General features: G+C 40.7%; 2 protein-coding genes across 6 annotated transcripts; both read right to left on the bottom strand.

Moving 5' to 3' along the window:
* Positions 1–2,059: 2,059 nt before the first annotated feature.
* GLRX (glutaredoxin) lies at positions 2,060–10,512 on the bottom strand. 2 transcript variants are annotated; one of them, XM_036925784.2, is made up of 3 exons: positions 10,227–10,512; positions 4,731–4,850; positions 2,060–3,137 (listed from the first exon to the last, which is right to left on the bottom strand). In XM_036925784.2, exons 1-2 carry the CDS (start codon positions 10,431–10,433, stop codon positions 4,737–4,739), a joined length of 321 nt encoding a protein of 106 aa, XP_036781679.1. In that variant the 5' UTR covers positions 10,434–10,512; the 3' UTR covers positions 2,060–3,137; positions 4,731–4,736. The 2 variants fall into 2 exon arrangements, with proteins under 2 accessions (XP_036781679.1, XP_036781678.1); XM_036925783.2 differs by having other exon boundaries at positions 2,060–3,134.
* Positions 10,513–63,608: 53,096 nt separating this feature from the next.
* Positions 63,609–135,472, bottom strand: ELL2 (elongation factor for RNA polymerase II 2). 4 transcript variants are annotated; one of them, XM_036925741.2, is made up of 12 exons: positions 135,180–135,472; positions 121,364–121,411; positions 95,371–95,492; positions 90,372–90,535; positions 83,725–83,984; positions 78,369–78,493; positions 78,114–78,204; positions 75,809–76,379; positions 73,151–73,217; positions 69,626–69,797; positions 67,555–67,599; positions 63,609–67,464 (listed from the first exon to the last, which is right to left on the bottom strand). In XM_036925741.2, the coding sequence occupies exons 1-12, from the start codon at positions 135,324–135,326 to the stop codon at positions 67,348–67,350; spliced, it is 1,929 nt and encodes a 642-aa protein (XP_036781636.2). In that variant the 5' UTR covers positions 135,327–135,472; the 3' UTR covers positions 63,609–67,347. The 4 variants fall into 4 exon arrangements, with proteins under 4 accessions (XP_036781636.2, XP_057349196.1, XP_057349195.1 ...); XM_057493213.1 differs by lacking the exons at positions 90,372–90,535; positions 121,364–121,411; positions 135,180–135,472 and adding exons at positions 99,189–99,253; positions 101,027–101,141; positions 120,253–120,324; XM_057493212.1 differs by lacking the exons at positions 121,364–121,411; positions 135,180–135,472 and adding exons at positions 101,027–101,141; positions 120,253–120,324.
* Between the last annotated feature and the right edge of the window lie 8,707 nt (positions 135,473–144,179).

The following is a 144,179-nucleotide window of genomic DNA, read 5'->3' as shown; positions in this document are numbered from 1 at the left end:
TAAACACAATCAGCTGACTTCCCTTTGATGTTCATTCTCCCCTTCTTTCTTTTAAGGCAGACCTCCCTCAGTTTTAGCAGGGCAAGCGGCTTCCCAGCAGGGACTCCATTGCCTAACCTCTGCTTCAGCCTGGTGGGGCCAGGAACTAAGTACTGAACAATGGGGTGTGAGCAGAAGTGGTGCCTACACCCCCTGGGTTGTTTTGACTTCATGGAGCAAGGCCACCTGCCTGCCTCTGGACTGTTAGGTGAGAAAGGAATAAGCTTCTATTATAATCTTGTATCTGTTACAAGAGTTCAGCTGCGACAAATATGTATGGGGCCCAAGAAACAGGAGATCCAACCCAGGAGAGCGAGACATGGAATGCCCACCACGACAGTGAAAGAAGGTGCCAGAAGGGGCTGGTGCTCAGACATAGAGGGCAACCAGTCCAGGCTGGAGCAGTCTATTGCTCTATGTTGTGGGATCTCCTATTGTATTTTTTTTTTTTCACTAACTTGAGGACAGAATGTTCAAATGAACCTGAAACAGATCCTTATCTGTTCTTAGTTTGCCTTGTGCTCATGACATTCCTATTCTCCATGCCACATACTTGGCTAGTGGAGAGGTATGGGTTTGGCCCACCCCCATGGAGGTGGTGTGCTTTGACCTGCTCCTGATAGCATGGAGGTGGGGCTGGGGGGTGGCCAGTACCTGTTCACACAGTAGCCTCCCAGACCACGGGGTGCCCAGTGTTTCCAGGCCTTACTCAGGATCACCCCTCTAGGAAACTCCTAGGCAAGCCGAAGCCAGTCCACATCTCAGAGCCTCTGTTCAGCTCATCTCCTGGGGCTGATCATCTGATTGTGATAATGCCGTGATTTCCTTCCACAGCTACGTTGGTGTTTGCTATTGCTTTTCAAAACTAAAATGTGTTGCTTAGGGACATTATAAGGAGTAAGACTATAAAGAGCAGCATCAGAATGATTGCAACAAAAGTGAGCTAGTGATTATACCTCTGTGGTGGGAGGAAGGGGACACCTTTGGAAGGGGCACATGTGCCTGAGAGGTGCTTTATCAGTACTCTAGAAGCACCCTGTTAAGTAGGTGCTTTATTAACCTAGGAGGTGGATATGTGGGTGTTAATTTAAGTAGGTCCATACATTCTATGCACTCATCAAACTGATGAGTGTGTGGCCAGGACTGGGGTTTAGGCAGAGTGGAATAGGAAAGACTTCTAGTACTGTTTGTCATTTTAAGCCGTGTGCAGAAATTGCTTTGTTAAAATAGAACTTCTCTTCTGGAAACTGGGAACCCAAAGATGTTTAAGTTGAGGCTCTTACCTTCGAGTATTTCTGAATCTGGTAAGAGACCAGTACAGATGATTAACTAAATACAACCTGATAAGATTTGTAAATAACTAAATTCAGAGTGCTTTAGGATACAGAAGAAGCAATTGCTTTTTCTAGTCAAAGGGCAGTGAGAGGAGACGGTAGTATAGGGGAGTCTCTAAATCAGACCTTGGAGTTTGAAAGTAGAACAAAGGAGAAGAAGCACCACCTTCATTAGTATCTTTATGAGTACTGGAAGGACAAAGCACGATGAGCAAGAACAAAGAAGTTTGAAACAAGTACCAACAAGAGGGCTGGTGTGGGGAGCAGGGTGCATGCAGGTCACACACTGCACAGCCCCAAGTGGGAGGCACCCACAGTGTGGGGCAGTGCAGCACCTGCACCCCAGCCACCCACAGCAGCCTGGTGCAGGTGAGTGGCAGAGCCTTTGAGGGAAGGCAGAGGAAACCAGAAGTACAAGGAACTGGGTGACAAATGGGAAATAGAATGTGAACTGAAAGACTATTAGTGAACCCTAGACATTATTCAATAGGCTAGTATTGACATATTTTATTCAAATAATTTGTTATTTCAATATGAAATTTAAGAAGTCCATCAATGATTTGTACTCATTAAAGGACAACAGTATGTGCCTTTATTTATAATGGCAGGGGCCAAAAATGAATAAAGCTTTAATTTGGTATGTTTTGCAATGAGATCATTCCTTAAAGTCTTAATATAGAAAAGAATGGGTCAAAAATGGGCAATTTTTATTAGAAAAGAAATTAACTGTACACACTAGATACTGCAGAAGGAAATTAACTTAATCCAGAACAAACTTCACAATAAGGGATTCTTACGTTTTCATAGAGTGGGGAAATAAGGAGAGAAAATCATTTAGGCAGTATTTCCCAAATTTGGCTACTTTCACAGACATATTCTTGGGAGAGGGGATTGCAAGTTTCTTTGATAATGTAACTCTATGTTTTACTTTTGTTCATCATCTAAACAAAGTAATATACACTTGTTCAGGATTAGCTGGATGACCATCCTATATAACAGTGTCGCCACAGGGCTGCAGCATCTACACTTGTGCCTCTGTTCCCTGGGGCACCAAGCGAAGACCAACATGCTTAGCTTTTCACGTGTGTTTCTCAAATTGGGTCCTCAAGACCCTTCATGAAATTGTTGAAATTTCCTATGAGATCTGTGAGTTGCCGAGGTCAAGAACACTGGCTCAGACTACTGATTCTCAGGATAGGATGGAGTGCGGTAGGGATGGCGATTGTAGAGACACATGTAGTTTGAAAAAGCACGTTCAAAATACTGATTTCATAATACAGACTCTGTGAAGTCAGACTCAACAAAATTATTTTCAGGCAGTAGCAGAAAAAAACCAGCTACAGAGTCATCCTAGTGGGCCTGGGATAAACCTGGTTGAGCGACAGTGGTTTAGAGGTAGAGGAGTTCTAGCACACAGAGAACAGTAGGAAACATGTGCCAAAGGGAAAAGAAAGCCTTCTGGGTCATTGAGTGAATCCTTGTTATGGTCCTGTGGAACCCGAAGGGCCAATCCAGAAGAAACCTTACACTTCCATCAACCTTCTGTGGTTTGGGGCAAGTCAGTCCACTTGTAACACTGAGTCAAAAGAAGAAAAAGCTGTTTTTGTCCAAAAATTCCTCCTTCCTTTTTTGGTTAATGCATTTCAGAATTTTAGCAAACAGTTGCTGTAGTTGGGAAAGGGAGCCCCAGGTCTGTCCACCAGGAACTGCTGTCATCATTTGCAACGCCTCCAGCTCTCAAGGGAGATATCAACCTGGGGTCTGCTGTGCCAGGGAAAAAAATACAAGAATTAGATTTTCTTGGAAAGGTAAATTCTCCTCATGTCCCATTCATTACCAGGTAGCTTGCTCTTGCAATCTGAGCACAATCTATGACAGAAGGCCTTGAGATGCAGTAGCCAGCAGAATACTGAGATCATATAATGGGGAAGGGTAATGCAAACAAAGTGACCTTGTGAATATGGGGAACTCTACAGCTCACACCTACGTAGGGGTGGTTGGGGAAATAGTATGTCCCACTCTCCCAGGAAAATCAATAGTTTTCTTCCATTCTTAATATAAGCCTAAATTGCCTCCAAGTGTCCCAGAAGAGGAAGCATTTGGCACCACAGCTAAGCTGGATTCTGAGTGCCTTAGTGCATATGGGGTGAGGCCAGAAAGTGAACCCAAACAGACAGTGTTCCCCTGCCATGATGCTGTTGGGGGATTATAATTAGAAGGTTTATTAATACTGACTATTTTATTTCAAGGGATTCAGTTGTATTTTTTCATACTTTTTAAAAAAGTCTTTTAAACTTCAGTTGCTATCCTGAGTAACCACCACAAATTATACATACTCATTGCTCAGAGTAAGTTATTAATTAGTGGGCAATAAATACCCCAACAAAGAAAATTTTGGTTGAAAAACCACTACTTTCTCCTCTGACTAAAAAACCCACTGAGTCTCTCTGTGTATGAGTCAGCAGAATTGGCCTAGTTAGAAGCTAGCTAGCACTAACAGGAACTGGGAGACAGAGGAGTGTATCAGACCCCAAAAGTATTCTGGTTCTTTTCTAAAGAGTTCATCACTCTATGGGTTTCCATTCACCAAGGATCTCCTTTAGGTTACAGTTGTAGAAAACTTTGGGCATTTGGGAAACCAATTAGATTGAACTGATTTGTAGTGTGAACACAAGTAAAGCAATAATTACCTTGATTTCACATTGCACTTAGAATAATCCAAACTGTTCACCAGGGCCTGTGCACTCTGACCCCTGCACATGTTACTATTCTTTCTTCTTCTTGTACAACACTCAATCTGCTCTTGCCTGTTTTCTGTTCCTTAAATATTCCATATTTGTTGCACCTCAGGGCCTTTGCACTTGGTGTTTACTCTGCCTGAAAAGCTCTTTGGCTTCATCTTTACATGGCTCTCTTATTCTTGTCAATCAGGCCTCAGCTCAACCAGTCCCTCTGAGAAAGGCCTTCCCTCACCATATTAGCTAAGTTTGCTCCCCACCCCCTGCCATGTTCTATCACATTTTGTTTGTTTCCAGAATTATTTACTTACCTGTTTTTGATCTGTCTATCTCTTTAGGATTTAAGTTCCATGTTATCTTTTCATTCATCACTATATTCCCAGTGCCTTGTATGGTGTCTGTCACATAGTAAATGCTCAATATTTGTTGCATGAGGGTTGAATGAGAGGATTTCCTCCCATGGACACAATCGATCCCTTTGTAAAATGGGAAACTCATAAATGATGTTACACTTCCTGAAATCATTCTTTCCCTAGACAGAGTGCCTTCCTAGATTATAATGAGACATGGCAGTAGAATTTCACCATTTCCCAGAGTTCCTGGCCCACCTATTACTCACCTATAATTATTGTAGGGCTCCAAGTTGCTGTAGCCGCATCAACAGTTCCCCCCTCTCATGCATATTTATTAGATCATTGCATCCACCTATACAATCTTTACCAAAAAAGACTCGAGGTACCTAAAAAAGCAAACAAACCGGGACACTTAAGGATTTATTAGGTTAGAAAGAATGACCTCTTATCGTTCCTCTAAATATTTCCATGATCCAAAATATTTCAGATTAATTTACAACGTCCTCATGTGTATTCTTTGAGGTCAGAACTTTTTTATAAGCATAAAATTATTTATTAAAGAATGTTTTTAAACCAAGATATTACTCACATTGAGTGTGCTGTGTATGAGATTGTTTAACTGTTCAAAGTGATTTAAAAACTTCACTCCACAGAAACACATTTCAGAGAGAACTGTGGTGGGCTGCAGCTAGACCACCCTGAGTTAATTCTGATTTCTCTGCAGCTGGGATCACACTTTGGCCCTGAAGTCAAACTGTGGCAACCAGGAAGGAATTGGTTTCTAAATACAGCTTGAAAAGTGTTTGCGTTAGGTTTGTGTCCCTGACTTTAAGATTCACAGTCCATTAGTCATCTCTGTGGTGTGGGCTCTGTCCTCAGCTGGGGGAGGAGTGGTGGTGGTGTCTCAGTCCCTTTCTTTAGTCCCCGGCCCATGATAAGATGTCTAAGTGCTGCAGCTCTGGGAGCTAGGACTGCTCTGGTTTCACACCTGGTGGGTCACCCAGGTCAAGCCAGGCGGACAGTCATTATAGTTCAGAATGCACTCATGTCCTGTCACACACACACTCAGGATCCCTCCCTGCTGCTAGGTACAGGCACATTCCAGAATTGCAGAGAGTTTTGAGACTCCTGAAGGAGGAGCAAGTCTCCTCATTGCTGCCCAGATCCAGGCCAAGGGTATCACAGAGGAACTGACAGGCAGTGAGGAAACCAGCACACTAAGGCCCCCTGAGTGGTGGGAAGCAAGCAGGTGCTCTCTCAGAACACTAGGAACATACCAGAAGGGCCGGACAGGTGAGACAGAGGCTGTAGGAAACTTCTGAAAATTCTCAAAACTTTTGTTTTCTCTCAGAAGGCATAGTAATTAAAATGAATTTTTTAAAATGTGAGAGATGAGAAAAAGGGCTGAATTATTTCAGATAAGTCCTTTTAGTATTTTTATTAAGAAGGGGGTCTGGGTGGAAGTGGGCTTTAAAAATCAAGGCCAAAAATTAAAAGAATCCTGCACCACGTTACCAGGCTATTTCTTTGTGCTGAGAATGGGACTGAGTTCCACTGAGGAAGCCTTGTCGGGTCCTGTTCAGTCACAGAAGGTGCTGCCAGAAACCCAGGTTTTCCCCTGGGTTCTAGCCATTATAAAGCTCCCCTTTCCCAAGTGCTGGGGGCCCCTTGGCTCCTGTCTCCCCAGGAGCACGTGACTATGGTTGCAACAGTAAATAAAACTGCATCCTAATATAATTTTACTGTAATTTTTCTGCAGTAAATTATTTCATATTTTATATTCTATGACATAAATATCATTTTAAATAAAGAAGAGATGATTCAGTCTCGAACTTCTGTTTTCCAAAAGAACTGAGCAGCTGTCACTACTTCTATAGCTTCCCACATCTCCACCTTTGACCAGGGTGTTGGCCAAAAAGGTTCCAGTTAAGGTAGTTGTAGAAAATGCCCTGAGAAGGAAGGAGTCCCTTCCTAAGATGGTGGTTCTCAAACTAGACGGAGCATCCGAAACACCCAAGGTCTTATTAAGACCTAGATTTCTACTCCTCCCCGCCAGATTTCTGACATAGGAGATCTGGGTTGGGACCCAAGAATTTGCATTTCTGACAAGTTCCTGGTTGATGCTGACTCCACTGCTCCAAGAATCACAGCTGCAAACTCTGGGTGGATACTGAGCCGGTCATTACCCGCAAGGTAACGGAAGCTCTGAAAGCGCACAACTCCCCAATAGCTCCCCACTGCCTGAGACAGGCCCTGAAACACAATCTGGCCATATCCTGGGAGGAGTTCTGTGGACACCATCTGGCCAAGAAGCTGGTTTGCCGTAAAGCTGAAAGTCCCGTGTCCTCACACTGCCCCCGCAGGCGAGGTACCAGCCAACCACGTGGAAGCGCACCAGTCCTGGGCATCCCTGGAGGAACTGAGCCGCGGCTGCCCCGGACAGCGGGGAGCTGTGGTGACAGAGCAGGAAGCCGTTGGCTCAGCTGAGGAAGGGAGAGGAAACACATCCTCTGGGCCTTCCCCTGCTGGCCTCCTCCCCCTCTCCGGAGGAACTTGAGAGTGTGTTATCGTCAAGCAGAAAGGGAACTGCCACCATAAGAGCAAGCTCGGCCGCCCTGGGGCCGGTCCTGCCCTGCAGTAGGTCTCTCCAGCCCCAGCCTGGCCAGGGGCATCGGCTGTGCTCTAGGGTTCCTGGCCGGGAGCTACTCGGTCACTTCCTAACACTCCTCACCAGCTTCTGGCTACATCCCACCTACAAGCTGCCACCATTTCCCGCCTGAGTTACTGCTATGGACTCCAGGTAGTTTCCCAGCTTCAACCCTCACCCTGGCCTCTCCCACAGTCTTTTCCCCACAGCCACCAGAGTGACTCTCTCAAAACTAAGTCAGATCATATCACTCCTCTGCCCAAACCCTTCAGTGCCATCTCATCTCACATCACAGCCACAGTCCTTAGGACAGCTTGAAAGGCCCTCCCAATCTGTACCCCATTGTCTCTTAGACCTACTATTCTCCTACTCACAATGCTCCAGTCACACACACCCTCTCGTCAGGTACACTTCTACCACAGGACCTTTGCACTTGCTGTTCTCACTGCCTGGAGAGCTTACCCCTAAATTTCTGCATGCCTTGCTCTCTCACCTCCTTTAGAGATCTACTAAAATCAGTGAGGCCCTAATGGCTCCATTTAAAGCTCTACCTTGCTGCCTACCGCCTATACTCTTTCCTACTGAGTTTTTCTCCACAGCATATAACACATACCACCTTCCAACATAGTATTTCATTTGTTGTATTTATTAGAATGTAAATTCCACAGAGGCAGGAGCTTTTGTTTGTTCAAGGTGGTGTTTCCAATGTCCAGAAAAGTGCCCAGTATATAGCGGGTGTTTAAAAATATTTATTGTATCCAGCAAAATTATCCTTAAGAAGAGGAGAAATACTCTCACACACACAAAAGTTGAGGGATTTGTTGCCAATAGATCTGCCTTACAACAACTATTTGAAGTTCTGAAGAGAGAAGGAAAATGATACAGGTCAGAAACTCAGATCTACATAGAGAAAGGAAGAGCATGAGAAAAGCAATAAATGAAGGCACAGATCTAGAAGCTGTGGCTATAGCAAAACCAAAACAATTTCTCCAAGTTCATAGCCTGAATGAAGGGATCAGTTTCTGCAATCAGTCAAGTCCTGCTGGGCTCCTACTATAGGCATGTCAATCATGGTAGGTCACTACAGGCTCCCACTGTATGCAGATCACCATAGATTATTATAGGATGAGTAGGGTAGCAATTGCTCTTAAGTTTTCAGTCTCTTTGAATGTAAACTCTTCATTGTTAGGGATCATGAAGCATATAACTTTAAAGGATTTATTCTTCTTGGAGGAATGCATTCAGAGCTCAAGAACCTGTGAAAATATTTTTAAAAATTCATAAAGTTCAAGACTACTAGAATAAAAACTGTTGCTTTACAAAGAAATGAAAAAAAATGTGTTGAATGAATGCATAAAGAGGCTTGTTTTCCCTACTAGGCAACAGGCTGCCATGATGGGACACATAGCTCCTACTCCCTGTTGCCAATTGGAATTACCTGTGGATCTTTTTTAAAAATAGGAAATAAACTATTTTTGTCCAGAGGTATAATTGACAAATAAATTTTTATATGAGGGATACAGTGTCATGGTTTGATATATGTGCACACTGTGAAATAATTACCACACTCAGGTTAATTAACACATCCATCACCTCACAGAGTTACCATTCACATGTGTGGTGAGAACATGTAAGACATACTCTCAGCAAATTTCAAGCATACAATACAGTACTCATCTACAGTCACCATTTTGTACATTTGATCCCCAGAATTTATTCATCTTATAGCTGAAAGTTTGTACCTTTAATCTAGGGGTCTTTAAAAAACTACTGATATCTGGCTCCTGCCCCCGACATTGCTATTTAATTAGTATGAGGTATGACTTGGCATTCAGATTTTTTTTAAAGCTCCTTAGGTGATTCTAATATGCAGCAACATTTGGGAACCCCTGGTTGAGCAGGGGTGAGGTGGTGCGGTGGGGGATCCATCACAGTGGGGTACGTGACAGGGCTCTCCCTGCTCCTTCCTGCTCAGGCAGTCTGCAGCGCCAAACATCAGGCCTCCCTTGCCATTTTGTCCAGGATATCCCAGAGAATGGGATCTGGAAACAATAGCCTAACAGGTTTAGCCTTTTTTTTGGACCAAGATGCTGATTGCTGACTGGAGGGGCAGTGAGAAATAGCCTCCAATCTATGTACTCAAAATCTTAAAATCCTGCAAGGCAAACTAAAACTGAACTAGGACATGTGCTTCCACAAATCTATGTCCTAGAATGTGCATCCTGAACGGGAACTTGGGTGAGCTGGTGGGACACCACTCAGAACGGCCACAGGCCTTCTGGTTGGCTGGGTACCCACCAGAAGTGGTTTCCACCGAGGAATCCTTTTCAGATAGAGGAAGCATCTTAGGGGGACCCATGGCCTATGCCTAACCAAGGAGACAGGTGACCTCCCATATATTCTGGTCTTGCAGCCGAGGAGCTCTTTTGAGGGTCACAGAGGCAGTGACTTGCCCAAGATCACAGAGTAAAGCACTGAGAGAGCCAGGCCAGGAATCTGGCCTCTGGACAGCCTACTGTGCATGCCTAGAAACGCCCCGTAATTTATAACAAGAGGCACATAGGGAGCCATTAAATTTTTCTAGTGGGAGGAGTTAGATAAGATGTGGAAGAATGAGCTAATGAGGTTGTGGTTAAGAGATCCTAGATAAAAGACTGAAGGACAGCAATTCCCACTTGGCCCAATGAACAGATGATTCCCGTGCTCCGCAAGGGTAAGGTACAGATCACAGCTGGCTCCTCACCCCACCCTCCACCCGCCCACCACCACCACAGCAGGCTGAAAACTGTCATTTTATGGCAGTGCTTAAAACAAAGACTCCAGAAAACTCCGCGCCTCCCTGACAGCTGCAGGGCCCACTGCCCCTGCCCCCCGTCACAATCGGCTTGCTCCTCCTTCTGACCGGAGGAGACCTTGGGCTTAGCCCAGCTGCCAGTTCCAAGAGAGCAGTGTCCTCGAGCACCCTCCCCCACCCTGCACAGCCCTCGGACGCCTTGGTGTGGAGCCCTTGCTGTGCCCTAGAGAAAGGCACAGGCAGAGGCTGCTCACAGTTCTGAGAGAAACAGGAACCTGGGAGCCTTCTCCCCAGCCTTTCAGAGCAAAAGTCCTGTCTCACCGTTTTGGCTCCTGTGAGCTGTCCCAAGTAGTCCTGAATCTTCTTTGTGTCACTGGTGGCTGTGATATCTACAAACTCCAAGCACCCTCGTTTGAAGGGCAGTTGGCTGAGGAGCTCTTGGGTCCTTATGCAGTAGGGGCAGGTGGGCTTGATGAACACAACCACCTTCCCAGGCTGGATCTTGCTGTTCACAAACTCTTGAGCCATGCTGACAGGCTGCTGCCTCCAAGGAAGGAATCCTCCGCTGCAGGTATTGCTTGGGTACACACTGGCAGCACAGCCAGCTGGCTCTCATTTAAAGGAACCTCCCTGGAGGAGGAGTTTCTTGGTAACGTGCTCGATTTTTTAAAGGGACAGACAGCCCTGTGTCATTTCAGTCTGGTGTGATTCACCAGCCAGAGAGGCCAAGGAATGTGTACCAGTATGAAGCACCATCAGTCATGCCCAGGGTGACACTGTTGTCCTTGGGGCTTTCAGGAGCCCGTGCCCTTTGACAGAGAGCAGAGTCAAATCACCCTCTGGGGAAGCATGAAATGCCCAGACTGGCCCCAAGGAGGGGACTCCGTGGGCAGTGACTTCTTAGGAGTCAAATCTTTGCTTTCCCTCTCAGAGACACGGTTTTTTAAAACATGTGCAAACAATCATTCAAGAAACAGAGCACATTTAAATCATCTTTAGAGGAAGTGAAATTTAAATTGTGACTTTGCATCCAGACGCGAGGCTGCTCCTAGGGAGTTTTGCTTGGCCTGCACATGACTGTTGTGATTGTTTTGGTGGAATTAATTCCCAACCTTTAAAAATCTGGTGATTTCCCATAAGAATCCGGACTTGCAAGCCCTCCCTGAAAAGTCAGGTTGCACTCACGTGTGGCAGCAGCTGCTGGCTGAGTGGCCAGTGTCCCCCGGGGCAGGTCAGACAGTGGACCCCTGGGGACTCTTGCACTTTCATCCCACAAGCATCTGAGTTTGTGACCCTTGATCAGTAGTTTAGCATGGAAGTAAATTCCCACATAACCCAAATTTCAGACTGTGGATTCAGTGAGGGTCTTTTTCTCTTTGATGCTTGGTGACCCTCTGTGTCACCATTTGGGAGTGGAGTGGTGTAATAACTCAGCTACCACATTCACCTCACAAAGGACAAAGCATGGGCTATGAGACCAGAATACCTGATGCTCTTCCTACAGTGCTCTCGTAGGGGGAGAAGTTCTGTTCTAGGTCCACTTCTGACCCACTCTGGATGTGCTAAGTTAATAAACCAAGGAAAAGCCACCTCTGTACAAAGCTAACCATTTTCCCCAGGAAGTTTCACACTGAAGTTAGAGCATCTTCTGAGAGGTCCAGGTCCAGCTGGGCCCACCTGGATTGCCTGTTGTGAAGAAAGTGAAGGTTCCTGTGGCCAGGATTCTCACCTGGACCTGGTCAGCTAGCTCCCTAACACACGTGTGGGCAATATGTTGCTATTGACTCTATATAAAGAGCTCCCCAATGCTCTGGGCCACATGGTGGCACAGCTGCAAGGCTGCAGAAGAGCAGAGAAGAGGCTGGAGGGGTGGCTGTGTGGGCAGAGAGGCCCAGAGGCCAAGACCGGCTTGCTGCAGGCTGACTTTCTCTGAGTGGATGGGATTCTAGTGATTGATCTTTCACTGTGGAAATAAAGTTGGATATAAACCCTTTCACCTCAAGAATGTTCTACTGTCATTTCTTTGGTCACATTGAATCCATAGTGAACTTGCCTGGGGCTGAAACCCATTGGCAAGACACCTGTCTAGGTCAGTAGAATCTCATGCATAGTGTGATTGAGAGAAGAGAAGAAAATGGCTTCCCAGAAGCAGCTCTAACTCTTGCTAAACTGAAAAGACAAAACCAGAAACCCAGATTCGGTGTCACAGGGAGCTAGTAAGTGAGATCTCTGTTGACAAGAAGAATGTGCAGGTCAGGAGGCATGAGGCAACCTGGCCAGGTCAGGGTTTGGAATTTTCCACCCCATAGCTTCACTTCCCTCCCAAATAGGCAGATGGCACAGTCTGCTTCCTCGGGTCTTTTCCTTCCTTAGCTCAGAATCCTGTGGCCAGGCCCCTCCCTGGGCTGCTGCCTTCTGTTCACAGGTATAGGTTTCCTTAGATGCTAGAACCTGGCTCTTCCCTCAGAACCTGTGTCTTAGTGTCTAGGGCTTGCCTCTCCCTCTTCGCTGCTCTTTTTCCTCAGTGTGTGACTGTTCAAGTCTCCCCTTTGTTCACCACCATCACCTGTCATCTCCTTTGACCTTGTTTTCCTGCCTCTGCCCTTTCCTGATAGCCAAGCTGCAGGGAACTTGCTATTTTGCTTGATACGTATTCACCTCCCACTCTTCCTTACCTCATCGTGGTCTGACCTCATCAACCATTCTGCTGAGACTCCTTTAGTCAACATCAATCATGATTTCTACTTTGCTACATCATCTTGTAGGCAGTTGTCCTGACTGAGACTAACACAGAAGTGTGGGTGTGGAGTTTCTGGTGAACTGGTGGAGGGAACCTCCCACAGGATCTGTTTGCATAGATTCCCTGAGAGTTTGGGCACCTGGGCAGAGACTGGGACACAGGGGAACTCTGTGCTTTGCCCTACAGCTCTGCCACAGGGACTGCTCAGAAGCCTTAGGACAGATGGCACAGGACACAGCTGAAGAGAGCATTTTCATGAGGGACTACGTGAGACATGAAAAACAGATGGCAAAGGGTGGGGGGTCCCTCCATTTCTCAAAAGATGCTGCAGCTTCAGCTCAATGAAGAATTTGAAGCATTGAATACTGCTGAATTGGCAGCACAAAGCTTTGTAGCTTCAGTGTGTCAGGAACCCATAGACCTTGGGGGCTGCAGGGGGGCTGCAGAGAGCCCGCCCTCGGATGCTGTGCACATCAACAGAGGGATGTGCGGAAGGCACAGGGGGACTTTTCTCTGGCTGTTGACCTCCCCCCAGCCTCCAACCATCCCCCAAGGCAATCACAAAAGGGCTTACTGGGAAGCAAGGACTTCTTTTAAGGAAGTGGAGGTCCTGCTATTCAGATGGTTGGCAACAAGCTAGTGATATGTGTGAAATAGGGGCTATTCCTATTCACGTGATCTCATTTGTTCCCACAGGCTGATGAGGGCTGGGAAAATTTGGCTGCCAATGGACATTTCTCAGGCTTTTCCTTTACTTGGCCACCTTGCAGGACTTGACTCTATGGATCACTGTCTCCCTCCTGAAGCTCTCTTCATCCCAAAGTCATTTGCAGCTTGCTCTTTTTATTTTTCCTGTATCTATCAGCCTCTTTCTCAAGAATTTTGCCCACGCATGTGGTATATCCTGGGGCTGGTTCCTCCTCTCGCAGTGTACACGCCCTCTTTAAAAGATTTTATCTGCCTGCGCAGTTCCAGCTGTCACCTTTTTGCTGATGACTACCACGTTTGTTTTTCTTGTCTAGACTTTCCTAAGCCTCAGGAATGGAGAGCTCACTGTCTACTGAGAACACCCACCTGGGGGTTCCTCAGGCATCTCAAACTCAATGGAAACAAAACTGAAGCCACTCATCCTGCCTTCTGTAACTGCTCATCCTCCCACGCACAGTCACTTACCCTCTTAGCCAAGACAGAAACCTGGGAGGCATCTTTACTGCTACTTTCTCCCATGCCCTTGCTTTTATTTATGCAGAATGGTCAAACTTCCAACAGTTTTGTCTCCTGCATGCCTCTCCAGTCCAAACACCCGTTGCATCCTGGCCGCTCTGCCTGGGTCAGCCTTCAGCAGTTCTCTGCTAGATCTGGTTAGAATCTCCATCTTGGCCTCACTGCCTGGCCCCACATTGCGGCTGGATGGTCTGTACATATGAACATCCTACCATGTTCTCTTTTTTCTTAGAAGCCTTCCGTTTTTCTCTAGGATCAACTCCAGATTCTCTAGTGGGGATGTGGCCCTGCGTGATTGGTCCATGCTGCCTCTTAGCTGTGCCACTGCCCTTCACCCACATTTGTCCTTTATTCCAGCTATGTGGAGTCTCAGCCCTTTCCACACTTCCGCTGCTCACACGATTGCTTTGGACCTGCTAATCTCTCTGCCTAAAGGAGCCCTCCCTCGCATTTCTGTGTGGCTGACTCCTGCTGGTCCAACAGGACCCAGATCGTGTGTTGATTCACAGGACATGATCTGGAAGTACCCTTGAACACCTCTTCCCCCCTGGATTAGGTGCCCCGCAGCTGAACTCACATGCTGTGCTCTGACTCATCCCATGTCATTGTCATTTGTTACTCATTTTCTGGCATCTACAGTGAGCTTCTTGAGGGCAGAGAAGGGCTTTCGTCCCTATATTCCCAGAAGATTAATAGATTCATGGGCGTCCTTATCCACCCACCCATGCCTCCATCCAACAAATATTTATTTATTAACTACTCTGAGCTGGACAAAAATATCTATCACATGCAGCTCCAGTCCTTAGGAGTTTATAGTCTAGTGGGGGCCACAGATGTGGGAAGTAGATAGAAATGTTATAAAGTATTCTAGGTGGTGTAATTGAACTATGCTTGAGCACTAGGGACCTGAAAGAGACCAGTCATTCCCACCTGGAGGGTGCTTAGGGAAAGCCTGGCAAAGGTGAGCTAGGCTGCATCTGGAGAAAACAGACGTCTGTGAGTCTATGGGGAAGGGCAGGCACTGCAGGCAGAGGGGATAGGAAAAGCCAGCACAACGTAAATGGCACTTGGTTTTGAGTGTAGTTACCTGTGGATAGAGCATAGGGGGTTTGAGGTGGGGGCGGGGGGAGAAAGCTGCAGAATAGACAGATAGATTAGGGGTGTCCTCCAAGCTAAAGAGCGAGGGCTTTACACATAGCAGCCATAATTGCTATATTTTAGTCATGAATAGATTTACAATTAAACATTTGATGAATTAATGACTATGTAACATCTCCCAAGTAACACAACAGGTACCTAAATGTGGTTTGAGCACAGAAGGACTCTGTGGAGTGGTAGGAATGTTGTGGAGCAGGCAAATCTTTTGGGGTTCCTCAGAGTTCACCCTGGGACCAGTCCTGCCCGCCCGTAGGCTTGAAGTGGTGCACCGGGGCAGCTGAGCACGAGGTAGACTGCCATTGTTCTGAGCTGCCCCCCAAGACTTCATAGCCTGATCATGGAAGCCCTTAGCCCTTTCAGTGTGCTGCTGTGGAGGGTCGGGTGAATGAGCCACATTACCAGCAGCCCTTTCCAACTGCAGACACATGAAGATTCTGGTTTGTGACTGTGCCCATGTTTAGAGCCTAATATTGTTTGATGTTTTGTCTCTGGACCTTTCTAGATTTGACCAAGAGGGCCACTGCCTCTGACTCTGACTTCAGTCTCTCTGATTAAGCTGTTTCTTCTCCTTCCACCTCTACGATGGGCTGTGTCATTTTGAAGTCAGTCACACTGATTTACCTTGCACCTAGTGTGTGCTGGGCTCAGTGCTAGGGGCTTTACACACTTCATCTCTAATGCTCAAAGCAACTTTGAAAAGTAAATACTTTGGATCCCAAATGACTAGAGCAATAAGGAGAGCGTCCCTGACTTGAAAGACTTGAAGTTCAACCAAGGTCAGGAGTATAGGCCGCCTTCTAACAGGCTCCACGTGTATTTGGAAAGTCTCTCTTGATGCCACCTTTTCTAAGATCAAAGCTCAGTTTAGGCATGATGCGTCACTACTAATACTGGGGACCTGAGAGTCTCTGGGTTCCACTGAGGTTTCTTGCTGTCATTTAAGCCAAGGATGTAAATTGACTTTTCCAGGTATTTCAGCACACATAATATCTTACTCTTGCTATTGGCTTCATAGGAGGGAATAACTACTTCTTGACCTAATCACCTCAGGCAGGTCACACTAAGTCCTTCATTAGGAACCTATTAGGGACACTGGGAAGGAAGTGGCAGTATGGTTCTTGCCCAGCCATCAGTGCCAAGAGCATCATATCTGTCTCCTTGGGGATGGATATGGTTGGGGACAGATGGAGGACTAAGGACTCCCCTTGAGCTGTGACTGGGATTCCCTCTAAGGGGTTTGAGGGCACATTGAGGGAAAGTGCACAGATTTAGATTTCAGAGTATAATCTGAACAAGCAGAACCTAATGCCTCAGCTTATATAGCCTCAGACTCTAACCAGGTTTATCTATTTGGATATATTAGGTAAAAATTAACAGAAAACCCAATTCAAGCTGGTTTTGATCAGAGGAGGTTATTTTCTTGGCCATCAGGAAGCCTGGAGGCGGGCTCGGCTCAGAGGCTCAGTGATCCAGGGCTCTGGACAGGTGTCTCAGATTCTCTTGCCCCCTCCCCTCGTGATTGTAGGCAGTCTGCAGATGGTCTGAGCATCTGTCCTCACACAGCTGTTCAAACGTGGGAGGCAGAGGGTGGCACAGGCAGGCACCCTCCTTCCATGCTCTTCCCCAGCAGACTTCCCTTACATCTCCTGTGCTGGAACTGGGTCACATGGGCACGCCGAGGGCCCCTGTCCCCTAAGCACAGGGCTGTGTGCCTGATACCTGAATTCCCTGGGCCAGCGCGAGGGGCAGCACCGGTGCTGAATCACTGGTCAGTCTTCCTCTGTGCTCCACACGGCGCTCTGATCTTGTCTACTACTTGCTTTCACCAGCAGGAGCAGGGCCTGCTTCCCACTGGTGCATCCTTCTCAAGGTAGCTACGTCAGAGGCAAAGGGGGTTTCTGTACCAGTTCATCTCTCCTGTATCTGTTGGGATGCCTTTGGTTGTAAGGAAAAGAAATCCTGACTCAAACTGGCTTAAATAGTATATATATATTTTAAGCCACAGAATGAGAACAGGGCCAGCTTCAGGGTTAGCATATTCAGTGGCCTCAGCTCCATTTCCCTGCCCTTGTCCACGTGATGGGCCCCCTTAGCCTGCTGGTGGGATACCTCATCTCTGTCAACAGCAGTGTCCAGAGGAAGTGAGAATGGGTCACTTCTGAAGTTGCCCCACAGCAAACCTCACCTTGTGTTAATTGCTTCAAGTTGTTTTCCGGGCTCATTACTGATCCAAAGATAAGCAAAAGGAATGGAATGGCCCCTCTTTGGGGGAAAATTAGGCCTGTGTCTGGAGTGGAGTTGGTTTTAACTTCTCCTGAGAGAAGAGGCTGTGCTGGGGAGGAGTGGATTCCTGAGCAAAGCTGGAGTTCTCTAGGAAGCAGGAACAGGAAAACCGACACGGGGAGGCAGCCAGCAGAATTCACGACCAACTCGCAGGACGAGCTTCTTAGAACCAGGGAGCTGCCAGTAGGAACTTTATCTTGCTTAGTCAAACAAAGCTGAAAACACCGAAATAAAAGATGGTAGTTCCTGCTGCTTAGTAACCATCTTATCTTTTTCTTTGATTCAATGCAATGCCTTCCTGGCCTAAATGTTTTCAGTAGTTTCATATCTGCCACTTCCTCCTTTCCCAAGGCAGCTTATTAAGACGGTACTTATTTAGTAAATAAATGTCCCCCCTGTAGTAGGTACCAGGACCTGCCATTTGCAGGTAGGAAAGCAGATGCAGAGAGATTTGGAGAATGTACAAGTATTCCCAGGTAGGAAGCCAGACACTTGGGATTTGAGCCCAGCTGTGTCCGAGTTCAAAGCAGGCACTGTCTCCCCTACTCCATCCCACAGGGTCCACCTACTCTTGCCCATCTCATGCTGACACCCCTGCCAGGACATTTTCCTGCTGGACGTTTGCTCAGCCTGCCCTTGAACCCCTCTGTGGAAAAGGCAGGAGTTTGAATCAATGAGAGGAATACGGAGTATCTCTCAAGGCCGGTGGCACCTGCTCCTGCCGTGAAGTGAATGCCCACACCCTCACAAACACACCTTCCAGGAAGAAGGAACATTTTATGCTTTCATTCAGGATGATAAAAAAGAAAAGAGCACATTGTGAAAAGACGCCAGATGAGATACAATCGCAGCTTTGCTTATGAGGAAGAAGAAAGTGGTCCCAAAGGGTGTGAAGATAAAATCCCATTGTTAGGTGTGGGGAATGTTGGGGTTCCTACCGCCAGAATCCTCACCTGAACCTAAACTACTTGATAATGTAGTTGGCCTGCTGCTAGGCTACTGCTTCAGCACCCGTGGTCAATAAGCTATTATTGACTGAGTCACTATATAAAGAGCTCTGGCCCAGTGCTCTGGGCGGAGGCAGAGACAAGGAGGATTATAGACCTGCTGACTGTTGGATGCAGATGTAATTCTAGTGCGCGACCTACCACCAGAAGAACAAGCCAGGTAATAAACCCTTTCACCCCAAGAACATTAAATTGTGATTCCTCAGTCTCACTGAATCCATAGTGAACTTGTCCGGGCTGAAACCCACTGGCAAGATATTAGGCTTTTCTGAAACTACACCTAGTACATTTCTGCTTGAAAATATGAGTGATGTGTCTCCTAGCTGGTGGTATATATGAGTGCCAACTCCCCCTTTGAAGCCAGACTTTACTCCACCCAGCTGATAAAGGCTCAGAAAGCTTCACTGGCTATGAACAGTCTACAACTCAAATTAGACATTCCTGTGATCATCTTATTTCTAGTCTTTTTTTCTATAGACATGTCTTCCCCCAAGTGGTCCATGAATTGGCTTTAGTTCTTACTAATTCCCTTGTGGCAAATACAAAATAAAATATTGACAAGTGTTCAATTTAAATATTCACCAAAGGGATATTCATTTAGTAATGATATATCAATATGATGGAGTACTATGCAATGTTTTTAAACAGAGGCAGATCTATGTGAACTGATAGGAAACAATGTCTAAGATATGTTATTAAATAGGGAATATGTGGATATATTACAAAATTCTAATAATGCAAAATGCTTTATGGTGAAAGGGAAGTTGCTCCTTCACCCTCATCTCCCAGCTGCTGAGAGCCTCACCAGGAGCAACCACTGTTCCTGGATTCTTATGCCAGGATTTTTTATTAATTTTTTTTAAAGTAAGGTCACAGCAGTGTGTGATTCCACTTTAATAAAATTTAAAAATTTATATATGCACATGCAGATATATGTGTGTACAAAATACATATTTTATATATACTCATAGATGAAAGAAATATATATTGTTTTTCTGAAAAGAGAACCAGGACCCTATTTATCAGTCAATTAGTTAATTAATTTCACCAATCATCTTTAGGGAAAATGACTAGCAGTCAGATGGGGTAGGGGCTTTTAGGGGGGACCTTAAGTTGGTAGAACTTTGTTTTAAAGCTATTTTAAATTATAAAATACATTCTTACTTAAAAGTTTCAAACAATATGAAAGTATTTAAAGTCATAGGGGCTCAGTGTTCGGTTGGCAGTTTGAGTGTCCGCTCAGCAGAATGAGGATGCTGCCAGGAACCAGCAAGGACTAGTGGGGCACCAGGCAGAAGAGCAGCTGCGAAGCTGTGGGTGCCAGGGTCCAAGCTGGCCCCCGATGATACTGGCCTCCTGGCGTTCAGCCCTGTGTGGTTCCCTCGTAGGGCTGACCTCTGATGTGTGACTTCTGAGGCTAGGCCATAAAAGACATGGTGACTTCTGCTTGCTTTCTTGGATCATTTATTCTGAGGGAAGCCAGCTTCCTTGAGGCCACTCAGGCAGCCCCATGTAGAGGTCCTTGTGGCAAGTAGCCAAGGTCTCTAGTCAACGGCCACTGAGTACCCCTTTTTGGAAGCAGATCCTCCAGCCCCAGTCAAGACTTCAGATGAGCAGCCTCAGCTAATATCCTAACTCACCTCATGACAGATCTGGAGCCAGAATCACCCAGTTGTCCCTGGACTCCTGACCCTCAAAAACTGTATGAAATAATGAGTGCCTGTTGCTTTAGGTGGGTAAGTTTTGGGATAATTTATTGCACTGCAATGGAAAACTAGCCCAAAGGCCTAAGCACCCCAGGCCTCAGCCCCCATACCAGAGGTGCTTTGATGGTAAACTACTGCAGCTCCATTTGCAGGTAGGTGTGAGGCTTCTGCTCAAGTGCTCACTTGGGATCAACTTAGGGAAGGGTGAGACTTAGGCCCAAGGTCCTCAAGCATGCAGCTGGGAGGGACGCAGAAGCCTGGGACTAGTGTGTGCATGTGCGTGTGTGTGTGCGCATGCCTTCACATATAGAGTGTGTGTATGTAGGTATGTGAATCAGTCTTGTTCCCTTGTGTCCTCCATAGGAGTAAGAGGCCTGTTTGCCATGCCCTCTGCCCCTAGGGTAGTTATGAATCCTAGTTATGATACCTCTTTTTAAATTGATTTATAATTGACATACAACATTATATAAGTTTCAGGTGTAAGTTTTTTTTTAATAGAGTTTATTTTATAGAGCAGTTTTGGGTGCACTGAAAAAACTGAGCAGAAGGTACAGAGATTTCCCACCCACCTCTTGCACCCACATGTGCACAGCCTCCCCCACTCTCACGTCCTCCACCAGAGGGGCACATTTATTACAAGTGGTGAATCTACACAGGCACTTTGTCACCCTAAGCCTGTAGTTTTACACAGGCTCTTTCTTGATGTGCCCATTCCGTGGGTTTGAACAAATGTACAAGGACATGTGTCCACCATATGGAGGAGTGTCACTGCCCCAGGAATCTTCTGTGCTCTGCTTATTCATCTCTCCCTCCTGGGCAGGGGCTTTTTATTTTCCTTTTTAGGTTTCATTGAATCTTTACCACATGAATGTATTATTTTTTGTTCAATTTTACACTTATTTAAAGTAGTGTTTGGGCAGTAGGGAGTGGAGAAAACCAGTTCAGAGTAGCCTTTAAAGAGCTTTGGCAGGAGAAGGGAAGTGATAGGGCCATGGATGAAGGAAATAGCAGGGTTGAGAAAAATGTGTTTATTATGAGGGAGCATTGAGTAGGTTGGAGTTTTTTGTTTGTTTTTGCAGAGCACATAACCAGTTGAGGGGAATCTGAGAGGGAGGACGCTTGACGGAGCCAGGTCACAGCCAGAGCCAAGGGTAGGGGAGAGAGGGCCAGGCAGTGGGGGCCGGCTGAGCAAGGAGGGGCATGTCTCCCAAGGGAGCGTCAGAGTCAAGGGAAGAGATGGGGGTGGGGCTTCTGGGGCTGAGGATGGGTGGGCCATGGGGCCACAGTGAGGGCACAAAGGACAAGGGACACCTGACTGCTTGTGACACTTGGCTGAGCCAGCTCATGATGGGCTCCAGGCCAGAGAGGTAAAGCCAGGAGAAGATGATGAAAGAGCAGAATGGGGAGCAGTTAATGTCAAAATGAAGATGAAGAACTGGTTCAGTGGCAGTTTAAAAAACAATTTATAAAAAAAATTTGTGCTCAATGACAGGAAATTCAGGCTCATAGTCAAGCACTTGGTGGATGCTTGGCTGCATGACTAAATATGAGCCACAATGCCAGAAATACGGAAACAAAACAAGTTTCTATTTATTCATTTAAATTAAGTTATCATTGATATACAATCTTATGAAAGTTTCACATGAGCAACATTGTGGTTTCAACATTCATGCATGTTATCAAGTTCCCTACCCCATTGCAATCACTGTTCATCAGCTTAGCAAGATGCTATAGAGTCATTACTGGTCTTCATGCTATACTGCCTTCCCCAAGGCCTACCTATATTGTGAGTGCTAAAAAACAATACAAGTTTTTTTAAAAAGTAGTTTCAAGCCTTGCTTGAGAAACACAACTTTACTTTGGCTAAGATGACCCCCACTACTGAACAAGGTCTGATTGGCCAGGGAGCAGACCTAGAAGAAAGAAAACAACCAGTTAGTTACCGATGTGTCACACATTAAATTAACATTGTCAGATTACCTAGGGACAGCACCTGCCTGTACAAAAACTGCATTTATGTACAACTGCTTGTGGAAAAAATGCCTTACATATGATCTGAGATGCTCAAAGGAAATGAATCACTTAAGGCAGAGTACCTTTAACGGGAAAGGACAGTGTCCCACCCAGAGACACTCACTAGGCACATGTGTATGGAGCTGTCATTTGAAATGACTAGTCTAGAGTGCTTGCAGTAAAACTAAGAGAAGCTAAAACTGGAATGCTAAGATCTGAGCTGACAGTCACTACTGAAAAGCATCACCAGAAGGCTAGGAGATGAATCAAAAGGAAACACCAGCCTCTTAGCCCCTCCTCACCCAGGAACCCTCCCTGCCATTCCTTTCTGCCCAGCACCCTTGTCTCACATAACAATTCTCAAGTTTCATGATTCCTCCAGAGAATATAAAGTTCAATTAAAAAGAGATGAGAAGCACATTGTAACAAAGATGTTCTTCAGTGGTCTTCTGATTCATCAGTTTTGGAAGATCCAAATAATTAAAGAAGATGCAGTTAACAATAACAAAGGAGAATGTATGTGCTGAGTTTTCTAGGGTCTGAAAATCAAGGTGCAGAATCATATGTATAGGACATTCACTTTTGTATGAACATAAGAATGTAGGCTATGAGAGTATTATATGTGTGTGTGTGTATGTGTATAGATATGATATATGAGATATATCTATATACCCTAATATGAAAGGTTTCCTGGAAAACCTAACAAGTTTTAAAAGGTGCAAAATGATACCTATCTCTTAAAAATGAGAATTAAAAGATGCTATATGTGCCTGGATCTCTGTACTGTGTTTGAGATAAATGCCCAGAAGGCACTGGAAGGATGCACAGCCACTGTGGGTGGTGAGGCCTCTGAGGGGAAAGGCGGCCGTGGGAGGGATGGTGCTGGTTCTCAGCTTCACTCTGCAGACTTTTATAGTATTTGACTCTTTTATAAAAAGAATGTATGCATGTATTACTTATGTAGGAAAAAAAAGAAACAATAAAGATCAAAACTGAAAATGATGTGATCAGCTCTCGGCAACTCCCTAACTCCTCTTGGGAAATTAGAGACCCAGAAAGGTGTTGAGAGAGACCTCAGGTTGCACTTCCCAGGTGCACGTCCCCGAGTGCTGGGAGCCAATGAGCAGAGGCCCGTGAAGGAGAGGCGGAGCCCACCAGGCCCCAGTCCCTCACTTCTGCAGATCTGGGGACTACCAGAGAGCTGTGAAGGGACTCAGCTTCAAAGTCCATCTCAAAAAGTCATAACCACAGCCACATGGCAGCGGAGAAGGGAGAGGAGACCAACAGCAGCCTTGCTGAGGTTGATGGAGAGTGAGTTCTCTGCAGTTTTTCAGGAGGAAATGGAATAGTAGCAATTCCCCCTTGGACTCTGAATTACTGAAAAATCAAACGGTGAAATTGTCGCCTGTGGCTGATGAAGCCTGGGTGCTGGGTCGTAAGCCCACTTTGCACCCTGCAGCGAAGGCCAGTCTGCATGTGACAGAAACAGCACATCACCAGACCCTGTGATTATTTTCTAAGAATGCAATTGTCGTCCCAGAGGAAGGAACAGCTGAATCTTGGTGCAAACTAAGACTCTGGGAGAGTGGCTGGTCTCAACCAGGGAACAACAGCCACGGATGGAATGTCCCAGAGCCCCAGGCTTAGGCCTTTCTCCTGCTCAAGGGGAGGAATGCTGTCTCATCCTCAGGTACAGGGCAAGTTGAGCCTTGGAGAGGCCTACAAGTTAGTTTTCTGAACCCCCCACCAAAACTTGGGGCAAAGGTATCTTTTAAGCACAAAAGTTAGAAATATTGGTGCAGAGGATGCTCCGTGAGGGAGGCTGGGGGCCAGCCATGGCACGAAGCCTTCCCAGTTCCAACAGGACCCACAGGGCCTCCTTGAGTGACGTCATTCTTCTCAATCAGCCTGATGGACCTCAAGCCCTTCCTAGGGCTTTGCTGCTTCAAGGATAACCAGTCACATCGCCTCAATAGCAAGAGAGCAGCTGCTGAACTGGCAGCTGGTGACACTGGGGAAGAAATGGGATGAAGTGCTTACCTAGCTCCATGGATGGCAGGGTGTAGCCGGGAAGTGGGCGTCCAGCCTTGCCAGCTGGGAACCTGGTGGGTAAAGCCCAGCTGCAGAAGCCCTGGATCACCAGTCTGTGACTCTCCCTGCTCAAGGTGACCTGCCAAAGACCTGCCATCCTCAGAGGAAGACCCACCCAAAGATACTCCTTGCCAGGAGGCCAAAAATTCCCTTTGTGCTCAGGCTCACCTGCCAAACCCTGGGAAGCTTGCCTCCCCTGTGAGGGGCTGTTTTACTGTGAAAACTACTCTCCTTAAATTGACAGTAAGTTTACATCACATTTAAATAGACATCTGGGAAACTAGGTCTCAAGTACTCTAAGAAGTGCCTTTGCCTCTCTTTGGAAGTATCCACATTTATTTATGGATAAATTTTATGGAAAATATTTCTCCCTTAAAAAGCAAAGAGACCTGTGGAGAGGAGGATGCACTAGAGTACTGGGTTAATAATCGCTGGGAGGAATTTTCTTGTGGTGCTGGTAACTTCCCCTTTCCCCTTACAGGAAGATGTCCTGAGTTCTGGACTCACTTGCCCTGGATGTTCTGGAAGGGGCCAGTGTTATGCTTTTTTGCATTTAGAATGGAAACATTTGTTTTGAAATGTAAGGAGGAGCTGGAGAGAAGGTGATGGGATGTGGGCTTTGAGGGGAAGGAGGGTGTGGTCAGGCTCCGATGGCACAGGGAGGGTGGCAGATCTTGAGTAATGGGGATGTGTGCCTCTCACCGCCCAGCACCCCAAGCTGTGATGCACCTGCGTGGGTGGAGGGCATGAGGCTCATCTGGGGCTGAGCACTGACTCTCAGGATCTGGGGGCCAAGGGAGAGTGCCCTGGGCTGGGCCTGGCCTGACCTCCAGGTGGTGGGGCCTGCAGGTGGGGCCCCGGGTCTGGACAGTGAGCAGGGAGGTGGGGATGGCTGCCCTGCACACCCAAGGTGCCTGCCCAGTGCTCCTGCACCCTGGAGACTTCAGAACTCTAGAGTGCTCTGATGATCCCGGGGAGGGGAACAGGGTCGGGGTGGCTGGGGACTGAGCCAGATTTCATTTTCTTTAGAGCAACCACGGAATGTGGCATTTCTTATGCTTTGGGGCAATGGAGTGATTCCCACCATGCAGAGATTTCTTGGTTTAGTGGTAGGTCATTGAGGAAGGGAGATTCCACCTAGCAGATCTAAAGGAGGAGGTTGAATTGAAGTTTGGTGCTTGGAGAAAGGAGAAGGACGGAAAGAGCCAGCAAAAGCAAAGGCGGTGTGGGGATGGCCCAGCAGAGGGGCTCTTGGTGGCAGGCGTCCAAGGAGCCACAACAGGACCAGAAATCTTTGCGGTTTTCTGTGGACGTGGATGTAAAGGCCTCCTTTACCTCCTCCGGGACATCTTTACTGAAGCAGAAACTTGTTCTCTAAAGCTTCTGTGTGGGTGTCTTCTCCTCTTCCTCCTTCCACATTAGAAATGTTTTAAAGTAACTCTAGTTCACTGTTACAAAATGTCACATGAAGACATGCTTTCTCTTACTTCTGACCCCTACCCTCAAGTTCCTCGTTCCAAGTGCAATGGTGATTACCTGGCTCCTGTTCCTGGAGATGATTGGTTGCATATGTTTTCTAAAACTACAGCGTATCTGCCCACTGTTGTATGCTTGCCTTGTCACATAGCGTCCTTTCATTCTGAGGATGGACCACACTCCATTGATCTAGTTTCCTGTTGTTGGAGTTTTGGGTTGTTTTAGGCTGGCAGGATGGCTACAATCCACTTCCCTGTGAGAGTGGTTTCTTTCTGAGAACTCAGGAGGGCTGGGAGCATGGTGCGGCAGAGATAGCCAGAGGGGACTCAGAGGCTTGATGGCAGAGGATCAAGAGAGGGTAATCTAGGACTGTTAATAGTTGGCAACTTTGGGACTTCCCCAGCCCAGGAACTGGAGTTTGAGATGATCCTGAAAAGATCTCAAGGGCTGATTATTCACTTTTCTCTCCTCAGAATCCCAGAAATACCTTGCCCAGCCTTCCTGTCATGCTGCAGGAGGGCCTTGAGTAGGGAAATGCACCTTTACATTCCCTGCAGCACTTACCCCTAGGCCCTCCACACAATTTGGTTGAAGTTTTTATTAACAATTTGATTATTTTTTATGAACAAAAATATAACTGTTTCACAATTGCATTTTTGATTTGTTGTTTCCAGTGGAGAACTCAAGTCCTTGCAAAGACTTTCTAGTTATTTCTGGGACTCTACAGAGGGTTTCACATGCACTTAATAATAAGTCCTTTCAGCCACTGCATGATGGCTGTGGTGGTTCATACCTTCCTCCTGACTCTGGCCCTATCTCTTGGGGCCCTGCTGCTGCGGCCCTGGGCTGAGCAGTGTTCCTCACATTCTACATCAGCTGTAGGTTCTGCACTTTGAGCCATGTTTCAAGAAGGGGCACCCCTGCCATGTCACCCTGATCCTCTCCTAACACAGGCACGAGCAGAAGTGTTCAAGTTTGGGTATTGGCTTCTTCCAGGACTGAGTCAAAATTCAAGGATGATGAGATGAAGTGCCTCAGCCCCATGACCCGAAAAGCAAAGGGAAATTCCTTGGGGAGGAACGAGTGGGTGGCTGCTATACAGACAGCTGCTGAGTTTTCTGATAGTTGAATTTTGAGATGAACAGTCAGGTGACCCCACCTGATAGAAACTTGATGGGCAGGAGGGCGTCGTTTGGATGGATCACAGTAGCACACTTGGCTGCTGGTATTCATTGTTGATAATTCCATTCCCTTGTCTAAGAAGAAATTGGTTAGGAAGGAAGACTTATGTAAAAGAAAGGAGGGAGAGAATTATTTCCATTTTTGTTCCTCCCTTACCTCCTGGAGTTCTGTGGCAACATTAACAGAAACACTAGGACCTACTTCTGTCATTCTCAGTGGTGGTGGGAGAGGTGCCCTCAGGAAGCACTGCCAGACCCCTGGCTGGGCCATGTGCAGGACCGACATTCTGCTGGCATTTACCAGTTTGCTGTAAGGACCAGCAGTGGTTTGAATTGGTTGGGGCCCATGCCATCTGAGATGTTAGGTATTTTATGGCTGGGCGTATTCTGAAAATCATATTCAGTATCACACAATAATTTTATATATGGAAAATAAGGGATTTCTCTTGTATTTAAAACTATGGAAAGTAAGGTTCAGCAAAATTCTTTGGCTGGTGAGATGGGGAAAGGCACAAGATAGAGTGGGAGGGAAGAAACCACCGGCCCACAATGGACTTTGGGATGGGGTGGTAGGAATGTTGCATTTATCAGAAGGGTGCATAGATGAAATAAAGTTGAGAAGTACTCAACTACATAAAATAGAGGGAATTCTAGTTAGGTGCCAGCTGGGTAACACATGAAGAAAACCCCTATTATAATCTCATCTATATATTTTGTTTGGTGAGAGTAGTTACATTGTCAGACATCAAGACAGCAATCACTCAGCCCTGTGGCTATCAGAGGAAAACTTCCAAGTAGTCTTTCAGCACACTCTGGCCTCCTCTTCTCACTCCAAGCCCTCAGGCTTCCATGCCGGGAAGGGCTTCCTGAAGGAGAGGCCCGTGGAGGCCAGCACGCAGTGCTCAAGAGCAGAGCTTCAGTGTCTGGTAGACCTCGTTCCTGTCCCCGGTGCCACTGACTGGCCATGTGAATTCAGGCAAGTGACTTCATCTCTTCAGCCCCTGGTTTCCTCTTTGGTGGGTGGTACTGGAACCTCCCTCAGAGGAAAGGTGAGGATTACCTGAGATAGTACACCGACATAGTTTTCATAGTGCCTGGCCCAGAGTGAGTGCTCAGTAGGTAAGAGCCGGTCCTGCTAATACACAGGGGTGGAGGGAGATTCTGGGAGCTCTGCTTCATGAACACAGGAGGAGACAGAGATGTCATGGAGGTTCAGGAGCCCTTAAGGTCAGGAACCTGAAAAGGGTGATGATCAGCAGTAGTGACCATAAGAAAACTGGAAGACTTCTGATCTGAAATGTTCCCACTCCTCAGTGTATCCCAGTTCGAATAAAGAAGAAAATCTCCTGTTTCCAAGAGTGTCAAAGGTAGCTGGAAAGGCATGTCCTAGGCCTAGCCAAAGTTAGGAGAACAGAAAACTCCCGGGAAACAGAGTAGACAGAAAAACAAAATAGGCTGATACCTCAGGGCCTGCAGGAAGGAAGAAAACCTAGCTGATAACCAGCCAAGGTTCAAAATACGGCCTTCACGCTGCGGCCGGCCCAAAGCCTGTGGTACTTCCTGACACGGTGCTTCCCAGGAGCCAGTTTATCCATTAACACTCCCTGCGCGTGTTCAGTCCAAGACTGTGGCTTACTACAAATAAACATTTGTTTAACGAACATGTAATTGAATGGGCAGGATAGCTTAGCTAACGGCTTCTGCTGACTCACTGCTCTCCAGCCCTCCACAGGTGTCAGGGGCACATCACCCAATCCGCGGAGTCCAGCAGAGCTAGGTAGGTGAAGGGAGCATGCAGCTGTGGGTTTTTCCTGCTCAATATCCCTTCTTCCAACAACAGAACCTATCTTCCTTCTGGAGAACCACTCAGCCCCTACTCTCAACCCTGGTTATGGTTTCTTTCAAGACTTAGTGCTAGCAGGATGTGACCTGTGATAAATTCTCAGTTCCCAATGCCGGGAGTGACATGTGATGAGGTTGGCCAATCAGAGCCAAACCAGTATGTTCAAGGGCGGACACATGATACAATCCAAGCCCGTGAGATGTAACTCCCAATACCTGGAGCTATTGGGACACAGGTGCTATCTTCCTAGAGAACTTTTAAGTTTGTTTGCCTGTAACTGTTGGAGCTTTGCCTTCCCTCTAGGAGAGCTGGATTGAGGATAAAGTCAATCAGAATAAAGTGGAGGCAAAAGAGGGAGAAACAGATGCCAGATGACACTATCTAAGCGTCTACCTCTGGCTAAGCTGGGTCTACCCCTGCACTTTTCCATTGCCTGGGTTTTTAAATTCCTTTTTTTGCTCAAGTTGGTTAGCAGTGGGCTTCTTTCACCTAAATACAGTAGGAAACTGAGGGGACATCTTCTCTTCATCCTCAGAGTAGATGTGACCTGAATTATAGATTTCCCTCCACTTTTAAAGAGTTAATTCTTTGTGCTTATCCTTGGTTTTTCCAATGCCCATCTTGACTACAGCTCTTGAAGCTAGTCTGAAATTAATTCCATATTTTGTAAAATAAGGGGAAACAGAAGTTGGTGACAAAGAATGAATATTTCACAATGAGATAGGATTTTTTGCCAGTAACTCCTAGTGTATCTACTTCAAGCCTGGCTCAACCAGTGGCTTAGCCCCAGGAGGGAGTATTGCCTTTTTCTTCATTGTATTTTGACAAAAAGTAGTAAATGGCTTTTAAGATAGTTAGTGAAGAGAAGGAAAAATAAAAAAATTCATCTGGACAATGGATATGAGTGTTCTGTTATCTTTTGAATTCTGTGGGTTTGGGTTTACATTTAGGAAGTATTAAATATGTGTTGCATCTGAGGCTCCATGTTTGTCTCTGATAGGAGAAAATGTATCTCTTCATTGAAGCTGAGAGGCAAGTAGAAACTGCATTTAGGTTCACTTGGTTTGGCAAATATGCTCTTTTAACTTGTGGGCCAGATAAGATGTGATTCTTCCTTGTTCCTGGGTGGACACCCTGTCCTTCCTTCTTCATCAGATCCAAAATCTTCTCTACTGTGTGTGACTTTGGGAAAGTCTCCAGCATGCTTCAGTGATCTCATCTGTAAAATGAGCAGTTTGGACTAGAACAGTTTCCAACTTAAAAAAAGTCTGTGTGGTGGCGGGAGTGGGGGTGGAGGGAACAGTATGATTGTTCAAATATAACTTATGAAGGTACATAGAAAACCCTAAAGACTCTAACAAAAAACTGTTAGAACTAATAACTGGTTTCAACAAAGTTGCAGGATACAAAATTAATACACAGAAATCTGCTGCATTCCTATATACTAACAATGAACTAACAGAAAGGGAAATCAGGAAAATAATTCCACTTACAGTTAGTTATATCAGAAAAGAATAAAATACCTAGGAATAAACTTAATAAGAGGTGAAACACCTGTATCCTAAAACTGTAAGACACTCATGAGAGAATGAAGAAGACACAAGTAAATGGAAATCTTTCCCATGCTCATGGATAGGAAGAATTAATATTGCCAAAATGGCCATCTTGCCCAAAGCAATTTACAGATTCTGTGCAATCCCTATCAAAATACCAACAGTGTTTTTCAATGAACTAGAGCAAGTAATCCTAAAATTCATGTGGAACTACAAAAAACCCCAATTAGCCAAAGCAATCCTGAGAAAGAACAAAGCTGGGGGTATTATACTCCCTGACTTCAAGCCACACTACAAAGCTATAGTAATCAAAACAGTATGGCACTGGCACAAGAACAGATTCATAGATCAGTGGAACAGAATAGAAAGCCCAGATATAAACCCAAACATATATGGTCAATTAATATATGATAAAGGAGCATGAATGTACAATGTGGAAAAGACAAAGGCTCTTCAATAACTGGTGTTGGAAAAACTGGGCAGCTACATGCAAGAGAATAAAACTGGTTTATTGTATAACTTCATATACAAAGTGAACTGGAAATGGATCGAAGACCTAAATGTAAGTCATGAAACCATAAAAGTCTTAGAAGAAAACACAGGCAAAAATCTCTTGAACCTAAGTATGAGCAATTTTTTTCAAGACATATCTCCTTGGTCAAGGGAAACAAAATAAAAAATGAACAAGTGGATTATACCAACCTAAAAATCTTCTGTACAGAAAAGGAAACCATCAGCAAAAGAAAAAGGTAACCTACAGTATGGGAGAATATATTTGGATATGATTTATGCAATAAGAGGGGTTAACATCCAAAATATATAAAGAACTCATATGGCTCAACTCCAAAAAAACAAGTAACCTGATTTAAAAATGGGTGGAGGACCTGAATAGACATTTTTCCAAAGAAGAAATACAGATGGCCAAGAGGCACATGAAAAGATGCTCCACATTGCTAATCATAAGGGAAATGCAAATCAAAACCACAATGAGATATTACTTCACACCAGTTAGAATGGCCACTATACAAAAGACAAGAAATAACAAGTGTTGGTGAGGATGTGTAGAAAAGGGAACCCTTCCTACACTGTTGTTGTGAATGTAAATTGGTGCAACCATTGTGGAAAGCAGTATGGAAGTTCCTCGTAAAATGAAAACAAAACCAAAAACTGAACATAGAAATACCACCAGACCTAGTAATTCCACTTCTGGGAATTTACCCAAAGTAAACAAAATCCCTGATTTGAAAAGATATATGCATCCCTTTGTTTATTGCCACATTATTTACAATAGCTAAGTTATGGAAGCAATCTAAGTGTCCATCAGTAGACAAATGGATAAAGAAGAGGTGGTTCATATACACAGTGTAATGTTATTCAGCCATAAAAGAAGAAATTCTGTCATTTGCAACAACATGGATGGACCTAGAGGGTATTAGGCTAAGTGAAATAAGCCAGGTAGAGAAAGACAAATACCATATGACTTCAATTATTTGTGAAATCTAAAAACAAAACAAAATGAACAAAACAGCAGTAGACTCATAGACACTGAGAAGGGACTGGTGGTTACCATGGGGGAGGGGCTGAGGTGGGTGGGTGAAGAGGTTGAGGGGGATAAAGTGGCACAAAAGTTCTTAATCATAATATAAGTTGGTCATGGGGATGGTAGTACAGCATAGAGAATATAGCCAATGATTCTGTAACATCTTTCTATGTTGACAGATAGAAACTGCCCTAGTGGGGGGTGAGATTTAATAATATGGGTAGCTGTTGAAACACTGTGTTGTACACTTGAAACCAATATAAAATTGTATATCAACAATACTTCAATATAAATATATTGAAGAACCCCACCAAGCTGAAGCAGTTTGGGCTGAAATGGGGATGGTGGTCTGGGACTCCTCCCCACTCAGCCTCTAGGGTGGCTCTGGGGACAGATCCCTGAAGCTCTAGGACTCTGAGGGCCCATTTGAAATGCCCCTCCCAGATGGTTGCAAGGCCCTTTCCAGCTCCAAACATTACAGTTCTCACATCTTTCATGAAATGTTCTTAGTTCCCATGCAGACTGTGTCTTTCTGTGCCACTGTAGAATTTGTGAGTATATCACATATTGTGACTTGTGCTTGTAAGCTACCCAGATAGGGAGGTTTGTTTTCCTTTAAAGCTGGTATGGCCATGTGTTTCTTCTTTTTTATTGAAGTATTGTTGATATATAATCTTATATTAGTTTCAAGTGTGCAACACAGTGGTTCAACAGTTACCCACATTATTAAATCCTCCCCTGACTAGGGTAGTTACTATCTGTCGATATAAGAAGATGTTACAGAATCATTGGCTATATTCTCCATGCTGCACTATCATCCCCGTAAGCAACTTATATTATGACTGAGAATTTTTATGCCCCTTTATCCCCCTTAACCTCTTCACCCACCCACCCTAACCCCTCCCCCATGGTAACCACCAGTCCCTTCTCAGTGTCTATGAGTCTACTGCTATTTTTTTCATTCTGTTTTGCTTTGTATTTATATTCCATAAATAAGTGAAATCATATAGTATTTGTCTTTCTCTGCCCGACTTATTTCACTGAGCATAATACCCTCCAGGTCCATCCATGTTGTTGCACATGTCAGGATTCTTTTTTTTTAACGGCTGAATAATATTCCATTGTGCGTACGTCCACATGTTTCTTTGTGGAAGTAGCTAAAATCTTATTTGTGAAACTGAATGGAACTAAAAGCACTCTAGGAAATGAGAGAGAGAAGTTCTGTTCACACACTGGAAATCTGGATCTTCGTCTCCTGCAGCGAGTCACCTGTGCTGGAAGAAGCTGAACTGCTAGCCCAGAGCATACACCAGGGCAGAGCAGGGCCAGCATGGACCAAAGGTCCCCACAGTGGTCCTTCCCCCACACCTTCACACCTTCTTCTCTAGCACACATGTTGCCCAGGCCGTGGTAGGTAAATCATAGAAGAGATGAGTGTGAGCTGGGCCATGGCCTCTCCAGCATCACTGGGCCAGGCCCTGGAGTGAGAGATGAAGTTACTATTGGAAGCATCACCAGGAGGAAAAGACTGGACCTATCACTAGTCCCCCTTAGTCCTTTCCTTACCACTGTGGGTAGAGGTCTGCTTTCTTGAAGAGAGGCTCTACCAGTGTCACTCTGGGGTTCTGTGTAAATTCTGTCTGGCTTAGGACCATGCTTTCCACATGGTGTCATTTCATTCATGACTGGCCTTGTCCACTGTGGTGCCTAACCTAGGACAGTGTGCAGTGAATAGGTTCCTGAGGCTCAGGTAGACACATGGTTGGAGCACCACCTAGTGGCCATAAAGAGTACTGTGCATGATGAGTGAACACAAGGCATCTTTCCAGTGGGTGATAGGAAGACAAATAGCATTTGTCCTTCAAAAACAATTCCATTGAAAATATGCTCTAAAGCAAAATTGTACTGGACATAATTTTTAGCCTTTTCTTAATGATTCCAAAGACATGTTAAGTGTCATCATAATGAATACTGGTTATTATTATAGAGTGCTATAAATGTAGGAGATTGGAAAAAAATCTGTAAGAAACTTTCCATACTGTTTAAGATTTTGTTTTTAAAAATTTGACACATCCAGAAATAATATAGCATGTACCCAGTAAAAAGAAGGAGGCTGATATTTGGAACTGGTTAAAAGATACTAAAACAAAGTTGTAGAACACTGTAAATAGAATGCTAAAATTTTTGTGAGAAACACATTAGAAGATATATAGGGGTGTGTGTGTGTTTACATACACTTATTAAGTATATATATGATTTACAGTATATCAGTACATGCTTGTTTTGGAAGCATAATGATTGTGGTGGCCTCTGGGGAGAGGAACCAAGGATGGGGGAAATATACACGTAATAGACATATAGTAACTATATATATATATATTACAACTTATACATATGTAATTTGTTGATTCTGTATTTCTTTTGTACCCTTTGGATTCTGGCAAGAAATATGTTACCTATTCAAATAAAGAAAAAATTTAAATATAAAGTCCATAATAGTACTTCTCAGTGAATAATAGCCATTATCATTATTGTTATTGGTAGCAGTAGTCACAATAGTCATACTATTGCCATTTTTCTCTTCCTTCTAAGAAAAGTAGAGTGCATAAAATAAATCTGGCTCATTGATCTGGTTATTTGCATTCTGGATACATGGGAGCTGAAAGTACTTTTTGAGCTAATTTACTGTTTTGGAGCTCAGTGCTGAGTCTAAGGAAAGATTCTTAACATCAGCCTATAAATGATTATCATCATTTACAAGAGAAATTAGGAAAAAGAATGCTGCTGATTCAGCAGAAATTCTTAGTTGAAAAATAATTCAAGTCTCCAGCAACTCTTTTGAAGTATGAATCTGAGGATCTCTGTGTTGTAAAAAGTGTCAAAAGTCCTGTGCTTAATGTTTTCTGGGTCATAGAACTCTTCTAATGACATCTTGTTCTGCAGCCAATATTTAGATGTGTAACCTGTTGAGTGGGCAAGAAGGGAAGCCATGCAGTTGTCTGTTTGTCTGAATTCAATGTACATATGAGGAACAACTTACGCTGTGTCATAATGAGTAACATATACACATAATCACTATTATTACAGTCATCTTGGGAGGCAGTACACTTATCTTGGTGGTACTATAACTGACCAAGACAACTTGGGGACTGACGGCTCTTTTGGAATTGCCTTTGTATCAGTTTTTACTGGTGACGTGACAAGCATATTACATCACTTTGGGTCACACTCCTTTGGAACTAAAAACTTTCACACAGCTTAGTCAATTTTTTTAGTCATCAGATTTATCAGATGTTGTCTGTTTCTAAGAATTAAATTTCCCCCAAAGAGAGGACCATGGCCCCAGGTTTGGTCGTAAGTCACTGTTTCTGTCTAACTCCTTTTGAAAGGGCTTAAGGTGACAGCCTTCAAAGGGTCTGAAGATGCAAGGAAAGGGACAGATGGGCAAACCAGTGAAATTAAATTCCAGTTGGAAAATATTCCTTATGAAAAGTTTTAAAGTGATGGAGTGGGTAAAGGTAGGATGGGTAGAGGCGATGCAAATGGAAAAGTCAAAAAGGGGAATCCCTCTCCTTTCAAATGGTTTTGGTGTAATGTGCTGTTCAATTGTGGAGAGACAGACATGATTCCTATGGCAACAGAAGATATAAAAATTTAAAAACTAATATATCTTTCTATTTTCTGCATGAAATATCCAACATTTAAAAGCAGTTTGCAAAGGTTGAAGTCAGATCTTAAGTTAAACCTAGTGTGTAGGTATAGTATCAGTAATAGTATTTTTTGAATTACTAGTTTGATACAGTTGAAATGAAAAAATAAAATTTACAAATATAAATAACTTAAATAAACAACATACATTAACAGTAGGTTTTAGATCTAAGCACAGCAGCTGGGAAGTGGGGTTAAGAGTGGGGACTCTGACCCTCCCATCTTGACCTTGGGCAGATGACTTCACATCTATGTGCCTTAATGTCCTGCTCTGTAAAATGGGGATGGTAATAATCACAAAGGCTGTGGTGAGGACAGTAAAGGAAAATTTCCTGCTTACAGCAGCACTTGCCTAAGAGAGATCCCAGGTGACAGAGTGTTTCTCACGCTGGCTCTGAGCAGCTGAAGCTGATTGAGGACCCTGACACTGGAGAACCCTGGGACCACGGACTCTCACTGGTCCCTACTGAGGATGTTCCTGAACTGTGAGCAATGCGGTTCGCTTTAGCTAAGTGGGTTTAAACTCATTCTGTCCTCTCCAGAGTACTGGATTTCAGTCCTTAGCTAGCAATAACCGTATGAACACCCTCTCCCGTGCCCCCAGCATTTTAAAAACTGACTTTTCCCTCAGTGAACTCCTGCTTACTCAGCGAATTTCTTCACTAACCTGTGTTCTTTTCTCTGGCAAGCTAGTAGATTCAGCTTTTTATTTTTATCTGTCAATGCACTCATTCAGCCATCCATCCATGCATCGCCCATCCATCTCTTTACTTATTTGTTAGCGCTGGTGGTTCTCATTTTATTTGTTGACAGGCATAAATGAATTAGTATATGTTAAGCACTAATATATGATAGCCATTATTATCCTACTCACTCACTGCTATCTTTTGTATAAGAACATGCCACTGCAATATTTTAATTACATTTCTATAAAAGTACACATGAATGAAAATACATAGACTTCAAGTGATAAAATGTTCCTGTAAGTCATGATGTGGTGTTCAGGAGCACCCCATCTGGCATCTAGTGACGTAGCTGGGAAGATTCTGAGCCTCTGCAGTGGGAAAGAGGCTGGTTGTATTCAGGTCTAAGTCAGGGTCAGACACTGATGTTTGAAGGACTATTCCTTCTGATTCTCTCTAAGTTAGGGGCTTTTGAAAATTATAGCTCTAAACACCTTAAGGAAACAGGATGGAAAGGTAGTTTGTTGGTATATCAGTGTCTACAAGGCCTATTTTAAGAAGCCAGCTATAGACTCCCAGAGCAGCACACAAGGGTGGGCTTTCGTTACCAACAAAGGAAATGGCTCTCTTTCTTAGAGCAAAGAGATATTAAGGACACTTCTCAGTAAATGATACAGAACAGGGCTCTGTTTGTTTCCTAGACCTGCTGTTGTACTGTGTAGCCTGAAGCTCTGGGTCCTGTCCCTCCCCACCTCGCTGATCACTGCAACAGCCAATCCAGGCTTTCCTTGGGGAAGCCCAACCCATCGCTGACATCTGCCTTCTCTTCCTACTTGCTTAGGCCATTGTGGCATATAAACTGACCAATGAAGAAAGGTCTCGGGTAATTCTGAATCAGCCTCCAAGTGCTGCAGAAACTTTGAACACAGAAATGGATGGGGTCACTGAGGGCAGAACTCTAGAGGCTGCTGCCTCGTGGTCAGAGCATGAGCTTCTGCAGGGCAAGGGTGGGGCCTCTGGGGACTGACAACAATGACCACAGCAGGGTCACTCAGAGTCGACAGCCCAGGCCACTCAAAGCTGGGAACCAGCTCTGCTTCATATGCGAGTTATTCCTCTTCTAATTATCCTTTGAGTTGAAATTAGTTGATTATGTATTTGGAATCTCCACTTCCTGCCAGTTGTCCAACTGGCCTAGCAGCTATTCCTTTCTCCAAACCAACACTGAAGAAACAATAGAAGCAAGAAGGAAACATCGATTCTAAAAATTAACAACAAACCACTCACTCACTGTATTTCTCCCTAAGGTTAAAGGTGGATCCTTACTAGAGGAGGGTAGAATCAATGCTTCTTGTTCAATTACACATCTTGGGATCTCGTTTTATATCAGCATCCATCACTCTCTGCTCAATGCCATTTAATAAATGCTTTCCAAGATGCTGCCCATGGATGCCATTTAATAGATGTTTCTCAAGATGTCCATACATAAAGTAGCTAGGCCTCTCACTACTTTAGAAGAGGTTTGCAATTTGCAGTGGCCCCCCTGGAAGGCTAATCCTGGAAGGCTCTGAGTCCTTCTTCTCACAGTTATTACTTTCATCTGCTGCCCTCTCCTGAGCCAAAAGGCAATAGATTTTCAGGCTACAAGGCTGATGGAGTTGAACACATATTTAAAAGTGCTTATGTTTCACTAGAAAAATTGATTCGTTTCTGCTGTGCATAGAGACCTAGACAACAGACCCTGTTGAGCAAATCCAGGTTCTGCCTCAGAGAACAGTCACCCTGACAAGACTTAAAAACTGTACGTTTGTTTTACTTGATTGATAAAGTGACACACACATAAATGAAAATAGCCAAAATTAGAATGTAGAAAATTTGAAAAGTAAAAACAAAAAAGAAATTAGTCATAATCTCATCATCTAAATACAGTACTAGTAACATTTTGATTTATTTCCTTCTGGTTATTTATTTATATTCATTTTGTTAACAAAGGTAATAGACATATTTTTAAAAATTAAAGTATAGCTGATGTTGGTTTCAAATGTACATACAACATAGTGGTTCAGTAGTTACCCATATTATTAAATCTTCAACCCCTCTAGTGCAGTTGCTATCTATCAACATAGAAAGATGTTACAGAAGCACTGACTATACTCTCCATGCTCTACTACGGTCCCTGTGACCAACTTTTTTTGTGATTGTGAATTATTGTGCCCCTTTATCACCCTCTCCACCACCACCACCAGACTCAACCTCTCCCCCTAGATAACCACTAGTAAAAAAATAATAGACAATTTTTAAGAACAGTTTTAGGTTTACAGAAATATTGAGCAGATAGTACAAATATTTCCTATATATATCCTCCTTCCCTGCACAGTTTCCCCCATTCTTAATATCCTGCATTTGTTGATACAGCTGTTACAATTGATGAACCAATATTGAAACACTGTTAATTAATTAAAGCCCATCATTTACATTAAGGATTATCTTTGTGTTATATAGTCTGTGGGTTTTGACAAATGCATAAAATCAGGTATCCACCATTACAACATCATACTGTTTAGGTTCTCCATTTATCTTTTAGATATCAGATCCTGCCATGATACACTTCTACATGCAGCTGGTTCCTCTGTTTTTCATGTCAGAAGCTAACACAAGCCTGCCTTAACATTTTGGCACTCTTCCTCTACATGCTAATAAACTCTCACAACACTCAGAGAATGCACCAGCCTGTATTTAACCATTCTCCTAATGGTGGGTATTCATGCTGCTAACAATTTTTCACTTATCACATAGGATATTTTAAAGTCAGTTCATGGAAATAGCCTTCCAGGATCTAAATAACATTAAGAATAAAAATCTGAATTTTTATTCAGGAAGAAACATGCTGTGTGGTTTCCCCCAGCACCAACTAGACAAAAGCCCTCTGTGTAAAGGTCTGAGGCCCATGCCCCCTAACGAGTGCCAGTTAGGCTGCCCCACATGCTGGAACAGTGGCCTTCCTCGGGGGCAGGCGGGGAGAGGCTGGCCTGGGTCTCAACCTCCCTGCCCCGTAGGCAGGACTGGGCTCACCATTCAGCCCCCTCTCACTGCTTCATCCAGTGCCTCTCGGAGCATTTAGATGTGAACCTGGCATTATTTTCTTTTGCCATTAGGACTGGTTGGTTTAATGGGGAAAGCAGCCATGGTGTTGGTGGAGGTGAACTTGGACTATGTAGGATGGTTTTATTTTATATAATCATTTTTAATTGAAATATAACGTATATACAATATCACAGTGGCTTCAGATGAACAACTTGGTAATTCATCAATGATATACATAATTAAATGCTCACCATAAACAAGTGTAGTTACCATCTATCATCATACAAAGATGTACAATGTTATGAACTATATTCCCTATGCTATACTTCTATCCCTGTAAATAAATTCTTTCCTAATTTGAAATTTGTATCTCTTTATTTCCTTCATCTATTTTACCCCCACATAGTAACCAATCATCCATTTCTGTGTCTATGGGTCTTTTTCTATTTTGTTTGTTTGTTCATTTGCTCTGTTTTCAGAGTCCACATATAAGTGAAATCATATGGTATTTGTCTTTGTCTGATTTATTTCACCTTGTATAATATCCTCTAGGTCAATCCATGTTGCAAATTGCAAGATTTCTTTCTTTTTTATAGCTGAGTAATATTCCATCATACATATGTGCCGCATCTTCTTTATCCATTCATCTATTGATGAACACTTCAGTTGCTTCCATATCTTGGCTATTGTAAATAATGCTCCCATAAATACAGGAGTGCATGTATCTTTTTGAATTGATGATTTTGTTTTCTTCAGGTACATTCCCAGAAGTGGACTTCCTGGGTCATATGGCATTTCTATTTTCAGCTTTTTAAAGAAACCTCCATACTGCTTTCCATAGTGGCTGTACCAATTTACATTCCCATCAGCAGTGTATGGGCGGTCCGTTTCCTCCACATCCTCACCAACATTTGGTATTTCTTGTCTTGTTGATACTAGCCACTCTGGTGTGAGGTGATATCTCATTGTGGTTTTGATTTGTTTTTCCCTAATAATTAGTTATGTTGACCATCTTTTCATATGTCTACTGGCCATCTATATTTCTTCTTTGGAAAACTGTCTACTCAGGTCTTCTGCTCATTTTTTAATTGGATTGTTTTGTGGTGTAAGATAGTATGAGTTTTTAAAATATTTTGGAGATTAGCCTCTTATCAGATATCTTGTTTGCAAATATATTCTCCCATATATACTAGGTTGCCTTTTCATTTTATTGATGGTGTCCTTTGCTATGCAGAAAGTTTTTAGTTTGATGTAGTCTCACTTGTTTATTTTTGCTTTTGTTTCCCTTGCCTGGGGAGACATATCCAGAAAAAATTTCTAATGTTGGTCTAGTTTACTGCCTGTGTTTTCCTCTAGGAGTTTATGGTTTCAGGTCCTATATTTAGGTGTTTAATACACTTTCAGCTCATTTTTTAGTGTGGTGTAAGACTGATTCTTTCATTCTTTTGCATGTAGCTGCCCAGTTTTCCCAACACCATTTATTGAAGAGGTTCCCTATTGTATATTCTTGCCTCCTTTGCATTGATTAATTGACCTTATAGGCCTGGGTATATCTCTGTTCCATTGGTCTATGTTTTGTGTCTAGAAAGTTTTCACCAGAGGGCAAAACTACAAGGATAATAATATCCTCTTGCCATTTCTCATATAAGCACATGCCTTAATTAATGAGAATAATTGTTTGTTTGTTTGTTTGTTTGTTTGCTGTGGAACTTTAACCTTAACACTCTCTATTTACAGAGCCCTGGAGCATACAGCACTTTATCTTACACTGGCTCCAGTGCCATACAACAACTCACACAGCGAGTGTCATTTTGCCTCTTTGCGGTGAGAAGCCTTGGGCCTCTGACGCTCTCTGCGACGCGCTGCTCTCTGCTGCTCCTCATGCCTGTCCCACAGCTGGTGTGTAGCGAAACTGGAAGCTGAATCTGGAAGAATGCTTTCTTCATCTGCCTGGTGGCCTGAGAGCGGGGCAGGCTGCCCTTCATACCCAGTCCAACCCATTCAGAGACCATGTGTAAGGCCAACCTGTGGGTCCCCCCATGGCACCTAGAGCTGCTGTGAGGCCTTGTTTTTGCTGTGGGAGTCCAGTCTGTCCCCTGACCAGTGACCCAGAACTATTTGTTTCAGCCATTCCCAGTCTGTTGTCCTGGCTCAAGACAAAGTGAACGAAAACCCTTTCCTTGGGCCCTGCTTTCACACTCAGAGGTCAGTGAGAATGAGTGGTATGGTCTTGTGGCTGGTGAATCATCCTGGCCCTGAGATAAACAGCAAAATATGCTATAGTGCGGGGCCTCGTAGGACACTCACAGCTGGCGAGCCATGGAGCAAACATTAGGACAGCATTCCTGGGGCCCCGCTGACCCAGGCTTGGGTCCGAGCAATCTCTCCCGAGCTGTGGAGGCTTCGGCAGGCCATGTAGCCTCTTGGGCCTGTTTCCTCTCCTGTAAAGGAGAATCATATTTATCTCATAGAGCAGTTGTGAGGATTACATGGAAAAACAAACAAAACAAAGGTCAGGCGCTTCCTTACCTCCTGGCATAAGTAAGCTCTCGAGATACTATAGTTTCTTTATTCAGTCTCCAGGAAAATCCAGAAGAGTCAATCTGGTGTTCTCAGAACTGTCGGCAAGGGCTTCCACACCGCACCTTCACTGAACGCCTTTGCTTTTGGCCTTTCGGGCCTCCTCCTTCACCAATATCCGTGGTTTTAGGTCAGTGACCTCTCAGGCAGGGAAAGGCACCCCAGGCCGTGACACATGTGAACGCACCTCTAGAGTTAAACTGGTTCTGGCAAAAACCTGCAGATGCCGCCGAGGTGGATTCCTGAGGGACCTGCTGCCAGCCTCGCACAAGGGGCTGAGGTTTGATTTTAGAAGTCTGCCCACCCTGGCCGGGGTTTACTTCATCTCAGAGCCAGCCTTGATCTCCACACGGACGGCCCTTCCTGCCTGGCTGGGGGATTGTGACAGTCTTTGTTTCCATGTGGGCAAAGTCTTTTGAAAAGGGGGAAACTCATTAGGAGCTGTCACCCACAAACGTGGTTAGGTCGTGAGGGATTCTACCAGGAGAGCTGGGTGCTGGCGGGTGGCTTGGTTGAGACTGTTTTATCCACTTGTACAGAGTAGTGGGAGATGAAACGGTATGCAGATGCCGTCAGGGGGATGTCATGATTTTCCTTACCGTGGGGAGCTCACAGACAGACACATCCAAGGGCTCCACCACCCTTGCCATCTGCGCCAGCATTCTATAGTGAGGAGAGGATTGCGTGTGGCCTTGGGGGTTGGTTTGGACAAAGAGTGCCTATTTCTGCTAGTGTTTCTGTTCTCCTTCCCGTCAGGCCTGGCTGTTGCCGCAAAGCAAACTGCACTGACAGGACCTTGGCCTCCGCGGTCAATTCCAGCCTGCGGCGCTTTCGCTGGGCTTCCGGCAGGTGGCGCAGCGTCCCGCGAGGTCTCCGCCGCCCTCCCAAGCTCCGCGGGAGGCCGCGGAGTTACCGTCGGTGAGTCCGCCGCGTGCCGCGCCGCAGCCCAGCTAACGCAGATGATGACACACCCGCTTGACCGGGGCCTGTGTCAGAAGCCGTGGGGACCTGGCGTCACCGCGCAGTGGAAAACAAAGTGCTTCTGCCTGCCCAGCCAGGGTTCGCATTTGCTCAGTTCTGATTCCCCAGGGCGTTTACAGGCAGAATGAGTTCATGGGAAGTTTCAGGACTTTGCCCTGACTCAGATTCACTTTCTGTAAACCATAGTCATTACACTTCCCCTCACTCTGGGCCATTATCTAAACTTCTAGGTCACCACTTGTATATGTGGTAACAAGAGATTTGAGTATTGCACAAGTGTTTTTTTAAGGGCAATACCAATTTGAGATAGATTCCTATTTTGAGATTGTTGTCACTCAGCTCCCAAAATAAGCTGAGCTAATATATTATTTACATGTTCAAAAGTGTGCCATGCAAAAATTCAAGTGGAACTTGCAGAACCCTTTTCTGGCAGGAAGCCCAGGCGGGGACTGTTCATGGAGACAGTGAGGACTGGGTCAGGCTTGGGAGCAGCAGATGCAGCTGAGGAGGGAGCGAGCCCAGGAGAGAGGCCCAGAGCTTTTTTTTTTTTCACCTAGAACTGGAATGATCTGTTTTGGGGATTACGGCAGAATTTTTATATTGGGGGAAGAGACAAGATGGGCTCGGAACTGGAGAGAAACCGCAGACGTGGGAAGGTTTGAAAGGGGTTGAAAAAGTGAGCAAGACGGAGCCTGAGCAATACCGCGGGTTTACGCCACGCTGGGCTTCTGCCGAGACGGCCGTGGAAGGAGGAGGGGCTGGGAGGGCTTTCCGCCGCTGGGGCGGGGCGGGCCGGGCGCAGCTGGCTGCTCAGGTCCGGCGGGCGGCGTCTGCGGGCCACGCAAAGGTGACTGGTTCTCTGACCTGCCTCCTGACTCCTCTCTGTCACATTTACAGGGAAATGTATTCCCGAGAAGTTCCCTGTGTCTGTATTCCTAGTTTTGGCTACTTGTTCTCCCAGGATTTTTTTCTCCTGCTATCCAACGCCCTTTCTCACCTTGTGTAATGTCAAGTCTCATTGTCCCCTGAAAGTTCTCCTCCAGATATCTCTACACCTGGTTGAATTTTCAGTGCATTCATTCATTCATTCATTTAATTTATTTTGGTCCTTTTAGGTTTCTACTGAGAAAGAGGAGAAGGTAGGAAACCATCTCGACAGCCTCTCCTGAGCACCCTTTTGCTTCCAGGACCCCTGGCGGGGGAGGGGCTCTCCTGCTGCCCTGCTGCTCTTTTTGCTTTAGTGGAATTGGGTGGGCACAGCAGGAGGGACATGAGTACCCGCACCGAGCAACTTTCCTCAAGGAAATGGATGTTTCAGGTGAGCAAGCGAGCCAATGAAAAACCTCACATACTTTGAAAACCAAGTCCAGCAGAATTTAGTTTTGTCCTGCTTCCCCACCCCTCAGGGCACACAGGAAGAATGCTTGTACGTGTAATAATTCTCATGGATGTATGTAGCATTGAAAGTAATTCTTGGCTCGTTCTTTACCCAGAGAAACATATTGGGGTTGAAGAAAATGAAGTAATTCTGATTATTTATTGAGTGTGTGTGTCTATGTGTTTGTGTATTATGTGAGAGGAAACGAAGGCAAACTGACCCGGCTAAGAGGTTGTACTGATCCTAATGCACCAGGGTAGGTGAGCAAAGGCAGGCCAGAAAAGAAAACAGCTGTTAGCCATCCACACACACGCACCGGCGGACGGACACAAAGAAGCATGCTCTGGTGGGCACTTTTAATATCTGACCTTTGTAGAATAGGTAACTATTCTTTATAGAATAGACTAACAGAGCGTCTGAGTGAATTCTGTGAGACCATGGTAGATCAGAGGGGCAGCTAAGTTTTTTGACTTCCAACTCCTGCCTCTTACCCTTTGTAAGACAACAAGGGAAGACCAGGTGCAGATCAGTAAGTGCCTCATGCCCTTGTCAGAGGAGCTGAGGTCAGATGCCTCCCACAAGCATCGGAAGGATTGCCAAGCCCACAGCCGTGCTCCCCAAGGCTCAGGTGGTAATGCCTGATGACGCCAGTGTTGGTGAAACACGCAGGCTGAGAGCCTGGCCAGAACATTGCTCAGTATTCTCAGGTGGGGAGCATTGGTTTTGTGTAGTTTGAGAGGAGTGTGGCACGTGGGCCAGGCTTTCATCATGTAGTCCTCTTCCCTTCCTGAGGACTGTTTGCACTATGGTGACTTCCTCTCTTATTTTTAGTATCTCATTCTCCAGGGTTGTTCAGGTGTCTGTGGCCGTGTTTTATTGACTCATGCAGATGCCCTGATAGAACTGATGACTGTTGAATGGAAAGCAGTCAGCATGGAAAGCCCGGGAATTGTCCCGTAGCTTGCCTATTGATTTCAGCTGATTTTTTAGAGCAAGTTTGCAGATAGTTTAACTTCCAGGGTTTCTTTAATTAACTTCCTTCAAGCTGAATCAGGAAAAGGATATATTCTGGGGTAAAGCTAAAGGGAATGAGGGCAGCAAATATCCATACACCGTTTTTTCAGTGGTCCCCTCTCCCTGCTGCTGTTCTCATGCCCACTGGAGTTTCCACATCTGTAGGCAAGGCTGCATGGTCAAACAGCTGAGTAACAGCCTTGCTGCCTCTCTCTAATTACACATTTTATCAACTCATCTGACACAGAAAGGGTGTTGGTTGGACATGAAATACATCTTAGGAATAAGCTCTTTAGATGCAGGGGGGGAAAAAAGCAAAAATAGCATAAAATGGTTTTCACAGTGTGAAGGCTTTTTTCCAAAAGTCTGGAGCTAAGGTTACAAAGAGACAGAAGAATCAGTTCCTCTTCCCGCTAGTACAACCATGAAAATTAAAACATCAAAATAAACTACAGTTTAAAAGTCTCATTCTGTCAAGTCCTCTTCTGGTTGTGTTGTTGATGTCCTTGGTGCAAACGCCTGGCTGACTTTCCATGCCATCCACCCCTCCCCTATCTTTGCTCCCATTGTTTTTGCTGTTCTGTCTCTCCACCTTATTCAAAATCACCTTCACTATGAATTCTTGTCTCCCTAGTAGATACTACTTCATGGCATAGTCTTTTGCTTCTAAAACAAAAAGAAAATGTTCTCAGGTCATTCTTTGTGTACAAGCACATCTCCGGCAGATGGCAAGTTCTCCCAGAGTGGAGACAATGACTTCTAATGCCTTTTTATTCTCCCCTGCTCCTTCCTCTCATGGGGTCGTCTTCAGTACGCACATCCAGTCACAAATCTTTCTCATTTTTTCTAACTTATACCAACCAACTGCCTGTCAAGCCAAGCTAAGAACAAAGCCCTCTTCCCAAATGCACATATGAACAGCCCCCCAAAATATTTCCAGGACATGCAACCTGAGTTTCCTGTTCCACCTCTCCCCAAATATGGCCTTGCTGATACCATTTCCTGTTAGATGACAGATCAGATGTTTCTCTCATATGGTTGCTGTTTGTCCCATGCTTTCTGGACAGGTTTCCAGGTAACCTTAATGGCTATGCTTCTGGGGAAGGAGGAGTAGAAAATAACTCATCTCTTCAGTAAGTAGTTTTAAAAATATAACAGCATTTAAATGCTTTTAAAGAGCAGCTCTCCCCTTCCGGCTGCTCAGGCCCTGTTTGCTTAGTGATAGGAGCCCTTGTGACGCTTTGTGCTTGGCAGCCTCTGACTAGGACAGAAGGCAGATTAAAAGGCCCGAAGATTGATTTTCCTGTGGCAGGCTTTCCGTGAGGGGTGCGGGAGAGAAATCACTTGGGTGGACGGTGGTCAGGGAGGCCTGTTTCGCCATATGCTCTTCATTCATGTGGAAGGCTGAGCAAGCTCTTTTTCAACAAGCGAGTCCCAAACCACAGAAGGGAGCATTTACCCAGGAGGTCCTAAGGCAACAGGGACCCTGGAGGGTAGAAGGTTGAAGCTGTCATGGCCTCTCTTCCCACTCCCATTCCTGTCCAGAACTTGCAGGAGAAACGTCCCCAAATTGCTGGTGTGTTTTACTTTCATGTGGCCACAGTGTGGCCACCCAGGCTTACTCTGGTGCAGCTGGATCTCATGGTTCAAACTGTGCCTGACTGTCCACTTTTGGAAACTGGGAGGTGTTTTCCCTTCTGCCAGGGCTTGGGGTTTACCTTCCCCAGAGTATTGAGCAAGAGCTGCATGTTTACAAAATCCCGAGCCCCATCATTTCTTCCTGTCAGGGCAGGAGGAGAAGTAGGCACGTAATATCAAGAAGGTCCTGCAGCTTCTGTCCTTTCTTGTCCAGCACAAAGTTCCCAGGGCAAGAAGGGGTGGGAGTGGGGTGCTTGGGGTGAGGGGATGTGTGGGTTTTTTGAGCTCTAAAAATATAATTTTAAAAAGCCACTGTAAATGAAATCATTAAATCATCATATCATTTTATTTTTCCCAAAACTATTTCTAAAAGTTGTATATAAATTAAAATTTAAAACCTACACTGTATTTGAAATGTTCTGGACAATGTAGTTTTCTTTTTTCTCTAAGTGTTATTGGGAGTTCTATAAAAGATGTACCCTCTCCTCCACCTGGTTTATTTTTTGTGTGAATTTATATATTTTCTAGTATACCAAAGTGTTTTTGAAATCAAACTCTTATACAGTATTTGACAATATCTAACACCTAAGTCAACCCCAAACTCTTTCTAGGTTTTTCTCACCCTTTGGTAATGCCTTAAGCAGAAAACCACTTAGGCATAGCAGTCATGTACCCACATAAGTTGCCTCTCATGGATGCATAGATGTTGGGCTTTTCCACTGTGCTGTGCAAACTACTTCTCATAGTTTAGGGGCATCTTGGTTATATAATACATTCTAAGTCTTCAAAAAAAAATCCATGTGCATTTTGTATAGTGGGTCTTGTGGGACCTACTTAAAATATGCACATGTCTTTTAGAAGGCATGAGAGGTAGGGGTCATGCGATATTTTATATGTGTGAAGAGATAATCACATATATTTTGGTGATCATCAGTTCCACGGGAAAAGATTCCAAACCACCATCAAAATATCATTTGGCTTTACACACTAGAAGTACCCAATTTCAAGTTTCCTTAGGTACTTGGGGCCATGCCAGGGTGGAAAAACAGGAGCTAAAGAAATTCATTTTAGGGCAGATTGAAGCTCAACGAGTCCCAGGTTTCCAGCAGGACTGAGCTCTCTGAGTCACACCAACTTTGGGAGGAACAGTCACCAAGGAGTGGGGTGACTCCGGAGGATACTGGGAAGAAGCAGAGCCTGATGATGACATTTAAGTCCCTGTGAATCAAAAATATTAAGATTCACTCTCCCCACCCCACCATATATAATTCAAAATAAAGATTATTTAAAGAAATAACATGTAAAAAATTCTCCCTGGTAACTACCTGGTTGATTAAAATATTTTACATTTTTCCTTTGTCTCTGAATTGCTGTTGCCCTAAGCACATGCTTGGTCTGCCTGTTCGCTATCTTAGCAAACCTAGCAAGGTGGGGACAGGTGTGGACGGGCTGTGGAGGTGGTTATTTGACAGAATGTTGAGCTCTCGCTAGAGGGGAGTGCTCCTGCCCAGCCACTGGCAGATAGAGCAAAGGGCCAGACACAGCAGGAGCTCTAGAGTGGGTAGATTTCAAAATGTATAGAAGAGGTCCTTGTAGGTCTCGGCACTGGGTACTTAGTTTATGATTTGCACACATTCATTTTTCTGGCTGGAAGGCTGGAAGCAAACAGACAGCTCATTAGGAAAATAACTCAAGAGCTAAATATAATGGAGGAAGTAGGCAGCAGATCCCAGACAGATGAGCATGGCTCACAGCCCTTCATGGGAGAGAAGGGGCTGAGCCAGACCAATGCATCTGTCCCTCAAAGGTCAGCCATCTAGGGCTTTGTCAGACCTAGAAGGGAAAGGAATTTCAAAGGGCCTTTTGTGGAGCATACACAGCTCTGGCTCCTGAGATTCAAATCAGGATCTGGAAACTTGGGTAGCAACTGCTTGCCTTGCAAGCACAATGCTTAGAGACCAGCCAGGGCCTGCCATCCTCTTTTTCTTCTATTTCTTTTTATGAGCCCCATGGTTTCCCTGTAGTTGGGAAAGAGATCATTAAAAACAAAACAAAACAAAACTAACCAAAAACTGAAGTTACCTACTAATTTTTGAATTAAACCAAAAATGTTACATAATATTCTTTGCTGTACATTATTCAGAAAGCTGTATAGGAAATATATTTTAAAATTTAAGACTATTATTTGCATCATAGATCATACTGCCTAGTGAGTAATGCAGTATTCATATAATGCTTCAACAGATGTGTATCAAAATAATCCAAACCTATGAGTACATCAGCAATAAACTTACTAAATACTGAAGTGTACCTTAAAGTAGATTCTTAGTTGTTTTTGACCTCCAGTTTCTTGCTGGATCCTATCTTCCATGTATATCATAATTTCTTTTGCATAAAATGACAGTCATATTTCTCTGTCCTTTTCTGTCTCCAGTGAATGTTATAAATGTAAGGAACTCTCAGAAAACCTGGGAATTGTGCTGATATTTTTTGGGAATTTTGCTCCTGAGTCTCATTGAGTTTTCAGTCAGCGCACTGTTCTTGTTTGTTTTGCTTACTTCGTTTTCCTGGAGCAGGACCCGCAAGGGCTCTGGGCTCTTTGGATTTTGTGTTGTGAGGAGGAGCCCATACTGGAGAATGGAAGACCTGGCCTCTTGCCCTGGCTGGTGCCCCAGCTTCTGACCTGGGGCCTGAAGCTGGTCCTTTAGGTTCTCTGAGATTCAGCTTTTGGAGCTGCTAGCAGAGTTGTTAAGGAGATTGAGCAAAATAATGATTATAAAAGCACTACTCAAATGTAAATTATGCATTATTATTAGTAAAGTTATTATTTTATTCCCAGACAAAGTAAGAGAGTAGTCATTCAGTTGGTATGTTTTTATTCCTATTATTCATTTTACATGTTTCCCCCTTCTATTTCTGTCTGTTATTCTCTTTTGTAAGTTGAAATATTTTGTAAGTTTAAAATGACATCGTCAACATTGAGTCATGACTCTGAGTCAGCTATTGAGAATATGAATCAGCTGAAGTTAAGGGAAGCATCATCTGAAGTCCAGTAGGACCTGATACTATGGAGTCAACTTCTGTTGGAGACAAAGAATATACTTTAATTGTAAAGTTCTAAATGAAACCTTAAGTCAAAATAATAAGGTAGAACTACTAGGGCAAAGAACAAGGAAACTCAATAGGTACTAAGTGCGGAGTCAGAGGAATTTACATATAGGGCAATTTTGAACCTGCAGGCCTAGTAACCTATAATCATCCTTGAAGACAAGAATATCACAACCTCAGCAAGCTGAGTAAAGGAGGCCAACCAGTGAATCAAGGCTACGGTTATATAATGGCTTACCTTTTGGTTCCAAAATCTTGCTGACAATAGGTTCTCTTTCTCTCCACCCTTTCATTGAAGTTTCTTGACCTGGGAAGGCTGGCCACCTGTTAGAAGCCCATGCCTAAATCAAATTCCTTAAGCACTGGTCATTATCAACTGCCATGTTTTTATTGTAATGATGTGTTTATAAGCCAGCAATTCAAGTTTGCCTGGAACCTTAGTGTAGGGAGTCTCATGCTTTGAGTTTGAGCCATAGCCACTTTGGAAGTCTGGTAGAAGCTATGGACTGCTTCTCAGAATGATGTTCTTAAAAGTACAAAAAAAAAAAATAAGTAGGATACAAAGAAAAGCAATTATGTTGAAGAATATTTTTTAAAATATGTGATACAGTGACACAGATGCTTCTTTACTATTACATTAGATAAGATCTGGTGGGTTCAGTAAATGCTGTACCTTCTAAATGCTGAAGAATGTTATATTTCAAGGTATGGGGTAATACCTGTAGTTTGTTACCTGTCTTCAAAAATTGAAAGAAATGCTAAATTTCAGCTACAAGTGAAATAAATAAATGGGTCTTTTCCCCATCTAAATTTATAGACCCCCCAGAATTCTATCCAAGAGCTGCTTGGATATCTGTGGACCCATGGGAAGCAGTCCTGCCAGAGCAGCTTCCTTGCTATCGGCTCAAAGGACAGCACATGGGCTAAGAAAAACAATTTTTTTGGTATCTTCTTGGTGTATGTGATTATAAGACCCAACTTTCACAGCTTGTTTCCAAATGACATACTTCTGTTTAATGCAAGGAATGAAGGTAGTGTTCATTTGGAAACTAGAGTCAATGTATACGTGTTTTGTGCTTTTGCTAAGGTGACTAGATATGCTCACAACAGGTAGTCAAGGTTTTGGAGTACTTGTCAAAATAGACTTTGGAGTCATCTTGACTTTATTTGAGGGCTTCTAGGCCCCTAGATGTACAAAAGTGGGCTAACAGCCAGATAAAAGTAAGCAAAGACTCACATTAAGATGTGACATGGGAGTGGGAGCAGAATAGGCAAGAAATATTTGGGTTCAGACACTGAAATGATCCCAGGCTGGGCAGAATTTCACACGACTTCACCTCCCAGCCCCAGTCCTAGGGCAGCCACAGAGTGTGGGCCAAGCAAGGCATTTTTACCAATTTCACAGTGAATACATTTGCAGACACTTCCCCAGCATGAACTGAACTACCAGATACCATATGAATTGAAAAAAGAGCAAAACTTAGCATTGTTTTGTTTTTGAGGAAGTGGTTTTATTTTAGGGACTAAAAGGAGGCAAAGAATATCCACAATTAGGCAATATCCATATAGAATGTGTGCTCAAAAGGAAGCAAAAGGATTTAATAGATCATAGACGTAATATGCTGTATTTAACCCTTTAAGTGACAGAGGTTTTCATTTTGGCATCTTTTTTTTAGGAGGTTTTACTACAATGTTTTTCTTTTAATGTGCACAACTTTTGCAGTAAATTACATCAGAATCAGCCAAACTTTATAACACATCTATTTATGTATATGAAATATGTATTGTATATGCATGTATGTGCATGCACGTGTATATGTATAGTTTAGGGGTTTTTTTTTGTTATTAGCTAGCGTCTGGATAAAGAAGCATCACTTTTAGAAATAAAGGATAGTAAACTAAAGGGATGATACCTGAGTGCTCATGTTTACTTGTTTGTATATTCCTGAGTCACATACACAGTATTTCCAGACAAATGTCTGAGGGGGCGATGCATGCTTTGGTAAAGGTTGAGTGGAAACTGGATGAGGGAACAGCTGTGAATAAAAAAAAAGGAATTTAAGTTGTGTTAGTAGATTTAGGAAGTGTGGAAATGAGATCATATTCACTGAACAGCAAGTTTACTTTAGAAAATAACTGCTTTTCTAAAGTGGTAAATAGTGTGTCATCTAGCTGGTGGACAGTGTTTTGGATGGTAGATGGATTGCCAGTGTCTTCGGGGAATGGACTTGGCTGCCTCTGCAGAAGACAGAGGCTTGGGGGCAGCCGCTGCCCCTGTGAGCAGGGAGAGTGCTCAGGGCCCAGGGGGCTGCGGGGCAGGCTTGCCTGGCTCCTCCCTGCCTGGCTGGTTCAGCACCGTGTCTACCACAGTCGTCTGAGCACGCCCTGCCTCATGCACGCTCAGTTTCTTTTGATTTCTGTTTCTGAGAAATAGCCGTAGCCTCAGTGCAGTCCCAGGTCAGAGGTCATGGGGTTTAGTGGAAACTCTCCAGCCACGCTTCATACCATCTTCTGCACTCAGATGTGGTGACACTGACTCCTGGAATCCTCTCATTTTCCATTCCTATTCAGGGAAGGTTAATGGTTAAAGCCCCAGCCATGGTTCTATCCACAGATGTAGTTTCAACATTTATAGGAAAACTGCCACCGTGAAGTTTCCCTAGAATTCATCTTTGCAGTGTCTTAAATGGAATTGTGAAACATTTGGGGTCCCTGAAGAATTTGTTCCCGGCTTTTCTTTATATAAGCCATTTCCTTCCTGGAACATTTAAAAAAAACTCGGTGCCCACAGTGTTCTGGTTGCTGTAGGAGGATTAAGAATGACCTTTAGCTGAGGATCCAGGCAGTCCAACTACAGGAGATTCTGACCTATTTTCTTTTATGGGTATAATGTTGCATCTCTATGGAAAATACTGTCAGGCTCCCAAGCCAGCCCTTAGTCGAATCTAAATATTCTCAGGGCAGTGGCCTTCAATTGGTGGAGAAATTATATAAATACACACCAGGATACAGTCCAGTTCAACTCTGCTGCATGTTGTTTCCCATTCAAAGGAGTTGGGGGAGGCTAGGATTTCTTTTTAAAGGCTGGACTGTAAGGTTACATTATAATACTATTTCCTGGCACTGGTTGTTATTTGATAGTTTGTGGAGCACTTTCATGATCATTTCCTCTGAAATTTTAGAGATAAGGTTAATAGAAGAATGACATAGTTAAGAATTATACAATTATATAACAGATATAATTCACAAGTGATAAGCACACTTATCTTTAAAAAAAAATGTTCCCAGGTATTGAAAAGTTAATACAACAGATTTGGCAATTCAGAGGTGAAGCATGATAAATAGTTAATTCAGAAAGAAAATAAATATTTATGAAACACCTGCTCAGAGCCAAGCACTGTGCAGGAATCTGACATACATTATTCTACTTGGTGAAGCAAAATGCTCATAATCCAGGGAGCCTCTTCACTAGAGAGTTTGAAAGAAAAAGAATGATCTAGCTAAGAGATGATGTTGTAAAGTTATGATTCCTTTACTCCCTTCCATGAACACTACCAAATGAGTGAAATGAAATGGCTGAAATACTGATAGGAGAAGTCCATCTGTAGTGAAATTAGAAAGCAGGTAAAACCTCCAATCATTTTACTCTCCATGTATGGTTAGTCTGGACTGGGTCAAGGGAGCCTTTGTGTGCTGATACACACCATCTGGGTTCCAACTAGGATCTGGGTCTCTCTGAAAGTAAGTGCTGTAAGGGGCACAGGTGACCTTTAACTTAGAGCAGGGACTGAAGGCATGGACGGCTCACAGGAGAAATGCAGAATCCCTCTAGAGGGATGCAGAGAAGAGAGGATGATCAGTCAGATGGAAGTTTTGGGGCAAGATGTGCTAATTTTCCCTGAAAATAAAATTCCTGTTTAGGAGATGCAGCGAGGGAGGATGAAAAAGTGGTAATGACAACCAGCTTTGCATTCATCAATCAGATTCAACAGGGGAACGCAAATAACCCAACAAAAGATTAGGGAGCTGGGAGTCTCCGCCAGGACCCTTACAGACATCTTGTTGGGGCAATCCACTCACCTGTGAGTTAAGAGAAAATGACAAATACGGCTAACAATCATTAAACCCCAAGCTGAAGTCTGCAGCTGCCCCGGCTTACCCACTGAGCCCTCTCCATAATTTGTAAACAAGTAGCAAGCCAGAAGAAAACCTCATTCCCTTCAAAGCAGAATCTGTTTTCACCTAGACTTAGGCATATTAATAACACCAAAAGCAGATAAAAACAAATGAAAAGGAGGAAAGAAACTCAACAATCAATAGGAAGATAAAGAACAATATCCTTAAGAATTATTCCAGAAAACCAAAGAATTTCAGATGCATATTTACTTTATATATACTCCTAGAGAAATTTTAAAAAATGCACAAGGTTTTTGTGAACTAGCTTTAAAGTGGATATAAGAGACCAAAGAAGAATAGGTAGAAGAAGATAAACATAAGCTAAGAGTGATGAAAGAAATTGAAAATAATAAAACCATTCTGGAAATGAAATGCACATTGGAACAGATGTTGAAAACGTATTCAGTGATGCAGAGGTCAGACTAGAGAGAATAAAATAGCACTTACAGGGAAAAAAAAAACAAAAGTAGAGAGAAGATGACAGCTATCCAAGACAGCCAATAGCCAGTCAGCATATGGGATAATGGTGTCCCTGAAGTAGAGAACAGAACAAATGGAGCAGGAAATAAAAACGTCAAAAGCAAAATTAAAATCCACTGAAATAAAATATGACCTGACTCTGCAGCTTCAAAGAGTTTTCAGAGAAAAAAACCACCTGTTAACAGAATAATCTAGTCAATGGCAAGTCATGGCAAGTCAAATTACTGAACTTTAAGGACGATATAAGAATCTCGTGGGCATCTATGAAAAAAAAAACATGTTTCTCATAAGGAGGAGGAGAGCAGGCTGATCTCAAATTTCTCAACAGAGATATTCAATTAGAGGAAAAACTGGACACCAAAATCTAGTTAACTATTAGATTAATCAAAATAAAGTTTTTGGAAAGGGGAAGGCTTAGTGTCAAAGAACTGAGGTAGAGCTTTGGATCCATTTAATTATAGGAAGAAACCAAATGCATGCAAAATTATGGTTTAAGAATGGATGTAACTATTGTAAATCCTAAACATAAAGTATAACAGTTCAAAATTGCCGGGAGGGAAATTAGCTTCTTTTCTTGTCCTTCATAGCATGGAGCCATAGCTGTCATCAAAGTTTGCTGAATCCAAGAAACAAAATGTACCTGATCACTTTTTGAAATTAATATACAGTATTAATTGTTTGAATTTGTAAATGTTTTCTGGACATTCTCTAAGTTGTCTTTCTACTTTTGATTTTCTTAAGCTTTTGGAGGATTGGTGAGTAAGGTAAAATGAGGCTGAAATTATCAGCAGGGATAGTGACTAAAATGTTAAACCATCCAGTTTAAAAAGAAATCTGGCCATTGTTGGTGATTATTTCAGTTTTTCACTAAAAGGAAAAATATGAATCATAATCAGGAGTCATTATGAAATTATGACACAATCGGTAGAATACCACACAGCCATTAAAAAGAATGAAATTAGTCAATAGGGACTAACACGGAATGATATTCAAGCAATGTTGTTGAGTAAAAAGATTAGGTTGCAGATGTACAGTTTGATGCCCTATCTAAATAAAAGAAAACTGCACAGATACTGTACGCTCACAGTGGCTACCTCTGGAGCCTGGGGTAGGTGAGTACAGGAGGCATCTGCTTTTTATTTACTATATCTACTAGAAAGTTTTGCAAAGCGCAGAAATGACTTTTTTTCTTAACCTGTTGTTAAAAAAAAAGACAAGGGACAAACTTTAATTTCTTATTAGATAACTAACAGTCACAGTGAGTTAGATAACCTGGTGGCCTTCATGATGTGCTTAGGTATGTCCTTTAAGATTCTGTCCCCTTGGTGAGGTGGAAACTTGGTCTGGCCCTGAAGGGAGTGCGTCTCACTTCATGGCGAATCCAGTAGAGGGGACCGCTGCAATAGGAGATTGGGTCTGGGAAGTCTGGAAATCTGGGAAGGCTTTCTGTGGTCTGAGGAACGTGGAGGGTAGTGGCAGCAGAAAGAGGCATTTTCATAGCAGATTGTGATTTCACCTGTTGAAGAAGCAGGGGCCATGAGGAGTACCTGGCCCAGAGCACAGGTGAGGAATGGGAAATTTCACCCCTGTAAACAGGGGTTCAACATTCTTAGAGGAAAAACTAAGTTTGAAGGAGATAGAACATGAGTCATCTGTGAGGAGACCTTTCTGGGTCCCCTCAGTTACCAGGTACATCTTGGGGCTCAGCACCAAGTGTGAGAGGGCAAGCCCCTGAGGCCCATGGCAGGAGGTGGGGTACAGGATCCTGGCCCTAGCCCTGAAACTATGTGACCCCTCTTCTTGGTGGGATGTCCAGCCTCATGCCGAAAAGGGTTTAAAGGGAGGGCAGATGGAGAACGTCTGCAAAAATGCTTGGAAAAAGCACAAAGCATTGTACGTTGTAAAGTGGTCATGAGAAAATACCCACCTCACTGCTCAGTTTTTTGCTCACTGCCATTCCCAGAAGTGCTCTCAGCTTCTTTGACCTTATGGCATCTTTCTCCAGCCCCTCGTTTCTGCTTCCTGCTTGCCCACCAATTTCCTTGTTAGAGTCACACCACACAGATGGTGCGCCTGGCTGCTGACAAGAGAGAACTGGTTGGCAGTTTTATTGGTATAGATGTTACTTTTTTTCTTGGAGAAACTGCCTCTGGCTAATAGGGCACTACTCATAAGGCCAAGACTTCTGGTACACCTAGGAACCTCCACCAATGGAGGGCTCTGAGTGCATCAGCATCCCCTCCCTCCTTGGGGACAGCGGGCTTGTTCCTCCCTGGGGAAGCTCACAGACCTGTGAGCACTGACTGGACGCTGAACTGCTAGTTGTTGGAAACTCTCCTTAGAACTTATTAGCAATATGAGAAGGCCGCCAGATGAAAACCTCCAGGACCAAAACACCTGTGACAAGGCGGTAACTGGACGTGCCAGGACCTCAGGGGGAACCATGTCTGGGCGTCACCTTCCCAGAAATACTTGGTAAGGGCAAAGCTGCGACTGAGAGAACAAGTCCAACAGCAGAAAGGCCAGCCCCTAAATGGCTGTTGCTAATGAGAAGTGGCTTGGATAAACAAGCACTCTGTGAGTGCCAAACACCTTCCCCTCAAGGCCTCCCCAGCACAGTCTCTCCTGCACTCGTCTCTCACCCAGCAGCTGCTCATCCTTCAAGTACGAGCTTCCATGCCCCTTCCCCAGGGAGGTCTTGCCCCCTCCCTCACTGCCTGTGCCCCCTTATTACTTATTCTCAGTTACCCTTTTATTTTGCAGCGTTTCCTACAATTGGAATCCAATGATTTGCATACTTCACACTTGTCTTATCAGACGGTGTAGTCCCACCACCTGGCACAACACCTCGGCTCGCAGGACTGTCTGTTGGATGGATGCACAAATGCTATGACTGAACATCCACAAATGTGTAGAGCGGGGTTTAATGTTGAACTCTTTCTGACACTTCTGTTGAAGTCACAAGACAATAGATGCCATTTGCCCCCACAATACAAAGCAAGATGGCAGTCTGCAGAGGAGGGCTTGCATGGGGGCTGTAAGAAAATCCCGCTTTGTTCTCCTGAACTTTGGGCTCCTCTCACTGGCTGGCAAAAGGGGTTGAAGCTGAGAAGTCAGTTGATATGGGAAATCTTCCATAGAGAGCAGAGAGCTGCTTCTCCTACCACAGGCTTCATGAGGACCTCTGAGATGCTAGGCGAGGATGTGGAGAAAAGGGAACCTTTGTGCACTGTTAGTGGGAATGTAAATTAGCATAGCCACTATGGAAAACTGTATCAAAGTGGCTTGAAAAATTAAAAATAGAACTATATCACTCAACAATCACACTTCTGGATATTTATCCAAAGGAATTAAGTTCTCAAAGAGTACTCCCAATATTCATTCAGACACTATTCACAACCAAGGTATGGAAACAACCCAACTTCCCATTGATGGATGAATGGATAAAGAAAATGTGTCATATATTTATATATACAATGGAATATTATTTCGCCTTTAAAAAGAAATCCTGACATTTGCAACATGAATGGACTTGGACATTATGCTAAATAAGCCAGCTAGAGAGAGTTGAATATTGTATTTTTCACTTACAGGTGGAATCAAAATAGCCCAACTCTTAGAAGCAGAGTAGAATGGTGATAACCCAGGGCTGGGTGTAGGAGGCAGGAATGGGAAGGTGAAGGTCAAAGGGTACAAAGTTTCACTTATGTAAGAGAAATAAATTCTAGAAACCCACTATACAACATAGTGCCTGTAGATAAAAATACTGTATTGTATACTTAAAATTTGCTAAGAGGGTAGATCTTATGTTAAGTGTTCTTATCACAGATTAATAATAATAAAGGGGGCAGGAGGAAACTTGGGGAGGTAATGCATATGTTTGTGGCCTTGATGGTGGGTGGGGATGTTTAATGGGTGTACACTTACCCCCAAACCCACTGAGTTGCATACATTGAATATGTACAGCTTTTTACATGTTAGTAATTCAATAGAGTGTTTTTTTATAAAAAGAAAACCTGTTCTGTGACTTACGAAGCTTGAGGGACACAGAGGGCAGGTATATGATTCGTGCCTGAACAAACAAACAGTATCCTACCGCAGAGTGGGGGGTGCATTTAGGCAGTAGCCGGGCCATGAGGACTTACTCTTATTTATGGCCGGGGTGGGAGGGTGGTGAGAAACCAGATATAGCACCTCGAGTTGACATGTTGGCATGTCCTGTAGAAAGAGGTCCTAAGCTGCTACTTCCTCCTGAAGAGGTGGGGGCTGTGCTGTTGGAGGGCCGACCAAAGGCGAGGCACTGCCAGCACCCTGAGAGGCAGGACACACTCAGCAGGGCCCTGAGCAGGACGCCCAGGACAGACTCCGATGCGGCCAGAGGAAGCCGAGGCCGGGCTGCAGAGGCGCTGGGGAATTAGACCTCTCCTGCCCCGTCTCCTCCCTACCTGCTGCTCCTTCTACCCTGGGGACACGGACTGGTAGGAGGAGGAGGGAAAGGGGTAAGGAACACTTGGCTTCCGGCCTAAAGCAAGTCTGAGGCTGGGAGAGGAGAGAACCTTTCATTTCAAATGCACTTCAGAGTTTTGGCTATAATACAAGTCTGGATTTTTTCATTACGAAAAGAAGCCTATGCTGAATGTGACCACAAGACTTATCTACGAGTAGCTGTCCTGGTGGCTTTATGAGGTGGCCTGAGATTTCATCCCCCAGGGCAGAGCAACAGCTACCCAGGTGGGTTTGCAGGGGCTTAGGTAGGAACAAACAGTGTTGCTTTTCGATCACCCTATGAATGCAACAATCTCTGTTTAATCCTCACATGACCATGGTGTGTAAGTATTGTAAGATAAATTCTAACCGAAATAAGCAGGCGACGAGAGGTAACAAAGGGCCAGGCAGTTTATTTGAGCCCAGTTCCCGGACGAGGTTCACCAGTCTACGGAAATGGAGGCTAGGGAAGTCGCGCCCAGCAGGGGAGGTGGGGAGCTTTTAAAGAAGGTAGGGGGAGGCAGAGCTTAGATTTACAGCAGTGCAAGGATTGGCTAGCCTAAGGCACACATTTCAGGTTGGGAGGGGGCAGCAGCCGGGGACTTTGGCAAGTCATCAGTGTTTGACGTGCTCACCCCTCCCTCCGGTGCCTCCAGCCTTACAAGTATTATCCTCATTTATCTGAGATGTTGGAAGATTCAGGGGTTTAGGCAAAGTGACATGGGTCACAAGCTGGCAAATCTCAGAACTAGCTCTCAGATCCAGGGCACAGGACTTTGCTCTGTGCCACAAAGCATTTTCAACGTCATTTCCCAAGCTTTTCATGTCTTGCTTGCAGGTCCCTGGTTCTGAAGTGACCTTATCACCATCTAGAAGCCAAGTCATCTTTAACCAAAGACAGAGGAAAAATGCTCAGATGTGCATGCTAACAGCAGAAGGAGCCATACTAGCTCATTGAGGCGAGAATAGACAGTTCAGGGAGGAGCAGGTGGGATGGTGATAATTGGCTTCCACAGCAATAAAGACTTGTCAGCAGGGGCAGAGAGAGACCAAGGAAGGATGAGGGATAGGAGGAGGCTTTGCCAACAGTCCCCAGTGTCCCCTCACAGCTGTTCTCAGCTGCAGAGCTTGGTAGCTCAGGAGGCCACGAGACCCCTGGAGACCCTCTTGGCTCTCTGTTACAAGACTCACTTACATGAGCTCTGTTCTTGAGCGGAGAAGGGAAAGCTTACAGGTGTAAGAGAGAATGACTTCCATAGCAGACTTTTTCCCAAAGCATCTTACCTGAAATGAACTGTGTCAACCCCCTTTTCGTAACTTGGTGGCAAGCAGCACTTAGGCTTATAGAGAACAAGTCTCTTTTAAAAACTCTCCCGAGAACACAACTGGCAAAGCGAATTATTAGACTATGCCAAGTTAAGCTTAAGTTTGGGACAGACGCATTAGCACTAAGTTGCAGGTAGCCATGGTGTTAAAAGAAGCTAATATGCTGCTTGGAAAGATTCACTTTCCAAAGAAAACTTACTTTAGAGAGAGCAGGAGCAGAGCCTTGAAAATGTTTGGGGTTGGATTTGCACCAGGGGGGCTTGATCACTATTATGCAAAAATCTAAATTGACCCAGTAAAGGTTTTCAGTTCCAGTTGGCCACTTGTTCATCAGGTATATTCTAAATAATAATGGAAAGGAATAATTGGAAAATAAATGAAAAAATCAAACTTGGTGCCATGCACCGCTATACGTACAGGTTATCACACCCCTCCAAGGAAGGTACTGTCCTCATCACCGTGGGAAACAGGCTGGAGGGCCTTATGAACTTGCCTAAGGGCTGCAGCTCCGGAGGGGCAGAGCCGGACTCTAAGGCAGCTGCTGGCTGGCCTTGTGTGCGGCGCATCTCGTTGGGCACATCGCCACTGCCTGCCTCTGGATCATCTTCTGGTAGTGGCTGCTGGGTTCTCAGCCTCTCCCTGGGAACAGTGTGTAAGCTCCTGGCATCTCATCCTGGCATTTAAATATCTTCATTTTATCATCTAAGAAATGAAGATAGTTCTGGATGCTGTTGGGAAATCCCAAAGTCCTTCAATTATCTTTAAAATGTCTAGTGCTTGGAAGGTTGCAAAAGTGCCAGGCATAAACCAAAGTCAATAAAGGCACATATCAAATTTAAAGAGACATCAGGCTAGAGATGCATTAATGAACACGGAAAAATGATATATAATGGTATATTATCTTCAGGCTGCCTTCCTCTGCCATGTCCTTGAGAAGTGGGAGAAAAACTACTGAAAAAATTACATTAGGAAATGAAATCCATCAGTTACCATAAATAGTAAAAGTAACTTTTAAAACCATTTCACTTTATATTCCAAACCATTATAGACTGTTCAGACGTTCATATTCCAGAGGTGACTGGAGGTGTGAATGCAAGTGTTGGAAAGAGATGTTGCCTTTGAAGGGGTCCAGTTAGACAGGCACAAGGCTAGGAGCTGAGACACCCTAGTGAACAAGACAGTCACTACTCTCATGGAACTTAATTAATACTACAACTGAGATTTAGTTATTGCAATAAATGCCACACAGAAGTGTAAGATGAAAGAGAGCACATAGCAGGGTGACCCAAATTAATCTGAGAGGTTATGGAAGGCTAGGAAGTAATGGTTTAAGCAGTGATCTTAAGGGTAAGGAAGACTTAACTAAGTGAGGAAGGGGTTGGCGGTGGGCCTGGTGGTGCAGGAGAGACAGCAAGTGCCAAGTAGGGCCTTAGGACAGCAGGTGCAGGGGGCAGTGGGGAACCTGAAGACAGACCTTGTGTGATAGTGTGCAGAATGGAAGTAGCAGATGAGACTGGCGAGGTAGATCTGTAAGCCCACTGGAATCCATGAGTATAGAAAGGTAGAGTTGGCCATGTGTCTAGAAGCCTCAGCTTTAGAACTCAAACAGGGTGGCCAGTATGTGGGCTCACCCTTAGGAGCCACTCTCACATTTCTTAGACACAGATATGGAATCAAACTGTACACTTGCCAGTGCCCACCTGCACTGTGCCGAAGTCTGTGGTCATGGTAAGACAAACCAGCCTGGCTGGTCAGCTGCATGAAGTAGGCAGGAGTCATAAATGACACATCTCCACTGACATACAGAATCATGTGACCCCAGCTTGAGAATTAGGCAATCATGAAATATCAGAGCCACCTACTGTCACTGCCACACTGCCAGCCTCCTGTCCCAATCTCAGGAAGGCAAAACCAGTGGAGCAGGTATGGGTAGGTCTAGCATTCAATAAAACAAACCCCAACCACTCCACCCTGAAACCTCTCTCTGCCTTTGCCCCCTTTGCAATCAGTCCAAATGGACTTCCTCTCACCTGGAAACTAATGCCCAGCACTCTCCCTATTGTGCTCAGCAGATAGTCTGTTTTTAAGATAGCTGGTTTTCACAGAACTCCCAAGTGCTTTATAAACAATAATTAAGCCTCTTCCATACCCCAGTAGGAAGGCATATTTTCACTTCATAGTTGAGAAAAGGAGTGAATTTAACAGACCAGTACAACGCCAAATACCCAGTGTGGGGAGGGGGGGCTGCTGACACAATTACATGAGGAGCCTCACTCATCCTTGGGGCTCCTTATAAACCTGTCCAGAAACACTGCTGGCACTAGGGTTTAATACCAATGCTTGACTGAGGATTTCTTCCTTTCCTCTCCATTATTCCTTCAGAAAACTTGTAGAGACTGGAGGTTAAGGAGCCAGCTAGGAGAATGTCCGTATGTCTACTTCTGACTGATGTCCACTAGAGCTGGAGTCTGTTACTGAGACAGCCTTTTAATATGAAGAGAAAGTGGTATGATTTCAAGATTGTAGCCCTGCCTATCTCTAGCTCCACTGCCCCTACCTCCTTCAAATAGCCCCGTGAGAAGACTAGACATTCACAAATAAAGGAAACATACTTTTTCTCAAAGTATTTCAGTCTTCCTTCAAATTTTTCAGTTCTGCCAAAGTCAACTCACTGAGAATAATCCACTAAACATCACCCAACCTCTACATTCCAGTCTCCTTTGAATCAAAAGAGTTCATCTGTCTTGGGTGGTGGTACTGGAATTGTCTCTTTGTGAAGATCGCTCTAACTCTCAATAGGTAGCAACACAGGAGAGGCAGTGTGGACAAGTGGTTAAGAACACTGGTGCTGGGGTCAGGCTTTCCAGGCTCTGCCATTTGCTAGCTGTGTGATGGGCAAGTTTCTTAACTTCTCTAAGCCTCAGTTTACTCACCTATGAAATGGGGATTACTGTTGTGGTGGAGAGAAATGGGACAATGCATGCAAAAAGTGTGTAACCCACAAGAAAGTCTCAATAAATGGTAATGGTGATTATTGTTCCTCTAATAGATGTTGCCTCTGAAGGGCATGTCCTACACTTTTAAAACAGTCAGATCCTGGAGCAAATACCCTGCTCCTACTTCCTAGAGTCACCAAGTAATCTCTGTCTCAGGAAGATCATTTACATTAGGGCAGCAGAGTGCAGTTTGTTGCATGGTTTTTTTTTTTTTTTAAAGCTTTGAAATGAGACAAATGAGAAACAAGTACTAGAATTGCAAAGTTAACATTTTTATTGAACTGAAATCGGTGTAGAACAACAGGGCCCATCACAGTTGCTGAGCTCAGTAACAACTGAAAAATCCCTGTGACATTTTACCTTTGAGTCCTAACATGGTTTGGGTGGGACAACTGAGAAACAGTGTAGCTAGATATATATTTTTAACACTTTAAAATATTTTGTGATGAGCCTCACAGCCTTGCTCAGTTTTCAGGTTACAAAGAACATTGGTAACATCTTCGGTTGCCTTCATGTAGTAATGTCTGTTAATATCCTTTCCCAAAAGGTTCCTTTCAAAGTGCTGGCTACAATTTTCCCCTCACCCAGTACACAGAACAAAAGGACTTAGTAACACTTAGGCAAGTAACAGACTGTAGGAACTTCAAAAGTAGTGAAGGCATATACCAAGCATACGTGACTCAATACTCACACTTTCTGAAAGACAATGAACTGGCTAAGGAGTTTCAGACAAGTTCCAGAAGCAAACAACGCACTAATGGAAGGAGTGAGGCAACCAGCCAGAGTGTTGGAACTGATGGACCATTTGTGTCTAAACCTTATTTCAACATTGTGCTTCCAACATGCAACTATGCATTTTTTAAATATTATAAGGTGAAATACATTAAGGGACAATGCCTATAAAGGTTAAAAGATCAGACATGAAGGAAAATTAATACTGAGTTTTTATAATCAATATACATGGTGCTAATGATATAAACCAATTACTTTTGTGAGAACAAGTACTAAACATCTATCACTACTTAGAGATGAAAGTTAACTCCTCCAAACTATTCCAAGGGAAATAAATAACCAAGATAGGAAATTAAATCCCCATATAAAAAATAAAACCACATCTAAAACATCTAGTTAATGTTTTTCTTGGTTTGTGTTAAATCAGCTGTTCATTCAATCTGGAGTAAATTTATGGTGTTGGTAAAAATTAAAGAGTGCTTCAAATTATTTTAAGTGAAATGTGATGAAAAAATAACAACTCATTCTCTCATCCTACTGTTTCTCTCAAAAGTGAAATTAATTATTCCACCAGAGCAACTAAGTGGCCACCCATTCCTGTATCAGTTATTTGAGAAAATCTAAAATCTTACAGTAGGAGATGAAGAACGATTATACATATCTTAGAGGCTCATGCGCATCTTCAAAAGAGATGAAGCCTCAGGTAATAGCAGATTCAGGGATTTACAACTCTCAAATTTTGCAACTGATAGATACATATTTTGTAAGCATCTGCCCAATGTATACAACAAACATCTAAATTAAGGCTTTTATAGGTAGGTGGTCAAGTCCATGGGTATGCAATGCTGGATTTTCATAAAGTATCTCCAGCTTCCACTGTTACCCAATTTGTAGACCAGATGTGCTGATACAGGTGGGTAGGGGCTCCAAAGGCTAACAACCAACTAGAAGGTTGGTTTGTAAACAAGTTCTGAAATAGGAGTTGGCTGTGAAACAATTGGGAGGGTGCCTCACATCATGTAGAGGGGAAAAGTGATTTGCACCTATAGACAGGATGGGCTTAAAAAAAAAGCCAATAGTTGGATTTCAAGACTTTGAGATTTAGAGACCTAAATGTTTAGTGCCAAATATAAGCTAATGGTTTTCACACTCTAGCTTGAAAATGTCACCAGGAAGATACTTACAAAAATGTGGATGTCTGGGCCCTATACCCAGAGATTATAATTTGGGTGATTCAAGTGGTCGAAGCACCTTGCTTTTGAGAAACACTGCTCATAGCAAACAGCAGTGCACAGTCTTTGATTAAAAGGCGAAGATGTCCAAGAAATGACCCCAATGCAGTCATTATCTACAGATGAATCTCTCAGGAGACCACCATAATGAGGACCAAATTTATCCCCAGTTAAGTATTTTTCACTGTCTTTTTTGAACTGAAAGTTTGAAATCAATGAACATTTAATAATGATTGTACCAATTCTGAGGTAATAGGAAGAGCACCAGGGATTCAATGCTGAAAGAAACTGAATTCCCTAGAAGGTCCCTGCTACATGGAAATCAAATTACCACAGTCATGTTATAGAGTTACAGTGCACAGGGCCGTGTTTCAGTCTTTGTACAGTTTGCATACTTTTACTATATTATCTACTCTTTCCAGTTAATGTTTTAGAAGAACTCCAAAGAGAGAAGGTCATCCACAAACTCTCTCAGGTTTTCTAGATACCAACATTTTCTGGTTTATAGCAATACACAACAAAGCGATTTATTTATTTATTTATTTTTTGGGATGCTGGAGACAAACATCTTTATTAAAGATACTACCAAAATTTTGGCAAACATTTCAAAACAGATTTGTAAACATAATGCTTCCCTTTTCAACTGGCAGCACTTTGAAAAGACAATACAATAAAACAACACAACTCGAATCAACATTAGTTCAAAATCCTTATGCTTTTGACCACATAACTTATGTTCCCACATGATAAGACAAGTGATAGTTTAAATCAACGTCAACAGATAAACTCCATGAAATGAAAGTTTGTGCTGTTTGATGAATCACAGTATGTTATGGTTAAATATATCCACTCTTTTTATATTCCTGGCACCCAGGATGAAAAAAAAAATCTTTAAATATACATTTCATGTAGGTAATAGCTTCTTTGCATATCTCTCTTCAAAAAATACTTTATAGCAGTATATAAATAGGTTACCTACACATTTAACTTTATAATTTTGCCCCAAAACTATAGATCTGTTTTATTTTCATAACATATCAGTTTTGCCCAACATTAATAAAGCTGACAAAAAAAGTTGAAATGGAAATGCTTTTGTCTTCCATAATAGAAGTAGCAATTTGACAGAAACAAAAAAACCTACAGTAACACTCGTCAGTTGTTTAACCTGAGCGTTTGGCCTACTTAGACTAGCAGCTTTTTTCCTTCATGCACTCTCACATGCACACCACCTCTGCACACACACCCGTTGAGCACACGCTTCAGACGCTGGTAGGCCACAATGTGCTTCCCATTGCTCTAATCAAGTGGGAAGCAGTGTAGCTAAGATTAACCACACTATGTACACAACTAGCAAACACCTTAAGGCAACCATTGCAATGGGGGGTTAACTTGCAGGGTGGATTTACTGTTCTAGATCAAGCCAGCCTGTATGTACATATGTGTATATATATCTATACACATATACATACTCATACAATTTTCTATTTTTTAACCCTCCAAAACAATGTTTCAATTTTTTTTTTTGTATTTTGTGCAAATTTCTAAATATTCTACCATTTAAGGCAAAGAGTTTGCATTAAGAAAGGTCAGAAAATAGGCTTATGTTTATCCAAAAGCATTTCACCTTACACATTACTATTTTTTTTTTAAACACACATAAAACTTTGAAGTGTGGAGACTGGATCCCCAATATCTAAAAAAAATCATTTCTAATGACAAACACAAATTTTTAAGGAAAAAAATTGATTTGCAGTATAGACACTGGATCCCTCACATCTAAAAAAGAGAAAAAAAAATTACTTCTATTGACAAACACAAGTCTTGAAGGGGGAAAGAAGGACCAGAAAAAGCAGCTTTGAAAATGCAGGGAAGCAAAGTAAAATGGAAAAAAAAAGTAACTCAAGTTTACTAATACTGAAACTTTCAACAGGCAAAGTTTCATTTTTTTAGAATCTTAGAGCAACTTATTTGGAATTTTAAATAAATAAGCTTAAGTTTATTCACATCTTCCGGTCCAAGTGGAGCTCTAGGGCCATGAGTCTGCTTGTTGTTGGTCAAATTCACCTATTAGTCTTTTGATGTGAGCCAGCTTGTTATGAAGATATTCGCATCTGTACTTTTCTTCATGGTAATTGGGACTGGACTGTAGATTAAAAAAGCAGTGAGGAATTAAGTTGCGTAATTTATAATACTTCCTGACTACAGGTCAGAAACCAACAGTGATGATACCTACCTGCTTGATCTTCTGATATTCTTGTAAGACTTCTTCATGAACATTCTACAAAATTAAAAATTGAAATGAGAAGAGAACTTTTTTTTCCAACATAAACACCTAATACACATTCAGCAAGGGTGTGGGAAATATTGATGACGGGAATATAGATTGGTACAACCTTGAAGGTAGCAATTTGGCAAATGCTATCAAAATTGCAAATGCAAAACAGACTCAGCACTTACACTTCTCTTTCAGATTTACTTGTGCCTGAGTGAATGATGTTTGTATAAGGTTACTTGACGCAGTACTGTTTATAAAGCAAAAAAAAGTAAAAATTTAAATGGCCGATATCCACACAAAGGAATACAAAGAGGCCATTACAAAAGGGGGAAGTGCTTTATGCATCTATACAAAAAAATTCTAAGATGCATTATATTGTTTGGTGAAAAAAGCAAAATGAAGAATGATTTATACAGATTGGTATCATTTGTTTAGAAGGGGGAAACAGAATCTAAGTATCATTACTTCTAAGATGCACATTTCTCCCCATTTAGTGAAATCAGATAATAATTATCATAGTTTAACTTAATGGAACATAAGACAATGGTGCATCTTAGAATCAATGGCATCTTTGATTTAATTAAATATGGTATTTTCATACATATATGAGTCTGCTTGTATACATACATTTTACACACACACACACATACACACACCTCTGAAAGAATGCACTGAACCAGTCCTACTGATTTCCTCTAGGGAGGGAAATCAAATGGCTGGGGAAAATGGCAAACTAACCCTTTTGTACATCTAATGTTATGTACTATGGATCTAAGTAGTTTCCAAATGCTTACATTTATTCTGCACAACTCTATAATCACCTTGTTTTATGGATGGGGACTTCGAGGTTCTGAGGCAAGTTGAGTGACATCTCCAAGATTATACAAGTATTAAAATTGTAGGGCTGGGAAACAAACCCAGGCAGCCTGACTCTCGAGCCTGCTCCTAACCACTAAGCAATCCTTGGAATTACATTTTAGTGTAAATATAATCATGGTACACTGCTAAATAAAATATATAGAAAAAAGTAAACCCCAAACCACTATGTCACTAACCTCTTGCACCCCCAAACACCACTCCTCCAGCAAAGTCTCTGTAACTCTCTAGGCAGCTTGTCTAAAAGATTAGGCCCACTAATAGAAGCCGCAATGAATCTCTAGGAACAGATGCTCTCAGGCTGTCTTCCCATTGCAGGAACCCCATCCATTCTCTCACATGGCCTCCTGTCAGAACAATGCTGGTGGTCTGGAATGAAGGCACCATCTATGGCTGTGAAGTGCAACAAAGGTATCTGGCCTAACAAAGAGGGGAACAGGCATTTATACCAACCCTTTTGCTATAGGAACTATGAAAACAATCAGTAGACAGGCCAGGCTTCTACTACTTTTGTCAGCTGTGGTAATATTATGACTAAAAGTGGGGAAGTAAAAACAGATTAATGCTGTTAGCAAATGTCAGTCTCTGCAGTTGCTAAAAGCACCAAGCTTCTCTAACTTAAATCCCAAACCTCTGTGGTATTAAGCTCCCTTTTTATTCTTTGTTATCTTCTCTATTCGACACTGGATTGAGGTTTCTTTAAAAAAATTTACTTGAAATAGCAGTTTTGAGGAACAGCACCAGATCTAGGATGTGCAGTCTCAGCACAGTTGGTAATGCAATTAAACATTTCAATGAATCCCAGATCCAACTTTTCCCTATTTGGTTGTGTTTGGTATTTTTCTCAATATATTATGTATTATCTTATAATAACTTACTATAGAGTATAATTACATAAAGTATATTACATATCCTTTACATTATCTTATAAAAAATATAGTTATTCTTTCCACTGGACGAAATGCAGGTTCACTGTATTTACTTATTCTCAGGGACTATTTCAAATATTTAGTTTTGCAGCTAATTTTAAATGAAGGCTGGTCTGTGAGAGGGCTTGCTCTGCGGGCTAGCAGGGTGCCTGGGGATAGCTGGAGTAGAGAAAGAAAGAAGGCCAAATATGAAAGTTGGTCCCTCTAGGAACAAACACGTTTACCTGGTACTCTTTAGAGCCCGGAGAAAGGCGCTTTCGTTGCGCGTCCAGTTTGATAAATCTTCTAGCTACGGTCTCCATCCTGGCATGCAGGGCTCTGTACTCATCATACTCAGCATTGAAGTCATCCTTGTAATTCTGGCGTTGCTCATAGGAGACGATAGCAATGTATTTTCTAAGAAGAAAAAAGATGGAGAAGAGCCACAGAATAAACATATGCACAAGTCCAAGATTTAAGCCAAATATTTAGAAACTATATCCACACATGCCCCCCTAGATTGAATGCTGCTCTGCCACTGTTTGCTGCCATGTCACTACTTCAAAGACCTTTTAGGTGAAATTATTCTGGAAGAGAACTTAAGAGCTTTAGTGAAGGAGAGTAAATGTGAAAAAAATCATGGTGACAATGAATTAAAGTGCAATTAGAAAACAACATGTACATAGATGTAGCTTCCTAAACCTTTCTCTAGCCAAGAGAATTCATTACCACACTAGCAGCAGACATCACCCATCTGTTCTGAGTTGTATGGAGACAACAGGATTTGGGTATTGTGAAACCAGGAGATGGAACAATCACTAAATGCTCAAGTCACAGCTCTCCTTACACCTGCTGCTTTATGAGCGGGACTCTGTCCTTTGGCCTTTCTCACCTGCTGCCAGCAAGGTGCCTCGGGATTATTCGCTCTACTCCTTTCTTTTCATTTCTGATTGGGCAAATATAAAAAATACAAAGGAGGAATTGTTTATCATTTTTTAAAATGAGAGTTAGACCAGAGGAAAAACATGAGGAAAAACTAGTTCTTTTCAAATACTGAGATGTCATACTGTGTGTAACAGATAGCCAGTTCTATATGACTTGTCTAATTTACATTCTTAGAAGTGCCACAAATATGTTTTACTTCAGGGTATAAATACCTCTGAAGACTTGTTGAGTGAAGGCCACTTTTCCGAGAGTGTCAGTCCATTCAGTACAAGTAAATTAAACGGTGTTTTAATATCAAAATAGAATTAACTTTATGTGTTGTGGATCTGTGAACTGGGATGGCATCAGGGTCTGGCCTGGGTCTCTGCACTCTGTGCCCCTATTATAGAATACTGAATTCCTTGACTTTTCGAGTTAAAAATCGAGATCTCTGAGCAATTTCAGGCAGGTGACAGGAGCTTCAGGATGCCCCCAGGGGGTACACATACATTCGTCACTGTGGAAAAACCTTCCAGTTCAGTCCTCTCCAAAAGGGTTTTAGATAACCTTACCAGCTTTATTTAAAATGTGACGATGCAGATGCCTGGCTAGAAATGTGAGAAAAGAGGTGCAATGAGCAACCTTAATGTCCTCATTAATATTTATATTCATGTTGAGTTAGCCAGTGTGGAGGTTTAATTTTCCAAATGTAACCGAGACAGCCATAATTTGCTGATTTAAAGCTGTACTACATGGGCCTTTGCTATAAAAGGAATAATACCACCAGCCAGGTAGAGAAGAAGTATTTTTTAGACATGGGCTGTCCTGACTGTGCACCAGAGGGAGCCCAATGGGGAAAAAGTTTCCTGAGGATAAGCATACATAAGCAAAACTGACTGTGAAACTCAGGTTCTATGTGTTATGGAAAATATCTATCCTGCTTTCTCAAAATCACACTAGAGGCTGCATCCTCACTAGTTATTTAATAATTTTCTTAGGGAAAAATACCAAACTGGCAAACAGTTGTGTCACTATTTTAGCAGATTATTTGGTTATATTGGCATCTTAAGGAAAAGCGTTTCACTATTTTTAACAAAAATTGTTATGGTTCTACAGTTGGCTCTTAATACAGTGATGAATGAAATTTTCGACAGTTTGGATAATTCACAACCACAAGTAACAGAAGTATTCTTATAATATAAAAATTAGGAATACTGTGGTGAAGTATGAATTACTCAGTCTGATCATTAAGGCTGTATAGTATGTCCTTTTGGTATTCTTATGAAACAAGTTTAAGTTCCGTATTTTTGGTGATTTTTCTGAAAGTTCATGCTTTCTCACCATTTTAAGAAAATTTGCTGTGTTTATATAAGATAGTTTTGGGTTAAAATTAAATTACTTCTGCTTAAACAATCACACAGGTTATGTACTTCCATGATTTTTAAAAGAGCTAGAAAATGGCAGACATACAGAAATACATGGAAGCAGGTGCAGCAATTATCCTTAGATTAGCAAATTAAAAACAAAATTTTACATATAGAATTAATTGGTAATTTGACAAAACAAAGCAACACCCTGAATTCATGAGGAAAAGGTTAGAATTCTTTTTCAGCCTCTCTACATGATTTTGTCCTATATAGCAAATACACATAATTACTACTAAAAAGAATTCAAAATCCATCACAAGAAAATGAGAGCAGAACACTGTAGCTGTTATTTGAAGAGGCTCACTTCCTCAAGATTTATAAGAAGAAGGGAGTTTGCGGCCAGAGAGGTGAACCCCATATAAGCAGAGCCAAGCACTGTCCCCCAAGGAACGCTTCCTACAGCAGCTCAGTGGTGGCTGCTTTCTAGCTTCCCCACTGACTCTAAGGCGGTAGGTACTCTGCCTCAGACGCGGGTGCACTCAGCATGGCTTCCTGGGCTCCTTTCAGTAAGGAGATGAGAACCAGCATTATGATTTCATAGGCTATCATTCTACAGTAAGTTCAGTTTTCACTTACAGTTAAGCAGAAGTAACACATCTTAAGTGTAAAATGTTCTCTACTCTGGAAACAAATGTTTCATGGGATATGGAGGGCTAAACAGCATAGCTTAGTTTTGTCTGCTATGAGATGCTATTAGTAGAGAAAAAAACGTCCATACAGCCTAGAGCCCATTTACCACTCTACATTCAAGCTGTTTTACACATTTATTCATTTTCAAAGCTATCTGCAGGCATACATCTTTGCTTTTTTGATCTCCACAATTCCAGGCTCTTGCAACTTAATTATTTTCTTCTACAGAGGACTTTGAGTCTGTGAAGAAGCTAGAATTATGTGTCCAAGTTATAATTATTATGATAACCAGTTACAAAAATGTCCCAAGCTCAGAATTTGGCAACTTGTTATAATAAGAAAAATGTTATAGCCATTACTAATGTGAAATGAGTAAATGTTACTGTTCTCTCCTCTTAAAATTAATTTGATGGCAGAGTTTTGTTTAAAAAAAAATCTATCTCTACTTTGTATTATGACTGTGCATTGACATACTGTCAGCTTTGAAGAGTCAGATCCCTGAAATCTTCCCTAATCAAACGCATAGCCTGGCCCTGGAACAAAGGGTGGGTTTCTCTATACTTACAGGCCATGGAGCAGGGCTTAGAGCAGGGGAGGATACAACCTGCTCAAGCAGGCAAGGCTGAACTGGGGAGGAGCAGGTTTAATGGCAGGCTTTCAATTGCAGGGGTGGCTCTCGGACTCTGTTCATGAAACTTCTTACTTTTCTGATTTGCAAATTACGGGAAATGAACTGGCAAACTTTATAAAATTAAACAGTTCTCTCCCACTGCAGACATCTGAACTTACATCAAATAATCTGGGAGTTCAATTGTTGAAGAAGGCTCCATGGAGGCAGTGTAACCCTCTTTAACTCCTACAAAGAAGAAAAAATTCGAGCATTCACCAAACAGTATGGTTATAAAAAGCCTATAATTCTAAAATAGGTCAGAAACATCTGGAACACTTTTCCTTAAATTCTATTCTTCCATTTCAATAAGCAACAGCGAGCAAGGAATACAATTGAACATGAACAATAGAGGCCCTATGACCAGCGCCCGCAGAACTGAGGCCAGGCATTGAAAGCGGCCTGGCTACTGCAGCGTCTGCACAATAAAGGAATTCCATCTTAACCCAAGGTCAGTGTTCTGTTCTTTCAACAACAGCTGTGGCATCTGCCCAGCAATTCAAAGACTGAGGTGGCAGATGCAGCCAGACAATGAGAGATACAAATTTTACATCAACATATACTTTTCATAGGATTCAAACAAGGCAGATGAGACAATGAAGTCAGGTAGCAGACTGCTTTGGTCACTGTATTTTTACTGCTACCCTTTTGGTATGCAGACAGTGGAACTGGGTAGGAAGTTTTCCCATCAGTTTAAAGTAATTTAGAGTAAATTACTATTGAATGACAGTTTACACTCTTCTAATCTCTGGCCCCCATAATACTATCTCGTTTTTAAAAGGACAAAATGAGCAAATAAGTAAATAAAGCCTCAGTCACTTAGGACTATGCAGCGAAAGTGTGTAAAATTGTTCCATATTCCGTTTGAGCACACTATTTCCAGAGGTGGTGTGTTTAGACTTTTTATTTAGAATGTTTTATTATTCAAAGTAGAATTAAACTAATAACTCAAACCTATTCCTGCCTGCTGGCAAAACACTCAATATAAAACAAAACAAAAATGAATATTTTATAATTTCTTGGTTCAATATTTTAATGGACAAAGCACACAAATTATGCAGACTCTGTGGGCTTATTGTTCGTGTATATTTCTATGTATCTATATCTGTATATCCGTGTATCTATAGCTATTTGACTCAGGCTTGGGTAAAAGAGCTTGTTTGTACAACAGCCTGAGTCTTAAAGTAAAAGGCATCCAGTACACGTCACCTGGCTTCCCTTTTGCCACAGATATCAGATAAGTTCCAACAGATGCAGTGGATATGGGTTTGAGCTATCAGGAGCCTGTGATCATCTCAAATGGCTTGGAAACTACTATATCCTCAGTGAGGGACTCAAGGAGACTAAGTCTGCTTCTCTAGGCCTCCGACTCTGAGAACACTCACACTCTGCTCTAGGTTTCAACAAACTGGAATCTGGTCCTCCCAGCACTGGCCTCTGACTCAGGACCATGACGCGAGGGTGGTAAATATGGAGAGTGGGGTATACCCAGCAACCTGGCTTACTGACACGCAATCTGAGGTTTTATTACTTCTTGACTTTTCCTGATCTGGCAAATTCAAATGTAATAGTGTTTGAGGGAAAAACCTTATTACCGACCTCTTGGGACACTATGTAGTAACATACTGATGTAAACATCTCAGCAGATATGCTTTGACAGGCAATATGCTCGGTCCAGGTCAATAAAGGCACTGTATCATACTGTTCTACAATCAAAGTTACTCTCATATGGTAAAAATAGTTAAATCTAAGGATTTCAGACTTTCAGTATCATGGGCCTATTACAGAAAGCCAACACTCCTAAAACTTTGTTCATTAACTTTTCTAAAGATGTATTTTCCTAGGGAATTTTGCCTTAGTTATGCTGGATTTAAAATTGGCAGCAATGCTAAAATGACGGGCTTTTGGGTATTCTATGTTCTGGCATGCAAGGTTGTAAGGCCTTAAGTTTTAGAAGAGAACTTTTTTTTCCCTTTAAACAAGAGAAATCTAATTTTGTCGTTAGGTTTTAAAGATCACTACACCTCCTAGAAGCACTTTATGTACCGATTAGCTTTTGTTTCGTGGTAAAGCATTATTTTAACCTTCTTTGGGTCTCTATATACTTGGCATTTAAAGCTTCCAAAAGCTTAAAATGGCTAATTTTACTAATAACAATTGATGTTAGTTTGCTAAAACAGTGTTCTCAAAATTGAAATAAAAAAATTCTTAAGATCTGTCAAGCTAATTGCCTTGCACCAAATTGCTTTCATTCTGAATGAAGATGATGTTACAGTTCTGTTTATGTAATCTTACGTTGACTGTTTTATAAAGAACTTGACATTTCCCTGTGCTATTATTAATTAAAGCAGGAGTGACCTTGTTTCTTTGGCTAGGAAGGAAATCAATATTTTTATTGCTAATTGTGTGTCTGGCTAAATCAGTTCAAGAACAGTATATAATAGGTCATGCTGAAATCACAGGATACTGGGGCAGTTACGGAAAAGAGCAACAAAGTCCACCTTCTAAAAGGGGGTCTCTGGAGGATGACAGGGTTGTATTTAAATGTCACCATCTCATTGACAAATACAGAAACCATGTTTAATAGTTGGCTAAAAAGACTGAAAATGGCTGCTGTAATATGCAAGAAAAAATCTCAAAAGCACAATGCTAAGATTAATAACTAAACACAAGGTAGTTTTATAGAAAAACATTACTAATTATAAATGGCATAATTTCACTCATGATAGTCCACTCTACACATTTAATGAGTATAGTCAGTTTTCACAAACGTAAAATACCTTCATTGGAATCCAGACTGGAGTTGTTCAGTGTGGCAATTTCCTCTTCTCTTCCAAGGTCCTCTTCCTTTTCCTCAGTCATTTCAATGTCATGCTTTTTAATTTGGTCCTTTTCCTTGTGTTTTTTAGACTTCTTTTTGGACTTTTTGTGAGACATTGAATGGTTTTCTTCCATAGGCTTTGGACACTTTAGTAGAACTGAACCAGGGGGTAAGGTTTCCAGAGAAGTCCTAGAGGTATATTTGTCTTGCTGGTCCTCAAAGATACTATTTTTTTGACTAAAACTGTCAACAGGTAGGTCTTGAGTCCCCCGACCTTCTGGGGTGCTAGGGGAGTTGGAGTTAGAATTTACAGTCCGAGGAGGGTTGGAGACAGGCAGGTGGGTTGAAGGCAGCAGTGAAGGCGTAGGGATGGCCGCAGCTGTAGGGGGCAGCGGGAGGCCTGCAGCAGATTTTTCACTGGTGGGATTCAAGTGACCATTTAATGTTGGTGGCACTCTACTTGTCAGGTGAGATATTCGAGCTTTTTTGTTCATTAAGGGATCAATGAAATCTGTATCTAAAAGCCGTTTCTGGGAGGAGGGGAAACAGAAAAAAATGAGCCAGTTTGCACTAAAATTCAGTACATGCATCATTCGTTACCATATGAACAACTGAATAATTTTATTCATACTTAAGTTTATTACTGGTGTTAACATTTTTCAAGCTTAAGCAAAACCAAGCAATCCACAAAAACAAAAGGGAAACACATTTAATATGAAAAGGCAGAATTTGGTAAATACGTTTCTTGGAGTACTTATTCCTTCTGTTCATACAGCCCCACACTAAATTCTTGGAAAGACTATGCTAATTTATATGGATTATACCACTCAGGAGAGTATTAAGTAGAGGAGGCCTCCTTTCTCTGTTGGTCATGGTTGACCTAGTTATACTGAGAGGAGGAAGCAGTTGTACTATTTCAGTCTGTCAGGACTAACAAAAGCAGGTAAAGGGCAATAAGTCTACACTTATTTAATCTTCTCTAATATGCGAAGATGCTCCAGGTATGAGTATGTTGGCTCTCAATTATTATTTCACCTCTCAAGATGGGAATATCTAGCAACTTTAGAGTAATTTCCCTAAGTATCTATCATTGCTGAAATTCTCTTCAATTCTTCCCCTCATCCCCTAAATATATCTCTCCACTGGATTAAATCTTAATAACTGGTCCATAAAAATGACATGGAATTTCTGTTTCAAAAATTTAAAAATTAATGCTAATACTAGCCCATCCAGCAACAATAATAGTATTTCAATTCAAAATTCAGACAGTTGAAAAGTACAAAGCATAAATTCAATGTAATACTGTGGCTTCAACTTCAGCTTGAAAGAACATAATAATTACCCCATTACTCTATTCTGTTTTCAGTTTAGCACCATGGATTTGGCACCAGTATATAATTAGATGAGAGTATAAGTGGCTTGCTTCATAGTGGGTGGGATGGAAAGCAAGGCTTCTATCGATGATGTACATGCAAGGACAGAATTGCTTCACTTTGTTCCTCACAATAGGTTTCTAACATGTTCTGACATGTGAATAGCCTTTGCCCAGAGTACGCTTACTGTTCTCCACATATTTGTTCTATCTCCCTAATCCTTGGAAAGAGGGTCCAGAGAGAGGAGCACCTGTCACCCTGGAAAACTGACAGAGCTCAGGCTAGAGGGGTCATCTGAGAACCAGAGGGCTTGAACCCTAATGCTGCCCAGATCTCCCCACCTTTACCAGGGATGGGCTGAATATCTTGGGGGAAAGTCTAAGCAGAAATGGAGTCTAACTGGAATATTCTGATTGAGATCTACTCAAAAAGTGCTTTATGAAAACATGTATGAAAATGGCAGACTTGTTTATTTGCTTATTTTAAAAACATTTTCCCCTGAGCATTTTTTCTGGAACATGTTTCAGATGAAATTAAATACTTCAATTTTCTATATAACCTGAGACTGGATATGGGACTGGACAAGTCTTCTAGTTAGTGACCAAATGGAAAAGTAGATAATATGATAAACTGTAAACTTTAAAAATGGAACAGAAGGGGAGACATTAAAGTACTTTGCCAAGCAGTGCTATGTAGAGGAAAAGAGTAGGGCTGGGAGCTGGGCCCTGAATTCTAGGCTGAGCTCTGCCATGAACTAGCTGTGTGGATCTGGGTAAGCAAGCTATACAGCTTCTCTGGACCTCATTTCTCTCACGTGTAAGTCAGACAACTTGAACTAGATGGCCTTGAAGGTCCACTTCAGGGCTATGACTAGATAAGTTTATGAAATACCTGAGGAGAAGAAGATGCAGCATCTCTACTAGAACATACAGGAGATTCTGAATGGCTGGTGCTGGCAGCATTCTGAGATGGATTTAGTTTTCTGCAGAGGACACATATGTTCCAGTTACGGAGAGAATTTTCAAATGTTCATAATAGAAAGCTTACCCTTGCTTCTCTTTTCTCACCTCAATACCAAAATAACAATGACTAAAATAATTACTTATTGACATCATTTTTATAAAGAAAAATAAAAGAAGAACTTACTTTGAAAGCACTGACTCTAGCGACCGTCTGTCTATTTCATTGTATCCAGGCCAGTCTCTTTGAAGCTCTTTAAAAACATAATCCTTTAAGGTATATGAGAGATCCTTAGGATTCAGATTAGCTACCTGGTACATGATATGAAAGCAGACCATTAGATATTTTTGCTATTTTCTAAGCTGAAACAGGCAACTATTTGGATTTATACTGAAAATATACCAATTGGTCCCAAAGGGACTGCTAGTTTTTGCATATGCCATATCTCAAAAAGTGCTATTCAATTTCATTTTGGGAATTACAACTTTACACACACAGTTAAAACTTTTTCCCCTGAATGGCCATGCATGTTATAGTTCTAATAAAATAGTAAGCCCACATTAGGCAAAAAATGGAATAAGATTTTTTTAAATCAATTTTTTCTAGTCAAAGGAGCCCAAACAGTTATGTTAATAACTTCAATTATTTGCTTCTGGCCATTAACTTCATTACTTTTGAGTCACAGTAAAAATCCTTGATCACCTGTATTAAGTAGAAACCAAACAGTGCCTAAATGTTGGGTTACAAACTTTCCCTTCAGTAATTAACAGAAATTATCGCCATAAATATTATCAATTCTGATAACCTCCTCTGTCACTTTCTTGGATTGCTAAGATTGCTCCTTGTAGCTGCCAGTTTGAAGAGCCACTATTCAAAGTCTTTGAAATTCCCCAAAACCAAAAAAAAAAGGAAAAATAAACCAAAATAACCATGAAATTACTGCTATTAATCAGTTTATTCCCAAGTATCATCTTTCCTTATACCTTGACTACAATTCCTAGTGTCCAGGCCTATATTCTATTAACAACACAAATGTACAGATTTAGGTGCTAAACCAAGAGTTATTTTTAAGACTACCAGAAAGGTATTGGACCTGTTGTTTCCTACTGGCACACTCTTTCTAATACGTTGACTTCTTTCTGTGTTTTTTAAAAGTACTATCAAAATATTGTGATAGGGTATGCTTTTGTCACAGCTCAGCTGAATACAGTGTACCTCAGAGGTAATGCAGGTTTTGTTTAAGACCATTGCAATAAAAATAAAGTGAGTATCATAATAAAGCGAGTCAAATGAATTTCTTGGATTCCTAATACATGTAAAAGTTATATTTATACTACACTATAGTCTATTAAGGGTGAAACAGCATTATATCTAAAAACAAGTATATTTTTTAAATTAAAAAATACTTTATTGTTAAAAAAATGCTATCATTTGGGTTTTCAGCAAGTCCTAATTTTTTGCTGGTGGAGTGTACTGCCTCGATGTTGCTGGCTGCTAACCAGTCAGGGTGGTGGTTGCTGAAGGCTGGGGTGGCTGTGGCAATTTCTTAAAATAAGACAACAATGGAGTTTGCCTCATCAAATGACTCTTCCTTTTGCAAATGATTTCTCTGTAGCGTGTGATGCTGTTTGGTAGCATTTCACCCACAGAAGAAATTATTTCAACATTTCTCTAAAACCCTGCTGCTGCTTTATCAACTAAGTTTATGGACTATTCTAAACCTCTGTTGTCATTTCAACAATCTTCACACTATCTTCAAGAAGAATAGATTCATCTCAAGAAAACACTTTCCTTGCTCATCCATAAGAAGCAAGTCCTTATCCATTAGTTTTATCACGAGATTGCAGCCATTCAGTCACATCTTCAGGCTCCATTTCTAATTCTAGTCCTCTTATTTCCAACACAACTGCAGTTACTTCCTCCACTGAAGTCTTGAATCCCCCCAAGTCATCCATGAAAGTTAGAATCAACTTCTCCTAAACTCGTATTTATGTTGATATTTTGACCTCATCCCATGAATCCCAAATGTTCTTAATGGCATCTAGGATGGTGAATCCTTTTCAGAGGGTTTTCAATTTACTTTTCCCAGACCCATCAGAGGAATCACCATCTATGGCAGATACAGCCTTATGAAATATATTTCTTAAATAATAAGACTGTAAAGTTGAAATTACTCCTTGATCCATGGGCTGCAGGAATGGATGTTGTTTTAGCAGGCATGAAAACGACATTCATCTTGTCCATCTCCATCAGAGCTCTTGGGTGACCAGGTGCATTGTCCATGAGCAGCAAAAGTTTAAAAGGAATCTTTTTTCTCAGTTGTAGGTCTTTAAACAGTGGGCTTAAAATACTTAGTAAAACATGTTGTAAACAGATGTACTGTTATCTAGGCTTTATTTTTCCATTTACAGAGTATAGGCAGAGTAGATTTAGCATAATTCTTAAGCTCCCTAGGATTTCCAGAATGGTCACTGAGCACTAGCTTCAACTTTAAGTCACCAGCTGCATTAGCCCCTAACAAGAGAGTCAGCCTATCCTTGGAAATTATGAGGCCAACTTGACTTCCCTCTAGCTATGAAACTCCTAGATTGCATTTTCTTCCAGAAGACTATTTCATCTATATTGAAAATGTGTTTAGTGCAGCCACCTTAATGAAATAGATTTTATGGGTGACTCGTTACAGCTTCTACATCAACACTTGCTGCTTCACCTTACACTTCTATGTTATAGAGAGGGCCTCCTTTCTTAAACCTTATGATGTTAGCTTTTCTTCTGCAGCTTCCTCACCTCTCTCAGCCTTCCTAGAATTGAAGAGAGTTAGGGCCTTGCTCTGGATTAGGCCCTGGATTAAGGGAATGTTGTGGCTGGCTTGATCTTCTATTCAGGCCACTAAAACTCTGTTATCAGAAAGAAGGCTGTTTCACTTTCTTATCACCAGTGTGTTCACTTTTCATTTCCTTCAAGAACTTTTCTTTTGCATTCACAATTTTGTTAACCATTTGGCACAAGAGGCCAAGCTTTTGGCCTGTCTCAGCTTTTGACATGCCTTTCTCACTAAACTCAATCATTTCTAACTTTTGATTTAAAGTGAGAGCCATGTGACTCTTTTTTTTTCACTTGAACACTTACAGGCCCCCCAAGGTTATTAATTGGCCTAATTTCAATATTGTGTCTCAGGGAATAGGGAGGCCTGAGGAAAAGAAGAGAGAAAGCGAATGGCTGGCTGGTGGAGCAATCAGAATATACACATTTATCAACATTGTTTGCCATCTTACATGGGTATGCTTTGTGGTGCTCTGAAATAATTACAATGGTAACATCAAAGATCACTGATATTGTAACAATAATAAAAATGAAAAAGTTTGAAATACTGCAGTTAACAAAATGTAACACAAAGACATGAAGTGAGCAGATGCTATTGGGAAAATGGTGCCAATAGACTTGCTAGATGCAGGGTTGCCACAAATCTTCAATTTGTAAAAAATGCATTATCTTTGAAGTGCAATAAAATGAGGTATGCCTGCACTAATCTAACACTCATGTTGTTATAAAGTAGAAAATGGTAGGCTTATCTTAAAATTCAAACTTGCAAATAAATTAACATGGGATACAACCAGATCCTTAAAATGGAATAAATACAATTGTTACCTTTCCTATTATCTCTAGCACTACACATACTAACAATACTTCTTTAGGCTTCTGTAATAGGACTGTCTCCTGGTTTCCTCCTCCTCCCACAGATCTTTTTTTCTTAAGTATCCTTTACTCTTCCTCTGTATGCTGAGTGCTTAGTACCTGCCTTGTTTTCTTCATTATCCTCATCTCCTAATGTTGTTTCATTCAGCTCTAAGGTCTTCAAAACCCATTCTATATGGTGTTATCTCCTACTTTAATTCCAGTTCCAACTGTCTTCTGGATACTGGACCCTATTGAACATCTATCTCCATTTGGATATGCCAGATAGCATCGTTCAAATAGAATGTATTTAAGACAGAATTCCTGACTTCCTTACATACACCTGTTCCTTTTCCATCCCTCCCCGTCTCAGTCAATGGCTCAATATTCATTCAGTTGCTCCAGTTAGTTGGTCTGGAGTGGAATCCAGGCACCAGAATTTTTTAAATGCTCCCTAGGGAGTTCTAACATGCAGCTAGGATGAGACTCTTCTCTAGATTCTACCAAATCATGAATACTAATGACACTCCTGTTCTACTTGGTCAGGAGTTATGTACACATACATTTAAAAATATTCATATCTGTAGACATATACATAATCAGGTATATGATATACTGACATATACCAATAAGCAGCCTCTGACTGAACTGCTTCTCCCATCATTTTGCCCTCTCAACTGCTAACCTAGGAGGTAATTTACAACCTTTCTAGAGATTCAGTCACCAAATGTTTTGTGACTTGTAACCTGAACCTTCCCCTTTCCCCAATAAAAAACTGAACACACACACCCTCATCATTTCTTTCATCCTGTCTTCTGAGCTCTTAAAAACTGCTATGTGACATACGGATTTATATTACATGTTTCCAAAAAGTGCTCAAATGATTTAATAAGATCCTTGAGACTGTCTGCAATACCTTGGGGATTGGTTAACCCAGAACTGGAGATTATGGTTTTACTCTTTCATAACATTTAGTATCATGTCTTGAATGTCAGAGAAAAGAGATGAAAAACTAAATATGAAAGTGTTAGTTTTTGAATAATAGATGAAAACCCGTAGTTTTTTTTAAGTGATGAAACTGAACAATTGGACATGTTACTGTTTTAGAAAAAAAATAGATGGACTACCATTTATGGTATGGATTTGAATGTTAATCAACATTTATGACCCAAGCCATCATGACAAATATAGGAAGTTCAAGTCTGACAAAGCACTGACTTTAGCAAAATTAATGACCTACTTTTATACTTAAGCTTGTGATCATAAGGAAACTGATCAGAAGTAATACTTCACACATTCATACCCTTTACTGAAGACAAGTGACGGATCTCAGCATACCCAGTGGTAGTGAAAGGCAGAGTAATATGGGCAGCAAAGCGTATGCAAGCCAAGACACATTCTAAACTGTTTAGTAGGTAAAAGTATTCTTGCTTATACCAACCAAAAATTGGCAGAAATTTCCTGTACAACTTCACCTATATAAACCAAAAAATATTGAGGCAATAGTTAAAGTGATTCAAGACTAAAAACAGACATCAAAAACTTCTTGCTTACTTTTTTTATGGACTTTCAGGGCAAAAATTTAACCCAAATGGAGATACTGACTCAAAACTTAAAATTTCTTATTAATAATTCAGAAGCCTCTAACTTATAAAACCTCATATAAATGCCTAATTTCAACTAGTTTTTAATTAAATGTTTAAAACAAGATGATATAACTTAATAGTCAGGAGTTATATTTCATATATGAACAATCAAAATGATCCTATAACTTCTCTATCTCATTGATACCACCACCACAAGCCTTCTTAAATGAACTTTCTCAATAAGAGGGTAAATGGAAGGATCATCCCTCAGCCATCCTCACCTGTTGGAGAATTGCTCCGAGAGAGTTCTTATCTTTTTGATTGACACCGTCTTTCTGCAGCCGAGCCAGCAGCTCTGGTTTCTTGTAGGCTTTCAGAGCCAGTAAGTGAATCACCCTGTCCCTATATGGCCGCTGAGAAACACTGCTGCTGCCATGTGTCTTTCGAATTGTATTTGCAGGGTTCATGGGGGTTGACCTTTTCCTCTCAGGCACTGCATCCGAAACAGCTTGTGGTGCTTTCCGAATTTGCACTCTTTTCCCTAAAGTCCAGTGGAAATGACATTGTTACACATTTGCAGGTGATTAAGATAACAGGCATCTCAGTTCCCATAACTCTGATTTAGGTACCTCTTCATTTATGGAGGGAACACACCACTTTATTTCAGTTTTTATGTTCTGAATAAATGGCCTAAAATATGGATTTAGAATTTTTTTGAAGGAATCATTTACTGGGATCCCTATATTATTACAGAAGTATTTTGTCTACTTTGCTATATATGGATAATAATTGGTGACACACACAATAGCAACGGACTGGAAATCTTAAGGTTGTAGGCATTTGGTGTTAAGTGGAAATAAAGTAATTTCCATGCTCACTTTCACCTGTGCTATTTACAGAACTTTACATAATGTGTGTCATTTCTTTGGCAGACATGAATACAGTGAACATGTGACAAGTGAGAAATACCTGTTGTATCTCACTGAGAACACACTCTTGGGTGAACATTACTTAATTTCGCAGGTTCAGAAGTCACAGAGAGGGGAGTCAGGCATAAATTGGGGTCAGTATTCACAAGGGCATCCACTAGTGGTATTCATTTTCAGGAGGCCACAGCAAATACTGGGAGTCAAAAAGCATAAACAAAACCAACCAATCAGTCTCAGAGGGCCAGACACTCAGATTCCTCGTTTGCAGGGCTGAGACCACACGGGTGAGTTAGAGGAATGGGAAATGGTAACAAGGAGGCTTCACACCACTCTCACGCAGACCAGTACCATTCATGTAATTAACCCACTCACTGCTTAGACTTAATGCTGACAAGTGTTTGGCAGGTGGCTACTTCTAAAATATACTGTGGGCTGAAGTGGCCTGAGTACTGTGTGGGTGTGTAAAGCCATCAGGACATGCTCGTCACCGGCAACACTTGATAACTGTTCCTTGCTGGAGAAACTGAAATTAAAATGAAACTGCGTAAGACCCTCATTTTACTATTTTTGTGGTGGAATCTTGGAGCTCATTAAGTATATTCTTAGCCCCTAACTCCATCCCCTCTGGGTAAAAAGGGAGAAGAACTGGTAATGACATACAATGTGGTGACTGCACTGGGGACTAGACTAGGAACTAGAAACAATGGGTATGTAAAAGCAGCCTCTTGTAAGCGCCACCATCTGGGGTGAAAACAGCTTAACTGGCAAGAGCTTCACTGAATAGTAATTTTGTCCTTGCTGGGCTTCAAAGGCCTGGCCAGAGGGGCAGTTTGTTTGACGCAATCCTACCTAGAGTAAAGGAGAAAGGGTGAATGGTCTCTCCTACTCTTGTATTCTTTACTATCTGGACATAACCAGTTATAAATATCAGATCAAAGCATTGAACAACAAAGGAACTCAACATTAAAGGGACACTTCCCAGTGATAAGAAAAACTATTAAATTAGGTACAAGTAGAGTTTTGGAGCTAGATTCAGATCTGGTTTCTGTGTTTTTCTTAATTTAGAGATAGAACAATGTCAGATGGGCAGGGAACTATATTGACCATATACCAATTATAGGGTGGAGGGCACTGTGCTAAGAGCTTTACACACATTAAGTCTCACACTAACCTGATGAGGTAGGCATCAGTCCCATTTCACAGATGAGAAAACTGAGGCTTTCAATAGGATAAGCTCAAATGGAAAGTATTCCCTTTGCACTTGGAAGGTTCTGTGATTAATACTCAAGTTTTCCTACTTCTCTGTGGGAAAGGTTTTATGAATAAATACCTATATCTGTTACTCCTTGTTAGGCAGCAAGCTCCACGTGGGCAATGGCTGGGGCTGCTCTGTCCATTAGCAAACCTTGAATCAGTATTTGATGACTAGCAAAATGAAATGACTAGCAAAGTGTCACAATGAATGGCAGCAAGACAGCAAGTAGATAGCAGAGGAGCAGGAATCATGTGGCCTGTATTTTCCCACATCACCAGGCTGTCAGAGTCTGAAGACACACTGAAATTTCTAATGTGGCTAATGCATACCTTCCAATCCACCACTTCTCAGTTGCAACAGTGTTCACAAACAGTAGCATTCCTTGAAATCTTAATAGCAGTTTGTGGTGGGGGACAAAAGGATCACAAAAGTTTAGGAAATGCTATGTATTCCACACTCCCCTCTCCCTTGAAACCTGTTTCCACACTTGCCAAACCAAGCTGACTGCGGAGCTCTCCCCGACACCCTTCTCTATGCGGGGGGGATGGACAGAGAATGTCTTTTAGCTAAGCTCACACATGCTATGACTGGTCATTTAGAATGGATTCAATCCAACAAGGCAAATCGAAAATAAAAAAAGAAAGTGACAGTACTACTACTGTGTTCCAGGCTGCTGTACCTCTTCTGTAGGTCTGACCCACCTCTGATCCTCAGTCTTAGGAGAGCCCCAAGGTCTCCTAAATTTACCCCCACACCTCCCTGAAGTAGGCATGGGGCAGACAAATAAGGGAGGCCCACTTTGACTTTAAGAGGGCATAAGAATGACACTTGACAAGAAATTTGAATCTGGTCAAAGATATGACAGTGTTGGAGGCTCACCTGGGGCCTAACGTTAGGCTGTCACTGGTTCACGGATCTATTACCCCTAATATATTCACTTCACCTGTATCTCATTTTGTTTTAAACAGTCATTTATAGGGTAACCCATTTCTTAAGAACCATTCAGCCACACTGGGCCACAAAGTTTCACGCGAAGATCGCTTGTTGCTGTCTCCCCATCAATGTGTGCCTATTCAACAAGGAAGGAGTCCTCGGGTTAAAGACAGATAGGTTATAGATGATGAAAACATCAGTGCTGGAAGTAGTTACAGACTGAGATGCTAAAGAAAAATGTAAAGCAGGAAAATGTCAGGTTCAAAGTGGGCAGAAGAAAGGCTTTATTTTTATTTTTTACATTTGCCTCAGAAAAGCCCTCCTAATAAAGCCTGTGGGAGAACCTAATTCTCTTCCCAGACCCAACTGCTAATCAATTCCCTGGGCACCTTATATAAACAGCAGCAGTGGGTCTGCCAGAGTTGGGTAATCTGGGACTATTTCTGAACCATTGTTTCATAACAAGGAGAGTCCACTTCTAGCTTCTCCATTTAATATGAGATGGTAAAAGTATTTACCCCTGTCTAAGGGCTCTGCATAAACAATTGGAATGGAATGTGTTATGCCAGCCCATCAGGAAGACAGCAGGTACTGCAGTGTCTTCTGCAGCTGTTTTTCTCATCTGTGCAGCCTGACCAGCAGCCCTGGCAATGCTGCCCCGAGGCTTTACACAGAGCGCAGGACTGTGATGATGCTGTGACTCTGCCATGATTAAATACATAATCCATTGCTTTAAAAGCCATCTCCACCATCTGGCATTTGTAACCACTTCTTCAAGAAGTTGGCTATCAAAATGAAAATACCCAACAGTCACAAAATGTGAAAACTACAAAGGGCCTTAGATGTTATCTAGTTCAAATACTCTTTAATTATTTGAGAAAACGAAGATCCATGGATGTTAAATGATTTGTCCAAGGTCACAAACGTGTACTAATTCATCAAAGGTAAGTGGATAGGGACATAAGTTAGGAAAATTGGAAAGAGAGTCCTTGAAATTAGGTTGGTTGCATTATTTTATAGACCTAAATAAACACTGCCATGTATTAAAATTTGCAATTCAATAACATTTCAGAATTTAGGTAGAAGTCAGTGAGCAGATTTAAGATACTGGTAGGCTGGAAGCAGTTGTGATTAGTGATCTTTTCTTTTTTTACCAAAGGGAACGATTATAACAATGTCCACCACTGATATAAAATGCTATGACTAGAAGTGGAATAATGGTTTCTAGATTAAAGCCTCTCTTGCTTCTCTCCAGGCAAAATTGGATTTTTTTTTCCAGCCCACAAAAGGCTTACACAGGCTCATATTCCTGGGTGACTAGGCTGAGTGACCCCTAGTAGCACAGTCTTCATCCTGTTGAACTGGCTTGCCCTGGACCAATTGTTAGAGGCCTTTCCTGGCATTTTGCTACCACAACCCCACAGTGAGAGCAGCGTTATTCCCATTTGTCCTCTACCCAGGCTGGCACTGATTGTTGAAGGAAATTATGTTCTACAGGTACTTCTAAGCTGGCATAGGTGAGCTTTTGGTATCATTTTATGTGATGTATTCAATTATGAACTAAAGAGGTATCTCCTATTGTCATAACACAACTTGTTAAAGAGGCCAAACCCATATCATTTGCTCTTTGCTGAGACAGCAACTTCATAAGTAAAATGGAGAGATAATCATAACCTATAATGTGACTGTGAGATTTAGACAAGTAACTATATGTATCATGCTGACCAGTGCCTGCACATAGCAAACACTCAGTAAGTGCTGGGTAATACTAGTATTGAGGGGTGACTGCCTAGCATTTGAAAGAAGTGAATGAGTCAGTTTTAAGACACTGAAAAAAGCAAGGAGTTACAAACTGAAGGAAAGAAGCATGTTAAAGGATGGGCAATAGGTAAGGTTAAAAGAAAAATTACACCATAACAAACTTTGCCATAACAAAGAAGAGTAAAAAAATTAAAAAACAGACAACAGAAATGCCAATCACACCACTAATCTTGCTCTCTGTATTCAGAATTGATCAGACTCTTCTTATGAGTAAAGTGTCCAGCTTTGAATTCTGAGGTGAATTGGAGGCAGTCCAGAGGAGGGTAATAAAAATAATTAAAGGAGTGGGATATATGCCATAGTAAGAAAGTTAAAAGGAGCTAGGTTTATTTGACCTACAGAATAAAAGGCTGAGGAGATTAATAACAAGATTTAAGAGCCAAGAGAACACTGTGCTGTGCTGGTGAGCAGCTGGGGCACTGAGGACACAGCACACAGAAGGCTAACCAGAGCACTCAGGCTGGCAGAGGTGACTGCAGGGACCCATGGGGCGGGGTACAGATGTGTGGGACAGGGCGGCCTACTCTCAGAACAGCACAGATGAAATACGGTCCACATTTCAACTTTGATAACTTCAAATTTTATGTGGTCTCTCTCAAAAATGTATATATGTTATTTATAGTGCCTATAAGACATCCTGCAAGTTTTAAAATTCTCATACCTTTTGAGATAGAGTAAAAAAGCTCTTTTCAAGCAACAGGGACAGCGAATTCATAGTTTGTACTTTAATTTTAAGTGTGGCAGATATTGTGCATTTTAGAAACAATTTGAAATTTAGCTTATTAGCACAGAAAGTTAATGAAGTTACTTGTGAGAATAAAGGAGAGAGAAAGGAGATTGGAAGTTGTTACCTCAACCTCACTCAGTAGGAAAGGAAAGGTGAAAAATCTCATTGCTGGTAACTTACTGGGTAGAGAACTGGACCCCATGGGTACAGATACCTGGGGAAACCATGAATTGTTGTTAAACCAAACTAAATGTATCTAAGCTAAGCACCAAGTCCCATGAGCACTGGCTTTGATCCAAAGAAAAACTTATTAAAGACACCAGTGGAGCTTCTCAAAGCTGAATGTATTATAGCAGGGTCCGCAATGGTAAAATATGGAACAAGTGTACCACACTATGGAAAGATATTGATTAAGGAGTTTGGTTATTCAAGAGACTGTTTTTGTAAGCATTTATGCTTCTAAATTAATATCCTTTCATCATTTACCATCCAGTGACTCATGTCATTAAACTGACCAAGGCCTCAAAGAGCACATCATTGATCTTGATAATTCTCTTTGTCACTGTTAATAGTCACTGTGAATTGACTCTTTAAAATTGTTAGGGTCACTGCTCATAAAGGACAGACTCATCTTGCTGCTCTGGTCTTAACTTCTGTTCAGTCTGATTGATATTTGAGTGAGCTGATGATAAAGATGATGGGGGTGGGGGAGGCTCTTAATTAATGGATAGATGAGGATGAGGATCCATAAACAGCATCACAATTAAGGCATCACCCTAGTGCTTTGCTATAAGCACATTTTATACTTTTGCAATAAAAATTCCTTGTTGTGCGAAGATCCTCTGATTCTACAAATAGAAGAGCCATAAATTCTACTAATAGATTTTACTGTAAATATAACCCTACAAAAGTGTAGAACAAGAATCATATCATCCATCATTGAAATTACATCATCCAGTGACAAAGAAAACACAACGGTACCATTATTAGAACCTCATAGTAAAGTAACTTGACAGATCCCATAATTGTAAAATAATAACAAATAGCCAACAGAGGATTCAGGATTTATGTAAGACATAAAACTTTTCAATCTGTTTAATTTACCTGCAGTGTGAAGAGAACCAATGACTTTTGATCATGTTATTCAAAATGTTCTGAAAACGAATTTTTGGGTTTTCATTGTTAATATTACCAGTATTTACCTACAGCGATCCTGAATTATTCCGATCAATCAGTAAGAAGGAGAAAGATATCTATACAAACCTACATATGGTCCACCGGGTTTGATAACTTTTGTGCTTCGGTTGCGGGATTCCTCCTCTGCCTGGGTCATTTTTTCTCGTGTCATCTGATATGAGTCATTTGTTGCACACACTGTAATTTTATCTTGTATAAATCCCAGGCAATTTAGCTGGGAGGCTCCAGAGCTGTCAAGTAAGATGGTGGCTTTTTTAGAGATGCCCTTCATTTTGCACAATAAAAATGAGCAAGAATTGCATAATCCTAAAAATCAGTAGCCCAAATAACTCTGCAATCCTAAAATAACTAATATTGGTAATTTTTAAATGTAAAGTTTATTTAAGTTATTTAAGTTCCTATTCCTTACTTCATATCAATTTTCAATTCATATTCTAAACATATTTGGGTGAAATGAGCTCTGAGACCAAATTCATGAAATTAAAAAAAAAAATCAGTATTTGGAGTAAAAGCCAGTCTTGATAGGCACTGTCGTTCTACTTTCATTGTTTAAAGAATTATCTATTACTGATATGAGAAATGTTAAAAGATTTATTGTTAGTGTAACCATAATATGCTATAATATGCATGCTTTAGAACTGACTAGATGAAACAGGCCCATCATGATTTTTATTTTTAGTAAGATAATAACTTTAAGGCTAAAACATTGCCAAACATTAGAGGTTCTGAAAAACTGTAGACTTTATATTTATCATTTTGATTAATCTCTATATAAGATTACCTATTTCTATAACAAATACTCAAGAAAACACCGGACAATAGATTTTTGCAGAAATATTAAAAAAACTTATTTAAACAATCAGAAATATAAACATTGGCCAGGAAGATGGCTCCATTTCAAAGTTTGTAAATATTAGGGGGTCATGGTAATAGTTATACTGGCATTTTAAAAAGAAGTTATGGCCTTAAAACAGACTGGGAAATAGAAGTTATGAAAATGTCACTACGTCTCTGATACTCTATTTCCAAACTTAATGGTACGTAGCTTTGTTATGATGCTAACAAAATGAGTGTTGATAACATTTTTGAAAATTGATAATAATTATACAAGTGCTATTTAAAAAAAAATGAGTTCATTCATCTCACAAATATTTACTGGACAGGGACTGCACAGCAGGCAATGCAAGAGGTACACAGGCTGTGACAAGGAGTACCAGAGGTGTGGTCCCCCTTTGAGGAGCTCTGTCTCATGGGTGACAAAGATGAGCGAACTGGAAATTATGACACAACATGGCAAATGCCACGGGGCAGGACATCCCCAGGAAGGTACTTCACCTGGATTTGTGGGTGATTCAAAAGCCTCCTAGAGGAAGTGATGCTTGAGCTGATCTAGAGGGATGACCAGACAAGGGGGGTGAATGGAAGTGTTCTAGGACGATCAGCAACCTGTGCAGGCCCAGAGGGAGCAAGAGTGAGGTTTTCACCTTGGCTAAAGACAGTTGGAAAGGACAATTAGAGATAAGGCTGAAGAGGGCATGAGAAGTACCTCACACAGGGCTTTGGAGATCATGGTATGGACTTTGGACTTTATCCCAAGGATAACAGAAGCTGAAATCAGGGGAGAGAAAATATTTCATTGGTACTGTAGAAAGATCAATCTGGATGAAGAACAGATTGGGAGGAAGGGGGCACAGGAGTGAAAGCAGGACACCAGTTAGGAAGGTGCTGAAGGAGGGTACTTCTTGTAGGCAAGAAGTATAAATTACAAAGTGATTTATTACTAATTTACACGGTGAGAATAAACTGAACCTATTGACAGTTACAATGAAGTTGCAGCTTATACCATTCAAGGTCAAGAAATACATCTTTACATTAAGATAAAGAGCAAACAGATTCCAGAGATAATGAGGAGGCAGAATTTACAGGATTTGGTCACTGATTACCTGTAGAGAGAGAGAAAAAAGAGAGGGAGCAGTTAAAGATCATGTCCAGGTTACTGGGTGCATGGAACTGCCATTTATTAAGATACTGGGGTAGGGCTGGAAAAGAGAAAATGAGTTCAGTGTTGGCCATGGTGATTTGAAGAAATAAGGAGGTCTCAGGAGGAACAGTAGTATTTAAAATAAGCAATAGGAAGATGAAGAAAAGACCACAGGAGACTGAAAAGATACAGCCAAAGAGATAAAAAAAAAAATCAAAGAATGGTGTGTCATGGAAGCCATGGGAATAGAATGCTTCAAGAATCAGAGAGTGGTAACAGAGTGGAATGCTGGCAACAAGCCCAGAATAATAAGGAACCAAGAAGTGTCTACTGGATTCAGGGGCAAGGAGACCAAGGCCCCCTTGGAGGAGCATGATTTCAATGGAATAATGGGGACTGAATGAGGGGGACTGAAGTCAAACTTCGGGTCCAGAAGTGAATGCAAGGGAGGTTGTTTTTATTTTCTTTCTTAAAGAAAATAAAGAGATTTGAGTATGTATGAATGCTGAAAAATAAGTGGAAAGAAGGGAAGGAGGAAAGGAAGGAAGGAGGGAAGAGAGTTTTACCTTCAGAGAAAGCTGGGTGGAGGAGGTAGAGTGGGAAGAAAAGGGTGCAGTAAAAACTGCAGTAAGAAGGTCTGGTGGCAGAAGGTTTGAATTTCAACATCTTCCCCTAAGTAATTTACACAGTGAGAATAAACTGAACCTATTGCCAAGCACAATGAAGTTGCAGCTTAAACCATTCAAGGTTAAGAAACAGATCTTTACATGCAAACAAAATAGAGCTAAACCCTGCAGGCAAGAAAGTACTCTCTAGGATGAAGTACCTTTGAAATTTTCAACATGCAAGTAATCATTCCATTGGTCTTTTTCTAGGTTAGCTCACTATTTCCCACACTTGAACGTGTCTTAGTGTAGAGCTGTATACACCAAACTAAGTATTTTCCCTAGGCCTGTGAATGGGCAGATATAAGGAATTTTTGAAAGGTATTTTGACTTTGGGATTCCCTCCATTTTACATATGAGAAAAGTCAGATTCAAGATTTTAAAAAGAAAGATAAGAAAAGAGACTAGTTAATATGTATTTTTAGAACATCTGTTTAATTGAGCATTTACTTTAAGCATAGCCAGCATGATCTAGAAAAAGGGTATATGAAAGCCCCTGCCCTTTAGGAGCCTGAACAAGTCTGCAGAGACAAGATCTGTGGGAAAAATAAAAATTCAATTGAATGAAAAAGGTGGAGCCATATTATAAAGAGGTTTGCTTGCTAGGTTGAGAGCTGAAAGCTCGAATGCTTTTGTTTTTATAGAGGCAAATTTCAATTTACAGCCATACAGCAAACACCATTTTATAAAGCACCTTGGATCATATGAATGCATTTGATCCAATTTCTGACAATAATTGTTTTTTTCTCTTGTTGTATCAAGTACAATTTTGTAAGTGACCTTAATTCCTTCTCCAAACAAGCAAAGTGGAAATAAACACAGTATTTGAGATATAAAGGAGAAACCATATTACCTATGATGATATGACTAGTTTTGAGGAGATTAAGTTCTTCAATAAAATTCCTAATGGGACACACACAGTTCACTTTGATGTCAAAATGTTCTCTCTATAATAAAAAGTTTTCTACAGACAAGCATTACAGGTGACAGCACCACAATTAGAAATCAGTGTGCTCTGTGGTAGGTAAAGAACACTGGGGTAGGAGTTAGGAGCTCACTCAGTTGTCATTCAGCCCTGTCACTAACCAGCTATGTAACTGTGGATAAGTCACCTGTGAAATAAAGGGGCTGAACTACATAATCACCTAGGACCCTTATACTTGGTGATTCTATAATCTGTTGTAATGCTGTCCCATGGAACTTTCTGCAATTGTGATAATGTTTTATATTTGTGCTGTCCACTAAGATAACCACTAGCCATGTGGCTATTGAGCCTGTAATATGTGGTTAGTGTAAAACTAAATATTTAATTTTTATAAATTAAAATGTAAACAGCCACATGTAGGGCTATCATAGTTGACCATGCAGAGAAGTCTATATAAATCTGTAACACAAAATTCATACCAAAAAATATGTTTGGGCAGAATTAACACATACTCAGGGAAAATGGCAGACTAAGATAAAACAAAAAGTTATTTGACAACTTAAGTGAGAGGAGAAACTTAGAACTCCTTCAATGAAGCATCTTCTTTTGTATCTCTGTCTCCCTGCCCACTTGAAACACAACTTTACTTTCCTCCTCCTCTCAGAGCAAGCGCTTATACAGTTTCAAGTACTGCAGAGATGAGAGAGAAGGATGAACAGCCCAGGGCACTTCGGGCCAATGTCAATGTCTCTTGGAGGCTGGGGGCTCTAAGGCCCTGTTTTTATCCATAGGAGAACAAACTCCCCCTACTCAAGGGGTCCATTCTTTAATCAGAAACAACCACAGCAAAGAAGAGTGAAACAAACAGCTCATTGTTTACAGAGGACCTAAGTAGATAAGGGTTCTATGGTACCCTGGGATGTGGGTGTGTATTCTTGTCTTCCTTCCCCCGACTTTTTTTTTTTTTTTTTAATCAGAAGTGCCTGCTACACTGGGATAATTTCTGGTTTCCATTTTGCTGCAGAATAAAGATTTTTAAAAATCTATCTTAAAACAAGGCTTGCTTAGGGAAGAAGTAAAGGCCTATACAATTTATATGTATGTATATGCATGTATGTATGGATGTGTGTGTGTGTGTGTATGTATATATTTCCTCCTTTAACCTTGAATGTGAGCCTTGCATGTACTATAAGGTACTCTTATTCAGATGCAGTGAGTAAAATTTTTTAAAAGTCCTTAACCTGTTTTTAATTAAAACAAACTAACCATGTTTTATGGGTAAAAACTTGAGGACAAGAATCTTAAAATTTTTATGATTATATTCCATTGAAAAACATAATTTCTAACACATAGTAGGTACTTAATATTTCTCAAATAAATGAGCCTTGCAATTCAACAAATGTTTATGGCATGACTATTATGTATTTTATTGTTTAATTAAAAAAAAACAAAGAAAAATTATTTTCCCTTCAGCATACCTTGAAAGGTACTTACCTGGACAATGTTTGCTGGATGCAGTCAAAGCTGCCCTGAGGGTTGTCTTTACCCACATTTGACAAATAGAAGTTAAAGGTATGCACACCATTGGGGGGATCATTTTTGGGAATTTTGACAAGCTAAAAGGAGAGAAAAGGAGAGAGATACTTCAAATTATAAATTTGCCACAGAATAATTTGATGACTGAATTACTGTTTTTCAAATGGCGTTCATTTTATACCCAAGCCTTCCTGAGAAATTAAAGTTACAACATCTAAATTACCAAATCATTCAAGGAATCTGGTGAGCATGCCCATAACTCACCACATTCTTATTTTCATTTCTACCCTTATATGTCAGTGATCACTTCTGCTCAGTAATTAGTTTAAAAGAGGAACCCTCTTCATTTTAAACTAGCAAATTACAGTTCACGTGGAAAAGTTATTAGAGCTATGCAGCTTGTCTTTGGCTGACAGGGAACCCCTACTTAAGAACTTCAGATATTTAAATGGTCTCTTAGAATCCATATCCCAATCTTTTGCTCTTATAATATACACATTTCATTTTACTTCTTGCTTTAGTATTATTTTTGAAGAATAACTATGAGAATAAGGTGGATACCATAATTACATTCACACAAAAATGCATCAGTTTCTTCATGCCCTATAATTCCCTTATTCTCATGTGTTTATAGAACAGGGTTAGCAGCCTACAGAGATGATTCTGCAGGATTCTCCAAAGCTGAGTCCCAGGCAACACTGTGGAACACACACATGGTTTTTTATGTTCTTGCTCAAGGTCTAGTTTCTCCACTAGATGGCAAGTCCCATAAGTTTAGGGTCAGGTCTGCTCTAGATGACCAAGTCCTGGTACTGGGTGCATTTTCCTGGCACATGGTAGGAATTCAATAAGCACTTGTGAACAAATTAACTGGCAACTGCGCACTGTCTTTCAACTGCTCTACCTTCCCTTGCATCTACAGGGGCTACCATGGTATTAGGTGATAATTATAAAAAATGTTCACTGGCAGAATGTAAAACATGACCTCTTGCTCTCCAGTCCCCCAACACACAGAGTCTTAGCAATTGAGTAGACAAGTTGGGATGCAGGACAGTGTTGTCTAATTCTTATCCTTCACTACTAAATCTGACCTTTCCATTAGTGGAAGGTTAAGACTCAGAGCTGGCTGTTAGATTAATAAGACTGTAATTGAAAGGCCAAATTTCACCAAAGAGGTTGAGTAATATAGGTTAGTAATGTAGGTAATTCTCTATAGAGCCTCCATCGTCCATGAATTTAAACAATCTCTTGACTCCCTAGTTTAAACTACTTCAAACTGCAAAAATAACAAGCTTCTACATTTAATACCTACTCTATAAATCATATATTTTTGGGCCTCAAAGTTACTTTATTTCCCAAAATCTCCCCTAGTTTTAAAATGCTGGAACTTTGTGAACAGTCTTAATTTACTCTGTAAGTACTCATCAGGCTGTCTTATTGGGTGTGCAAGCTGAATGCCTAGTTGGCACACACACTGGTGAAATAAAATGGCATGTTTTACTTTGTATTCCTGTACAGGTGGAGGAGAGCAGGAGCCAGAGAAATGCTCATGTGAGACACACAGGAGCATCTGCAGGTGGGTGTAATGGCACTCACAGCGCTCACTGATGTCTGCTTTTTGTTTTCTAAGAATAGCAGGGCTTTGCCCATAAAGTATGTGCACTGTAGCCTTAAGGCCTAGGAAAGGAGGCGGATAGGTAATGAAGATATGAACACTTGAATGAAACCCCTTCCCCAGCCACGACTCACTTAACTTCCAATCACCTTCTCCCTCAATCCTCCATGCAGATCTGCAGAACCTGGTTGGGGAGATGTTCATAATGGTTTTAGGCTCATCTCCAGGCCAGTCTCTGGCTTCAGTTTAGGCCTGAGGTGTTCCTTCCTGTGTAGCTCAGGTCTGGGAATGCAGAAGCACTTTGCCTAGCAGAATATGGAAGACTGTCCCTTTTGGAAGATTCTAAATTACATTTTTAAAAACTAAAATCATATACATTTTTTAAAATTTTTCATGAGTGACTAGAGTTTGTACTCAAATTCTATAAATGTTCAGTATTCTTTCACCAAAAACTTTTAATTACTAGAGTCCTTAAGCTCAGACATCTACCAAAAGAGCATTTCAGAAAAGCTCTTATCAAGCTATTTATTTAATTTAAATGTAGAGTTTTCCTTTCTCGTCCTCCAAACTGTGATTCTTCTTTAGTAATACTTACACTTTTTGAGGTGAAAAATTATCTTCCCATTCATTTTTCCATTTTTAATATACTCACACACACATACACCCCAACATACAATAACATACACCCCAACACAGCAGTAACAATTAGAAAAAATGTGTCTTTTGTAAATCTGGAGGGTTCAATAATAAAAATATCCTGTGTGAATTGATTACTGTGCACACCCCTCAGAGCATTAGGATCTGGCACAGAAGGCTTTCATATTCTCCTTTTTTAAAAATCTCTTGAAAAGAAAAAAAAAGCTAGTCACTTAAAAAATATGATCATGAACAGAACAGGAAACAGATTAAAGAGCAACAAAATTTAAAAAAAAGCATACACCACCCATGCTGTATACTCACTGCATGTGTTACACAAAGATTAGCACAGCAGTTCTCAACAAAGGGGCAGTTTTGCCCTTCAGGGGATTTGGTCTGGGAGGGCGCTGTTGGCTTCTCTCAGAGGCTACAGAGATTGTCCAACACTCTGCAGCACACAGGGCAGCCTCTACAAGGAAGAATTACCCAGTCTAAAATAGCAATAGGGGCAAGTTTGAAAAACTACAAATTAGAAATAGAAGTAGGTCAATCCCTTAGAAAAGAAGTCAGAGAATTCTGACTTCACTGACTTCTGAAAATTAATGAAGATGTGAAGGGCAACATGGTATCTTTAGAGAAATAAAAGTACCCATTTTATATCAAATGAAAGCCATTTGAACTCATTTGAAAAATTATCCCAGTTCTGTAGCTTCCAACCAGAAGACACCTAAAGGCAAGGAAGCACACCTGAGGCAGAGCTAAACTGTATGAGGCCAGAAAGCAAGTGAAGGTTAAGTGTCTAATGCAAATTAAGTTGTGTACTTTTTCCTAAGTATCAGAAAGCCACTAAATAAACATATGGCTTAATATGTTAAAAAAGTTTAAAAAAGTACTCCTGTGGAATGCCTACTCTAGATATCAATTAAAAAATAAAGGAGGTCTTGAAGAAATATTAATTTACTAAGAATAACCTCTCAAAATGAGAAAGGATCATTTCAGGATAAAGAAAGTAGATCTTTGCAGTGACAGTCGCTGAGAATTCTATTCCCCTAGTAAGTTCCAAAGCCTCATTAGCAATAACAATTAGAAAAAATTAGTACAGTTTTCAATTTAAAGAACAACAACGAACAAACAGAGTAGTACTTATCTGGAGAGCGTTCATAATCCCCTCCATTCCTCCCCATTCCTATACACACCACACAGGTCCATAAGGTTTTCTAGGCTGCTAACTAACAGTGACAAGCAAGCTCTGTCCTCAATTCTTTGGAAGAAAGGTAGTATGATGCACAATGACAGCACGACTTCTCAACAATCTCTCCTATCCACTGACCCACTCTGTGGGTGTGTGTTTGTGAACAGTGCGCAGATGGGGGCAGGAGGGGCATTAGGGCAAATCATGTTCATTTTAGGACCCGAGGATGAATTTTGATGCATATCATGGTATTTCTTCCAGCTTTGGAGCTGCAGTGGGGGCTGGAGATTTAGGAATAATGAGAGAACATGTAATTCTGAGTTTCTACATCACCTTCCCCAGTGGTACAGAGCAGCAGCTGTGCAGATGGTACAGCCTGACCTAATCTCAGGCTTTTCCTGTAAAAGATGAGAGAGCAAGATGTTGCCAAGCAATCTTTCTACCTTTAAAATTTCAAAAGCTGAAATTACATGGTATATAGATTTAGCATATCTAATTTCCTGAGGAGGATGTTACAAATTAGTTACAAATTTTATTTATATCAATATGTGATTATGCTCCTAAGAATAAAATGGATGTACAAGGAGCACTTATGTTTATCTGGTTAAGTTTGCATAACAGTTTGGCCCCATGGGCAGTAAAGCAAGAGACTTAATGGAAAGAACATGTTATGCATGACAATTAGGGTAGGCAGGGGTTGGGGGAGTGGGAACTTCAGAACCTAACCTAATGGTCCTCACGGACCTTAGATGGACCTGAGCTTGTTGGATGGTTGAAGACCATAGCTAAGGTAGTTTCTGAGACCTTGTCTAACCTAGAGCCATTTCAGAGAATTTACAGATACTCATCACACACTTTGACATAGAGGAACCTATTCCACTACTTGTCTAGATAGTGAAATAGGAGATAGTCCTTTCTTTTGGAATGGATATGAAGCATTTTCTTATAAATTGGCCTTTGCATTTATGGAAATATGAAGAGGGGGAGATGAAAATTAAATGACAATTACTGGTAGGCCTAAGGTCAGCTTCTGGGGACTGAGCTAACCACCATGGGAAAAGAAATTCTGAGGTTAGATTTAGAAAAAATACTGGAAGAACCTCTTTGTGTGATAGAAACTTCTTAATTTCAATTATAAAATTTTCCCACAGGTCAGTGGGAGTACCTTTACATTTAGGGATCCATGGTATACTTGAAAATTTTAGCTAAATGCCTTAAGAATGAAATATTATTTGCAAAGTATCAAGAACTATGATTGCAAATAGTTTCTTATTCAAGATAAAGAATGTAAAAATATACCACTATGTTCTAGGAAACTTGATTAAGTAGATTTTGATTTTGGTTCCAAAAATGAGAGACTGAAAATCAAAGGCTTAGGAACACAATCCACAACATCCTCCCAAATTCCAGTCTATCTTCCATAAAAACATACAAAGATAAAATTTCAGGAAACTCTGAAACATTTGTAATTGACATCAACACTATACCCTAAGATGTGTAAGTCAAAGCTTCTAATTATTCTGAGATACAAGCTCAGGCATGTGGCAATGGAATACCGTCTGAAAGGTCATTTCAACATCTTCCTATTTACCTAAGGATACACGGCAGAAGCATACAATGGGCACATTGCTACCAACTTCTCATACAGGTGTGCTAACATCTGTTGAAAAGTCATTGGCACCTTTACTGCAATTTCTTGACCTTAAGTCTACTTTCTACTCAACATTTGATTGGGGTACATATATAATGGATTAAAAATAGGGCCACAGGTTTTTGTTCCATTTATTTAAAACAAATTCTTTGTTCTTTCATGAGTATTACAAATGATGGAAATTTACTATCTTTGATAGTAACTTTATGAGTTTTAATATCCAACCTTTTCTGCTCAGATGATAGTAAACTTCCAATGTGATGTTCATGACCAAGCAGTACTACAGTTTGATACAACTCTTGGTCCTTAAAGCAGACCCATATTGCTGGCAGGCCCTTTGAGATCATCTAGTTGAATTTGTTCACTTTATAGATTAGGAACAGACAGAGGTTCAGTGACTTGCTCAAGTTTATGACGCTAAATGCAATCCCTGTACTCCTGACCCCCTGACCTGGCTCCATGTTTGTCTAAAACACTTAGTATCAGCACTACTTACAGATATGTTTATTGTCTTTCTCACCTGACTTGAATATACTCCTTGGAAGGACAGAGGCTTTTGTCTGGTTTGTTCCCTGAATTTATAGACAGCATCTTGAATAGTGTGTGGCACAAAGAAGTCACTCCATACATGTTCACTGAATGAATGAAAATATTGATTAATGCCTGAGTCAGGACTAGACCCGAAATCTCTTTTCTTTCCACCAATATTTCCAAAGCATGTCGAAAAGCTTCCTTATATGAAAAAGAGCTATCCTAAAATAAATTTGGGAAATGCCAGGCTAAACAAATGACTTTCTTTGCTGTAGGTCCTTTCATACTAAATAGTACTTTCCCAATTCATATGACTTCAGACCCTACCTCCTCCATTCTTCCAGTATCTTAGGAGGCCAGCCTGCTTCTTAATACTATTTGATTAATACACCTGTTATTTTACTGTATATAAACTATGTATCTTAGCTTGGATATACAAATTGCTACAAATGATTAATTAGAATTCTCTGTTCTCCAATCTAATAATTCTGTGATTTCCTAACAATCTAGAAAATTCAGTTTAGCTAGAGAAATACATTTGCATGTACTGTTTAGGTTCCAGAGTTTAGAGAAAGAATAAACAATCTAGAATCAGAACTGAAAATGGAAACCTCAACCTGAAAGCCACAAGTCCTATTTTTCAAACTAGAGCTTCAGTTACGACTTTAGGTCTAACATTATGGGTTCAGGGAAGGAAAAAAGGCCTTTTTGACCAGCCCAGATGTGGAAACCAATGCTGAGGTGGATGTAGGGGTGTAAGAAGGCGAGGGTATTTTTCACAGGCAGTAGAAAAGTTTATTAGGGAAATCAATAAGAGCTAAATATTCCTACTGACAATTAATGGCAGAGAATAGAAAGGATTCTACACGTAATAGAAACATCTGAAATTTCTACATGAGAGATACTTCACTGAGGAGAGTAGAGAAAAATGCTAAATTTATCGGGCACAAAGAGACATATTGACAGTTACCAAAAAAATTCAGGCCATGCAGCAATTAATATGAATAATTCAAGACAAAATAAGCCCATTTATTTCTTGCCATTCTTCTTTTTTAGCAAGGTGTGTATTAAAGAAAAAAGTAAAGTAGAATAGCTTTCCCTATTATTCTTCATATAGCTTTTTTGATGCAGTATTAGAATTTCTTAAAAAGTTCTTGATGAAGGGGTAGAGTCAGCCAACTCTAAGCTTTCTTGGTTTGCTATTTCTGTTGCTATAGTCTTATTAAAAAAAATCATTCCTGAGTATTACATTCTCATCCCCTAAGAATTCTTTAAAATTTGTGGCCATTTTGGGGAAAATATCACTGGTGGCAACATTTCAAAACTAATTTTAATTGGTTCAAGTAAGCAATAACATCTATGGAAGTAAAGTGCTAATTTTTAAAAGTCAGATACAGGTGGGTTGCTATACAACTGAAACAAACAAAAACGGCCTTGAGCAGTTCTTGGCTCTCTTAATATAATTTCTCTTAATATGAAACTTCCTTCTAAATGTTGGTGTGTCCAGTAAGAATACACTGATTGAGTTTTTCACTTAATTCATTTATTTTACAACTACCTGAGTGCCTACTATGCCAGGCACTGTCCTAGGTTTTAGCTGACAAAGATCCCTGTAGAAGTACAGGAGAGAGACGGTGGTGGCTTGGGCCAGGAGATGGGGAGAAGTGAAGGGATTCAGGATGTATTTTGCAGGCAGAGGCGGCAGGGTTCCTAGACATACTGCATGTGAGGAAATAAATGAAGAGAGAGATCAAGGATGACACCAAGGCATTTTCCCCAAGTAGAATGGAGTTGTTTGAGTTGGTGTGCAAGTGCATGTGTACACATTCACATGTACATACACAGTATCTTAGATATGATACCTTAATGTAACTGAATCTGTACTAGCTAAGTGCACTAAAATACAACTGACCAGTGCTGGTTTCATGAGCTAAAAAGGGGCTTCAAAGCGAGTTTTGTTATGACTCATTTTGTAGCTTCATGGCTAAAAATTATTTAGAAGAGACCAGGTGGCTGGGTGTAGCTGGTTGGTGTTTCCAGGAAAAAAGGGGGGATGACAGTTATTGGCAGCAGCAAGATGCAAATAGCAGATAGCAGAGATACTGTATCAGGGAAAATGTATACAGACTATAGGGCATGAGTGAATAGAAAATTTGTACTGCAAAATTGAGCTAAATGCCAGTGTAGCTCTTAGAAGAAAAGTGAGAGAGTCAGTGAGAAGTCTGTTCAAACCTTCATGGCTAGGCTAATCCATAAGTCTTTATTTGGCAGCAAAATCTAAAACTTCCCTTGAGTTCCTTATCTCTTAAATCATAAAACTGCTTTTCATTTTGATTTTATTAACCAGTCCCTTCCAAAATTTAAATATATTCCACAGAACCAATGCTTATATAGGAAATAATTCTTATCCTGTTCCTAAATCTGCCTAGCCTCCCCCATTGTATCTTTCAGTAAACAAAACCATTTATCTAGTCGCTGAGGTGACTGGCACCTTGGGGTGTCAACCTTGACTCCTCTCCCTCACACCATCCTGCCTCAACCTCCAAATCATCACATGGCTTACTGCTTTTGTTTCTTCAATCATCTCTCAAATATAAGTCCTCATTTCCCTCCTCTGCTTTGGCTCAGGATCACCTTTTGCTTGGACAACTTGTCTTTTGGCCTCCACTTATGTCCATTCTTGATACCATCCTCTAATCATTCAACTGCCAAAACTAGTTTCATAAAAAGCGAATCTGACGTGTCAGTCCCAAATATCATTTATTTCTTCATAACTCCCTGCTACTTGTCCATTGTATATACAAGGTTCCTTCCTAGTAGACTTGGCCTCGGACTCATTCTCCACTTGTGTTTGATGTCCCTACTTCTTGTCTTGGCTTGTACTACCATATCCTTTATTTAATACTCAGCTCAGGAGCCTCTTGCTCAGGGAGTCTTTCCTTCCCCAGTGAGGTGGGTTTAGAAGCCCTTTTTCTGGGGTCCCTACAGCCTCCTGGGCTCACTTCTACTGATGCCATCACTACACTGCACACTAATACTTGTGTTTGTGTCTTCCCACCAGACCATGAGTTTTTTTGGGGCAAGGACCATGGTCTTAATTTCATGCATTTTTGGAACAGAGTAGATATGTAATAAATCTTTGTTGATTCACCTGAAGAAACTTGGGACTAGATTAAATTCACTCAGAAGAAGCCTTATACCAGGGATACTAAAAAATTAGAGATGTATCTGAAATAGATCACTTACGAGTCTGTGGAAAACCAGGGCTCCCCAGAGCGGGCAAAAATAAATCCCACATAGATGCCTTCTATGTGGTACAAACATCAAGATGAGAAAGTTTCTGACCTCTCTTGTGCAATGTTTAGCCCCAAAACCTAGGCCAAGTGGCTGTCTAGGTTTGTGGAACTTCAATTTATACTACATATATTTCTGTTTTTAAAGTTATCTTTACCATTATTAAAATACTCACAGAATACTCTGGCCTCACCAAATTCCATTTGAAAATATGATCCAAAATTAAAGCCACTTGCATTTTAAAGGACTTAAAGAGACCACACTAAGTAATTTTAAATTTAGTAATTCTCTTGGTCAAGTGTAAAGCAGAATTTTATTTTAAAAAAATGATTTGCTTCTCAGAAACAAAGACCAAACATGATTCTATGAGGAAAAAAAAAACCACCTAAAATATGATCATCAATTTCCAACTTCATTGCCAATCTTCTCTCCTTCTTGCTCTCCTGGATTTTTGAGGAAAGCTTTTTTTGCATTATGAGGAGGAGCTGCTGGTGAAACATGGGAGGGACCAGAATTCATGCATGGCAGTTAGCAACAGTTGAATAAATCTAGGGAAGAGAATGGTGCTTGACACATGTGGATCTTCAAGATTAACATAAGTTGCTAAAAGTGGCCTGGGTCCTAGATTTTACAAAACATATGGTTTTACCCCAACCCGAGTGTTCCCATGAAAACTTTTAAGTTCAGTAACAAATGATATTTAATTCTAAAGAATAATTCCCTATTAATTTGGAAGTATATTCAACTCTTCTCTGTTTTTTAACATCAGTAATATTCAAACTTTTCTTTTTTGAAGTTACAGAATGTTTTTTGCAAAATAAATCTTATGGGGAAACCCACCATGTAATACAAATAAATTCAGAACTACTCTGGTTTGGGAAAGGGATGACGAGAGACTGGGACTGCTTGAGGGGGCCACTGTGTCAGCATCACAGAATCCCCAGGGGCTGGGGACCAAAGACACAAAACCAAGGCTCTACGCCAAGGAAAGAGAAATAGTACCAACATATACAATAGCTGGGGGCTATACTTTTGTTAAATTTTAGTCACATCTTAAATGACAATAACAAGAGAGTATGTACAAAATATGAACCCTTATGTGCCATTTTTTGGTGGGAATTAGTGCCAAATATTTGAAAGGATACCAAAGATAGAAAATGGTGTCCTGTTGCCATCTTCTTTCCCTATTAAAAATGCCTTCTTTAGTGTTGGACCTCTTTATATTTCCAGTTCTAAGTTGGGTCTCCCTCAGTGGTTTAAGAACAGTTGAGAAGTTCTCTTTTTCATAGATTCAATGGGAGCTGGGCTAACAGACCACACCTAGTATGCAAGATTATGGACTTTGGAGCAAACTGACAGTTTCCAACTCTGGCTCTTCAATCTGCAATCTGTGCTACCTTGGGCAAATAACTTAACCTCATTAATCCTGCTTCCTTAGCAGCAGAATGTGGATAATGATATTGTTCACCTCATATGATTGTTGTTAAGTTTTTAGAGATAACCAATCTACAGTGCTTGGCACAAGTCTAGCACATAGTATGTGCTCCAAAATGTTTGCTCTGATGATGTGAAGACAATACTGGGGCGCTTCCACTCTGATTTTGGCCTGTTTGAGTCAAGCACACACACATCTTCCTTAGCATAATGATGTGTTTCCTTTTTAAACTGATTTTCAAATGGTAAAGGACTGGTAATAAGTACCCTATGGATAAGCAAAGGTTGATAATATTGTGAATTCTTGGTATTTACAAAAGTAAGGGGCTAGAAACCATCAAGGTCAAAACTTAAACACTAGCTTAAACAGAAGCCAAAGAAGCTATTTGGGAAAACAAACAACCAAAAAGACTAGCAGTATTTCTAATTGTTTCAAACTCAAAGTACAGAGAGGTAAGGTACAAGAACGAATCAGCTACAACAAGAGTCTGTGGAAGGCTGAAAACGTATAGAAGCCTGCTGCTACTCTAGAAGGGTAGCAAACAGTGCTTCCCAAGTGCCCTATCCATAAAAAATACGCCGCCTTCAGAGCCCCAGAGAGCCGCAGAAACTAGCTACAGCACAACAAAGAAACAAAGAAAATAGAATTAAGGGTTCTCATGGGAAACACAACTTTGTGACTTTAAAGCATTCAATCTTCATAAATGAAAATATTTTTAAATTTGTTGCTTTTTTTTGTGGGTCATAGCTATAGGTAGCCCTAAAAATGGACAAAGCCTATATTTTAATTTTTATAGATTTCTTTCCAAACATCTACCCTGAAAATACATTCTGAGGTAGGGTCCATTTCATAAAATTTATTTCTATTCAATTTTCTTAGGTCAGGTTCACTTGCTATTTCTGATTTTATGTGTATTGATATGCACAATCCTTCAAGAGCTAAATTAGAAACTGTATTCCTGATCTCTAAGAGATTTGGCAGGTCTGATGTAAATAAGAGGGCTTGTCAGGTCTCTTAGATGAATTGATTTATGATCTTAAGAAATACAGGACTAAAAAGATTCATTTTTAAGGATGGTAAGCTTGGGCTATTATTAGCAAAACCATCAAACCTATGCATTTAAACAGAGAAAGAGATATGCTGGCAAAGAAAGGGGAAAGATTTACATGTGGACAACTAAGTTAATGACTGTATTTGGATAATTCATATCACAAAATTGTTGATTATCTTTCAGATAGTTATATGATTCTGCTAGGAGGCAGAACCACACACCACTGGTCCCTCTAGAAGGAAACTACTGGAGGTAGCAAAACATTTTATCCCCTGCTAATAATTCATTGCATTGCCTCATAAAAAATATCCATACTGCTAGGCTTCATGAGATCTTTGTAATGTTCTTTTAAGGAAGACAGGCATGTAAAGATCAGAGTGGAAATTCAAAAGCACTAAATTATTAGGACCACAGCAATGATAAAGAGAACTGGCAAAATAACAAAATATAATGTTAGAGAAATAGAGAAATTACTTCAAAGAAAGTCTATGAATTATTCAAATAAAAATTTCTTTCCACTACATTGGGAAAAAGAAATAGTATAAAAAAATGAAAAACTCAAAAGCATTAATTACCATGCCTAGAAGTATCAGATAAAGATGCTAAAACATCTGATGATACTTTGACATCTTAAAATACTGTATTATTTTACCCATGTAGATATCATCAAGCAAATCACAATGTCAGTTTTTAAGTATTATCAAATGATTAATTTTGAAACTTAAAGAGCATGTACTCAGTACTGGCCAGGGGAAACACCACGCACTTTCAAACAGCTGTTGAAACAGCAGTAGCAGCTTTCTGGGTGGGGAGGAGTGGTGGGGAGAGGGGGTGGGGGTGGGGGGACAATCTGCTGACAGTTAAAAAACACAAAAGCATTCCTACCTTCTGACCTAGTAACTCCACACTTAGGAATCTAGCCCAGGGAAACAGTTCGAAATGGAAATAAAGATTTACATACAAAGATGTTCATCGTAACATTACTGTTATATAGAAACTATGTAAGAAATAGGAGAATGGTTAAAGAAATGCTACTGTATCTATAAAATGAAATGTTAGGTAGCTATTAAAAGTAACTTTCACCATTTAATGACATAGGAAAATGCCATGATACATGGCATATGGAAAAAAGCAGGACATAAAAGGCAGTAAATACACTGTGACTGCAATTTTTAAGAATGTTATGTGTGAATATGAAAAAAAGACTAGAAGAACTCCAACACTAACTGGTTTTCACTGTTAGGGACAGTTAGTATTCATCTTTATCCTTGTATGCACTTTATACAATTCTAAAATGTACCTTCATTTGTTTTTCCAATCAGAAAAACAACGAAGACTGCTTTAAAAACTATTAGATTTGAAGTTACCACTGACATTTTCCCTTCATGACTCAATCACCTTACATATTTTGAAAAAAATTAGAGATTCTTTTACAGAATCAGAAATTGTTAAGTATAAGACTTATCCAAACTAATCCTGGATTCACAATTGTCTTGTTCTTCAAGTTCTCTAAGGAAGGAACTGAACACTATCCTCCTTAAAAAACAAAACACCTATCATTTCTAGGAGGAAGTTTTCCCCTATATCCAAATAAAACATTTTTAAACAGCTGTGGAAATAGAAGTCAGCATCATCTTACTATTCAGTGGTAACAGAACACCTTCAAGTACTGACCCTCCTTCCTAATATGTGAAGATTGATTTTAATGAATTCCCAACACAACTAGATTAAAAAGCATTCAGATTGTTGGAAGAAAGGATTTCTTAGTATTCTTAGTATTGATTCATAAATATGGCTATGCCTTATATTCTCACTCTAAAATAAGACCTCCCCAACATAACTTAGTGATTATTAAACACTCTATAAAGTTTTTAGCTATTATAGAAGACTGCTGTTTTTCTGTGGCTGCTTAGGTACTTAGGTACAACCTCTAGTACTGTGGTCCCAATTTAGTTATCCTTAATGTGTTCTCTACTGCATTCTGATGTTTTTTACCTAAAGCTCTGTGAGAATTCTATCTTTTAAAATTCAACTGACTACTGCTTTTCACTCCCATAATCTGTCCTTTCTAGACCAGACCCATTCCCAGGATACTTCACAATATCACGCCCCAAAATGTCAACTGTTAATTCAGAAAGGAAAGTGGCCTCTCCTCCCTGCCTTGATAACCAGCAGCTCTGTCTGTACCTTCCTCCCACTGGGGAGAAAGATCACAGACGGGGAGAAAACTTTCTTTCTCCACTGATAGATGACAAAGCAACTCTATCAAGTAGTTGACTAACAAGATATTTAGCTGGTGTCTAGCTATAGATAATTTCACAAGACCAGCCTTCTCTATTTTCCTTGTCAACCTGTTTTTTAAACGTTGAATATTCAGGCTTTCTCCTAGATTCTTCACATATTTAAACTTGGCATCTCAAAACATTCTTTTATGTTTATAGAACTAGAGATTATAGGTAAACAAATGTATGTGTGTACATCATCAGTAAATCACCAGCAATGACATTTTGGTATACAGCACTTCTTATTTTCTTTGTAGGTTTATATTTGTGTTTTTTTTTTAATTAAATTTATTTTTTAAATTGGTAAAATGGTATATATGGTGTCTTATTATTTATTAATTTGGGAGAAGAAATGACAACTTCAAAAGTTTCTAACCTAAAAACCTGGACAATCTTGCCATTTACCACTTGCAGATTATCTTATACACACCAGGAAAGTATTACAGCTTTTTAGATAGGTCTAGAATAACATAACTTTTGTGTTTCATAACTTTTTGTTGCTACATAAATGAGATCACTTTCACTTTGAAATTCTTAATTGCTAGTGCTTAAGGAGGCCAGAGACTTTTAAAAATTACAGTTATCATTTACTGGGCAGTTTCTATGTGCCAAACATTTTGCTAAGCTCTAACATTATAAGACTTTGACTTATCTATTTTGACTTTAGGTTGGATATATGGCTAAAGAAGTGGTCTAACAAACAACAGGAAATTCAAAATCTTTGCTCAAAATTTTCTTTTCTCCCATAGTAAGCCAATTTATTGTCTGAACTACCATCTCTCCAACCCACAAAAAGACACTGCTCCAGTAAGTCTTCCTCTCTCTCCTATATCATTAACTTTTGCTTCATGTCAGATCATTCTTATCAGTTTACATTCTGCTATTTCTCCCATTTTAAAAGAAACTTCTCTCTACTCCACCCTATTTAAATAGTTATTTCTGAACTGAGGAAAATCCTCAAAATTTTTATAGTTTTTAATTTGGTGTACTTGGATTATCTGCAAATACTGGCAAGTTTGACCCCACTTATCTATTATCCATAACCTTTATTTCATTTTCTTTTCCATTATATTACTGAGCATTCTTAGAACTATGTTAAACTATAGAGATGATAGTGGGCATGTGTATTTTATTGCTAACATTAATAGGATTTTTATATTGTCTTATCTCTAAGTATGATAACTGGTTATTAGTTTGACAAAGATATTTTTCATCATGTTAAGAAAGAATTCTTTCTATTCCCTACCTTCTGAAAGCTTTTAACCAGATTTAATACTGAATTTTTATCAAATGCCCTTTTGGCATCTATTGAAATATGTTGTGGTTTTTCTCATTTAATACACGAAGATGACAGATTAATGATGATAAGAACAAACTTTATGTACTATTTGTCCCTACAAAATATAGCTTGATAGTTATGAAGCTTGACAATATAATGAATATTTGTGAACTCATTACCCAACTTAAGAAACTAAACATTAGCAATAATATACCTACCTACCCACTTCTGTCCTATGCCTTCTGCCTGCCTTTCTCTATCAGAGGTAACAACTATTCTAACTTTTGTGATTATCTTTTTTTTTTTTGTTTTTAGTAGTTGTATCACATGTGTGTATACTTACACAACATATTGTTTGATTTAGCCTATTATAGAACTTTATGAAAATGGTGTCATACCATATATAGTCTTCTCCCCATTAAGAGTTTTCACTGCCATGATGTCGAGAGCTCCAAGTCACTGCTTGTCACTGTTGTGTACTTTTCCAGTGAATCAATATGCCACAGCCACAGTTTATCTCTATTTTTTTTTTCTTAGCCTGCCATTATTCATTTTTTTTAGCCTGCCGTTGTTCTTAGTGTGGCCAAAACTTGGCAAAAGGAGCTTCAAATTCCATTCATGTTGGTAATTAAAAGTACCAATGCTCAGAAGCATTCAAAAGTAAACAGGTATTAACTGTTGAAAAAATAATAACTCTTTAAAATAGAGCTTTATACCAGAATTCCATCTGTAAATACACTTTTTCCTACTCACTACTGAATTTCCAAGTAGTGAATTAAATCTTATAAATCCTATAAAATGTCCTTTGAAGTTATGTCTTAAAAGTCCTTTTGTTTCAAATCCCCAAATGCCAATGCCTCCTAGACAGCTCCATCTTGATAGAATGAAGTGTAGAATATTACCTGAATACCTCATTTACAACATGTCCCAAACACAGTCCATGTCTCTTGCCTCAATCTGTTCTTTCATCTGTTCCAGGATTTGATTAATAGCCTCACCATCCAAACAAATGCTCATCATGAATATGGAGCCATCCTTGACTCCTCCCTTTACATCCTTCCTTCCTTTCCATATATAAGGAATAACTAACTCAAGATTGCTACTGGTTAAGCATGTTAAAATGCAAATCTGACCACATAACTCTCTGGCTAAAAGTTTTTAAACAGGTGATACTGCAGTGTTTTTTAAACATTAGATTTTATCCCTTTGGAAAATCATGACATTAATTTAGTGACTGTGACCAGGATTCTTTTAAAATGAAATAGAATAGAAAGTATCAGAGTATACTGATGAAGAATCAATAGTGTGCCGTGAAACTTTTGATTTGGTTGTGTGAATGTGTGTACACCTAATATGTGTAAAGAGTCACAACGCAAAATGTTTTTTCTTACTGTGAATTATTTCTAAATGTATTTGCAAGCACCTACTGTAGTAGTCTTCTCCTACTGGGGAGGTCAGAGGTCCCATTCAGAAAATGTTAAAAGTTTTGAACCTTCTCCTGAGAAGAAACCGTACACATACCTATACATATACATATTTTTAATCATATTCTTATTGATAGTGAACCTGGTTATCATAAGCTAGGGGAAAGAAATTTTAAAGTCCAGACTTCATTGTAGATACCCATGGAGGTTTTATAGATAAGAAGAATCAATCTCCAAGATGAAATGAAATTCAAACTCCTTAAGAAGGTGGGAGCATTTGCTACACCTGTTTACCACTTTGTTCATGTTTAGGCCTATAGGCCTGAAAAGCACTTTCCTCCTTTTTTTTAAAAAAAGCACTATCAGCTAACTCCTGATAATCCTTCAAATTTCAACTCAAACATTACCTTTTCCCTGAAACCTTTCTGTTGCTCTTCCTTTTTTCTGGTTGGGGAGGTGCTCAATAAGTGTTTATGTGAAGGTGAGAATGAATACAATGTTAACTGAACATTTATTACAGTCATGTGGATCAGTGTGGTGAAGAGAACAGGCTCTGAAATCAGATGCCTGGATTTAAGGGCAGGTTCCCTCCCTTACTAACTGTATGAGCTTCAACAACGAGTTTTACTTCAGAGCCACAATTTGCAACATCAGCAAAATGCAGAGTATCTGCTTCACAGCATTCCTGTAGGGACTGAATGAGAATAATATGTGTAAAGTGCTTAGTATAGTGTTTTTAGCATGTAATAAATAGTAATTTTTAGCTGTAATTACCGAACAACTGGAACCTATAAACAAAATCATAGAATAGATTGTGCATGTATGCTAAATATGGTACAAATTGCGTAAGACTAGAGAAATTTGAGAATTCTAATCCTGATATGGCAAATTCATTAGCCTCAAAGTGTCTGTGGGCTTTCTAAAAGCCTGTAAGTCAAAAATTTTTTCTTCTAAACTTATATTCAAAACAAGTTATTGTTATAAGTAAAGTGTTTTAGCCTAAAAATAAATGAGAACATTTTTATTCATACTTTTGTTCCTTCCAGTTTAAATCACAATTCAAAAAATGTTATAAAATATACCTTCCCTATAAATTCTCTAGATTATCTAATATATTAAGCTAAAAGTTAGCTAGTTATGGGTGGGGTAGGAAAGAAAACTTTTGAAATGATTCTATTTAGGTAAAATCTTATTGCAGAACACAGGAACTCTCTAAATACTTCTACTGCATTGTTATAGTTCACTGAATTGAAGATGCTAGCAACTGTAAACTATTCATGATTTTATGTACCACTGCATAATATACAATATGACATAATACTAAGATGCCATTAATAATGAGATGCATTTCACTTGCAAATACATTAAACGTTAAAAAGAAAACATACCTTGGAATTATGATATATAGTATTTTTTTTTATTGTGTTAATGTTTGAAATAAAATCTAGGGCTTTGACATATCCTGCTAAATTGTTTTTCCAGGTTTAAATTTTGACTTTTTAATAAGGCTCTTGCTTATAAGTTCATCTTATATGCCTAGGATAGGGCCTTGCACATAGTTAGATGTCAAAATATATTTAAATAATACTCATGGTTCAATTTAGGGGTGGTTTACCTATAAAAAGCCCAAGGTATTATAGAATGGTAAAAGCTTATTATTTTCCAAACTTAAGTGTCTGCTATTAAAGTGACAAAGTCTTTAACACGGATGATTCAATTTCACAAACTTCAGTTCTTGGAAACAAAAAGGCAAAGCCATCAAGTGGCAGATTTTATTGACAAATAGATGATGGCAGTTAGGAACAAGGGCTGGCATTTCAAGGTCTACATAGTGTCGACTGTGGTGCCTGGTACAGTGAGTATTCATAAACGCTTATTGAATGAAGATAGTAAGCCTAACTCACTTCTGAGAATGCAATTTATGGTATTTGTGGTAGCTTCAGATTTCAATCGGTTTTATTCACTGCTTTGTCAAGTGAGGGCAGTTTGGTGAAGGACAGAGCAGGATGGTTTTGCCTTTCGCCTCCTGTTCATTGTGTTCAAGTTTTGGGAGGCTTGTCCTGTTGTAGCCCACTCTGGAGCTCGTGTGAGGCTGTGGTCAGTGGGTACTTTGAGATACTTTCCTCACCCACCACAGGCACACAAACTCACCCTCCCATCCTCTGCTATTCTGCACTCTTCTAGGGCAGGGCATGGTCTGAGTCGCCTTTACCTCAGTGGTGCCTGTAGTGGCACCTGGCCACGCAAGAAGACATGGATGGCGAATTTAGCTCATTGTTCTTCTTACTTAGACACCCTATAGCTAGTTCTTACCAGAAAGAAAAGTAGGGCAGGGGTGTGTGGAAACATAAAGTAGAGAAGCTGGTCAATTTATAAAAGCTTCAAACTATGATTCAATTACTGATAACAGGAGTTTCCAAAATGTCAGCCCATACTCTTAGCCAAATGAGATTTTATATATACATAAAATTATACATAAGCTACATACTATATGTAAAATTAAACATATAAGATAATCTTAAAAATTATATATATCAAAGTTAAATATTTCTTTCAAATTAGGCAACTTATTATATTAATACCTTAGTAAATTAATGCGGTTAGAGAGTTATAATTCAATGCAAATATTAAAATGTTATCGTTCCACACAAGGGTATAAAGGGCATATAAAAGTGTAGGCAAAGGGTCTGTTTGTGTTTATACAGAGGATCAAAGCCTAATTGGGCTACCCCGAAAATGAACTAAGATACGATGTGAAAAAGAACTTCCAAGATCAGCACTCTCTGGAAGACTCATGCCAGAAGATGATCATCAAAAAACCCCAACAAAGATCCACGCACTGCTACAGCTGTAGATGCACTCATCCCACCAGTTCCTGGACTTGCCATGGGAATGAAGAAGGAGATATCTAAGCTGGCCTGTGCATACAGTAAAACAACAAATTTGACTGGATCTATACTGTTGGAACTCAATCAAGAATTAGGAGAAGTGCAAATTGTAGCGCTCCAAAATCTTACAACTACAGACTATTTACTGTTAAAAGAACATAAGGGATGTGAACATTCCCCAGGAATGGGTTGTTTTAATTTGTCTGATTTCTCTCAGACTGTTCAAGCTCAGTTGGACAATATCCACCATATCATAGATAAGTTTTCACAAATGCCTAAGGTGCCTATCTGGTTTTCTTGGTTTCACTGGAGATGGCTGGTAATTACAGGTATGCTTTGGTTATGTAACTATACTCCTATTATGTTAATGTGTGTGCGCAATTTAAGTAGTAGCTTAAAACCTATACATGCTGAAGTTACTCTACAAGAAGATATGTCAAAGAAATAATCAATCTTCCCAGGTTTTCTGCCGCCTGCTACTTCTATAGCTTTTCTTCTTCCTTCCTAATTACAACCCTTAAATAGAATTTGTGCCTCATATCAAATTTACCGAGTATCATAATTCTTCCAAGTGGTAAAGATACCTCAAGACAAATGCTGGGCATAGAAGCTGCAGGGCATAAATATGCAAAGAAGTAAAAAGCTAACCATTTCAAACAATAAGGCTTCTCTCTCACTTACCAACTTTACATTTCCCTGTATGGCCCCGGAAGATGACTGGTTAGCCAGAGACGGGTAAGATTCCTCAAGGGAGGAACAACCTAAGACAGGCACAGTCGCAGGGGGGTCATCAGGTGAGAAATTGGGGATCAACAGAGGTGAGGCTTAGAACCTCACCCCCCATGTTCTGAGAGAAATCTTCTGCATACATGGATGTTTTATTGCCCTTGTCTAGCTTGGATTAACACATAGTCTACAGATGATAGTAATGGATCATCTACATTTGCTCTCTTACAACACTAAACTATGTTTTCTACCTTTATCTTGTATCTACCTACCACTTCAGCATTTTATTAAAAATAATAATAATAAAGAGAGAAATGTGGTATCCACATATAAATCAAGTATAAAAATCAAATGAGTATTAATATTTGAACTGACTGTTTATAGTTCATAATGCATGAGCAAAACCCAAAGTTTCTGTGATGACTGCCCTTGTACTGTTCACCATGTAACTTATTCACTATGTAAGAATTTGTTCTCCATGTAAGAACTTGTTTGTTATGCCTCAGAAGATTGGAGACTGATGAAAATTAGGCTTGGGGTGGATTAATGATTGTGCATTGAGCATTGACTCCCCTATACAGAATTTTATTGTTGTTAACAACCATTTGATCAATAAATATGAGAGATGCCCTCACAAACAAAAACAAACAAAAAAAAAGGTACACACTTCCAATTGTAAAATAAATAAGTAACCAGGATGTAATGTATAGCATAAGGAATATAGTCAAAATATTGTAACAACTTGGTATGGTGATAGCTGGTACCTAGAATTATCATGTATATAAATGTTGAATCACTATGTTGTACACCTGAAACTAATGTAATGTAATACTGTGTGTCAACTACCCTCCAATAAAAAATAATTATCTACAAAAAAAAAAAAATGTTATCTATACATGTTAACCACTGTAATATTAAAAACATTAAAACAGAACTGCCATTACAAAAGGATATAATTTTGACATCCTTCTAGTATTAATTATACTCAGAGCTGAGTGTATAAAAGTGGCTGTCAGCAGCCTTTGAGCATACTGACTAAATACAACTGTTGGCAAAAATCAGCTGGCTAGCCAAACCAGCTGCAGCAGGGGAAGCAGTCAGAGTGCAGGCATATCATTTATAGAGGAGTTGGCAGTGTTGGTGATTTATTTTTATCTCTGCTGCTGTTTCAAGCTGATAGCTATCTGCTTCCCAGGTACTGAGCAGGTTACAGAAGGGTAATCTTCGGGAAGCATTTGCAGATGGGTTGCAACTGTCTACTAATTTCAAATACTGTATAATTTAGTTTTTTAGACTTCCCCAGCCCTGCACAGGAAAATAAATAATTAACAAAGTATTTCTGAATGCTCTGCTAAGTTTGAAAATTAGGAAAAGAAAAAGAAAAATCCAACTTTCTATTCTTTAGAGTTAACAACTCTACTGCAAGAGTTTTATAGCAGTATTCAAGCCTATAAAGTTAGCAGTTAAATCCTGATTTCATCTTAAGACGGTCAGTGTGCCTTGTGGGAAGGCATACACTTAAAACTTCTTCATCTGGCTATTCCTTGTTTATTCTTGGAAAAGTGTGTGTGACTCAGTATTTTACAGGAGACACTATATGGCACTTACAAAAAATATTTCCTATTTTCAATCCTCTTCTTAAAAATAATTTCTAAGTTATATATGCAAAACTAACTTCTATTTTATAAAGTCTCTGGGATTGCTTAGTCTGAAATAAGCAATTAAATTAGAATTTTGGAATGACATTCTCATAACAAGTACTGATTTAAAACTGGGGTCTGGAATCCTGTTTACTGTGACAAAGATAACATTATTTCTCATTGCCCTGGGGCAATCATTCTCTGAGTCCTTGAGTCTGCAGGAAGTGCACTGTGCAAAGCCACTACACACCAGCAAATATGGCCATTATTTGCTAGGGAAAACCTTGCCATTTCAGATTGCATTTGAATTGTAAACATACTATAGATATACCTTTTTCTGTATGTGTGTGTACACAGATTTTAAAAGGCCTTCTAGAATTTTACATACCTATTGCTAGAATATATTTTGCACCTACTGAAACCTTTGTTTAAAATGCCGATTCATACCTATCAGAATACACATAAACCTTGTTCCTGACAGTCCCCTGTTTCCATGCAAGTTTTGGGCAGGGGTTCTGGATAACTCCCACTTTATTAATTCTTTCCTGAGTATTAGTTTGTGTGTGTTTGTAAGACTCTGACCCTGAGGGTGGAGCCCATGTCTTACCCATCCCTGTATCTTTGCACATGAAGCAGTTACTGAAGTACTTGGTACCAGTAAGGGCTGAGAGAATGTGCAGTAAGTAAGAAACAGAACAATAAACCTATTAGCACATGCACTGATGATGCCCTATTTATAGTTTCCTGTAGGGAATTGTTAGCAGATAACTGCATCAGGAATAACTGCCATTACTTGAAAATGCTGAACTGCCTGGCTTACAGGATCTCTTCTTTGAAAGTTGTGCAGTGCAGTGGGGAGAATGTTCCCCTGGTGGAACAGTTGTAATTACAGCTCTGCCTTCATCAGCTGTGTGTTTTTAGACAAGAAAATTTCAACAAACATAAAAATACAGAGTATAGGCACTGCAACACAGATTTTTGGAAAATTTTCACCTGCCACATTTTCAGTATCCCGTTAAAATAAGACAAATATCCTGATTTGTATAAAGCTCACCTGACAATAAAGATGTACCTTTTAGAAACTGGGTATGTAATACCAATATATCCCTCTGAATGGTCTAATTTGAGCACCTCAATATTGTTGCCCATGTGAGTCTTACCAGCTACATTTTCTGTTCACTTTGAATGGTCTATAGCAATATATAATCCTAGTAGATCTTTAGTTATGAGTATCCCAGGTATGGATGAGAACTGTGAGGATAACTGGGTGACCCATACTCTCTAGAATTAACAAGGCACTTTTGGCTGGTTTATTCAACTCCTGATATTTATGGGTGTAAAAATCACAATCAAGTGCTCCCATAGATATTTCTTTGGCTTATTGAATCTAGAAATTGCCTTCAATGACCATTCAACTTCCTGAGCACCCTTGATTGTGAAAGATACAATTTATATTTTTTGTGCTATAAAAGCTGCTACCCAACAGTGATGGGAAAAATCCAGGTAAACAAAGATTCTCAGAATTTTCACACTTTAACAGCATATTGCTACACTTTGTTTAATGTTCTAGTCTGCATTTGTTTAAAAGAAGAAAACTTCAACCTAAGAGAAAATGTCCAGGCACCAAAGTAAATATGCCTAAAAGTTAACCTGCCAAAACACAAATTCTTACCTTCTAATGACATTACTGAGGAAAAATAATCCTATAATTAGAATCATGGAACAGCATAACCATCCAATGCTTAGCATCAGGAAACAGAATATAATCTTAACACTAAATGTTCATTTTTAAAATGGTATTTTAACAATACTTCAGTTATGCTTCAAATATATGTACATAAAGCATTATCATGATAGTTAATACATTTTTTCAATCATGTTTGATGTAAAAAACTGTAAATTTGTTAGATTTTGCCAAATCCTTTCTAGGAAAAGGGAAGGTTTCTGAGAAAAACAATACTAAAAGGTGATTAAAATTTCCCATTAAGAAAAAGTATCTTTTGTGGGAAGTCTAAATTTAAACCTTCCAACTTAAAAGTCCTAAACATTTTCCACGTAGGAAAACTCTAAGCATACTTCTTCAGAGTTTTTAAAGCAGTCAGCACAGGGCAACGTTTTATTATCACGGCTCTTGAAAAAACAGAGGATCACTGTACAGAAGACCCTCACATTTGTGGCTCTTCGTATTCCCTTGTGGGCTGTGCCAACCCACTCTCTCCCCTGTAATGACTCTTTGTTTTTACTAAGTCCCAAAGGGCTGGTGAGAGCTCTGCAAAGAGAAGTGGGGGAAGGGTAGGTGGAATGCAGCTGCAGTCTCTGAAACAATGCTGAGTCCATATATTTTGTTCCCAGTTAGAATAATAAAAAGGAGACTGCAGTGGGGGGTGGGTGTGGGGGTCAGAGACAGAACCTAGAATAAGTAAGGTAGGGTTAAGTACGCCATAGCTCTCAGACTGCAGCTGCCCCTTCTCCCCCAACTGTACAAATTCAGTAACCATTCATTTGGCTTAAAAAGCTTATCTGTTAACATTCAAACACCCATTAAGATTTAACCATACCAGTCATTTATATCTAAGTTACTTGTATCAGTGAATAAAACTCAGGCAAAGAATGGAGCTTGCAAAGAAACTGGGGGAGACTGGACACATGAGACAGGAAATCTTAGAGGGAGGTAGAGAATTCAGAAAAGGAGGTCCAGGTCTCAAATATGAACGGCCTGCTTAGCACTGGTGCCTTAGAGCCTGGGAGCAACTCACAAGCCAAAGAAAACCATATTCCTTCTAAGACTCCTAAAAGCTGCCTGTGTCTGAATCAAGAGTTTGGTAGCCTGAGGTGTTGGTTCATCATTATTCAGTCTAACCTAATGCCTCCTAAGAAAATGTCCTTCATTTGCATTTCCGTGGCCTCCATTTCCCCACTAGGAAAAGGGGAATTAAGGAAAAAAGCAGACCCCAAACAAGGTGACAGCTGCCAGTGAGAGAAGCTAGAGAGCTAGCTGCTCAAAGTTACTCTCCTCTCCTAGGTCTTGCCTTCTTCTCCCAGGTAATCCTTTAATAAAAATCCATGGAGACATCCTAGACTATGGACCCAGGCCTGCCTCTGGAACATCTCTTCAGATGATTATTGATGCCATTAAGATCTTATGTAAACAACTGAAACTAATACCTCAAAAATAGAATTAGCATGTGCTAACTACCTAAAAAGCTGTAGGACAAAATTCAGAAGAATACTGGTTCCAATTAGGATCCCATTCATGAACACTCAGTTACTGGAGGAGAAAAAAAAAGGACTGCATTGTAAAGCTGTCATGTAGAAGGAAAAGCTCCGACATCCACATACAAACATCCCCTTCAAGTTAGCAACAGACAAGATTTAGAAGTACTCTTAGCTGGTCTTGAATAATTAATGTCTTGACTCTTGAAATGTTTTCAAGTTATAGTTTAGAAAGACTGTATTTATTTACATTGAATTTTTGCATTTTGTGACATAATAAATTCACAAATATGTACATTTACAGTAAGCAGGAATATGATCTTCCCTCCTCAGCCTGCTTTTTCTCTGTAGTGTAAAATCCATTTATAGATATTCCAAATCTCCATACTATAGCCAGTATATAGAGATAAATTCAGAAATACATATATTAATTTAAGTGAAGGAAATGATGGACTCTATTTTATTAACATTAAATAATAGGGATAATTAAAAAAATAATACAGACACTACTCCTGTACAGTTTATCATCTATTATAAACACAAAATTCATTAGGTGCATTTCATTAGGAATTATCATTTGCTATGCTTTTAAATGCCGCAATAAAATAGGCAACACTTTGTTTATTCTGTACACTGGAAAAACTAAATTTTCTTTCTATATTTCATTTCCTAGTATTGTACAATCAAAGAAACTAAGTCTACAGACAAGTTTTTTAACAGTAAAAATCATAATCATAACTTGCCTGAAATTATTATCTTATGGTTGCTTAATTGTGGTAAAACAATTATGAGAAAAAAGTATGCTCATAATACTTTGATGCATGTTATATTCAATAAAAAGGTTAAAAAAAGCAATTATTTAGGATTTGGAAAAAAACTACCCCCAATAAGTATATCTGAATTATCTTTTAAATAAATAAAAAAATGAAGATAATTCAATTGTCTTAAAGGTGTCATAAATTTACATTTAGGCACAAAGTTCACAAAATACAAATGACATGTGAAGAGGCACAGGTGAAAACAAATTTAAGAGTTATTTATATAGTATGTAAGAAGAATACTAGATTTTCTTGCTAAATCAATAGCGTACTCACTCCTTGTAGCCCTTGGAACTGAATCGAAGGTCGAAAAGGAATTAAATTCTGTTAAAAGAAACATAAGAAACAAACATGTCAACCTTGGTTACTGTGAGACAGAACTGTTTAAACTTTATATTTGTGCATTTTGTCAGTGCTATAGTTGTGAGAATATCTTTATTATATACTTAGCTCACATATCATTATATAAAGATGCCTTGGTGAACAATATTGCACTGTTGACATTTCTCCAAATCACACAACCAAAGGTATCTCTGACAGTGTAGCTGACCAGGTTTTTGAAAATGACTCATATGATTCAACAAAAAATCAGTATATCAATTCAATTTTACTTTTAAAAAACATTCTTGCTTAGCTTTTTGATGTATTTTTCAAAGGAGTGGGAGTAGGCAAGAGATAGTTGGAGGAAGTTTGCAAAACTCTCACAGGATGCTAGAAATAAAAATTTAAAGTATTTGAAAATGAACTGAGGTTTCCATTTTCTCACATTTTATCAAAGAGCAGTTTTTGGTTGAAGGTTAAAGATGTTGCCAATTTTCTTACAAGAGTCTCACCAGGAGAATATAATTTCTAGAACATTTTGTATTATTATAAGCTGTGTCCTCCTCATAACCTTAATTTTTTAACACAGAGTTGTGCATTTAGAAGAAAAGCTGTGATTGTAAACATCTACCATAGTCTCAGTCATGGTTTTCTGTATCCAAAGTCACATACTATATCCAGTGTGTTTTTCTATGGGAATGTTTTCCCAAATTGTTAATAGAAATTTATGGAGAAATCTAACTTGGGTAGTATTTTATAGCAACACAGCCTGTAAAAAATTCTTCACACTCTCATATCCAAATCCATAGCACAAAAACAAAAGTGGTTTCTGGTCTCATCTCTACCTTAAATAAAAACACAGAGGCACCAGGTACCACCCCTCCCCTCAACAATTGCATATTACCTACTACTTCCAGTTTCCAAAAGTTTTCTACATATTTAAAAGTTTACTAATTGGGATTACAACAAGCTAAAAAGAAGTAAGAAAAGGCTAAGTATTTCTTTGAAAGATAGATCATCTGAATATAAAATCAAGTGGTAGCATTAACCATACTATTATTATTTATAAAAACAGATAAACATCTTCTTGGAGAAAACATTATAATAGCTACTATCACTATTGTTCTTACCAACTTTATTTAGATTTAGCAGAACCAAAGTACTACTCGGTGACAAATTCATTTCTTGCTGTAGGAGAAGCCAATTTTTAAAACAGGAAAGATAAAAAGGTAATGCTTGCAATTTCACTCTAATTCATGGTCTTTTATGAAAATACAAAATAAAGATTAATGCTAACTTGAATTTCTTTAGAGGGAGAAAACCTCACCCAAACCTACCTTCAAAAGCTAAACCTCTTCCTGAAGTAACAGCAGAGTGCTTACAAAAGGCCTGGAGAGCCCCTCTTCATGAAGAAGTAAGGTGGCCCTACAATTAGGTAGCACAAGTCCAGGCTCCAGTTTTCACAAAATTTCAACGAGCCTGCCTCCTGACTTCCCCTTCAAATCTCAAGCACTGGACATCTCCTCTGAGGCTGGTTATACTTTCCTCGCTGACTCTGTGCAATCCAGAAGCTGTCTTCAGCTCACCATTGGAATTTGAAATTCTCTATCAAGTTCATCAATTCTTCTTGGTCAAATACTAACTTTTCTCAATTTTTAAGATGCCCGCTTTTCCACTGGTCATCACAGCTCCCTTATATGGTGCCAGTCCTCCTAAATCTTTGGTCATGTCTTTCATTTAGAAACTTAGTGCCCTTTACTTTTTTCTTTCTAGATCCATTCCCTACTGGAGGCCTATTTGGTGATGACTCTGATCTCATCTCTTTCCCTCAGCTCACATCTCTCCACAGCCTGCTGCTTATCAGTCTAACGATATTTTGCATTAGAAACTTTCAATGACAGCAAAACTGGCAAACTCAAAGCTAACTCCTCTGCCCGCCCCTACCCCCTCAAACTGGCAAAGGTACTTCTTTCCTACTTTCCTAACAAAGGTACTTCTGTTTTGGTTCTCTGAGCTCACAACCTTAAATTTAATTTAGTCCCTTCCTCCCTTGACCTTCACCATAGCCTATAAGTCCATTATAAATTGTTAGAATCACAGAATTCTTAATCCAGAGGCAATACATTTGATGCCCATCTGCCATGGGCCACATAATAACTAAGCTGGAACCAGAATCTAAGACTCAGCCCTCCTACTTTGCCATGCTACTTTTTTTCTATTACTTTGTGCTCCACACATATCTGCTATGGGAGATTCAAGAGTGTGGCAGTATACTCCTTTGTGTCACAGAGTTCACAATTTATTTGGGAATGACTAAGTACTAATAGAAGGTGAAGTAACAAGTGACAAGAGCATGTAGGGTAGAAGAGATACTCTAAAAGCCAAAGGGCTCATGGAAAAGATAGATCTTGCATAGCAATTTTGAAAAGACAAACTCCAGGGAGAGGGAGAACCCTGAGCAAAAAAGCAAGGAGGCAGGAATTGGTACTATTTTGGGCAGAGGACAGACCCACTGTTGGTACTGTTGTGTACAGAGTCCTTCCACACTTGAAACACAACACAAAAGATGAGAAGGGGACTTGGGATCCCTGCCTAATTTTTCCTTGACCTCAAAATTTGTCTTCAGTTTTAGCTACTATCCACTACAAAACGAACAAGACAGTAATTTCAATTTCAGACTTTAGGATTTCTAAAGGTTTATCATCCTGTGAAATAACCCTGCCTTAATCTCCTCCGTTACCCACTCAGGGATGGCCTTTAAGTCTTGCCTTTGACATGATAAGCAGTTGGTGGCTCTTCTAAATTTTCGTCATGAAAAAGTGAGTTGCTGAAGGAAGTGTTGCAGGTAAAGCAGTTCTTTCAGTTATGTATAAGAAAGACGGAGAGAAATGGATTGGGGTAGGGTAGAAGAATAGAAATCAGTCCCAAAGGATGCTTTACTTAGAAATACTCTAGTGATAAAGGCCTAAATAGTATGACTTCATCTGGAACAAAACAGAGATGGTGGAATGAGACATTCCCAAGGAAGAATGATAAAATGTGTTGAAAGCCTGAATATCAGGCACCAAAGAAAAATAAAGCAAAGGTGGCTCCAGTGTTCCCAATCATCTCTGGCTGGTCAATCCCAGACTCTCTCATATTAAGTTCTTAGTCTCTACTTTGAAAGCCCTGGGCTTTCAGGCCCTTTCACCAAACATCTAGATAAAGGGCTTCCTGCCTTCCTTTAGTTTACTCCAAATGCTGTCCATCATTCAAATAGCAGAAGCTCTCTCAGACCCCACTCTTAGCATGTCATCCAGCCTGCAGTGGGTTCCTTCCCAGTGGGTTCTAAAAGAGCAAAGCAAACCCTTCCACACGGAAAACAGACCCTCTGTCTACAGGATCAACCAATTTCATCTTCCACTTCCTCCTGACTGTGGCTCAGTGCTGTGAATCTTGTTTTGTTTGTTTTGTAAACATCTTCCTTACTATTTCTACCTCCTTCCTATTCCTTCAACCTCGCATATCTTCCCAAACATTCTTGTGCCAAGCCATTTAATCACTTACTTAACATTCAAGTTTAAGATTAATTTCCTAGTTAGGCCTTCCTTTGAATAAATCAGGAGTCAAAGACTCAATATGTTTAAGGACCCAAGGCAGGTTAAGTATGAAAGAGATTGGATGTAAAGGAACAAGAAAGGGCAAATATCTGGAGAATGAATGCCCACCCTAGTAAGGATTCGAATTTTAAAATGTTAAAACCTTTTATAGTCAAACAAAATACTGCTAATTAGTCACAAAGATAGTCAGTGACCTGGGATTCAAACCCTGAAGTTTGCTCTCATCCACCACTTTACGCAGCCTGTCTTTAACAACAGTTAGATAAAATGTGAAACATCTGAAATTGAGATAATTCAGAACTGATAAGGATAGATCTTTTGGGGAGAACATTTTTTTGGTTTTGCCTTATAGCTTAAGGAAAATATCAGCTGTTTGAATTTGTTTTCACTTTTGCAAGTAAATAGTAAGAAGTATTTATGATTTTTCCTTGGGATACAATTTGTATAAGATAGCTCATCTTTCCTAAAAGAGGTACTATATTATTTTAAGAATTTGTGATTATGATTTTTTTATTTAAAAAGTCATTTTCTCCTGTTCTTTAAAACATCACCTGATAGAAGAACCAAAGACTACCTAATAATTATATTTTAACCACTGTAATAAAAAATATCTAGGCAGAGAGAGAAGAAAAAAAAACTGGAAATAGCATAAGAAATCCCAAAGAAATCAAATGTATTCAGCTCTTCTCAAAAGCTGGTAATGTTTAAAATGAAAGCATGAATGTGAAATTTAGAGATAATCCAAAGCTACCTTAATAAGTGGTATCTCTTCCTTGCTCCCAATCTTTTATTGGATCACCACCCCCTGCCCCACTAAAAGTCACTAGCTTCACAAAATCAAGTAATTTGCTTTGTGAGTCAATCTAACCTTACAGGAAGGAGAAACTCCTTCTCTATAGATTTGGAAGAAGCAGAGTAAATATACAATAAAGAACAATTTTTCTCTAGCCATTATAGAATAGAAAAGAGTGAAATATAAAGGGATTACCAAAATAATAGTGAGAAGAGGTCAAAAACCTAATCTATTTGACACAATCCTTGTTTTAAAAGACTGTTTCTGGAAAACTGTAGCTATCTGATGCAGGCCAAATTTTAAAGTTGTTGCCATAAATCTTACTATTTCAAACAGCTGTTAAGGGAACATGGAGAGCAAAAATCTAAACTGAACCAACCAGCTAAAAAGTTAGTGAAACAGCCTCTGAACCAACAATACTTGGGAGTACTATCCCATTACTTTTTTCCAAGAATGTTTAATGAGGGCTTGGTAATTGGATAATAAACTTACATGTCAAATCTGAAATTAAATGCAAATGAAAATTTGTTCTTTGGGATTATGATCTCTAGACCATTAGTATGAAAAGTGGTAAAATAATTTTGGATTGGAAAGTGGAGACTACTTTTAAAAAACTAGAAATTGATAAAAAGAAGCATCTCACACACTTTTACCATTAGAAGGCTTGAAACCAGAAAACTACATGATCATACTTAATGTTTTACAAAGATCACTCTGGCTGCTGTGTGGAGAATGGTTTGTGGAGAAGAGTGGAAGCCCAGAGGCTAGCTGGAAATGTGTGGTAATGGTCGTCAAGAGAAATGACAGTGCCTGGGACTCCAGTGGCGGTAATGGGTGGGATTTGATTTCAGATGTTTGAAGATTGACAGGATTTGCTGATGGATCAAATAAATCAAGGAAAGAGGGGACAAATCAATGATTACTAGTCAATTACTAGGCAACTGGCTAGAAGTGCTGCCACTTAATGAGTGGGGAGCTTTTGGGAAGTTGAGGGTTTAAAGAGAGAAATCAGGAATTGTGTTTGGTTTGTTAAATTTGATATACCTATTAAACTTTGATAAGAAGTGCTGGAATAAATGCCTGAAGTTGGAGGAAGGTTGGTGCTAGAGATTAATATTTGGAAGTTATTAACATAAAAGTGGCTTTTAAACCACAGGGCAAGATGAGCTCGCTAGAGTGAATAAAGAGAAGCAAGCTGAGATCTCCAGTATTCAGAGGCCAGTCAAGCAGAGGATAGTCAGCAGAGACTGAGAACATTCCAATGGGCAGGGAGGCAGGATGGAAGTATTACTAACAGGAATGAATGGTCAATAGCATGGAATGCCGCTGAGGCTGCATAAGATGGGAACAGAGGGATGACCACCAGACTTGGCAACAAGGGACCTAGGCAGGTGCAATCTCAGGGATGTGGTGGAGATGACCCAACTGAAGTGGGATCGGAAGGTGGGAGGTGAAGAAGCAGACATGGCTTCTCCGACACATCCTCAAACATAATCCTTCTCTCTTTAGGTGTTCCCCTTTAACACAGACTTCATTGCATTTATTTTTTTTGCATCTGCCTATTTCTATGAAAGCATAAGCACTTTCTTGATGGAAGGGACCATCCATGACTTACTCAGCTTTACATTTCCAGTGCCTAGTTCTATGCTTGGCACATGTCAGAAGAGTAATAAATGTTTGATAAATGAATAAGCGGGTATTTGGTAGTTATAATTCTTCCTCCTACTTCTTAATCTTGTATTAAAGAGGAAATATATTTAAAGCACTCAATTGAGTTTCTCTGGGGCATCATGGTTTCCAATAATGGAAACCAAAAGCAATAATAAAGAATTTTAAAATACACTAAGAGTTAAGTTTTCAGGTATTTAGATCCTACAGTATTTCAGTCTATTTTATTAGAAAGTTCAAACTTAGCTCCAACTTTAAAAAAGCTCACAGCTCCATAGAAGTCTTTGAGCCAAGACTATCTCCACAGACCATGAAATAAGCACCTATACCTACTCCACGACAATGTGTACTTATAACAAAAGGTTTGTATATACATGCTTATTTTTGTTTTTGTTTTCACAATGAAACTGTCAAACAATAAAGAAAAAGGGGAATCAAAACACAAAAACAGAAATGGAGTTAATCTGGAAAAAGCAAAAACATGGACCCTTTCAAGGCCTTTAGGAATCATTTCAAAATGATGCTTGAAATGTAAACCTAGGTACATCTTAGAGAGTTACTTAACATTTCAAAATGACTAGGGACAGAACCCGCAGGTCTGATCTTCATTTTAAAATCAAATTCAATTTTCATATTATCTCTGTGCTCTATGATGGTCTTAGTGTAATTTATAGAGAAGGTTATTGAATAATGGGAGTACATAAAAATATGAAAAAATTTTAAAAATTCCTGCTCAAGACCAAAATTTCTGCCACTTAATAGTTTCAACTTCCTCCAGAACACTACCAATCCCTCAAATTTCCAACCAAACAAAAGAATTTATGAGACATATAAATAATATAGCATCATTCCAGTCTAGCCTCAGACTCCTAAATATACTTATAAAATATAAAACATCTAGTCAAACTTAAGTCTCTGGGTCACCAAACAAAAGACTGAATGAATGCTCATTAAAGTGGTACTCCTTTCCTTCATCTCTCCTCTCCAACTTTCCCATATGCTTTTCATTTCCCTTTTTCTACTAGATACCCCTCTTAGTGAAATCTCAATTCAATCTTATTCCTTTAAAACCAGTTAAATTCTATAGATTCTGTTCTTTAATGTCTACAGCAAGCATCCTAGTTTAGACCCCAATCATCTCTGGCCTGGACCACATACTTCTTCCTTATTTGTCTTCTTCCTTCCAGATTCACCTTATATTCATCATGTACACTGAGGCAAAAATAATCTTAATAGCTCAAATAACCTTAAATTTCTATTCATTGTCTCCCCAATGTTGACAGAATAAAATACAACCCACTCCGATCTCCCTTTCCTCTCTTCAAACTACATTTTTCTCCTGCACTGCAAGTTAAGAGGAACAGGGTTTTTTTCTCTTGCGACTCTCAGATCCTGCCCTCGCTGTTCTACTGCTGTCCTCTCTGCCTGTGTCATTCCCTCTGCTGAAAATGTGGTCGCCCATCTAGGACTGCCTACTAAAATCTTGTTAAAATCCTTGAAGACCCAAGGATATTTTTTAGACCAACAACATATAGGATCCCCAATAAGAAAAGAAACTTATGCTATTTGTCTAGCAATCTGGTTACTATGAACTAGTAGCCAAATGCTCTGACTGTACAGTTCAATTCAAGGTACAGATTTGATTTATAAATCTTTAGGGTGCATATAGCTAAGATTCTGTTTTACTAAGTCATATTAAACTGCCAGCCATGGAAATTGTTCCTTTCCCAGCAAAGTATTAGCAGAGGCCCTTAAACCAGTTCTACTTAAAGACCTATCATAGCTTTCAAGAGCCATAATGCCGCAACAGAAATTATAGCTAGACAGATAAATTGGAAGGGAAAGAAGGAGGGAAATAAAAAAACAATTCTCTTTGGTGAATTTTATGCCATTTCTTTCAATTTGGCTGTGGAGACATGACAATTAGAGTACTGTATTCTATTCCAGACCTGCCTTTCTAGATTTTTGCTTTAATTCATGGGAAATGTACAGAGCTGATGTACACAGGGTAGGCAAATGTGGCATTATATACATGCCATTCTCTTTATTTTAACTTAGCTAATCTTAATGCAGAAATGCCCATATTATCACATCTTTGGGACATCTCAAATACTCCAAACATTTGGTCCAAACTGGCAAATAAGTGGGTTGGACTCTGGTGTCAAGCTCCTTGAACTTCATAATTTGTTAAAAATGGCCCATCACTAGTTCTGCTGAAATTTTCCCTTTGTTGGCTTTATTACAAATTGCCTAATAAGTGCTATGAGAATGCTTCCATGGTTTTTTGTAAGTGCAAATGGAGTAAATGGAAAGGCTGGATCTAGTGACTGTCCTCGGTAAGCCTTCCTATATACCGTTCCAAGAATTCTACGCCCCTTTCCTTTTAAATTCTTTTCTTGAACATGTTCCCATCCTTCACATATGTTCTTTCTTTTCCCCCAATTTGTTGCCAAGGTTCTCTGTCTTATCTTTCTAGGCAATCTGGCTACTGCTTTTCACAGGGAGGGACAACCTTCTTTGCACTTAGCTTCTCATCATATGAATAAACATTTCAAATACTGCAACATGTGGCACAAATTTGACTTAATAAAAAGCATTTTATGATCAAGTTGAGCCTGCAGATGGGTCTGAGCTAAAAGTCAGTAAGATTAATTATCTAAATTAAACCTGGCTACATTTAGAAAGTGCAAGAAAAGGAAACTGCTAACACAAACCTCAGTGTTTTACTTAATAAACATGTCGTAGGGCAGTGGCAGCTCTGTGCTAGCAGTTCCAAATGCTTGAGTGGTGCAGCAGGGAGCACAGGGTCTTCTGTATTTATGAGGCAGAGTATTGAATACACACACACTCAAAATTGTTTGAGGGCAGGCAGAGAAGGAAAAGATAAAGGAAAAAAATAAGTTATGAGTCTTTTCTGCACCTTAAACCACAGTGAATCAAATGTTGAAAAGTTTACCTGGTAGAAAGGCTAAGGAGAACAAATCACCTATGCCATGACCTGTTGAATGAGTGATTTTTAAGATCAAGAAAGATCAAGAAGCATATAAGGAAGCTACTGTGAAGGATGGTAACTTTGGAAGTTTAAAATAAGACTATGCTTTGATTGCAATTAAGAGTATCTGATAATACTGAAAGAGGCTGAGTTCCTCAGGGAAAATTAAATTTAAGTGTATTTGTACACATTTTCAAAACACTATTATTTTGCTAGAAGAAACAAATCAAAGCAGGAGAATTTATTTAAATCCAATAGAGTTGACAAGAAAATGTGTTAACAGAATCTTTCTTAAAGACATCTGCTTTCTGATCTTCAGGCATAGAGAATAAATGGCCCCTGCCTCCAAACACATCTATGCAAGACTTTTTATATAATGGTTAAGTAAACACGATAATATTATTTGAGCCATCACATTTGAAACTGTGAGTAAACATTTAAAAAATAAATAGATTGACAGGCTTAGCAATGACAGAATCTGCAAACAATATTTTGTAAATTTGTTACTATAAATGTCAAAATAAAACCAACTACATATTATTGAAGAAATTGGCTACAGTGTATCTTAGACTTTTGGGTTTTAATTTTAAATATAATTTTGGGATACATCTGGGAAAAACATATAATTATAGTCATATATGCTCATTTAAAATATGTAGAGCTTATATAGACCACACAACCACAGACATCAATTTGGCATGACTATAAAGTTGTAATTTGTGACTTTATTTATTTAGTAACTTGTTCCCTCATCTAAAATGATCTAGTTAAAAAAGTACCTCTGCAATATAGCCTAAATATGTGTTAGTATGTCTAAATTTGTTCTGCAAACCATGAAAATAATTTTCCAGTTAACACTTTTTAATGTGTAATCAATTTAAAACTGTTTCTGTATTCAAACTGAGTGGAAAACAACTTTCAAGAGGTATTTATTCCAACTATAACTCTCTTTCCTGGACTCACAATGTCTCTCTCCCTTACTTTAGTCTCTGTTTAGGAAGTTTTTCATATTAGCCTACTTCATTTCTTCTCTAAAAATGTAAGACTTGAATAATGAGGGTCAATTAGGTTTGAGAATTTTTTCAAACAGTGAGGAAATTGTTTCTAATTAAAGATTCTTTTCTCATGAACCCTAGTAATTTCAATACTTGCTCAATTATATCTAAGAACATCTATATTCTGCCTAAATCATAGTTTCCTAAAATTCCTAAATTTATCTCCCTGAATCCTTAGGTCAAGTGGGTTAATTCATAAAAGTAAATCCAATGTACAAAATATCTGAATTAATAACTTTCTGATGCTTAATTCAGGAAATGAACCTGTTAAAATTTTGGCTTTTAGAAAGCTATTAGGAGAAGTAATAATCATAATCTTGCCCAGGCCAAAGCCACTTGGGGGCACTTATCAAGCATCAAGCACCCTCCTATCTGAACAGGAATGATGGGGGCAGTTTTATGTGAGAAATTAAAGTCATTTTTTTTTTCCACAGAGAGAATAGGCTTGAGTACCAGAAACTTCTTTGAAATTAGCTAACTCATGCCAACATATTTCCAAACAGCAGCTACAATTTACAGTCATGAGTTCTACTTCTGATAAGGGGGGAAGGTGTAAAAGACCAAATAAGTGTCCTTCTACTGTAAAACAAAAGCCCAGCAGGATGCCAAGTGCTAGTAACTGTTGCTGTGCAGATGGGGGAATTCTGGTCTGGCCTGAGCCAGGAGGAGGGGCACTGAGGACACATTTATAGCACACTTAGCTGAACATGCCAGAGGATCCTTCTAGTAAGTACCAACAGTATATACTGCCATCCAAAAGGCCCCTCATTTCATTCTTTAGTCTGTCCCCACTTTTTAACCATCTGGAGTTAATATATTCTCAACTCCAATTTCTTTCCAAACCTCTTACAAAGTGTTTCTGTGGATGAAGTGGCAGTGAGGCCTGGACAGGAGCTGGTTAAGTCATAAACAAGGGAGCCTCTAATAGCAAAGACCAAGTCAGCTTATTTTTTCCTCCTCTCCCTGCATGCCACTGCTTCCACCAACAGCTTTTCAGGAGAAAAGAAATCCTAGGACTCATCAGTCTACCTGGTGGAGGGACTTGGAAGAGTCTTCTCCCTTTCCCTCCTCTGCTTCTGTATAGACTGACAAGACCCATTAACTTGCATGCACAGAGATGGAAAAGGACAGTAATAATACTAACAAGCAATAGAAGTAGGAGCAAAGAAAGCCATTGAATTGACTTTGATACCTTTGACTTCAAAACAAGTAAAAGAGAAAAAAAATCAAGAACTAAGCAGTGGGTTAGGACAGAAAGAATTTTTGTTCTCCTGTCTCTTGAAAGACACTGGTATATATAATAAATATATGGGGGCTTCTGAACCAAAGCACTCCAACCTTAATCCCAAGCATGTAAACACTAAGGTGCAGAAGGCAGAAAGGTAGAAAAACAAACGGCTTTCCCTTTCTGGGCCCCGGTGATCATGCACATCAGGGAGCACTGGGGGCTGGTCACATCACTCTCCCTGGGCACCATCCCTCCCAACGTGGGTCTCCTCTCCCCCTTCTTCCCAGCCAAGTGGATGTGTCTGTTAATCTTACTGTAATCAACTCCAGTTTGTCTGTTGATCTCTGAAGGTGGCTGGCTGACCTACTGTCCCTAGAGATGCCTCTCCCCACTCTCTGTGTGCCACTCTTTCTCTGCTTCCTGGTCTGTTTCTGACTGGAGTTTGTCCTCCTCTTTCTGGCTTCTTCCTCTCCAGCCTGTGTGTTTTTCTCTTTATACCTCTGACCTACCTTCTCCCCACCGTCATTCCTTCCCACGCCCTGCCCTTGGAACAGGCAAGTTTATCTCTTCATCTTGCAGTGCTGAGCTTCTCTCTAGTGTCTGCCTCTGTCCTTCTGCCTGCCTATCTGGCTTCCCCACTATGGGCCTCCCAGTCCGTGCTGGTGCTGATCTCTTCCTTGCAGGTGCATTTGTCTGGGAGTAGCTACTGAAACATGCAGTTTGTATTGCTTGTATCTCCTTGCATTCCTATTACTGGGTGTACACTGACGTCTCAACCATACGAGATTCCTTTTTCTTGGGATTTCATGGTGTGTACGAAGGTATCTTTCTCCCTGTGTGTGCACCTCCTTCCTCCCCTCCCAAGTCTGAGTGTTTCTCACCATATGTTTCTCTGGCAGGTAACTCAGTTCTCTTGAGGGCCCTCCTGAGAGCATACTCACCTCTAGGAGTCTCTCTTGCTGTTTACATGTACACTGTCATATGCGTTCATGTACCTCCTAAACTGTGTACAACCGTGTCCGCCGCCCCCGAGTGTATGCTTATGTTGGGGGCCTCTCTAAAGGTGAGTCTTCCTTGGCCCAGGTTCACACACTCCCAAGGAATCAGGGTTCACAACTCCCCTGCAGCTCTGTCCCCAACTCTGTCTTCTTCCTATGCATTTAAAGTACTTAGCACTAGTGGGAGCTCAACAGATGTTAATTCTTTTCTTCACTTTAATCTGAGTATGTGAGTCTGTGTCTGGGTGTTCCTCTGGTTCCCTGTGACGTTTTACGAAATTGGTTAACTGGAGCGTTTTTCCTTGTTATGGACAGGGCTATTGTTAGGATGCCCCATGGACTTTATCTCCCTCCGACTGCCTCTCCTGTCAGAGTGAATGTTACCCCTCCCTCATATGGTATATCCCTGTATGCAATGTGTCCACTGCTGTCTCCCTCATCCACACACAGTACTGCATGTCCATAAACGGCTTTCCTATGCACCCTGGTTGCAACGTCTCCTCCGTGCTTCTCTCTTTCCCCTTCTTTTTTTTTTTCATTGTGAAAACGCGTGCTTGCATTTGTATTCCAATTGCGGCTTATGGGTTAATTAAGTAAGAGCCTTCGCTGTACTCGAGTTGTGAGTGTATGGCCATGGTGTCTCTCCAGAAGGCAGTGTGAGCTCCGTAACCGAGGTATTGCTCCCGGTTGGGCGGCGGATGTGTGTAGCTTCTGGGTACGCGGTGTGGGTGCGTCTCTGAGAACTCGAGGCTCCAGTGTCCCCGAGTTCCTGGGAGTGTAGGTGTGTCCCCCTCCCCCCTCAGACGAGGAGTGCTGTGTTCCAGCCTTAGCGAACACACACTGTGCCCTCCGCCAAATGCGGAGTGCCTATGTCCTCAAGTCCCTGCGAGTACGAGGTGTGTCTCACCTCCATATGTGGAGCGCCTGTGTCCCCGAATCTGCGCGTCCACGGTGCCTTACGTATTACCCGTATTACCCCCAAACACGGATGGCTATGCTGGCGGGTCCTCCCGCGATAGGTATCCGTACGCTGCGCGCCCCTTCCCCTACCGTGGGCAGCCGGGTCATCTCTCCCACCTCCCTGGTGCCTCTCTCCCTTACTCTGACAGAAAAAGCCAGGAAATCCGCGAGCGCCGTCGGAAAGTCCCGCAGCGGAGGCACAGCCAAGCCCGGGCTGCGGCTGCCTCGGCCCTGCCGCCAGGGGCCGCCCGCCTGCCCGCCTCCCAGCGCCCGGGAGCCCGTTCGGCCCGGGACAGCGGCGTCAGAGACCCAGCCCGGCCCAGCCCGGCCCTGCCCAGCCCTGCCGCGGCGGGCTCTGACGGCTGCGGCAGCGAGTCCCTGCTCCGCCGGCCCCGCGCCGGGTGCCCGGGGCCGGAGCAGGGGCAGCCAGGCGACGAAGGGCTCCCTCTCCCTCCCCGAGCCCGGCCGGTCGGCTCACCTTGTGGCTCTGGTAGGTCTCGAGCGCCCGGATCGCCGTCTCGGTGAGCTTCACATGCAGTACAGTGATGTGGTCCTGCCCCAGCCGCCCGCAGGACAGACCGTAGCGCTGCTCCTCCCGCAGGCCCGCCGCCCCCCCTGCCGCCATCTTAAACTCCCCGGGGTGCCGCCGCCGACGCCGCTCGGGCTCTAGGCTCCACTGCGGCCGCGGCTGCTCGGGCTTCTGCAGCCGCCGCCACAGCTACGGCCATCCCGCTGCTGACGTACTGTCATATACTGCGCGCAGCCAGACCTCGGGCTGCCACCGCCGCCATCCGCCCCACCCTCCGACCCCGCGCCCCGCCCCTGGCTTGTCTCATTGGCTTCGTTCACCCTCAGAATCGCCCTCATTGGCCGCCCTCCACTCTCCCGGGGGCGCGACCCAAAGTCGCTAGAGTTTTGCTCCCGGGACGGGACGTCCGAGAGTTGAGAGCTGACGTCGAGGTGACGCGCCAACTTAATCACATCTTACGTCACTTGTGGTTCTTTTGGCTCGCCCGCTGTGATTGGCCAGGTTGGCTTTGGGGGGGATTCCCTGCTAATTGGGTGTCCAAGTTGCTAGATCGGTTACCTGGAGTCGGAGCCCCACCTCTTGGGGGATAATAAAGAGTCTGGAGAGTCTCTTAATTTGCTGGTGATCTTTAGGGAGGAGGACCGTCACCCCAAATGTGTGGCCAAGAAAGAATTTCATGCCCCGACGGCTTCGGAAGCTTGAGAGGGAGGATGCAGTAGGCGGAGTCACTGGAGAGCTTTTCCTCAGAACTCAGTTTAATACTGTTTTTGAGATGACGGATTTGGGGAGAAAGCCTTTTTTCGGCATTTCATCCTACATTTGAAATTAATGAGTTGACCCTAGTTTTAGGAGTTGTGCTAGATTGTGTGGAGTACAACGGCATGCCTAAGGCTTAAATGCCCTCATTGTGGTAGGCACAGTACTCCAGATAATTGAACTTCAAGGTCTTCCCCACTCTATGCCTGGTTGTGATCCCAGAGGAACATATTCCATTCGTTGGAGCTTGCCACAGGGGCACGGTAGTGCCTTTTTATGGGACTCGGGGAGGCACTCTTGGTTAGGGTGGTTTCTGCTTTCAAAGGTCCATGGAAAAGAACTGGCCTTGACCTAAGTTAAAAGAACAATTTAGACACTCCTTCTTCCCCGGTTCTGTTTGAGTTCTGTCCATTTTATTTGACAGGGATGTGGGAAAACCTCGCTAGGGTTTAAGCTTTTGAGGTTAAATGGAGGAGATGGGGATGTGAGAATGTGTGGAGGCTGGGCATACTTTCCATTCCTGGCGATGCTCGGTGTGTAGGCGTGGCTGAAGGAGGGAACCTAATCAAGAGCCCTCTTCAGGCTGTGTGTGGATAGACTGACAGATAGGCTTTCCATCAGCCGTCAGAGATGAATTAACTGGGTGATTCGAAACACCGGGTAGAAACAAACAATTGAAAGGCTTGGAACAGCTGAAAGACGGTGGAAAAAAATTACTTAAAAAAAAAGTGAGATGCTTGTATCCCTCAGATTGTAAAGCTTCGTTGCATTTTACAGGGATTCCCTAGAAAAATTAATAGACATGTAATCACTATTTACCATCTTTAAAAACTGGATATGGTTTTGATTTTCCAGAAAGGGCCAAGTGGGAGTTTATGATTTCCCTTCCCCCAGCTGACTAATCCCTTCCCCAACCTACAGGTACACAACCTCTTGACTCAGACCCTCAAGCATTGTGTACGTAAACAGAAATATGAATTACAGAACTAATTCTCCTTCCCTAGCATATCGGTTAAGTGGAAACACCTGTATTGAGTGTTGTTCCATCACAGTAGAGCATTTTAAAAGTTGACTTAATTTCAATTCACTAGAATTGGCTAGCTGTTAAGACATTAAGACTTGTTAATTTAGTTTACTAGAGTGTTACCTTAAATTCATTGAATAGAGAAATTAAAGCAATCAAAAAATTTTCAAAAATAATTTTGTGCTTGAACTAGTCTTTTCTCATGTTTGCTTTACTTTGATAGGGAAGGACTGATCACATATCTAAAACCTTAATTATTTGAAAGGGGGGAGGGGGAGAATTTGACCAGAACAAGTAAAACCTGTATTCCACTGCATTTCCAGTTGAAGTTGGGTAAATCCCCACCCACATGACATCTTAACTTGGACTCTTACTCAGAACTGATGACATCCAAGGGGAGGGGGAGGATCAAGGGTGGTTTTCGCTGTAGTTTTCAAATGTCTGATCTGCAATCCCCTACAAGTAATTGATTTTCTTAATTGCTGTAGGAAAATTTTTCCCCTGCCCTATTTAAGAGGGTAACGATCTTTAACATATCATTATAGTGAGTTATTGTTTGTGTTTTTCCCCTTTTGAGCTTTTCTACTATGGAAGGAAGCAATGATCATATACAAAGTGTATGGCGATCTAGGAGTGTATCTCTTCATTGCATAGTACACATTGTGCCTGCCTAAATCAGATGTGCAAGCTGTGATACTGGTAAGGGTAATTTTTTTTGAGGGGGCTGATGAAAGTTGCTCTTTTGGAACCTTGTGCCATTTTATAGATATTTTCTGTGTTGTTGTTCAGTTTAAGTAACAAATAATTATTGAGTGCCAGTGAAATGTAAAATGCTGTGGATGATTTAAAAATTCAACTGTATGGTCTCTTAAGGGAATTTTCTGTTTATGGCAAATGAACCAAGATACTCAAAGCAATTAGAAAATTAGTGCTAATTTGGGTGCTGGTGGCGATAAGCTGAAAAATTCAAAGGAAGAAGTCTGGAGAGATTCTGTGGAAGCATGGAACTTGAACATCTCTCAAGGGTTGAGTAGATTCTAGATAAGTGAAGGTGGTATAGATCATAATGATCATTTTAGCTGAACCCATTCATTTTGTGAATGAGGAAACTGAGACACCGTTAATATAAAAGCAAGCTGCCTAACCTATTACAACCAGGAAAGGCAGGGTTTGAATCAGCTAAATGTCCTTTTAGTCACTATATATGCCGAGTAGCTATTGTTTGGATTTAATAACGGAGAAGAGTCTGTCTTATATAATAATTCAGCTCAAGGAAAAGGCAAAATGGAAGCAACCTGATGCAGGGCCTGCTCCATCTCTGCTGTTAAGTGCACAGTGAAGGCAGAGCATGTGTGAACATCAAGGCCTTCCCTGGCCTTCAAATGCTGGGCCACCCCTCGTTCCTGGTTGCTACATATTTAAGGACCATTTCTCATTTCTCCTTTGGAGCTGAGGTGACCAATCCAGTTGACTTCAGGGACCATTAATTACCTAAAATGAGTGAAGCAGGCCAGGCACAGTGCCACAGGGACTGAAGATGCTGGCCTGTGCTGAGCTGCGGGGTGGGGTGGGGTGTTTAAAGTGCTCAGTGGTTTTCTGGTCCAGCTGGTTGTTGCCAGGTGAACATGCAGGGGCCCATCTTGTCCAGTCTTCTAATTTCTCAAGGAAGTCTGGGAATTGCAGATTTTTAAATAAACTTTCTGACTTTTGTTTGTTGATCATTTTAGCTGAACCCATTCATTTTGTGAGTGAGGAAACTTGAGACATCATTAATATAAAAACATGCTGCCTTATAATATTTAACTAATATTTTCAATAAACACTTTGTGGCCATTAAAGTCTTTTTGCCCAAGTTGGCCACCAGCTTTCTAGTTTTCAACCTCTGTTTTAGTGATTTCCAGTGCAGAAGGCCATTCTGTCCTATACCTGACTTAGTTTTGTGAGTTATTTCCTAAAGCCACCTATAGAAGTCACCTTTTAGTTCCTACTAATGTCTTAATACAAGCTAATAGCTTCTGTTATGAAAAAATACCACAGGACCTTCTAGAGTTACAGCAAAGGGGCTCTCTGGAAGAAGAAAATCTTTCCCCCTGGGAATTCTCTCTCACTGATGCCTCCTGCCTCCATTGTGTTTGACCCTGCAGCATTTCACAGCTCTCCTTTCAAGATTTTGACCAGTTCTGTGCAAGAATGTCCTCCTTTCCTTGGACACAATTGAAGTAGGGGCTTGATGGTTTCAAAAGAACTTCACTAAATGTTTGTAGAACATGTTTATAGAATGTAAAAGTGAAATACCTATGGGACGGACATAAATATCTGTTGCCTAAACACAGATTTTAAGCTGAATAATTATTGTATCATGTTATTACCTTTTACTCCACTCTATGTAAGTTTAAGAAATGTCACATTGCATTCTTCTTCTCCTCCTTCGTTATCATTACTAAGTCTGGCTCTGAGCTCCCCCATTTCACTGTGTGATGAAACAATAAATCCACAGGCCTAACAGAAGTCCCAGAATATATGGGCTGTCTGGTTTTTGTCCATCACTGTTGGTGTAATTCATTTAAAGCTCAAGAATTTCCCGTTAGGAAGAGTTTGGGATTGGATGCAATCTAGATGGAAGGAACCATGAGACCGCAATTGAAACTGGACTTACAGAGCAGTATACTGGTTTTGCTTAGATTGTGTATTTATTGGTGGTGGGGTTGAAGATGGCAGTGATGGCACTGATGGAGTGTCCATAATGCTCGCTAGCCACTATTCCACCCAAAACATGTAAGATGTAGTCCACATAATTTCCTGAAAGGTATAGCTCATCTGGGAACTTTGCTAAGACTGGCAGCATCTGGGTACCAGGTCCAGCCTGCTTCTCAGGTGTGCATTTTCCTACGGAGCTGAAAGAACAGTGGACTTGGGTTGTCTCCTTCCTGGGATTAGCAGTCTACCCTTCCCAAATTTAGGGGAGGCTGTCCCAGCACTAGACTTCCACCTCTACACTCTCTTAGTCTCCAAAATTCTTTCCCCCTCCTGGAACAGTCTGGTTCTTTAAAAAAATTGTGATCTGGGAATAAAGAAAGTGCCCCCGCACCCCCTGAGATCCTCCCCTTCAGTTTAGATCCCTTCTTTACTCTCAGTGGGGCTGAGTAGGTTAGGTGGGTAGAACTATCTCATTGTTTCAGATATACCAAAAACACAACTCCGGCTTTCCAAGACAGTGATACTCAGTCTTCACTAACACCTCTCTGGACTTCTTTCCCTCTTTGTTCCTTGCCTTTCCTCACTTGAAGAACAGTCTTTATGAAATCGTATGTCTTTGGAAGCAAAAAGACTCAGGTGCATTTCTCCTCCCTCCTTCTGTACTGATTGAGAAAAATAGCCTGTCCACAGAATTGCACAATATAGTGGCCAGTGTCCCTTTCTCCAACATGATAATTGTTTTTATGGCTTTTCAGCACAGTACAAAATGCCCTGCAATGTGTCACATAAGCTCTGAGGAGAAGAGTGGTAAAGAGTGACCTCAACTCCTACTGCTTCCATGCTGCTTTATACTGAAAAGGAGCATGTGTATTTCTGAATAAACAGAGGAGGCAGGAAGACTAGAGGGGCAAAATGCCTGCTCAGCCTCTTATCTTACTTTAAACATGGTGATAGTGGGCCAAATGCCATCAACATTGAGAATAATATTGGTAATTAATAAAAGCATATTTTTGATGGGGTTTTGCAGTTTCAAAGCAATTAAGTTATATTATCTCTTTGAGTTTTCTCTTTACTCTCTGAGATATCCATTGTTTTATATTCACTTTACCTTTGGTAACCTTGGAGAGGCTGTATGCCACCCACTTGGTAAGTGACAGAGCCTGGTCAGAACCTAAGATTTGCTTTTCAAAATCTAGCACTTCTATCTTTGAGTATGACTCAAAGGTCTGAGGAATTACACTGAATGTGTCAGGTTGTCATTGTAGAAGTAGTAAAGGAGGAATGGTTGATTCTCCTCTTTTGGGTAGCTTGGGGGTTGGTCTTATTTGTCTTCAGAGTAAGACTTAAGTCATTTGAATCATCCCCTCTATACAAACACCAAATATCCTATTAAATAGTAAGAGGGCAAGTAAAACGATCCATTCAGTTTTGGTTTATTATGGCTAGCATATTGACTTTAGTGAGATTTATGAAAGCTAATCCTGTTTTTATGTGTAGCATAGATGGTTTATGATACATTGGAACCCATGGTATAACAGATATGTACGATCCATAGTGGCCCATTTGAAAATGCTCATGTTATAATTTTAAATTATAAAGGTTTACAGTTGTAATATATTTGCTTTTATTGCATGTTGTTCATATTTATGATTTGTTAATGAGTCTTTAGTGAAAAGCACAATCCTCAATAATACCACTTGTTCCCATGGGAAAATGCTACTGACTTTATGATGTGGTTTCTAGAATAGAATAAATATATCAAACATATGAATATAAAAGACTTCCGTTTCAACTTAGAGAATTAGAATTGAAGTTGCCCTGATTCCATCTTTTCAATCAGCCATTTATTCAAGTATCATGTTTGTCATCTTTTATCTTTTGATCTGTTATAGGCTACTTATTTTGAGAGCTTCTGCTGTTGCTTTGGATTGTGGAAATTTAAAAATCAACATGACCCTTATAGGTTAAAATATTTACATATTTAGAAACACAGCAGTGTAATCTATTAGCCGATACAGGATATGAAGATAGGGTTATTAGTGAGAAGCCCCATACAGGCACTAATTCAGTGATGTAGGAGTTCTACATTGCTAGAATATATTCAGATCAAGGTGTTGGGAAAAGCTTCATGGAAGAGTTAGCATTTGAACAGCAAAGATTTGTAGCTGTGATGATGGGAGTATTGAAACATTCTAAATTTAGGGATCTTATGAATAGTGGTTTGTTATCACAAGGTGTTTTTGGAGAAAGACAGTAATCTGGTTTAACTGGCATATGAGGCACATGAAGGTGGTTGTGGTAAATGGAACTGGAAAGATGGGTTGGGGACAGATTGTAAAAGAGAGCTTTCAATACTGGGTTAAGGAATATGGACTTTTATCTGTGAGCAATGGGGAACCATTAAAGGCTTACTCTAATCCCTATGTTAGGACTATCCAAGTGATAACAGTGTGAGTAATGAATTGGAATTGGGGCAGACTGAAGAAAGGAAGCTGAATAAGGAGCCAAAAGATAATGAAGCTTGTGCTAGGGTATTGATAAGGGGAACAGAGAAGAGGAGGAGGATATGAATGACTCTGTGCAGGTAGAATTGACTGATTTGTCAGCTCTATTTGGGTATGAGAAGTGAGTGAGCAGTAGGAACCCAAAATTACTAGCTTCAAGTTTGGTTTACAAGAAGGTAGTGTTGATAAGAAAAGAAAGAAGGAAATCAGAAGGAGCTGGGTTTGGTTAGAGGCAGTGGCAGATTATGTGAGTCAAAGTGTTTGGCAGGCTCTTGGAAATGTGGGTCTTAGGCCTCAGTCAATCCCATTGAGATAACAGTAGGAGTTGTGGAACTGGACAAGTTTTCTGAGGGGGGAGAGGGGAAAGAACTGAAGAGCATTCTCAAACCACAGCCACCAAAAGGATTGTATGCTTCTTTCCCATTTAGAATTGTGGCTGCAGTGCGTGGGCCACTGTTACTGACAGGAGTACCTTATGCCTTAGGTGTGTGTGTGGCCCTGTTTATATTTCCAAGATCTTCCCAATAGTAACATCACACTCAGCCATTTGCATTCAAGAGTGTGATTTGGAGTGGGAGATAAAGGAAATGGATTTAACAGCTGCTCCTTAGTTACTGTACTTGTTCAGTCCACTTGTGTGGAGATGGGATGACCTTGCATACCTCATCCATTGGGGATGTTATGACAGAAAGTAGGTGTTGTAGGCAGGAATGATGGAGCTTGAAGGCACTTTGATCTGAAATGTATAGGGAATAAAAGATTATTGGGGAGAAAGTATGCAGGGAGACCAGTGATCAGAGGACACTCTGTCACTTGGGAGTTGAAATAGGGTACTATCAGTGGGAATAATGAGCAGTGTGAAGCTTAAGTGATAATTTTCAAAAAGCATTTAGTAAGGGATCATTGCTGCTAGTAGTAGCCATACACTGATGGAATAAAATTTACTGGGTGTACATTGAATATTGTCCATTATAAGTGGATCAAAATTTCCATTGAATTGTAGGGCTATTACACAATTAGATAAGAAAAGGAATGTATTTGTCTCCAAGGGCTGGTATTGTTGCATAGTACTTAAAGTGATGATGCCCCCTTTAAATTGTTATAGCAAATTAATTTTAACAATAACTAATTAACAGAAATATATTTGATCTGTAAATTGATTTTGGAAGCAGGGCTGTTAACTGAGAATAAGAACTGCTCTCTGTTTCTAATTCTGTGCCTTTAATACTTGCCTTGAATAAAACACTTCTCTTATGCGCAAAACAATTTTAGGTAATTTAAATGCTCTGAGTATTTGAATTGTGATTTCTCTTCAGTATTTCTCAACTGAGCAAACATAAAAAAATATAAAAAGTGTAAGTTGTGATTTGATTTAGCTGCAAAGCGTATTTTCCTCTAATGGGAATATCCACATTTCCTTAAACTAACAACAGTCCAGAAGGTTAATGATCTAGATCTAGTATGACTCTAACAGCTGGTGAAAATACTGGTATTGGAGTCAGCAAATGATATTAAACCTCAATAGTATAGAAGGCCAAGAAGCACGATTTATCTTTGTAAAATATTGACAAATCTTGTATTTTGCATGGAGGAAGAGGTTGGTCCTCTATAGATTTTGACTTGGTTGCTATCTTTGCCTCATTTTTAGGTTCCTGAATCTTTTTTAAAAAGTTTCTATTTTATAGTTTTAAAATTAACCTATGTTTTACACACTCACTCTAAGCATATAGGTTTGAACAGATTGATTGAATGTTATTTTTGAATTATTTGCCAAAACAAATATGGCATTGTAAATTTAGTTTAAAAATAGAAAATTTGAGGGCACTTTTTAGTTGCACTGACAAATATCCCAGAATGTTTACTGTAAAATATTCAAAATTAGCTCAGAATAAACTCTTTAAAATTTATTTTTTTACATACAGTAAAATTCACATTTTTAAATACAGTTAGTGGAACAGTTTTTTCACC

The sequence above is a fragment of the Manis pentadactyla genome, chromosome 2 (genome assembly GCF_030020395.1).
Source record: "Manis pentadactyla isolate mManPen7 chromosome 2, mManPen7.hap1, whole genome shotgun sequence".
NCBI classification, from domain to species: domain Eukaryota; kingdom Metazoa; phylum Chordata; class Mammalia; order Pholidota; family Manidae; genus Manis; species Manis pentadactyla.
The sequence above is the reverse complement of the archived record's forward strand: the minus strand, read 5'-3'. Positions and strand labels throughout refer to the sequence as shown.

Coding starts and splice junctions, on each gene's coding strand:
- GLRX (XM_036925784.2), bottom strand. CDS start 10,433: ATGGCTCAAGAGTTTGTGAACAGCAAGATCCAGCCTGGGAAGGTGGTT. Junction 4,851..10,226: donor AGCTCACAGGAGCCAAAACG/GTGAGACAGGAC, acceptor TTGCTTTTTTAG/GTACCTCGAGTCTTTTTTGG.
- ELL2 (XM_036925741.2), bottom strand. CDS start 135,326: ATGGCGGCAGGGGGGGCGGCGGGCCTGCGGGAGGAGCAGCGCTACGGT. Junction 83,985..90,371: donor ACCCGGTGGACCATATGTAG/GTTTGTATAGAT, acceptor ACTGGACTTTAG/GGAAAAGAGTGCAAATTCGG. Junction 76,380..78,113: donor CTGCATCTTCTTCTCCTCAG/GTATTTCATAAA, acceptor CCCTCCTCCCAG/AAACGGCTTTTAGATACAGA.